Source organism: Carcharodon carcharias, chromosome 15 (assembly GCF_017639515.1).
Source record: "Carcharodon carcharias isolate sCarCar2 chromosome 15, sCarCar2.pri, whole genome shotgun sequence".
NCBI classification, from domain to species: Eukaryota; Metazoa; Chordata; class Chondrichthyes; order Lamniformes; family Lamnidae; genus Carcharodon; species Carcharodon carcharias.
In genome coordinates this window covers 117,258,767-117,402,945 of record NC_054481.1, presented here as the reverse complement: position 1 = coordinate 117,402,945, position 144,179 = coordinate 117,258,767, and the positions used below count along the sequence as shown (strand labels likewise).

Genomic DNA, 144,179 nt, shown 5'->3' with positions numbered 1-144,179 from the left:
GAGTTAAAGCTGGAATGTTTAAGGAGTTAGAGCTGGAATGTTCGGGGGGTTAGGGCCTAAATGTTTGGGTAGTTAGTGCTGGAATGTTTGGGGTTTAGAGCTGGAATGTTTGGGGAGTTAGAGCTGGAATGTTTGGGTAGTTAGTGCTGGAATTTTTGGGGAGTTAGAGCTGGAATGTTTGGGGAGTTAGTGCTGGAATGGTTGAAGAGTTAGAGCTGGAATGTTTGTGAAGTTAGAGCTGGAATATTTGGGGAGTTAGCGGTGGAATGTTTGGGGAGTTAGAGCTGGAATTGTTGGGGAGTTAGAGCTGGAATGTTTGGGGAGTTAGAGCTTTAATGTTTGGGTAGTTAGTGCTGGAATGTTTGGGTAGTTAGATCTTCAATGTTTGGGGAGTTAGTGCTGGAATGTTTGGGGAGTTAGAGCTGGAATGTTTGGTGAGTTAGAGGTGGAATATTTGGGTAGTTAGTGCTGGAATGTTTGGGGAGTTAGAGCTGGAATGTTTGGGGAATTAGCGGTGGAATATTTGGGTAGTTAGAGCTGAATTGTTTGAACAGTTAGAGCTGGAATGGTTGAGGAGTTAGAGCTAGAATGGTTGGGGAGTTAGAGCTGGAATGTTTGGGTAGCTGGAGTTGGAATGTTTCGGGAGTTAGAGCTGGAATGTTTGGGGAGTTAGAGCTGGAATGGTTGAAGAGTTAGAGCTGGAATGGTTGGGGAGTTAGAGCTGGAATGTTTGAAGAGTTAGAGCTGGAATGTTTGGGAGTTAGAGCTGGAATGTTTGGGGAGATAGAGCTGGAATGTTTAAGGAGTTAGAGCTGGAATGTTTGGGGAGTTAGAGCTGGAATGTTTGGGTAGTTAGTGCTGGAATGTTTGGGGAGTTAGTTTTGGAACGTTTGGGGAGTTAGAGCTGTATTGTTTGGGATTTAGAGTTGGAATGTTTGGGGAGTTCGAGATGGAATGTTTGGGGAGTTAGAGCTGGAATGATTCGGGAGTTAGGGGTGTTATAGTTGGGAATTCGAGCTGGAATGGTTTGGTTGTTAGAGCTGGAATGTTTGGCGATTTAGAGCTCGAATATTTCTGGAGTTCGCGATGGAACATTGTGGGGAGTTAGAGCTGGAATGTTTGGGGAGTTAGCGATGGAATGTTTGTGGTGTAAGAGCTGGAATGTTCAAGGAGTTAGAGCTGGGATGTTTGGGGAGTTAGCGCTGGAATGTTTGGGGATGTTGAGCTGTACTGGTTGAAGAGTTGGAGCTGGAATGGTTGAAGAGTTAGAGCTGGAATGTTTGAAGAGTTTGAGCTGGAATGTTTGGGTAGAAGGTGCTGGAATGTTTTGGGGTTTAGTGCTGGAATGTTTGGGGAGTTAGAGCTGGAATGTTTGGGTAGTTGGAGCTGGAATGTTTGGGAAGTTAGTGCTGGAATGGTTGAAGAGTTAGAGCTGGAATGTTTGAGAAGTTAGAGCTGGAATGTTTGGGGTGTTAGCTGTGGAATGTTTGGGGTGTTATAGTTGGTATGTTTGGGGAGTTAGAGCTGGAATGTTTGTGGAGTTAGAGCTGGAATGTTTGGGTAGGTAGTGCTGGAATGTTTGAGTAATTAGAGCTGGAATGTTTGGGGAGTTAGTGCTGGAATGTTTGGGGAGTTAGAGCTGGAATGTTTGGGTAGTTAGTGCTGGAATGTTTGGGGAGTTAGATTTGGAAATTTTGCGGAGTTAGTGCTGGAATGGTTGAAGAGTTAGAGCTCGAATGTTTGAGGCGTTAGAGCTGGAATTTTTGGGGAGTTAGAGCTGGAATATTTGGCGAGTTAGAGCTGAAATGTTTTAACAGTTAGAGCTGGAAAGGTTGAGGAGTTAGAGCTAGAATGGTTGGGGGGTTAGAGCTGGAATGTTTGGGGTGTTAGAGCTGGAATGTTTCGGGCTTAGAGCAGGAATGTTTGGGGAGTTAGAGCTGGAATGTTTGTGGAGTTAGAGCTGGAATGTTTGGGTAGTTGGTGCTGGAATGTTTGGGGAGATAGCACTGGAATATTTGGGGAGTTAGATCTGGAATGTTTGGGGAGTTAGTGCTGGAATGGTTGGGGAGTTAGAGCTAGAATGGTTGGGGAGTTAGAGCTGAACGTTTGGGGTGTTAGAGCTGGAATGTTTCGGGAGTTAGCGGTGGAATATTTGGGGAGTTAGAGCTGAAATGTTTGAACAGTTAGAGCTGGAATGTTTGGGGAGTTTGAGCTGGAATGTTTGGGGAGTTAGCTCTGGAACATTTGGGAAGTTAGAGCTGGAATGTTTGGTAATAAGAGCTGGAATATTTGGGGAGTTAGAGCTGGAATGTTTGGGGAGTTAGTGCTGGAATGTTTCGGGAGTTAGCGGTGGATAAGTTGGGGAGTTAGTGCTGGAATGGTTGGGGAGTTAGAGCTGGAATGTTTGGGGAGTTGGAGCTGGAATGTTTCGGGAGTTAGCGCTGGAACGTTTTGGGGACTTAGAGCTGGAATGTTTGTGAAGTTAGCGATGGAATGTTTGGGGAGTTAGAGCTGGAATGTTTAAGGAGTTAGAGCTGGAATGTTTGGGGAGTTAGCGCTGGAATGTTTGGGGAGTTAGAGCTGGAATGTTTGGGGAGTTTGAGCTGGAATGGTTGAAGAGTTAGAGCTGGAATGGTTGAGGAGTAAGAGCTGGAATGTTTGAAGAGTTAGAGCTGGACTGGTTGGGGAGTTGGAGCTGGCATGGTTGGGGTATTTGAGCTGGAATATTTGAAGAGTTGGAGCTGTAATGTTTGGGGAGTTAGAGCTGGAATGTTTGGGGAGTTGGAGTTGGAATGGTTGGGGAGTTAGAGATGGCTGGAATGGTTGGAGTGTTAGAGCTGGAATGTTTGGGGAGTTAGAGCTGGAATGTTTGGGGAGTTGGATCTGGAATGGTTAGGGAGTTAGAGCTGGAATGTTTGAAGAGTTGGAGCTGGAATGGTTGAAGAGTTAGAGCAGGAATGGTTGGGGAGGTAGAGCTGGAATGTTTGAAGAGTTAGAGCTGGAATGGTTGAGGAGTTAGCGCTGGAATGTTTGAAGAGTTAGTGCTGGAATATTTGAAGATTTAGAGCTGGAATGTTTGGGCAGTTAGTGCTGGAATGTTTGGGGAGTTCGAATTAGAGCTGGAATGTTTGGGGAGTTAGCGCTGCAATGTTTGAGGAGTTAGAGCTGGAATGTTTGTGGAGTTAGTGCTGGAATGTTTGAGGAGTTAGAGCTGGAATGTTTGAAGAGTTAGACCTGGAATGTTTGAGGAATTGTAGTTGGAATGTTTAGGGAGTTAGAGCTGGAATGTTTTGGTAGCTGGAGTTGGAATGTTTCGGGAGTTAGGGCTGGAATGTTCGGGGTTTAGAGCTGTAATGTTTGGGGAGTTAGAGCCGGAATGTTTGGGTAGTTAGTGCTGGAATGTTTGGGGAGTTAGAGCTGGAATGTTTGGGGAGTTAGTGTTGGAATGGTTGAAGAGTTAGAGCTGGAATGTTTGAGAAGTTAGAGCTGGAATGTTTGGGGAGTTAGTGTTGGAATGGTTGAAGAGTTAGAGCTGGAATATTTGGGGAGTTAGCGGTGGAATGTTTGGGGAGTTAGAGCTGGAATTTTGGGGAGTTAGAGCTGGAATGTTTGGGGAGTTAGAGCTTTAATGTTTGGGTAGTGAGTGCTGGAATGTTTGGGTAGTTAGATCTGGAATGTTTGGGGTGTTAGTGCTGGAATGTTTGGGGAGTTAGAGCTGGAATGTTTGGTGAGTTAGAGGTGGAATGTTTGGGTAGTTAGTGCTGGAATGTTTGGGGAGTTAGAGCTGGAATGTTTGGGGAGTTAGCGATGGAATATTTGGGGAGTTAGAGCTGAATTGTTTGAAGAGTTAGAGCTGGAATGTTTGGGAGTTAGAGCTGGAATGGTTGTGGAGTTAGAGCTAGAATGGTTGGGGAGTTAGAGCTAGAATGTTTGGGTAGCTGGAGTTGGAATGTTTCGGGAGTTAGAGCTGGAATGTTTGGGGAGTTGGAGCTGGAATGGTTAGGGAGTTAGAGCTGGAATGTTTGAAGATTTGGAGCTGGAATGGTTGAAGAGTTAGAGCTGGAATGGTTGGGGAGTTAGAGCTGGAATGTTTGAAGAGTTAGAGCTGGAATGTTTGGGAGTTAGAGCTGGAATGTTTGGGGAGTTAGAGCTGGAATGTTTAAGGAGTTAGAGTTGGAATGTTTGGGTAGTTAGTGCTGGAATGTTTGGGGAGTTAGCGCTGGAACGTTTGGGGAGTTAGAGCTGGATTGTTTGGGAGTTAGAGTTGGAATGTTTGGGGAGTTCGAGATGGAATGTTTGGGGAGTTAGAGCTGGAATATTTCGGGAGTTCGCGATGGAATGTTGTGTGGAGTTAGAGCTGGAATGTTTGGGGAGTTAGCGATGGAATGTTTGGGGTGTTAGAGCTGGAATGTTCAAGGAGTTAGAGCTGGAATGTTTGGGGAGTTAGCGCTGGAATGTTTGGGGAGTTAGAGCTGGAATGTTTCGGGAGTTAGGGGTGTTATAGTTGGGAATTCGAGCTGGAATGGTTTGGGAGTTAGAGCTGGAATGTTTGGGGATTTAGAGCTCAAATATTTCGGGAGTTCGCGATGGAATGTTTTGGGGAGTTAGAGCTGGAATGTTTGTGGAGTTAGCGATGGAATGTTTGGGGTGTTAGAGCTGGAATGTTCAAGGAGTTAGAGCTGGAATGTTTGGGGAGTTAGCACTGGAATGTTTGGGGAGTTAGAGCTGGAATGTTTGGGGATTTTGAGCTGTACTGGTTGAAGAGTTGGAGCTGGAATGGTTGAAGAGTTAGAGCTGGAATGTTTGAAGAGTTTGAGCTGGAATGTTTGGGTAGTTAGTGCTGGAATGTTTTGGGGTTTAGAGCTGGAATGTTTGGGGAGTTAGAGCTGGAATGTTTGGGTAGTTAGTGCTGAAATGTTTGGGGAGTTAGAGCTGGAATGTTTGGGAAGTTAGTGCTGGAATGGTTGAAGAGTTAGAGCTGGAATGTTTGAGAAGTTAGAGCTGGAATGTTTGGGGTGTTAGCGGTGGAATGTTTGGGGAGTTATAGTTGGAATGTTTGGGGAGTTAGAGCTGGAATGTTTGGGGAGTTAGAGCTGGAATGTTTGGGTAGGTAGTGCTGGAATGTTTGAGTAATTAGAGCTGGAATGTTTGGGGAGTTAGTGCTGGAATGTTTGGGGAGTTAGAGCTGGAATGTTTGGGTAGTTAGTGCTGGAATGTTTGGGGAGTTAGAGCTGAAAATTTTGTGGAGTTAGTGCTGGAATGGTTGAATAGTTAGAGCTCGAATGTTTGAGGCGTTAGAGCTGGAATTTTTGGGGAGTTAGAGCTGGAATATTTGGCGAGTTAGAGCTGAAATGTTTTAACAGTTAGAGCTGGAAAGGTTGAGGAGTTAGAGCTAGAATGGTTGGGGGGTTAGAGCTGGAATGTTTGGGGAGTTAGAGCTGGAATGTTTCGGGCTTAGAGCAGGAATGTTTGGGGAGCTAGAGCTGGAATGTTTGGGGAGTTAGAGCTGGAATGTTTGGGTAGTTGGTGCTGGAATGTTTGGGGAGATAGCACTGGAATATTTGGGGAGTTAGATCTGGAATGTTTGGGGAGTTAGTGCTGGAATGGTTGGGGAGTTAGAGCTAGAATAGTTGGTGAGTTAGAGCTGAATGTTTGGGGTGTTAGAGCTGGAATGTTTCGGGAGTTAGCGGTGGAATATTTGGGGAGTTAGAGCTGAAATGTTTGAACAGTTAGAGGTGGAATGTTTTGGGAGTTAGAGCTGGAATGTTTGGGGAGTTAGCTCTGGAACATTTGGGAAGTTAGAGCTGGAATGTTTGGTAATAAGAGCTGGAATATTTGGGGAGTTAGAGCTGGAATGTTTGGGGAGTTAGTGCTGGAATGTTTCGGGAGTTAGCGGTGGATAAGTTGGGGAGTTAGTGCTGGAATGGTTGGGGAGTTAGAGCTGGAATGTTTGGGGAGTTGGAGCTGGAATGTTTCGGGAGTTAGCGCTGGAACGTTTTGGGGACTTAGAGCTGGAATGTTTGTGAAGTTAGCGATGGAATGTTTGGGGAGTTAGAGCTGGAATGTTTAAGGAGTTAGAGCTGGAATGTTTGGGGAGTTAGCGCTGGAATGTTTGGGGAGTTAGAGCTGGAATGTTTGGGGAGTTTGAGCTGGAATGGTTGAAGAGTTAGAGCTGGAATGGTTGAGGAGTAAGAGCTGGAATGTTTGAAGAGTTAGAGCTGGACTGGTTGGGGAGTTGGAGCTGGCATGGTTGGGGTATTTGAGCTGGAATATTTGAAGAGTTGGAGCTGTAATGTTTGGGGAGTTAGAGCTGGAATGTTTGGGGAGTTGGAGTTGGAATGGTTGGGGAGTTAGAGATGGCTGGAATGGTTGGAGTGTTAGAGCTGGAATGTTTGGGGAGTTAGAGCTGGAATGTTTGGGGAGTTGGATCTGGAATGGTTAGGGAGTTAGAGCTGGAATGTTTGAAGAGTTGGAGCTGGAATGGTTGAAGAGTTAGAGCAGGAATGGTTGGGGAGTTAGAGCTGGAATGTTTGAAGAGTTAGAGCTGGAATGGTTGAGGAGTTAGCGCTGGAATGTTTGAAGAGTTAGTGCTGGAATATTTGAAGATTTAGAGCTGGAATGTTTGGGCAGTTAGTGCTGGAATGTTTGGGGAGTTCGAATTAGAGCTGGAATGTTTGGGGAGTTAGCGCTGCAATGTTTGAGGAGTTAGAGCTGGAATGTTTGTGGAGTTAGTGCTGGAATGTTTGAGGAGTTAGAGCTGGAATGTTTGAAGAGTTAGACCTGGAATGTTTGAGGAATTGTAGTTGGAATGTTTAGGGAGTTAGAGCTGGAATGTTTTGGTAGCTGGAGTTGGAATGTTTCGGGAGTTAGGGCTGGAATGTTCGGGGTTTAGAGCTGTAATGTTTGGGGAGTTAGAGCCGGAATGTTTGGGTAGTTAGTGCTGGAATGTTTGGGGAGTTAGAGCTGGAATGTTTGGGGAGTTAGTGTTGGAATGGTTGAAGAGTTAGAGCTGGAATGTTTGAGAAGTTAGAGCTGGAATGTTTGGGGAGTTAGTGTTGGAATGGTTGAAGAGTTAGAGCTGGAATATTTGGGGAGTTAGCGGTGGAATGTTTGGGGAGTTAGAGCTGGAATTTTGGGGAGTTAGAGCTGGAATGTTTGGGGAGTTAGAGCTTTAATGTTTGGGTAGTGAGTGCTGGAATGTTTGGGTAGTTAGATCTGGAATGTTTGGGGTGTTAGTGCTGGAATGTTTGGGGAGTTAGAGCTGGAATGTTTGGTGAGTTAGAGGTGGAATGTTTGGGTAGTTAGTGCTGGAATGTTTGGGGAGTTAGAGCTGGAATGTTTGGGGAGTTAGCGATGGAATATTTGGGGAGTTAGAGCTGAATTGTTTGAAGAGTTAGAGCTGGAATGTTTGGGAGTTAGAGCTGGAATGGTTGTGGAGTTAGAGCTAGAATGGTTGGGGAGTTAGAGCTAGAATGTTTGGGTAGCTGGAGTTGGAATGTTTCGGGAGTTAGAGCTGGAATGTTTGGGGAGTTGGAGCTGGAATGGTTAGGGAGTTAGAGCTGGAATGTTTGAAGATTTGGAGCTGGAATGGTTGAAGAGTTAGAGCTGGAATGGTTGGGGAGTTAGAGCTGGAATGTTTGAAGAGTTAGAGCTGGAATGTTTGGGAGTTAGAGCTGGAATGTTTGGGGAGTTAGAGCTGGAATGTTTAAGGAGTTAGAGTTGGAATGTTTGGGTAGTTAGTGCTGGAATGTTTGGGGAGTTAGCGCTGGAACGTTTGGGGAGTTAGAGCTGGATTGTTTGGGAGTTAGAGTTGGAATGTTTGGGGAGTTCGAGATGGAATGTTTGGGGAGTTAGAGCTGGAATATTTCGGGAGTTCGCGATGGAATGTTGTGTGGAGTTAGAGCTGGAATGTTTGGGGAGTTAGCGATGGAATGTTTGGGGTGTTAGAGCTGGAATGTTCAAGGAGTTAGAGCTGGAATGTTTGGGGAGTTAGCGCTGGAATGTTTGGGGAGTTAGAGCTGGAATGTTTCGGGAGTTAGGGGTGTTATAGTTGGGAATTCGAGCTGGAATGGTTTGGGAGTTAGAGCTGGAATGTTTGGGGATTTAGAGCTCAAATATTTCGGGAGTTCGCGATGGAATGTTTTGGGGAGTTAGAGCTGGAATGTTTGTGGAGTTAGCGATGGAATGTTTGGGGTGTTAGAGCTGGAATGTTCAAGGAGTTAGAGCTGGAATGTTTGGGGAGTTAGCACTGGAATGTTTGGGGAGTTAGAGCTGGAATGTTTGGGGATTTTGAGCTGTACTGGTTGAAGAGTTGGAGCTGGAATGGTTGAAGAGTTAGAGCTGGAATGTTTGAAGAGTTTGAGCTGGAATGTTTGGGTAGTTAGTGCTGGAATGTTTTGGGGTTTAGAGCTGGAATGTTTGGGGAGTTAGAGCTGGAATGTTTGGGTAGTTAGTGCTGAAATGTTTGGGGAGTTAGAGCTGGAATGTTTGGGAAGTTAGTGCTGGAATGGTTGAAGAGTTAGAGCTGGAATGTTTGAGAAGTTAGAGCTGGAATGTTTGGGGTGTTAGCGGTGGAATGTTTGGGGAGTTATAGTTGGAATGTTTGGGGAGTTAGAGCTGGAATGTTTGGGGAGTTAGAGCTGGAATGTTTGGGTAGGTAGTGCTGGAATGTTTGAGTAATTAGAGCTGGAATGTTTGGGGAGTTAGTGCTGGAATGTTTGGGGAGTTAGAGCTGGAATGTTTGGGTAGTTAGTGCTGGAATGTTTGGGGAGTTAGAGCTGAAAATTTTGTGGAGTTAGTGCTGGAATGGTTGAATAGTTAGAGCTCGAATGTTTGAGGCGTTAGAGCTGGAATTTTTGGGGAGTTAGAGCTGGAATATTTGGCGAGTTAGAGCTGAAATGTTTTAACAGTTAGAGCTGGAAAGGTTGAGGAGTTAGAGCTAGAATGGTTGGGGGGTTAGAGCTGGAATGTTTGGGGAGTTAGAGCTGGAATGTTTCGGGCTTAGAGCAGGAATGTTTGGGGAGCTAGAGCTGGAATGTTTGGGGAGTTAGAGCTGGAATGTTTGGGTAGTTGGTGCTGGAATGTTTGGGGAGATAGCACTGGAATATTTGGGGAGTTAGATCTGGAATGTTTGGGGAGTTAGTGCTGGAATGGTTGGGGAGTTAGAGCTAGAATAGTTGGTGAGTTAGAGCTGAATGTTTGGGGTGTTAGAGCTGGAATGTTTCGGGAGTTAGCGGTGGAATATTTGGGGAGTTAGAGCTGAAATGTTTGAACAGTTAGAGGTGGAATGTTTTGGGAGTTAGAGCTGGAATGTTTGGGGAGTTAGCTCTGGAACATTTGGGAAGTTAGAGCTGGAATATTTGGGAATAAGAGCTGGAATATTTGGGGAGTTAGACCTGGAATGTTTGGGGAGTTAGAGCTGGAATGTTTCGGGAGTTAGCGGTGGATATGTTGGGGAGTTAGTGCTGGAATGGTTGGGGAGTTAGAGCTGGAATGTTTGGGGAGTTGGAGCTGGAATGTTTCGGGAGTTAGCGCTGGAACGTTTTGGGGACTTAGAGCTGGAATGTTTGTGGTGTTAGCGATGGAATGTTTGGGGAGTTAGAGCTGGAATGTTTAAGGAGTTAGAGCTGGAATGTTTGGGGAGTTAGCGCTGGAATGTTTGGGGAGTTAGAGCTGGAATGTTTGGGGAGTTTGAGCTGGAATGGTTGAAGAGTTAGAGCTGGAATGGTTGAAGAGCTAGAGCTGGAATGTTTGAAGAGTTAGAGCTGGAATGGTTGAAGAGTTAGAGCTGGAATGCTTGATGAGTTAGAGCTGGAATGTTTGGGGAGTTAGAGCTGGAATGTTTGGGGAGTTAGAGCTGGAATGTTTGCAGAGTTAGAGCTGGAATGGTTGAGGAGTAAGAGCTGGAATGTTTGAAGAGTTAGAGCTGGACTGGTTGGGGAGTTGGAGCTGGCATGGTTGGGGAGTTAGAGCTGGAATGTTTGGGTAGCTGGAGTTGGAATGTTTCGGGAGTTAGAGCTGGAATGTTTGGGGAGTTGGAGCTGGAATGGTTGAAGAGTTAGAGCTGGAATGGTTGGGGAGTTAGAGCTGGAATGTTTGAAGAGTTAGAGCTGGAATGTTTGGGAGTTAGAGCTGGAATGTTTGGGGAGATAGAGCTGGAATGTTTAAGGAGTTAGAGCTGGAATGTTTGGGGAGTTAGAGCTGGAATGTTTGGGTAGTTAGTGCTGGAATGTTTGGGGAGTTAGCGCTGGAACGTTTGGGGAGTTAGAGCTGTATTGTTTGGGATTTAGAGTTGGAATGTTTGGGGAGTTCGAGATGGAATGTTTGGGGAGTTAGAGCTGGAATGATTCGGGAGTTAGGGGTGTTATAGTTGGGAATTCGAGCTGGAATGGTTTGGTTGTTAGAGCTGGAATGTTTTGGGATTTAGAGCTCGAATATTTCTGGAGTTCGCGATGGAACATTGTGGGGAGTTAGAGCTGGAATGTTTGGGGAGTTAGCGATGGAATGTTTGTGGTGTAAGAGCTGGAATGTTCAAGGAGTTAGAGCTGGGATGTTTGGGAAGTTAGCGCTGGAATGTTTGGGGATGTTGAGCTGTACTGGTTGAAGAGTTGGAGCTGGAATGGTTGAAGAGTTAGAGCTGGAATGTTTGAAGAGTTTGAGCTGGAATGTTTGGGTAGTTAGTGCTGGAATGTTTTGGGGTTTAGTGCTGGAATGTTTGGGGAGTTAGAGCTGGAATGTTTGGGTAGTTGGAGCTGGAATGTTTGGGAAGTTAGTGCTGGAATGGTTGAAGAGTTAGAGCTGGAATGTTTGAGAAGTTAGAGCTGGAATGTTTGGGGTGTTAGCTGTGGAATGTTTGGGGAGTTATAGTTGGTATGTTTGGGGAGTTAGAGCTGGAATGTTTGGGGAGTTAGAGCTGGAATGTTTGGGTAGGTAGTGCTGGAATGTTTGAGTAATTAGAGCTGGAATGTTTGGGGAGTTAGTGCTGGAATGTTTGGGGAGTTAGAGCTGGAATGTTTGGGTAGTTAGTGCTGGAATGTTTGGGGAGTTAGATTTGGAAATTTTGCGGAGTTAGTGCTGGAATGGTTGAAGAGTTAGAGCTCGAATGTTTGAGGCGTTAGAGCTGGAATTTTTGGGGAGTTAGAGCTGGAATATTTGGCGAGTTAGAGCTGAAATGTTTTAACAGTTAGAGCTGGAAAGGTTGAGGAGTTAGAGCTAGAATGGTTGGGGGGTTAGAGCTGGAATGTTTGGGGAGTTAGAGCTGGAATGTTTCGGGCTTAGAGCAGGAATGTTTGGGGAGTTAGAGCTGGAATGTTTGTGGAGTTAGAGCTGGAATGTTTGGGTAGTTGGTGCTGGAATGTTTGGGGAGATAGCACTGGAATATTTGGGGAGTTAGATCTGGAATGTTTGGGGAGTTAGTGCTGGAATGGTTGGGGAGTTAGAGCTAGAATGGTTGGGGAGTTAGAGCTGAACGTTTGGGGTGTTAGAGCTGGAATGTTTCGGGAGTTAGCGGTGGAATATTTGGGGAGTTAGAGCTGAAATGTTTGAACAGTTAGAGCTGGAATGTTTGGGGAGTTTGAGCTGGAATGTTTGGGGAGTTAGCTCTGGAACATTTGGGAAGTTAGAGCTGGAATGTTTGGTAATAAGAGCTGGAATATTTGGGGAGTTAGAGCTGGAATGTTTGGGGAGTTAGTGCTGGAATGTTTCGGGAGTTAGCGGTGGATAAGTTGGGGAGTTAGTGCTGGAATGGTTGGGGAGTTAGAGCTGGAATGTTTGGGGAGTTGGAGCTGGAATGTTTCGGGAGTTAGCGCTGGAACGTTTTGGGGACTTAGAGCTGGAATGTTTGTGAAGTTAGCGATGGAATGTTTGGGGAGTTAGAGCTGGAATGTTTAAGGAGTTAGAGCTGGAATGTTTGGGGAGTTAGCGCTGGAATGTTTGGGGAGTTAGAGCTGGAATGTTTGGGGAGTTTGAGCTGGAATGGTTGAAGAGTTAGAGCTGGAATGGTTGAGGAGTAAGAGCTGGAATGTTTGAAGAGTTAGAGCTGGACTGGTTGGGGAGTTGGAGCTGGCATGGTTGGGGTATTTGAGCTGGAATATTTGAAGAGTTGGAGCTGTAATGTTTGGGGAGTTAGAGCTGGAATGTTTGGGGAGTTGGAGTTGGAATGGTTGGGGAGTTAGAGATGGCTGGAATGGTTGGAGTGTTAGAGCTGGAATGTTTGGGGAGTTAGAGCTGGAATGTTTGGGGAGTTGGATCTGGAATGGTTAGGGAGTTAGAGCTGGAATGTTTGAAGAGTTGGAGCTGGAATGGTTGAAGAGTTAGAGCAGGAATGGTTGGGGAGTTAGAGCTGGAATGTTTTGAAGAGTTAGAGCTGGAATGGTTGAGGAGTTAGCGCTGGAATGTTTGAAGAGTTAGTGCTGGAATATTTGAAGATTTAGAGCTGGAATGTTTGGGCAGTTAGTGCTGGAATGTTTGGGGAGTTCGAATTAGAGCTGGAATGTTTGGGGAGTTAGCGCTGCAATGTTTGAGGAGTTAGAGCTGGAATGTTTGTGGAGTTAGTGCTGGAATGTTTGAGGAGTTAGAGCTGGAATGTTTGAAGAGTTAGACCTGGAATGTTTGAGGAATTGTAGTTGGAATGTTTAGGGAGTTAGAGCTGGAATGTTTTGGTAGCTGGAGTTGGAATGTTTCGGGAGTTAGGGCTGGAATGTTCGGGGTTTAGAGCTGTAATGTTTGGGGAGTTAGAGCCGGAATGTTTGGGTAGTTAGTGCTGGAATGTTTGGGGAGTTAGAGCTGGAATGTTTGGGGAGTTAGTGTTGGAATGGTTGAAGAGTTAGAGCTGGAATGTTTGAGAAGTTAGAGCTGGAATGTTTGGGGAGTTAGTGTTGGAATGGTTGAAGAGTTAGAGCTGGAATATTTGGGGAGTTAGCGGTGGAATGTTTGGGGAGTTAGAGCTGGAATTTTGGGGAGTTAGAGCTGGAATGTTTGGGGAGTTAGAGCTTTAATGTTTGGGTAGTGAGTGCTGGAATGTTTGGGTAGTTAGATCTGGAATGTTTGGGGTGTTAGTGCTGGAATGTTTGGGGAGTTAGAGCTGGAATGTTTGGTGAGTTAGAGGTGGAATGTTTGGGTAGTTAGTGCTGGAATGTTTGGGGAGTTAGAGCTGGAATGTTTGGGGAGTTAGCGATGGAATATTTGGGGAGTTAGAGCTGAATTGTTTGAAGAGTTAGAGCTGGAATGTTTGGGAGTTAGAGCTGGAATGGTTGTGGAGTTAGAGCTAGAATGGTTGGGGAGTTAGAGCTAGAATGTTTGGGTAGCTGGAGTTGGAATGTTTCGGGAGTTAGAGCTGGAATGTTTGGGGAGTTGGAGCTGGAATGGTTAGGGAGTTAGAGCTGGAATGTTTGAAGATTTGGAGCTGGAATGGTTGAAGAGTTAGAGCTGGAATGGTTGGGGAGTTAGAGCTGGAATGTTTGAAGAGTTAGAGCTGGAATGTTTGGGAGTTAGAGCTGGAATGTTTGGGGAGTTAGAGCTGGAATGTTTAAGGAGTTAGAGTTGGAATGTTTGGGTAGTTAGTGCTGGAATGTTTGGGGAGTTAGCGCTGGAACGTTTGGGGAGTTAGAGCTGGATTGTTTGGGGAGTTAGAGCTGGAATATTTCGGGAGTTCGTGATGGAATGTTGTGTGGAGTTAGAGCTGGAATGTTTGGGGAGTTAGCGATGGAATGTTTGGGGTGTTAGAGCTGGAATGTTCAAGGAGTTAGAGCTGGAATGTTTGGGGAGTTAGCGCTGGAATGTTTGGGGAGTTAGAGCTGGAATGTTTCGGGAGTTAGGGGTGTTATAGTTGGGAATTCGAGCTGGAATGTTTGTGGAGTTAGCGATGGAATGTTTGGGGATTTAGAGCTCAAATATTTCGGGAGTTCGCGATGGAATGTTTTGGGGAGTTAGAGCTGGAATGTTTGTGGAGTTAGCGATGGAATGTTTGGGGTGTTAGAGCTGGAATGTTCAAGGAGTTAGAGCTGGAATGTTTGGGGAGTTAGCACTGGAATGTTTGGGGAGTTAGAGCTGGAATGTTTGGGGATTTTGAGCTGTACTGGTTGAAGAGTTGGAGCTGGAATGGTTGAAGAGTTAGAGCTGGAATGTTTGAAGAGTTTGAGCTGGAATGTTTGGGTAGTTAGTGCTGGAATGTTTTGGGGTTTAGAGCTGGAATGTTTGGGGAGTTAGAGCTGGAATGTTTGGGTAGTTAGTGCTGAAATGTTTGGGGAGTTAGAGCTGGAATGTTTGGGAAGTTAGTGCTGGAATGGTTGAAGAGTTAGAGCTGGAATGTTTGAGAAGTTAGAGCTGGAATGTTTGGGGTGTTAGCGGTGGAATGTTTGGGGAGTTATAGTTGGAATGTTTGGGGAGTTAGAGCTGGAATGTTTGGGGAGTTAGAGCTGGAATGTTTGGGTAGGTAGTGCTGGAATGTTTGAGTAATTAGAGCTGGAATGTTTGGGGAGTTAGTGCTGGAATGTTTGGGGAGTTAGAGCTGGAATGTTTGGGTAGTTAGTGCTGGAATGTTTGGGGAGTTAGAGCTGAAAATTTTGTGGAGTTAGTGCTGGAATGGTTGAATAGTTAGAGCTCGAATGTTTGAGGCGTTAGAGCTGGAATTTTTGGGGAGTTAGAGCTGGAATATTTGGCGAGTTAGAGCTGAAATGTTTTAACAGTTAGAGCTGGAAAGGTTGAGGAGTTAGAGCTAGAATGGTTGGGGGGTTAGAGCTGGAATGTTTGGGGAGTTAGAGCTGGAATGTTTCGGGCTTAGAGCAGGAATGTTTGGGGAGCTAGAGCTGGAATGTTTGGGGAGTTAGAGCTGGAATGTTTGGGTAGTTGGTGCTGGAATGTTTGGGGAGATAGCACTAGAATATTTGGGGAGTTAGATCTGGAATGTTTGGGGAGTTAGTGCTGGAATGGTTGGGGAGTTAGAGCTAGAATAGTTGGTGAGTTAGAGCTGAATGTTTGGGGTGTTAGAGCTGGAATGTTTCGGGAGTTAGCGGTGGAATATTTGGGGAGTTAGAGCTGAAATGTTTGAACAGTTAGAGGTGGAATGTTTTGGGAGTTAGAGCTGGAATGTTTGGGGAGTTAGCTCTGGAACATTTGGGAAGTTAGAGCTGGAATATTTGGGAATAAGAGCTGGAATATTTGGGGAGTTAGACCTGGAATTTTTGGGGAGTTAGAGCTGGAATGTTTCGGGAGTTAGCGGTGGATATGTTGGGGAGTTAGTGCTGGAATGGTTGGGGAGTTAGAGCTGGAATGTTTGGGGAGTTGGAGCTGGAATGTTTCGGGAGTTAGCGCTGGAACGTTTTGGGGACTTAGAGCTGGAATGTTTGTGGTGTTAGCGATGGAATGTTTGGGGAGTTAGAGCTGGAATGTTTAAGGAGTTAGAGCTGGAATGTTTGGGGAGTTAGCGCTGGAATGTTTGGGGAGTTAGAGCTGGAATGTTTGGGGAGTTTGAGCTGGAATGGTTGAAGAGTTAGAGCTGGAATGGTTGAAGAGCTAGAGCTGGAATGTTTGAAGAGTTAGAGCTGGAATGGTTGAAGAGTTAGAGCTGGAATGCTTGATGAGTTAGAGCTGGAATGTTTGGGGAGTTAGAGCTGGAATGTTTGGGGAGTTAGAGCTGGAATGTTTGCAGAGTTAGAGCTGGAATGGTTGAGGAGTAAGAGCTGGAATGTTTGAAGAGTTAGAGCTGGAATGGTTGGGGAGTTAGAGCTGGAATGTTTGAAGGGTTAGAGCTGGAATGGTTGAGGAGTTAGCGCTGGAATGTTTGAAGAGTTAGTGCTGGAATATTTGAAGATTTAGAGCTGGAATGTTTGGGCAGTTAGTGCTGGAATGTTTGGGGAGTTCGAATTAGAGCTGGAATGTTTGGGGAGTTAGCGCTGCAATGTTTGAGGAGTTAGAGCTGGAATGTTTGTGGAGTTAGTGCTGGAATGTTTGAGGAGTTAGAGCTGGAATGTTTGAAGAGTTAGACCTGGAATGTTTGAGGAATTGTAGTTGGAATGTTTAGGGAGTTAGAGCTGGAATGTTTGGATAGCTGGAGTTGGAATGTTTCGGGAGTTAGGGCTGAAATGTTTGGGGAGTTAGAGCTGTAATGTTTGGGGAGTTAGAGCCGGAATGTTTAAGGAGTTAGAGCTGGAATGTTTGGGTAGTTCCTGCTGGAATGTTTAAGGAGTTAGAGCTGGAATGTTTGGGGAGTTAGAGCTGGAATGTTTGGGTAGTTAGTGCTGGAATGTTTGGGGATTTAGAGCTGGAATACTTCGGGAGTACGTGATGGAACGTTTTGGGGAGTTAGAGCTGGAATGTTTGGGGAGTTAGCGATGGAATGTTTGGGCTGTTAGAGCTGGAATGTTTAAGGAGTTAGAGCTGGAATGTTTTGGGAGTTAGCGCTGGAATGGTTGGGTAGTTAGAGCTGGAATGTTTGGGGATTTTGAGCTGGAATGGTTGAAGAGTTGGAGCTGGAATGGTTGAAGAGTTAGAGCTGGAATGTTTGAAGAGTTTGAGCTGGAATGTTTGGCTAGTTACTGCGGGAATGTTTTGGGGTTTAGAGCTGGAATGTTTGGGGAGTTAGAGCTGGAATGTTTGGGTAGTTAGTGCTGAAATGTTTGGGGAGTTAGAGCTGGAATGTTTGGGAAGTTAGTGCTGGAATGGTTGAAGAGTTAGAGCTGGAATGTTTGAGAAGTTTGAGCTGGAATGTTTGGGGTGTTAGCGGTGGAATGTTTGGGGAGTTAGAGCTGGAATGTTTGGGGAGTTAGAGCTGGAATGTTTGGGGAGTTAGAGCTGGAATGTTTGGGTAGTTAGTGCTGGAATATTTGGGGAGTTAGATCTGGAATGTTTGGGGAGTTAGTGCTGGAATGGTTGGGGAGTTAGATCTACAATGGTTGGGGAGTGAGAGCTGAATGTTTGGGGTGTTAGAGCTGGAATGTTTCGGGAGCTGGCGGTGGAATATTTGGGGATTTAGAGCTGAAATGTTTGAACAGTTAGATCTGGAATGTTTGGGGAGTTAGAGCTGGACTGTTTGGGGAGTTAGCTCTGGAACGTTTGGGAAGTTAGAGCTGGAATGTTTGGGAATAAGAGCTGGAATGTTTGGGGAGTTAGAGCTGGAATGTTTGGGGAGTTAGAGCCGGAATGTTTCGGGAGTTAGCGGTGGATAAGTTGGGGAGTTAGTGCTGGAATGGTTGGGGAGTTAGAGCTGGAATGTTTGGGGAGTTGGAGCTGGAATGTTTCGGGAGTTAGCGCTGGAACGTTTTTGGGACTAAGAGCTGGAATGTTTGTGGAGTTAGCGATGGAATGTTTGGGGAGTTTGAGCTGGAATGGTTGAAGAGTTAGAGCTGGAATGGTTGAAGAGCTAGAGCTGGAATGTTTGAAGAGTTAGAGCTTGAATGGTTGAAGAGTTCGAGCTGGAATGGTTGATGAGTTAGAGCTGGAATGTTTGGGGAGTTAGAGCTGGAATGTTTGGGGAGTTAGGGCTGGAATGTTTGCAGAGTTAGAGCTGGAATGGTTGGGGAGTAAGAGCTGGAATGTTTGAAGAGTTAGAGCTGGACTGGTTGGGGTGTTGGTGCTGGCATGGTTGGGGAGTTAGAGCTGGAATATTTGAAGAGTTGGAGCTGTAATGTTTGGGGAGTTAGAGCTGGAATGTTTTTGGAGTTGGAGTATGAATGGTTGGGGAGTTCGAGATGGCTGGAATGGTTGGAGTGTTATTGCTGGAATGTTTGGGGAGTTAGAGCTGGAATGTTTGGGGAGTTGGAGCTGGAATGGTTAGGGAGTTAGAGCTGGAATGTTTGAAGAGTTGGAGTTGGAATGGTTGAAGAGTTAGAGCTGGAATGGTTGGGGAGTTAGAGCTGGAATGGTTGAGGAGTTAGCGCTGGAATGTTTGAAGAATTAGTGCTGGAATATTTGAAGATTTAGAGCTGGAATGTTTGGGCAGTTAGTGCTGGAATGTTTGGGGAGTTCGAATTAGAGCTGGAATGTTTGGGGATTTAGCGCTGCAATGTTTGAGGAGTTAGAGCTGGAATGTTTGTGGAGTTAGTGCTGGAATGTTTGAGGATTTAGAGCTGGAATGTTTGAAGAGTTAGACCTGGAATGTTTGAGGAATTGTAGTTGGAATGTTTCGGGAGTTAGAGCTGGAATGTTTGGGGCATTAGAGCTGTAATGTTTGGGGAGTTAGAGTTGGAATGTTTGGGGAGTTTTTGCTGGATGGTTGAAGAGTTAGGGCTGGAATGTTTGAGGATTTAGAGCTGTAAAGTTTGGGGATTTTGCAGTGGAATGTTTGGGCAGTTAGAGCTGGAATTGTTGGGGAGTTCGAGCTGGAATTGTTGGGGAGTTAGAGCTGGAATGTTTGGGGAGTTAGAGCTGGAATGTTTCGGGAGTTAGTGGTGGAATATTTGAGGAGTTAGAGCTGAAATGTTTGAAGAGTTAGAGCTGGAATGTTTGGGGAGTTAGAGCTGGAATGTTTGGGGTGTTAGAGCTGGAACGTTTGGGGAGTTGGAGCTGGAATGGTTTTGGAGTTAGAGCTGGAATGTTTGAAGAGTTAGAGCTGGAATGGTTGGTTTGTTAGAGCTGGAATGGTTGAAGAGTTAGAGCTGGAATTTTTGGTGAGTTATAGCTGGAATGTTTGAAGAGTTAGAGTTGGAATGTTTGAAGAGTTAGAGCTAGAATTGTTGAAGAGGTGGAGCTGCAATGGTTGAAGAGTTAGTGCAGGAATGTTTGAAGAGTTAGAGCTGGAATTGTTGAAGAGGTGGAGCTGCAATGGTTGAAGAGTTAGAGCTGGAATGTTTGAAGATTTAGAGCTGGAATGTTTGGGGAGTTAGTGCTGGAATGTTTGGGGAGTTAGAGCTGGAATGGTTGATGATTTAGACCTGGAATGGTTGAAGAGTTAGAGCTGGAATGTTTGAAGAATTAGAGCTGGAATGGTTGAAGAGTTAGAGCTGGAATGTTTGGGGAGTTAGAGCTGGAATGTTTGGGGAGTTAGAGCTGGAATGTTTGGGTAGTTAGTGCTGGAATGTTTGGGGAGTTAGAGCTGGAATGTTTGGGGAGTTAGTGCTGGATTTTTGAAGAGTTAGGGCTGGAATGTTTGAGGAGTTAGAGCTGGAATGGTTGGGGAATTGGAGCTGGAATGGTGGTGGAGTTAGAGCTGGAATTGTTGGGGAGTTAGAGCTCGAATGTTTAAGGGGTTAGAGCTGGAATGTTTGGGGAGTTGGCGTTGGAATGTTTGGGGTGTTAGAGCTGGAATGTTTGGGGAGTTGGAGCTGGAATGGTTGGGGAGTTAGAGCTGGAATGGTTGAAGAGTTAGAGCTGGAATGGTTGGGGTTTTAGAGCTGGAATGTTTGGTGAGTTAGAGCTGGAGTGTTTGGTGAGTTGGAGCTGGAATGTTTGGGGGGTTAGCGCTGGAATGTTTGAGGAGCTTGAGCTAGAATGTTTGAAGAGTTAGAGCTGGAATGTTTGGGGATTTAGAGCTGGAATATTTGGCGAGTTAGAGCTGGAATGTTTAAGGAGTTAGAGCTGGAATATTTGGGGAGTTAGAGCTGGAATGTTTGGTGAGTTAGAGTTGGAATGTTTAAGGAGTTAGAGTTGGAATATTTGGGGAGTTAGAGCTGGAATGTTGGGGGAGTTAGAGCTGGAATGTTTAAGGAATTAGTGCTGGAATGTTTGGGGCGTTAGAGCTGGAATGTTTGGGTAGTTCGTGCTGGAATGTTTGGGGAGTTAGAGCTGGAATGTTTGGGGAGTTAGTGCTGGAATGGTTGAAGAGTTAGAGCTGGAATGTTTGAGTAGTTAGAGCTGGAATGTTTGGGGAGTTAGCAGTGGAATGTTTGGGCAGTTAGAGCTGGAATGGTTGGGGAGTTAGAGCTGGAATGGTTGGGGAGTTAGAGCTGGAATGTTTCGTGAGTTAGTCATGGAACATTTGGGTAGTTAGAGGTGAAATGTTTGAAGCTTTAGAGCTGGAATGTTTGGGGAGTTAGAGCTGGAATGTTTGGGGAGTTAGCGCTGGAACGTTTGAAGAGTTTGAGCTGGAATGGTTGAAGAGTTAGAGCTGGAATGTTTGGGGAGTTAGAGCTGGAATGGTTGGGGAATTGGAGCTGGAATGGTTGGGGAGTTAGAGCTGGAATATTTGAAGAGTTAGAGCTGGAATTGTTGGGGCGTTAGAGCTGGAATGTTTAAGGAGTTAGAGCTGGAATGTTTGAGGAGTTGGCGCTGGAATGTTTGGGGTGTTTGAGCTGGAATGTTTGGGGAGTTGGAGCTGGAATGGTTGGGGTGTTAGAGCTGGAATGTTTGGGGAGTTAGAGCTGGAATGTTTGGGGAGTTGGAGCCGGAATTGTTAGGGAGTTCGAGCTGGAATGTTTGAAGAGTTAGAGCTGGAATGGTTGAAGAGTTAGAGCTGGAATGGTTGGGGAGTTAGAGCTGGAATGTTTCATGAGTTAGAGCTGGAATGGTTGAAGAGTTAGAGCTGGAATTGTTGAAGAGGTGGAGCTGCAATGGTTGAAGAGTTCGTGCTGGAATGTTTGAAGAGTTAGAGCTGGAATTGTTGTAGACGTGGAGTTGCAATGGTTGAAGAGTTAGAGCTGGAATGTTTGGGAAGTTACAGCTGGAATGTTTGGGGAGCTGAAGCTGGAATGGTTAGGGAGTTAGAGCAGGAATGTTTGAAGAGTTAGAGCTGGAATGGTTGAAGAGTTAGAGCTGGAATGTTTGATGAGTTAGAGCTGGAATGTTTGAAGAGTTAGAGCTGGAATATTTGAAGAGTTAGAGCTGGAATGGTTGGGAAGTTAGACCTGGAATATTTGGGTTTTTGGAGCTGGAATCTTTGGGGAGTTAGAGCTGGAATGGTTGGTGAGTTAGAGCTGGAATTGTTGAAGAGGTGGAGCTGCAATGGTTGAAGAGTTAGAGCTGGAATGTTTGAAGATTTAGAGCTGGAATGTTTGGGGAGTTAGTGCTGGAATGTTTGGGGAGTTAGAGCTGGAATGGTTGAAGATTTAGACCTGGAATGGTTGAAGAGTTAGAGCTGGAATGTTTGAAGAATTAGAGCTGGAATGGTTGAAGCGTTAGAGCTGGAATGTTTGGGGAGTTAGAGCTGGAATGTTTGGGTAGTTAGTGCTGGAATGTTTGGGGAGTTAGAGCTGGAATGTTTGGGGAGTTAGTGCTGGATTTTTGAAGAGTTAGGGCTGGAATGTTTGAGGAGTTAGAGCTGGAATGTTTGGGGATTTAGCAGTGGAATATTTGGGCAGTTAGAGCTGGAATGGCTGGGGAGTTAGAGCTGGAATGGTTGGGGAGTTAGAGCTGGAATGTTTGGGGAGTTAGAGCTGGAATGTTTGGGGAGTTAACGCTGGAACGTTTGAAGAGTTAGAGCTGGAATGGTTGGGGAATTGGAGCTGGAATGGTGGTGGAGTTAGAGCTGGAATTGTTGGGGAGTTAGAGCTCGAATGTTTAAGGGGTTAGAGCTGGAATGTTTGGGGAGTTGGCGTTGGAATGTTTGGGGTGTTAGAGCTGGAATGTTTGGGGAGTTGGAGCTGGAATGGTTGGGGAGTTAGAGCTGGAATGGTTGAAGAGTTAGAGCTGGAATGGTTGGGGTTTTAGAGCTGGAATGTTTGGTGAGTTAGAGCTGGAATGTTTGGTGAGTTGGAGCTGGGATGTTTGGGGGGTTAGCGCTGGAATGTTTGAGGAGCTTGAGCTAGAATGTTTGAAGAGTTAGAGCTGGAATGTTTGGGGAGTTAGAGCTGGAATATTTGGCGAGTTAGAGCTGGAATGTTTGCTGAGTTATAGTTGGAATGTTTAAGGAGTTAGAGTTGGAATATTTGGGGAGTTAGAGCTGGAATGTTTGAAGAGTTAGAGCTGGAATGTTTAAGGAATTAGTGCTGGAATGTTTGGGGCGTTAGAGCTGGAATGTTTGGGTAGTTAGTGCTGTGAATGTTTGGGGAGTTAGAGCTGGAATGTTTGGGGAGTTAGTGCTGGAATGGTTGAAGAGTTAGAGCTGGAATGTTTGAGTAGTTAGAGCTGGAATGTTTGGGGAGTTAGCAGTGGAATGTTTGGGCAGTTAGAGCTGGAATGGTTGGGGAGTTAGAGCTGGAATGGTTGGGGAGTTAGAGCTGGAATGTTTGGGGAGTTAGAGCTGGAACGTTTCGTGAGTTAGTCATGGAACATTTGGGTAGTTAGAGGTGAAATGTTTGAAGCTTTAGAGCTGGAATGTTTGGGGAGTTAGAGCTGTAATGTTTGGTGAGTTAGCGCTGGAACGTTTGAAGAGTTAGAGCTGGAATGGTTGAAGAGTTAGAGCTGGAATGTTTGGGGAGTTAGAGCTGGAATGGTTGGGGAATTGGAGCTGGAATGGTTGGGGAGTTAGAGCTGGAATATTTGAAGAGTTAGAGCTGGAATTGTTGGGGAGTTAGAGCTGGAATGTTTAAGGAGTTAGAGCTGGAATGTTTGAGGAGTTGGCGCTGGAATGTTTGGGGTGTTTGAGCTGGAATGTTTGGGGAGTTGGAGCTGGAATGGTTGGGGTGTTAGAGCTGGAATGTTTGGGGAGTTGGAGCCGGAATTGTTAGGGAGTTCGAGCTGGAATGTTTGAAGAGTTAGAGCTGGAATGGTTGAAGAGTTAGAGCTGGAATGGTTGGGGAGTTAGAGCTGGAATGTTTCAAGAGTTAGAGCTGGAATGGTTGAAGAGTTAAAGCTGGAATTGTTGAAGAGGTGGAGCTGCAATGGTTGAACTGTTTGTGCTGGAATGTTTGAAGAGTTAGAGCTGGAATTGTTGTAGACGTGGAGTTGCAATGGTTGAAGAGTTAGAGCTGGAATGTTTGGGAAGTTACAGCTGGAATGTTTGGGGAGTTGAAGCTGGAATGGTTAGGGAGTTAGAGCAGGAATGTTTGAAGAGTTAGAGCTGGAATGGTTGAAGAGTTAGAGCTGGAATGTTTGATGAGTTAGAGCTGGAATGTTTGAAGAGTTAGAGCTGGAATATTTGAAGAGTTAGAGCTGGAATGGTTGGGAAGTTAGACCTGGAATATTTGGGGATTTGGAGCTGGAATCTTTGGGGAGTTAGAGCTGGAATGGTTGGTGAGTTAGAGCTGGAATGGTTGGGGAGAATCTTGTTCAGAATCTAGTACAAAATATCGGAATTTGCCAAACATTTTTAATTGACCAGCTCAGATCATATGGCATAGCTTAGGGCTCAATGATTTACAGATGGCTACTAACTATGTACTGGAATAGGTTTTCCATCATGAAACCTGGTATTAGTTGTGATAAAAATTGATAGTCTTTATCAGTACACCGAAGATTAACTGTACTGCCAAATAGCTCTTGAGAAGATTCTCCTTTATAATCCTATGCAGATCAAATTTTAGACTGTCCTGTTTACAGTTCACCAAAGAGATCAGTTAGCCTGACATGTTCCAGACAGAGTTCTTTCAGAATCATGCTGTTGGGCAGTTTGTTCTGATGTTGGACAATTCAGGAGACAAACCCTGGATAGCTTCCTGCGTCTATTTACTCTCTTTGAGTAAGTGGCTGTGATATTCATTGTCATAGTAGTGGTAGGTATTGCATGAGGCTCCATTTTTCAATGTCACCCATTCCCCCACCCCATATTTCCACTCTTGCCCGTCTAGTCCTGAATTTGTTGACTCATGTTGGGGTAGGGCTCCATAGGTTGGCTGCACCTCACCTAAGAGCTAATTCTTGTGTGAGTCTAGACTGGGTAATGATTAAGAAAGAAAAAAACAAGCTTGCATCTATATCCACTTTCATAACCCTGGGATACCCCCCCAAAGTGCTTTCCAGCCAATCACTGTACTATTGAAGTGTAGGCACTGTTGACTATGCTGCCAATTTCTGCACAACATGGCCCCATGAACAGCAATATGATAATGAACAGATAATATGTTTTTGCGATGTTGTTTGAGGGATAAGTATTGGCCTAATTGCCAAAAAGATGTACTTGCTCATCTTCAAAGTAGGGCCATTGGACCTTTTGAGTCTACCTAAGAGGGCAGACAGCGCCTCAGCATGTCTCATCTGAAAGACAGCACCTCTTTCAGTCGTACTCCTTCAATACTGCACTGGAGTGTCATCATGGATTTTGTGCCCAAGTCCCTGTAATGGAACATGAACTCACAACCTTCTGACTCAGAAGCAATAATTCTATCACTGAACCGCAGCTGATAGTATTGGCAGCTTATTTGATCATTATGGCTGAGTATGATCCCATTTTCACCTAAGCTCCACATATCTGTTCCTGGAACTGGATTATTGGATAGTGATCAAAAGTTGGAATGTTGATCTTCTCCCTTCTCCCCAACTCAACCTGCAAACATTGAGTTCAATTGTAGCAAGCCTGATTTCCATCCTGGCTGAGATCAGTCAACTCGGCATTGACCAAAGCTCAAATCTAGAACTTTCATATGTTCAGTACTGTTCCAGACAGGAGGGGGGTTAATTTAAACAGAACTGGAGCATAAGCAAAACTGGCATCAATGGGAATAGAGGGGAAACCTCTCTGCTGGTTGGAGTCATACCTAGCTCAAAGGTTGTGGTTGTTGGAGATCAATCATTTCAGTTCCAGGACATACTGCAGGAGTTCCTCAGTAGTGTCCTAGGCCCAGCCACCTTAGCTGCTTCATCATTGACCTTCCTTCCATCATAAGGTCAGAAGTGGGGATGTTCGCTGCTGATTGCACAATGTTCAGCACCATTCACAACTCCCCAGATACTGAAGCAGCTTGTGCCCATTTGCAGCAAGACCGAAATAACATTCAGGCTTGGGCTCATGGGGCAAGTAACATTCGTGCCACACAAGTGCCAGGCAATGACCATTGCCACCATCTTCTCAGGGCAATTAGGGATGGGCAATAAATGCTGGCCTAGCCAGCAACACCCACGTCCCATGAACAATATAAAAAAAACCTGTCTGTGAAAAGGTGTTTTGATTTGTTTCTCTCTTTCTTAGCCGTGGCTTATTTCCCAACACCCTCAATTTTGGTGTGATTCAATTTTCTATTAATAACCCCACAGCAAACTTGAGATAGGATGAACTCCAAGGGTTAGTTTATTTGCACAAACTCAAAACATGAAAGGAGGGTTCACAACGTCCGCCTTGCATTCAGATAGTACAGTGGGATAGGGAAAAGAAAGATTTACAGTCCAGAGACCACAGAGAAAAGCAATGTTGTTTCACGTGGGTTCTAGAGTCCAGAATCAAAGTCCAATGAGGTATTCCTTCACGGAGGTCCATAGGTTGAAAACTGATGCTGTATAATTTTCTTTTCCGGTGGTGTTGACTTCACATGATGAGATAGGCATGAAGAGATGAATCAGTCTTATTGGTGATGGTACAGAATTTCCAGCAGAAGCAGTTTTGATGGGAGCCAGGTGTTCAACCTGTGCAGAGCTCCTCTTCTGTTAGGCTGCTAGTCAGATGGTAAACAGCGGATTGAGCTATGCAGTTTAGCAATACAATATTATTTGTTCCACTACTCATGGTAGTGAGTCCTCATGGACCACCCACTCCACTTGCTCATGTCATATGACTCCCATCTCTCCACCAGGTCTTTGACAAAGGATGTGTATCCATTGTATGGATTACAAAGACTATTAAATATCTCAGCCATTAGGAATTGAAAGCAAGGTTGCTGGGCCTTTATCTTAGCAGACAATCCATCTCCTTCAGGCCAGCCTGGGTTATTAATGCAGATGGCCTTTGTACAGCTCTCTGTGAAGTTGGGCTGTACAGTCTACAAATGGCCATTAGTGGCTTCTCAGCGATAACAGTGTGTGAGTTTTCCCAAAACTTCCAGGTAGCTTCTTTTGTTCGGGAGTCACAGATGACGTAGGTTCAGCTATTTTAAAGATCTTTGTTCAGTTTAAAATTTTAGAAATAGCAATGAGCATATCTGTATATATTTTATAAATATATACAGTGTGAAGTCTTAGTGCCTCACAGTACCATACCCTGTAACATATTTACACAACAACAACTTTTGTTTATTTTGCACTCCTCACATGCAGCAAATTCTCTGAGTGCTTTATATTAAAGACAGAAGAAAGATAACAGTTGGAGCTGAGCTGAGTAAAATGACAGTTTTTGAAGGCAGTGAGGGAGTTGGCAAGGCAGGGATTTCCCGATCCCAATTGCTATCTAAAGACCCTTGCTAGAAGCAAGTTTATTTCTGCTTGTTAAATATCTGCTGGCATTCATTGTCCAGTTTAAAAATGGAAAATGGTCATTTTGCTGATGGACTTGGGGGGAAAGCAGCATCTGTGGAACTGTACTCCATCGAGGAAGCAAAAGGAACTTTTTGTAGGAACAGACAGGAAAAGGAAAAAAAAATCATTGGATTAGTTTGAAAGACTATTGAATAGGAAGGAATGAACTGCAATATTAATGTGATGGAGGGAAAAGATCATGCATGTTAGCCCAGCCCTGAGATTGAATGACAGATTTGCTTTCAATCCTATCATCTGTTCCAAAAACAATTTTAAAAATGAAACAACTTTAGTTGTCTAAAATTCTGCATCCACTATATCATAATTATACATAACTAGTGAGTGAATCTCCTAGAGTGTTAAATACTAAAGGCAGTTTTCAAGTGAAGTACGGTTAGATGGTGGGGGATAACTGAACCAGAGAAATGTGTTTGTGAGACAAATATTTGAATATGTGTCAGCTAGATTAGTGGTTACTGACAGAGAGCATTTTAGCAGTTTCCCTGATAGTCTGAAGCAGGCATGTCCAACCTGTAGTCCTAGGGACACATGTTGCCCCAAAAGTTGACCCTCATCTGACATCTAGAAGCAAACATTTTCCACTGGAGAGTGATCTGGAGCAGAAACCCTGCCTGATTTTACTATTACATAGCCCAGGAGCGCTGAGGCCAAATGTGGCACGCCAGTTATTCAATCAGCAAACTCATCGGAAATGAGGGATCAAACTGTATCCTTCTGCTTCACATGCCTCAGCATTTAAAACTGTGGGTTATATGCGGCAGCGCACATAACCTCTGTAATAAGGCTCTTGTCATGGAGATGCAGTGGAGGCCCTAATAGTCGCTCAATTTCAGGAGGATGATGGCAACATGCAGTGATGACATTCCATAGATCTTCACATAGCCTCTGTCTGAGGACAACTCGCTTGTGCTTTGTTATCAGGGTCAAATCATGGAGACACAGGTGTCTTTAAATGCACCTGATCCTTTGTCAGTCTTCAGCACCTAACCCCTTCAGGAGCTCAGCGTCATTTGTCACAGATGCTGTCAAGATGGGGGCCAGCCCCACCTTAAAGATGCTGAGAGCACACAGGGAGAATGATGGAAATCTGTGATGCCTTTCTATCAAGCTGCAGACATCACTAATGTGTCCAGTGAGTTTGAGGCCAGACCATTACTTTGGTCTGAAGGCCACACACAGCACAGGGAAGAGGCCCTGGACTGAGATATCTGATTTTATCTTATGCAGAAAGGTTTCACATCTGAGTGACATGAACACTGCTCATCAGAACAAGGAACCACAGGCAGGGAGACATTCTTGGGAGTTTATTTACAATAGTGAACATTATGTACAAGTGATTAACATCCGCGCTCAGGCTATGCAACTTCATCTTAGGTATCATTTCTATAGTTTTTTACTTGAGAAATGTGTTCTAAAAAGGTCCATCTTCTTAAATTTCTTAATGCCTTGGTGCTGGGGTCCTGCTGTGTGGTAGTGGCACCCTCTTCGGCCTTTGGAGCTGAAGCTGCTGGGGTCACAGGGAGAGGGCATTGGGATGGGCCGGACGTTCCCGGAGTCACCTGGATGGATGGCCCCGGGATGTCAAGCTGCTGGTCTTTCTCCCTATGGGTGCCCCATAGCCCCTGGCTGACTCCTTGAGGAGAAGGGGAAGCTGTAGTGAGATCAAGCTGCCCCACACCTCTCTTGCGTACACACTGTTAGAGGTCAACAATAGCGTCAGCAATGGAGTTCAGCCCATACAGCAGTTTGCAGGACCGATGTCCTGGACCAAGCTCTCCATGGTGGCCGCCATGATACCATTTTGACCTCGATGCATTGGCATGCTGGCACTATTACCTCAGCCTGAAGGTGGACGGACTCCTCCATCGTGCCTTGCAATCTGAGGAGTGCAGTGGACATCCTTTCCTGATATTCCTGGGCTTGCTTTTGCAGCTCCAGCAACTGTGACATGATCAAGTCCAGAGGCTCGTTGTCTGACTCAGACTCAGCAGATTTCTGTTCTCCAGCAGTCCTCCAAGTGCCGGAGACCTGGGAAGTCCCTGCTGCCGATCAGTCAGTGCGATGTGCTCACCAGATTGTGATCCCGAGGCTTCTCTAAAGCTAGGTCCCATCGAGGTGTGTGTCTCTGCGCTGGTGGAGGGTGTGGATGAGCACTGTGATGGGTCTTCAATGAAACTGCCTTCAGATTCCTCTTCAGAGGTTTCTTCGGGGCTTGATTGGATGCCCTGGGTCATGGGCTCCATCGGCTGTCTCCCAGATGTGCCTGCGAAAGCGAGGAGAGATAATTAGTGCATAGCAGGGGAGTGCAAAACAGGGGAAATGACTTACAGCATGGTTGTCTGATGGATGTTGCTCTGCTGAATCCTTACTTGGTACAGCACCACCGTCAGCACAGGAACAGTCCAGATCTTCGATGACCAGCTGGATAACTCTATTTTCAAAGTCCGTGAGGACCTTGATTTCAGGCATCCCTTCACTAGTCTGAGACATCTCCCTCTTGTTGTGTGCCAGCTTGTCCTGCATGAATACAGATGGGGAGAGTGTTAGCAGGGTGTCTGCCAGACCAGATGATAAGCATGCATGATATGGGTGGGTGGTGAGTAGTGCCATGGATGGAATGAGGACAATGAAGGTGTGTGAGTGAGAGTGAATGGTGATGTTCCTTGACTGGCAGTGGGTGAGATCCCTGTGGATGTGTGATGGGTTTGTGATTGTGTGAACTGGAAGTCTTGAAAAGACTGATTTACCCTAACAGAACGGAGGAGATCATTCATCTTCTTGAGGCACTGGGTAGCCGTCCTCTTTTGCAGGGCATTGGCACTGACCACTGCTGCCACACCTCACAAGCCGGTTTGGTAATGTTGCTGGCCTTCCTGCGGCCAGAGCGGGAGTAGGAGAAATTATGGCTGGCCTCCAGGGTGTCCAAAGGGTGCTCAAGGAACGGGTTACTGAATCACAGGGCTGCAATTTTCTTGCCTTTCGGGGCCATGTTTCCTGTGCAGCAGTCCTGGGTTGGAAGCACTGAGAGGTGTGCGCATGGCTGCATATGGCGCCTGGCGTGATGAGGTGGCGAGGTGATGGCGTTGTGGGCGAATGAGAGCCTGCCCACCGTTGAAATGGTGTGTTTCCAGTAATGCATGATTGATGAAGTGGGATTGGGACGATATAGCGTGAAAACCTGTCATTGCGGCCGGCGGGAAAAACATTCATTTTCCTGCCTGCTACCGTACTTAGTGCAACTCTGGGACAAAACCACCCTCTACCTTCCATTCTTACCCATCTCATTGTAGCCAGAACCTCTTCTAGTGGTTAAAAGTGGGTTTTCAGACTGGAGAAAGGTTTATCGTGGAATTCCCCAGGGGTCGGTGTTAGGACCCCTGCTCTACCAGATATACGTTAGTGACCTAGACCCTGGTGTACAGGGCACAATTTCAAAATTTGCAGATGATACAAAACTTAGAAGTGTTGTGAACTGTGAGAAGGACAGTGTAGAACTTCAAAAGGACATAGACAGTTTGGTGGAATAGGTGGACAAGTGGCAGATGAAATTGAATGCAGAGAAGTGTGAAGTGATTCATTTTGGTAGGAAGAATGTGGAAAGACAATAATAAAATAAAGGGTACAATTCTAAAGGGGTACAGGAGTCAAGGGACCTGGCTGTGTATGTGCCCATGTCATTTGAAGGTGGCAAGACAAGTTGAGAGAGCAATTAATAAAGTATACAGCATCCTAGGCTTTATCAATAATCCTGGGCGTTATCAATAATCTTGGGCTTTATCAATAGGGGTATAGGGTACAAAAGCGAGGAATTTATGTTAAACCTGCATAAAACACTTGTTCAGTGTCCAGTTCTGGGCACCGCACATAGGAAGAATGTAAAAATTTTAGAGAAGGTGCAGAAAAGATTCACAAGAATGGTTCAGTGATGAGGAACTTCAGTTAGGTGGATGGATTGGAGAAGTTGGGATTGTTCTCCTTAGAGAAGAGAATGTTGAGAGGAGAATTAATAGAGGTATTCAAAATCATGGGGGGCCTGGACAGAGTAGATAGGGAGAAACGGTTCCCATTGGTGGAAGGATCAAGGACCAGAGGGCACAGATTTAATGTAATTGACAACATGGGAAAATCATTTTCATGCAGTGAGCGGTCAGGATCTGGAATGTACTGTCTGAGAGTGTGCTGGAGGCAAGTTCAGTCAAGGCATTCAAGAGGAAATTGGATTATTATCTGAAAAGGTAAAATGTACAGGGGTATGGAGAAAAGGCAGGGAAGTGGCACTTGGTGAATTGCTCCTTCAGGGAGCCAACACAAACATGATGGGCTGAATGGCCTCCTGTGATGTAATCATTCTATGATTCTAATGCCTGCACTGTTGCATCAGAGTCCCTCAAGGATCTTTCTTTGGTTCCCTCCTCATCCCCAACTACATGCTCCCCTTGGCAACATCATTTGCAAATATTGGGTCATCTTTACACACGCACACAGAAAATATCCAGCTCTAATCTCCACCACCTCTCTTGATCCCTTCATTGCCACTATTAGGCTCCTTGTCTGACATCCAGTCTTGGATCAGCTGCAATCCAAACTGAAACCACTGTCTTCAGACCCCAACACAATCTTCAAATTCCTTGAGCTGAAGTACTGATCATTTGTGTTGTCCACCACAAAGACTAACTACTTGCCTCTCCATAACATTGCCCACCTCCACCCCTCCCTTAATTCATTTGCTGTTGAAGCTCTCACCCAAGCTGTTGTCACCTCCAATGCTGTCTTGATCTTATACCTTCCAGAAACTTCAGCTCACCCCAAACACCTCTGCCAGTATGCTGTTGTTTACCCATTGTCCCTGTCTTTACAGATCCACCCCCTTTGAAAAACAAAAAGCCCATTGCAGTATACTGATACTCCACTACCCTGCAATACATTGATACTCCAGTACCCTGTAGTACACTGATACTTCAGTAACTTGCAGTACAGTGATACTCCAGCACCCTGCACTACATTGATACTCTAGTACCTTGCATTACATTGATACTCCAGACCCCTGCAGAACATTGATACTCCAGTACCCTGCAGAACACTGATACTCCAGACCCCTGCAGCACATTAATACTCCAGTACCCTGCAGCACATTAATACACCAGTGCCCTGCGCTACATTGATACTCCATAACCCTGCCATACATACATTGATGCTCCTGCATCCAGCATACTGCTAGCAGTCCAGAATGCCATAGTGCATTCATGCTCTGGAGTGGGTCACTGATCTGGTTTTACACACTGGAAAGATAAACTGTAAAGTCCAGGTAGGTGTAGACACTACTATATCTTAACTTGGAACAGAATAGTTTGCAAATGGTTGCTTCTCTACTCCATGCTGTGTTGTTAATCTGGACCAGGCCAGCACTTGGGGTGCTGCAGTTGTCCATGATGTTCCTAGACTAGCAAAAGGGCAAATCCAGTTGCCTCTGCTGCAAAGTGTTTCTAAGGGCATCAAGTCATAATAGAATTGAACCTGATTGAATTTTTCTGCATCACATTGCATTCAAGCTCACGAGACAGGTGGTCATTCTGTGACTTTAGAGGTGGAATTTAATTTCCTCCCCTGAGGCAAGTTTGGAGGCAAGGGGACAATTAATTGGGTGGGAGGGTGCCAGGTGGGGACCCCGCCACTTACCCGCTTCAATTAAGTCTGGGGTGGGAATACCCATGGAAGCCTTCCTGTCCTGCTGCCCAATGAGGCCCTTGAATGGACAATTAATGCTCACTTAAGGGCCTCATTGCATCACTGCTGGTATTCAACCAGTGGTGGGGGGGGGGGGGGGCAGTCACCATACAGGAAGCCCAAAAAGCAAACCCTGACAGGGTTGCTTGCGACCTCCTGGTGAGCTCCCTCGATCAAAGGCACTCAGTATCTGATCAAGGGACCCGGGCGTCAGGTAGGGAGGGCCCACTGAAAGCCAACCCCTGTCCTTGCAGCCAATCCCCCAACCCCCTCCCACGACCCCCATCCTGCCCTAACTCACACGTGGCCTGGGTCCATCAGTGATCCTACGCCTCTGGTGGTTGCATTACTGGCAGCTACCACCGCTCCTGCTGGCACTGTATGCTGCCAGCCTCTGATTGGCCAGCAGCTCTTGGTTGGGCGGGGGGGGTCCGGATTTCCACCCCGGAGTCCCTGATCCCAGGGCAGGTTCAGTGCTGACCACTTAGTGCCTGAGAGGTGTTTAATTTGACAGGCCTTCCCCAAAGGAGACGATGCAGGACTCTTAACAGCTCTCCAGCCAGCAGACGAGACCCCCGTCACCTGCATTAAAATAGGAGCGGGAGAAATAGCATTGCCAACTGGGGAAGGTATTATACCACAAAGCCTGGTTCACATCTAGTCTTTATCAGTAAACAGTGGATAATCTATACTAGCATATGGTTCATCAGAAGAACCTTTTCAGAAAAAAACTGTACACATCATATTTTGTTTTGTCTATCATCTTATTCTCTTCTGTCTACTTTTCATAATAATGAGAAGTTAGTCTGACATGTTCCAGGCAGAGCATCTCTAGAATCAGTTTGCATGAAAGCTGCCTTTATGATGGGTAAAATGAGGAAAATTATTAGTTCTAGGTTCTCTTCCAGCTCTGCATTTGTTTGCCTGGTTCTGATTCCTTTGCTTAGTTGCCATGATACATTCCTTTCATGCCAAATAGTTAAAATATAGTGTTTTTGAAGTAAATTATGTTTATATTTTATTTTAACAGAGACTATGCTGAATGTGCTGGCTGCTTTAATAGTCCTCATTTCAATGTAGTGTTTTAACATGATTAGCATCTATTGGTGAAATTTGGTTGTTAACTGTACATTTTACATTGTTTTCTGTTGTGATTTAATCACAGATGTAAAGCATTACCACCCAAGTAGAAAATCACCAATTAAACCAATAATTAAGGGGCGGAATGGAGTAGAATAAGCTCAGTAACTATTTGACGTCAATGTATTTGTGCACAGAACATGTGTCGTTAACTCTTAAACTGCTGAGAACTCCAGGCTTCGTGTGAAGGCCACTTTTATGGTTCAAACACCAAAATAGACACCAATATTGCAGGTGATAAAACTACTGTCAGAATGCAAATGTTGGCCCAGATCTTCTGATTTCCGGATAGTCAGAACCAGGTGTACCCCAGAAGATGTGCTACGGAACCCCAGGAAGTTCCAACGCGCTTGACTGTGAGAATTGTCTGGGTCTATCGGTGATCGTACGCCTCTGGTGGTTGCATTACTGACATTTCCATTGGGCAATTCCCCTGCTCCCCAGGACCCTCCAAAAGAGTCTCCAACTCTGAGTTAGAGTTTTTATTTACTTATCTGGATAGTTACCCAGGAAATGTTAGGCAGAAAAATCCTAGTCTAACTCTTGCATAACTATACAACTGACCCTATAATCACTCCCACTGACCCCCCCACCCGACTCTCCACTTGACCCTCCCCAACTACCCCCGACCCCTTGACTCCCCCAATCTGACCTGACAAACCCCCACCACCCGACTACCCCTCTGACCCCCCAACTAACTCACTGACTTCCTGACTCCTCCCTCGACCACCCTACTCCTCTGACTTGACTTGCCTATCCCCTACCGCCCACTCCCCCCTCACCCGACCCCACTACCTGACTTCTGCCCTGACCACCTGACTCTCTCCAACCCAACCTGACAAGCCCCCAAACTGAACTGACCAGCGCCTGACATGACAGCCCCTCCTGACTTGACCCAACTATCCCGACCCATCGACCCACTCACCCACTCTACCCACCACACCCACCAGCCACCCTGCCATCCTGTCCACCTGCCACCCTACCCATCTACAGCCCTACCCAGCTGCTACCCTACACAGCTGCCATCTCACCACCCTTCCCACCTGCCACCCTACCCCTTCCAATGATGATCGCCACTCCGCCAAAGATTCCAGCCATTATCTCGATGTAATCTAATCTTAGTTCAGGGACAGTGAGCCTCCCTCAGTGCTTATGTGATTAAGATCAGCTGATAACACAAACTGGAAATTGAACTGTGTCCTTCAAGGCTGTATGACTGAGTTCCACGCTGCCTCTGCCAACTCTGGGCAGCTGGGCTTAACAGATGTAGATGTTGAGACAGTGTTTCTCCTGGCTGAAGAGTCTAGAACTTGAGTGCACAATGTCAGGATAGGGAGTTTAGGAATCTGTAATACTCCTCTACATTGGAGAGACCAAATGTAAATTGGGCGACCGCTTTGCAGAACACCTACGGTCTGTCCGCAAGAATGACCCAAACCTCCCTGTCGCTTGCCATTTTAACACTCCACCTTGCTCCCTTGCCCACATGACTGTCCTTGGCTTGCTGCATTGTTCCAGTGAAGCCCAACGCAAACTGGAGGAACAGCACCTCATCTTCCGACTAGGCACTTTACAGCCTTCCGGACTGAATATTGAATTCAACAACTTTAGATCTTGAACTCCCTCCTCCATCCCCACCCCCTTTTTGTTTCTTCCCCCTTCCTTTTGTTTTTTCCAATAATTTATATAGATTTTTCTTTTCCCACCTATTTCCATTATTTTTAAATCTTTTATGCCCTGCTAGCCTTTCCACCCCACCCCCACTAGAGCTGTACCTTGAGTGCCCTACCATCCATTCTTAATTAGCACATTCGTTTAGATAATATCACCACCATCAATGCCTTTGTGTTCTTTTGTTCTTTTGTCTGTGACATCTTTTGATTATCTGCTCCTATCACTTCTTGTTTATCCCTACAACCATACCACCCCCCACTTCTCTTCCCCCCCCCCCCCCCCCACCTTAAACCAGCTTATATTTCACCCCTTTCCTAAGATTGACTCAGTTCTGTCGAAGGGTCATGAGGACTCGAAACGTCAACTCTTTTCTTCTCCGCCGATGCTGCTAGACCTGCTGAGTTTTTCCAGGTAATCCTGTTTTTGTTTAGCATATTATGGGGATCAGCTTGGGGCAGGTGGGAAGGTAGTGGGTCAGCCACCCAACCTATTTTACATGACCCCCCCACAAAAATATGCCCGGCGGGGGCACCCAAAATCAGCCCCTTGTCTTGTCAGTGTTGCCAGTGAAAATATAAATCCTGTATTATTTCACAATTTTCTTCCCTCCTCCATGCAGGCACTAACACATGTTGAGATTTGATTCCACTTATCCCAGCAGTCCTCTAATATCTCACCCAAGTGACCATTCTTGATTACATTCCTGTGGCACACATTGGGATGTTTTACACTATTTAAGTGCAAATTGTTATTGTTTTTTGGGCCTGGATGTTGAGTGTCAATAGGTTATCTGATAATAGGTGGCATCACAGATTGCACTAGTATCCAGCGAGGGTGGTTGGAAGAAACCAAGAGGGGAACCCTGGCAATTGCAGGACCCCAGCTAACCCTTTCAACAGGCCAGGAATCAAAATTGGAGGCACCAAGCTTGGTAAGTTCAGTACCACACCATACGATATATCTACCCACCATGGCATCAAGTGACCCATAAATCCAATTTCATGGCTGGCCATTATTTTGTGTTTAAGGATCTGCAGCAGATGCTGAGGCCATCTCAAAATTAGCAACCTCTTCCTGCAGTTCATAATGCAGCTGATCTGTCTGCTTTGGATGGTCTCTGTAAATGCACCTTCTTTCTTCTTTTCTTTCTCTGCTCAGTGCTCAGGTAGTAATTCGTCTGACAGAAAAGATTATGTTTCAGATTTTCCATGCTGGCAATTTTTTTTGAAAGGCTCTTAGCACTACTCTTAAACCCATAAAAAATGAAAAATGGAAAAAAAATTTCTTTGCAGACATTAAGTGATTAACAGTTTCCCGCTGTATCTAGTCCTATGATCTGACCTTATCATCTGATAGCCTCCCACTAAGAGTACTAAAGGAGATTCAGCATGTCTGCAGCAGTGTGTGAATAACAGAATTTAATGAGCCATTACTTCACCATTATAATTTAACGCTTCTTACTTCCATTGCCCCTCCATCTCATCCTCCTCTTGATCATTATCACTGGCTTCAATTTTCTTCATTTCACTAAATTGGTGCCAGTTAAGGGGGTCTGTGACAAGTCTATGTATTTTTTAACCCGGCATGTTACAGTCAAGGTGCTGATAATTGCAAATGGTTATGCACAAGGCAAGACCAGTCTATTGCAGCCCAACACTCTCTTACTCTGCTAATTGGATTTCAGATTATTAGAATGCTGCAGAGCCACTGACAAATGAGAAGGTTAGATAACCTCAACGTACCTTTTTATTATTAAGGACAAAAGGAGGCAATAATTGAAATGGCACTATAGTTTATAATTAATGGCTTGTGTTTCCCAGCAGCAATAAAGGTCAATTTTCCACAAGATGGTTTTAAGTATTCTGCAGTACAATTTTGGTGCGAGACCCGCAGGAAACTAATTGTGAGCTATGGCTATTGTCGTGATTGCTACAATCTGGGTGAGTGGGGGATGGGGTTTAGTAATTCTCATCACCCCCAGTGATCCAGCAACGAAAGAGATAACATCTTGAAGGATAACAATTGCCCCTCTCTCCAGTGGATTTAATTTAATTTGGCACTAAATTATCTTCAAAATAGAAGCTGTTACAACAGTTGAGTGTACAAGGTTATCAGGTTAAAACAGAAAATACTAGAAAATCACAGCAGGTTTGGCAGCATCTGTGGAGAGAGAAACAGTTAATGTTTTAAATCCGTGTGACTCTTATTGAGTGATCTAATTGAGGTGATTAAGATGATTAAAAGTTTCATAGGATAGAAACTATTTCCTCTGATGGGCGAGTTCAGAACAAGGAGGCATAACCTTAAAATTTCAGCTAGGCTGCTCAGGCTTGATTTCAGAAGCATGTTTTCACACAAAAGGGTAGTGGAAATCTGGAACACACTCCCCAAAAAGCTGAGGTAGATTTTTGTTTGACACGGATAATAAGGTTTACCGAAGCAAGGCGGCTAACTGGAGTTAAAATACTGATCAGCCATGATTTAATTGAGTGGTGGAATAGGCTTGAGGGGCTGAATGGCCTATTCCTTTCTTATGTTCCTTCCTATAACAACAACTTGTACTTATATGGCACCTTTAACATGGTAAAACATTCCAGTGCACTTAACAGGAGCATTTTCAAACAACATTTGGTATCGAGCACACAAGCTATTAGGACAGATGACCAAAAGCTTGGTCAATGAGGTATGCTTTAAGGAGCATCTTGATGAGTTAATTACCCTAAAAGTGCAGTTTGCAATTGGCTTTGTCAAAATGACATTAATTTGCTGCAAATTCAACCTCCTGTTTGACCATTTCCTGTGACACAGAATTTCATGATTTCTTCAGAATATCTTTTGAATTAGCTGCCCATCACTTCAACAGGACTTATTTTCTATTGTTATTGTTTTAAGTGTCAGAACCAACCTTTACACAAAGTTTCCATCGCTGTCTTTCCCGAATCAAATCAAATAACCCTTGTGCAGTTTTTCGATTAACACAGGGAATTAATTGTATGTAGAAAATTTCCCAAACAAATTAAATTTTACTTTGCACTTAAAGCCAATTAACGATAATTCATATATTGACAAAATGCAAGTCTATTTAGTGAGAGATGAAAGAATTTTCATGTAAAGTTTATTATTTCATTATTTCACCTTTTTCCTGGTTCTTTATGTCACAGGTAAACTCTGCTAATGATATTGATTAAGCTATGTGCTTCTTGCCTCATAGATACCATTTTCTTTCTCACTGAAGGGGCCAGTGATTACATTTTGGAAACAAGGGTTGGCACAACATTAAACTGAATTTCAAAAAAAAAATGCTGCGTTACTAAGAAAAGAAACAACTGCCGAGCAAAAATAAAGCAATGTTAAACCAATAAATTGTTAAGTTTAAAATAAAAAGTGATTAATAGAAATGGTCACAGAGTCTGAGAGGGTCAGAATGTATGTGTCAGGCTCACTCCCAGTCTCAGGGTGCTCACTCAGTCACCCTCACCCACTGTCCGTGGGTGTGCTATGTATTGGTGTGTGGTGGTAAGACTGAGTGAGAACCCTAAGACTGGGAGTAAGACAGACATACACTCACTCCCACATACACACACTCAATCCCTCACATACAGACACACACACACTCTCACTCACTCCCATACAATCACTCACTCCCATACAATCACTCACTCCTTCCCTCACACACACTGACTCTGACTCCCACATACACACTCTCACTTACTCTCTCCCTCTCCCTCTCACTCTCACCTACGTACACACACACACAATAGTACTGAACTTGCCATGCCCCTAGCCAAGCTGTTCCTGTACAAGACAGGCAGCTACCTGGCAATGTGGAAAATTGCCCAGGTATGTCCTGTACACAAAAAGCAGGACAAATCCAACCCGGCTAATTACTGCCCCATCAGTCTACTCTATCATCAGTAAGGTGGTGGAAGCCGTCATGAACAGTGCTATCAAGCAGTACTTGCTTAGCAATAACCTGTTCGCTGAAGCCCAGTTTGGGTTCCACCAGGGTCTCACACAGCTCCTGACCTCATTATAGACTTGGTTCACACATGCTCAAAAGAGTTGAACTCCAGAGGTGAGGTGAGAGTGACTGCCCTTGACATTATGGCAGCATTTGACCGAGTGTGGTATCAAGGAGCCCTAGCAAAACTGGAGTCAATGGGGACCAGGGGGAAAACTCTCCACTGGTTCGAGTCATACCTAGCACAAAGGAAGATGGTTGTGGTTATTGGAAGTCAATTACCTAATTCCAGGACATCACTGCAGGAGTTCATCAGGGTAGTGTCCTAGGCCCAACCATCTTCAGCTGCTTCATCAATGACCTTCCTCCCATCATAAGGTCAGAAGTGGGGATGTTCGCTGATGATTGCACAATGTTCAGCACTCCTCAGATACAGAAGCAGTCCATATCCAAATGCAGCAAGACTTGGACAACATCCAGTTTTGGGCTGACAAGTGGCAAGTAATATTCACACAACAGAAGTGCCAGGTAATGACCATCTCCAACAAGAGAGAATCTAGCAACTGCCCCTTGACATTCACTGGCATTACCATCACTGAATCCTCCAATGTCAACATTCTGGGAGTCACCATTGACCAGAAACTGAACTGGACTAGCTGCAAGAGCAGATCAGAGGCTTGGAATCCTGCGGTAAGCAACTTGCCTCCTGACTCCCCAAAGCCTGTCCACCATCTACAAGGCACAAGTCAGGAGTGTGATGGAATACTTTCCACTTGCCTGGATGAGTGCAGCTCCAACAATACTCAGAAAGCTTGACACTATCCAGGACAAAGCCGCCCGCTTGATTAGCACCACGTCCACAAAAATTCACTCCCTCCACCACCGATGCACATTAGCAGCAGTGTGTACCATCTACAAGATGCACTGCAGAAACTCACCAAGGCTCCTTAGGTAGCACCTTCCAAACCCATAACTGCTGCTATCTAGCAGGACAAGGGCAGCAGATGCATGGGAACACCACCACCAGTAAGTCCCCCTCCAAGGCACTCACCATCCTGACTTGGAAATATAATGCCATTCCCTCACTGTCACTGGATCAAAATCCTGGAACTCCCCCCAACTAACAGTATTGTGGGTGTACCTATAGCACAGGGACTGCAGCGGTTCAAGAAGGCAGCTCACCACCACCTTCTGGAGGGAATTTAGGGATGGGCAGTTAATGCTGGCCCAGCCAGTGATGCCCACATCCTGTAAATGAATTAAAAAAAACACTCTCTCACTCACACACACAAACATACATATACACACTCACTCTTTCACTCACTCACTCACACACACTCACTTTCTCATACGCACACTCATTTAACCCCTCTCACCATGCCAGCCAGCCTCTTCCCCACACACCCTCCTGACTTCGGGCTCCCCGGCATCTCACTCCCGGGCCTCGCAGCCAGTCCATCCTCCCTGGGGCAGCCTCATCAGCCTATATGCCCCAGCTCTAGTAGGGCCCTGGCACTCCACCCCCCCCACACCCCCTCCCCCCCCCGCGCCCCCCCACTCCCCCCATTCCGGGCCCCCGCACTTTGTTCCGCCCTCAAGGCCCCAGTAATGTGGTTGACTCTTAACTGCCCTCTAAAATGGCCTAGCAAGCCACTCAGTTCAAGGGCAATTAGGGAGAGGCAACAAATGCTGTCCTTACCAGCGACACTCACATCCTATGAATTAAAAGAAAAACCATCAGAGCAGTAGACCATGGATAGCTTTCCATGGCTGAGAACTTGGAAAATCTACCCTGTAAATTAATCAATAGAATGTAGAAGTGTAGCTAAATCTTATCAGAGGTTCCCATCATTTGAACTCACAGTTTGAATTACTGCATTTCGATTATTCTGTGCTACCACAGTCTGGCATTATTTAAAACAATGTACCATTTATAAGCACTGTCAGTTTTACCCATGCTTGCCTTCTGCATCTGGAAGCTATGGACATATTTCATGTTGATAGTCGTCAGGTGTTATTTTAGTGTATTGTGCTCACTGTGTTGCTGCCCCTTCATGGTCTGATCCATCTATGTAACCTCTTCCAGACCTACACTGTACTTCATTCCCCCTGACACTGAGGTTCTAGCTCTCAGAACTCTGCATTCCTTCGACTCTGATCTCTCAAACTAGCCTCTGAAATTCCCTCCTTAAACTTCTCTGTCTCTCTCTTCACCTTTATGACCTTCCTTAAAACCCATCTTTCCACCAAGCTTTTGGTCACCACTGCTAATGTCTTTAATATGATGTCCATTTTTGCCTCATTCTTTGTAGTGTTAAGGGCCCTTTGTAAATGTAAGTTCTTGTTGCTGCATGAAATGCTTCATCCTTCATCCTCAAACCTGCTAAATTACCAATGGTAGAAGACTGGTTAGCCTCAGTCTCCTGTGAGTTCTGTAGTGAGAAGACAGTTGTGAGCAACACAAAGTGGCAATCACCAGAACCATGTGAAGATTGTGTTATGCCACAGAGACCTGAACCTGGAAAATCACTGTTAGTAAGATGTGAAAGATGTTCACTGCCCAGGAATGAGTTTACTGGCTAATTGCAGGTATATTACTATGCAGTAGTAGGAGGAGAGTATGGCACTGGAGAAGAGGTGTAGAAATTGCACCTTTGGTCAACAGCTGCTGTGTAACAGAGTTAACCGCCTGGATATGGCGAAGGATGATTATCTGAGGAAGCTATGACTCACCAGGGAGGCTGAGGCTGAAGTGGGCCACTGAAGCCAATAAGAATTGAGGGGACAGTTAACAATCTATGATGCACTATCCAGGACAGTGAAGATCACCACTGTTATGCCACAGAAATCTTGCAGGAGACGTAATGGGAGTTAGCCACTATGTTTGGCCTTTGCACAATTTGCTTTACAACAGTGGCTACATTTTAATAGGTATTTCATTGGCTGTGAATCGTTTTAGGACAGCCTGAGATTGTATAAAGGCAAGTTTTCCTTTTGTATGGCAGATTTTAAGTTATGTAAAGGATTAATTAATTTGTTACATTTGTCAGCGATAATGGTATATGTTTTAAATGTGCTTTGTCGTTTCCCTCTATTTTGTTTGTGGATGTCTCCTCTAGCTGAGAGAACAGCACAGGTTGTATAGCTAACTGCACAGGATGCAGAAAGACTTCTACATGTATCTGTGAGCAACACATCAATACTAGGAGTGTGCTTTATAGGAGTCACTCTGGACTCAGACCTTCAGAGATTGCAGCTGTCACACATGCAGACCTTCCTGTTAGCTCAGAACTCCTGCCAGCGTGGATGCCCCTGACCTACTCCACATGTGACACACCTGGCAGCATTTCCGCACAGTACCCTCAGATTGAGTGTAAAACATTGTGTTCCAAGTAATTAGAGCAGAAGTAATATCTGGATTTATTTTGAAATGAATGCAGGGGAACATTGATATGATACTGTAAATAGAACTGTCAACATGGAGGAAATATTGGGAATGAGATGAATTATGAAACCTATTAAACATATACTACTCAGAATGAGATATGCTAAATTAGAATCTGATGAGAAAATTACACACTTACATTTCACAAATCTTGACGTTCCAAATGCAAACCCTCTTCTTCACTAGAGGGGAACCTAGTAGAATGCCAAAAGACATTTTCAGCCACTAGAAAGTTAAATATTCTAACCAGGATCTTCCATCCTCCCTCCACCAAGTTCTGAACGGAACTGGGCTGGCGGAGAAGAAAATCGAACAGGGATGCACACTGCCAAGTCCACATCCACCGGATTTCCTGTCAGACACGACTGGTGACAATAGATCTGTCTGTGTACACCCATACATGGGGAGTGTATTGAAATGATACTCAAACAATGGAAATACATCATGCCATGTATTTTCTGTCATTTTACTTAAAGCAATGCTGAGCACCAGGGACTTCTGTTTATCCATGGCATCCAATATTGCAATGGTAACTTTTGGAAGCTGGGAACCCTATGCAGTTGATTGTCTGTGATCATCCCAGGCTATGGCATATTTGTTTTTAAATTTAAATTTTACTGACAGCTCCAAGGTAAATCTCTTCAGTTAAATCCTAGAGGACTTCTTGGCAGAGGCTAGGGGCACCACCAGATATATTTACATTACTACAAGCTGGACCGTCGGCCAGATTCAAGGGCACGTCTTTGTGGAAGCCTTGCCACTTCAAGGAAACACCCCAGTTTTGCTCAAGTGGAATATATGGACTTCTGTGTTTCCATCAAACTATTAATGATGTTTTGCAGACTTCCAGTACTATTTTAACTCAGTTGTTCACAAACAACTGTTCTAAAATTGACATTTGTGTTGCTACAGTGACCATGTTATTACATTGGTAGTTTCTAATTCTTCATAACCTCAAGCTCACCTTCATCCAGCGTTGATGGGGATGCCACAATTCGCCCATCTACCTGTGTCTGTGGCTGACTCATTGGCATCTATGATGCTAACAGGTATTGTGGTGCATAGACACCTTGTAAATAGATAACAATAGAATATTGATGGAGAGAAGCAGCATTCCTTACACAGAGACATGCAATTTGATCCAAATGGTCCATGCCTCGCCCCTCTTCATATAACCCCCAGTATAACCTTCTATTCCTTTCTTCCTCATGTGTTTATCTAGCTTTATGTTAAATGAATTTGAAGGCACAGGTAGGTTCTAAAGGTCTTCCTAATCTAGGAACGTTTTCTTTTTGTGTATTCAGTTCTGTAAACATTGACTGTAGTCCCTACCTTCACCTTCCCTTCACATCCTATATTACATTGTGAAAACACAGCCAAGCCTGACAGGCATTTTTTAGCAAGTTCATTGCACTGCCCTGCCTCAACCTGCTGTGAAATCGGTTCTTTATTTGTTTAACAGTGACGTGAACAGGATATAGCAAGTCTCATGCTACAAGACTCCAAGGCATTGGCCCTACATGTGCTGTATCCAGACTGGTGTTCAGTGTCAGATTGGACACCTGTTTGGATTGCATTTGGAAGGATGCTGAGATCTTGACTAGATAGGGGACTGAAGACAATTAGTTGCCTCATTCCTGTCTGCATTGGTCCTGGCAAAACCAAATATACTCTTCTTTTGTATACCTTCTTTTGTACATCCAATACTTGCAAAGGAAGCAGAATACGATCCAATGTGTGAGGTTGAAGGGACAAAAGGTATGGTTGCTAAATTTGCTGATGACACAAAGATAGATAGGAAAGTAAGTTGCAAAGAGGACATAAGGAGGCTACAAAGGGATGTGACAGGTTAAGTGAGTGGACAAAGACCTGGCAAATGGATATATGGTGGGAAAAGTGAAATTGTCCATTCTGGCATGGAAAAATAAAAAAGAAGCATATTACCTAAATGATGAGAGATTGCAGAGCTCTGAGATGCAGAGGGATCTGGGTGTCCCAGTGCATGAATCACAAAAGGTTAGCATGCAGATACAGCAAGTTATTAGGAAAGCTAATGGAATGTTATTGTTTATTGTGAGGGATTTGAGTACAAAAGTAGGGAAGTTATGCATCAGTTATACAGGGTATTGGTGAAACCACATCTGGAGTACTGGGTACAGTATTGGTCTCCTTATTTAAGGAAGGATGTAAATGCTTTGGAAGTAGTTCAGAGAAGGGTTACTAGATTAATACTTGGAATGGGTGGGTTGCCTTACAAGGAAAAGTTGGACAGGCTGGGCTTGTATCCACTGGATCTTAGCGAGTAAGAGGCAACTTCATTGAAACACATAAGATCCTGAGGGGACTTGACAGTGTGGATGTGGAAAGGATGTTTCCTCTTGTGGGAGAATCTGGAACCAGCGGTCACAGCTTAAAAATAAGGGCTGGCTCATTTAAGAGAGAGATGAGGTGAAATTTTTTCTTTCAGAGGGTCGTGAGTCTTTGGAAGTCTCTTCCTCAAAAGGCAGAATATTTTCAAGGCAGATTAGATAGATTCTTGATAATCAAGGGGGGGGTGAAACGTTATCAGGCGTAGGCAGGAATGTGGAGTAAAGGTTACAATCAGATCAGCCATGATCTTATTGAATGGTGGAGCAGGCACGAGGGGCTGAGTGGCATGTTGGTATGTTCTAAACGATGCCTTTGGCAACCTGGAGCTCCTTGACTATAATATGAGGCTGGCTGATAGGTCAGCCAATTCACCCAGCATCTTCATATGCATCTTCATCAACATTCTCATGTATGCCACCCAATCGAGGTATTTGTCTGAGTCCCTGTAGCAGACTTCATCTGCAACCTCAACCCTCTGGTGAGCTGGCAGATGAACCATCCTTATCCCCTGGCTTGGCCTGGTTGTATCCCACTTGCATTGGTGACTCACCATGTGCAGTGCCAGTATCTGAGCTGGTGGCCATGAGTGTGTGATAAAGTGGTGGAGCATCTTCATCAGTGCTGTGCTGTTGCTGTCTCTCCACCTGGGTGTGCTGTGGCTGGGCAGGCAGCAGTTCTTAGGTGTCTGAAAGCAAGAAATCAGAAAGGAGATGGTTGTGGTCAGGGAAGGGTAGCTGGGGAGGAAAGCCAGAGATCCATGGTCACACCATCTGTGGCTTGCTCATCATGCCAGATAGCAAGGTGAGGGTGAACTCAGAGTTGAGAATGGGCCTAAGGCAGAAACATATCATTATCCTCAATGTTTGAAGTGACACCAGATGCCATGGGTTCTGTTACAACTGTCCCCATGATGTGGAGTTCCATTTCTTCCTTAGGGCTCAGGAGATGCAGGCATCCTTGCCCCTTAATGATTTTTCTATAAACCCTTCTAGTGTGTGCAACTTTTTCCAGCAATAGAAAGGGAAGAATGTGAGTGATTGTGTTGCATTGTGCTTGGGTACATGCCTGCCACAGCTGAATAACTGGAGGTATATGGAAGCAAAGGCAGCTGGAATGAGACTGGCTTCATTGGTAGGCATATAAGAATGAGGTGGAGCATCTGGATTAAAAACAGAAAATGCTGGAAAAACTCAGCAAGTCTGGCAGCATCTGTGGAGAGAGAAACAGAGTTAATGTTTTGAGTTAATGTTCTTTGGAACATCGTGTGAATCTTGAGTACAGGGACGGGTGCTAGGGAGTAGCAGTGTGAGAGGTTGGTGGAGTGGTGGACAGTTGATGTCATGTGAAGAAGTATTCATTGACCTTGACTGCCCAGGTGAGGCCTTTAAAATTCTTGTGGCAATGCTGCCAGGTCCCCAGGGTCAGGCACTTGTAATTGACCTCTCTGGCCATCTGCTCCCCTCCCCACCCCCACTCCACCAAACCATGACACCTGTCCTCCTGTTGACCCCCATGACCAAGGCCTCCAATATCACATTTGTGAACGTGGGAGCCCTCTCTCTGCCCTGGGGTTCCATTTTCCTTTTTCCAAGTTGCAGGAATAGCAGTCAGCAACAGCTGCTGTGATTCAGGGCAGCTTCCTTTTAGAAGGGACAGGCTGCTTTTAAGAAGAGTGCAAGAGTTATCAGGACACGCTGCCCAGCCTCCTGCTGAGCACTGAGGCAGCTAGTGGCGTGGACCCTTTCGCACCGAGGCTACTATCAGGTAATGATAATGCAGTACCAAATTTACATGCTGCCTGTCTCCAAGAGAACAGATGCAGGCAGGTTGTGAATCATGCCCTAAAAACAGTGCAAATCAATTTCTAGCCCTAAATTTCCAGAATTATGTTCGACAACCAAAAGTAGTAAATCTTGTCTGAAGTGTTATTTTTAAGGGTGGCAATTTGTTATTTGCAGTTTTCATACTTGTAAACTACAAGGTGATACGATGGCTGCATCTATTATATTCATTTGGGGTGGGGCAGAGAATGTACTGATTATGATTTCCCACAGATTTTTACATATTTCTGCAAAGAATCCCAGCAGATTTTACTAACATTTCTCACAGATTTTCATTTTCATTGACCCAGTCCATGGGATATCTGCAGAAAATGTGTTCCAGATGTCACGTGGGTGTGAGACACAGAGGGAAACGGAATTGTCCATCCATCAACTAATGCTGTGAAGCGTAAGCTGAGAGCCTCTTTTACAAAGGCTTAAGCCTGAGAACTGCTCTGTCCTTGAAAACTCACACCCGGCAGTTTTGCTTACCACAGACACAGGGTACCAGGTTTGCTGACTCACTCTGATGTTTAAAAAGTTCTTTTTGGAGCCTGAAACCTCATGTTACCTGAAGCCATAGATTCAAAAGTGTAATGCAGACCTTTGTGTGCAAGAGTTTGGGGGAGCAGATTCAGCAGGCTCGTTTGAAAGCACTGACTCATGCTTCATGGGAAGACATGCCTCACCCCAGCCTTGTGTTGGCAGGCCATTCAGTTGCAGAGAATCACACAATCCTGTCCCCACTCCCACTTTCCTACAAGAGTCAAGAGAAAGTAATCAGGGAATGGGCTTTTCCTGTCCCTGGCCTAAGAGTACTGAAGATAATTCTAACACCCCAAATCAGAATAAGGTAAACTTGTCTGCAGAAATATTCTGTTGCAGATATTCATTTGTAGTACACAACTCATTTACTATATCTGTGGAGACGATTTTACAGGAACCATTTTGATCTTAGCTGGTCCACCATCGGATTAAATATTACATTTATATAGTACGCTTCATTTTTTCATAATCTCCTAAAGCGCTTTATAGCTAACAAATAGTTTTGAGTAGTGCTGTCACTGTTATTTTGTAGAGAAAAAATGTGCAAATAGCAAGATTCCACAAAGAGTAATGAAACATTTGGTGGTTTGTTTAAATGAGGAACGTTGGCCAGGAAGTCCTACTTGACTCCGAATGGCCATGGGATCTTCAATGTCCAGTTAAACAAGAAGATGAGGTGTTAGTTTAACATTTCATTCAAAGGATGGTACCTCTAACTATGCAGCACTCCTTCAGTATTACAATGAAATATCAGCCTAAATTATGTGAACAAGTCCTGGAGTAGGGCTTGAATCCATAATGCATGATACAGAGATGAGTGCTGCAAATAAAAAGATGTTAGAGGTCCAAGATAGTTTAAAAGTTAAAAGTATAATCTGGTATTCCACTAACTAAACTATATCCAGTCCCATCCCTAACTTGGGCTGAGTTATTTGATCTCAGCTGGGTGGCAGTTAGTGCTATAAAAACCGAAAATGGTGGAAACGCTCAGCAGGCCTTGCAGCATCTGTGGAGAGAGAAACCGAGTTAACACTTCAAGTCTGTGTGACTCTTCTTCAGGCAGTTGGTGCTACTCCACTATAGGGTAAAGAGATTTTGTGCTCAAGTCTCTGGAATGGACTTGAACCCTCTGACTCAGGAGAGAGTGCTACCCACAGAACCACAGCTGCATCCACAGAATGGCTACATGAATGCACCGCCAGAGGACTATGGGGCCCAGGGCATCTCCAGCAAGAAACCAAAACCTTCAGGACTGAAAGGTAGAAAATTGAGAGTAACAACTGTTATGGTGATAACAGGTTTTAATATTGGATGGATGGTTATTTTCAGACATTATCAGACAGAACACTCGACTGCAAGAACTGTATTATGTTCCAGCAGCATCTCCTATGCAGAAGTAGTCAAATAAACAAACAGAATTTTGATGCAGTACTGTAGAATTATTTTATTCCCTGTGCAAATCAGTCCAGGATTTACAATTTCCTGCCAAGGTAAATGGGACATGTACCTTTAAAAAGTGGAAAAGATGAATTATGAAACACAGGACTCCGTCACAGAGTCAGTCACCCTCTGGAGCGGTGTAATAAATTCCCCAGAGAGAGAGAGAGACTGCCATCTGTTAGCCTGTCATTTTCCATAACGCCATGTGGCAGTTTTCCAGACAGTCTCACGCAATGTTCTCGTCTGCCTTCTCTGACCTGGCACAGTAGGGCCACAGGAGAAAAGGAGCTTGCAGCAAAATGACTGACTAATCATTTCCTGATGCTCCCACCAGGAGAGCAGGATTAGAGGTAAGGAAAGTATGTCGTATCTACACTGTTCCATTGCAGGTGGCAGAAAGCATGATTTTTGGAAATGAAGAATTTTATATACACATATATATTCACACACATATATAATAGATAAATCTGTGTGTGTATAAAGTGTAACATATTGAGGCCATTTGCAAGTGTAAGTCATTGTTTTTTTTTCATTCATTCATAGCTAGCAAAACCAGCATTTATTGCTCATCCCTAATTGAGAAGGTGATAGTGAGCCATTATCTTGAACTGCTGCAGTCTATATGGTATGCAGTCTAAAATCCACAGTGCTGTTAGGGAGGGAGTTCCAGGATTTTGACCCAGTGACAGTTAAGGAACAGGCAACATGTTTCCAAGTTAGGATGACGTGTGACTTGGGGTGGAATTTTCTGTGCCCGCTGGTAGCGGGCGTGGTAGGTGACGTGTCCGGACAATATGGCACAATTGATTTCATGACATCGGGAAGGCAGGTCACGATCATCCACTCAGCCTGCAAACAGCGGGCCGCTTTTCCCGCCAATGGTCATCAGGGAGCTCATTGTAATACATCAGCATATCGTTAAAAGGTTCTTGGACCCCCAACCGAATCGTCCATCCACGTTGACGGGAAAGCACATCAACGTGTTTCACAACAGCACAGAGGCGATGTGCACTTGGCAGCCTTCACTTTGGGGGAACTGGAGGTGAGTGACCAGCTTCGTTCTGCAGAGCTCACCAGGGTCGCCTGTTACTTTGCAGGCTTCAGGGGCGCCGGAGGGCCGGGTGAAGTGCCACCCTACCTCAGAGGCGACTGTTGTCGGGTGTCGGGGTTGGGGGTGGGGGGTGGGGGGGGGGGGGGGAGGTGGGGGGTGTCCGGGGGCACCTGCTGCTCAGCTCGGAGGTGACTGTTGTCAGGGGGGTGGGGGGCAACTGCTGCCCTGGTGTTGGTTCCCATGCACAAGAAATTGAGGTGGGTCCAGGGTAGGCGAGGGAAGTGGCCACGCATTAGGGAAACCTGTATAAACTGACCATTCCTCTGCAACTGAGACAGTTCAGGCACAGCCACAGTGATATAATTGGAGTCAGGCTCCTAGACTGCCCCCCCCCCACCCCCACACAAGCAACGTGAAGGCACCAAAGTGCCACCACCCGCCTCCTGGCACAGACTGCGAGACCACGGCCACTTTACTGGACCGCGCAGCAGTTGGACTGCAGAAGTTGTACAATCTCCTCGACAGTGCTGGCCATGTAGCAGTCACTGCTGGACATGCTCACAGTCCCTTGCAATCTCAGCATCCTGGTTAGGAGCAGTCTCCCCCTTGTCGCAGACTGACAGGGCAGCCACTCATCTGTGGCCATCTGAGGGGTGGCCAAAACTATCCCGGGAGGCATTAAGGGGCGGTCACACAGGGCCAGGAAAGTGCTAAGTACACCCATGCTAACAACGTCTCTCTGTCTCTCTTTCATGCCACAGGAGGACCACATCAGGAGCATGGAGCCTGGTGACCTAGCTGTATGCCTGATGGCCCACAGAGAGCAAAGACGACGGAGGAGAGAGTGACTTAGGCTCCTGGCCATGCAAAAGCAGGAGCAGCAACCTCAGGAAGAAGGGGTTGCTGGGACTTCTGCATACACTACCCAGGAGTGACAGAGAGCCATGGCTGGTCGGCGCCTAGCGACACCCAGGATCTATAGACACCGCCCGTCATTCCTGCAGATGAACGAGAACCAATGTCACCGACGACTGCGCGTGTCTAGGGACCTGGTCACTCACATTTGCCACTTGCTGCAGGGCTTGGTGCCAGGAGGACATGGAAGGCATCCACTGCCAGTGGCTGTGAAAGTGACTGCAGTGCTCAATTTTTATGCCAATGGCTCCTTTCAGGGCTCCACAGGTGACCTCTGTGGGATGTCACAAGCCGCCACCCACAAATGCATCTGTGAGGTCACGGATGCCGTCTTCTTGAGGGCACACAACTTTGTGTATTTCGCCCAGGACCAGGGCAGCCAGGATGCAAAGGCCATTGGATTCTCCTGGATCTCGGGATTCCCACAGATGCAGGGTGTGATTGACTACACCCATGTGATGCTCAGGTCTCTGTCGCTACACACAGTGGACGATATCAATCATAAGGGCTTCACTGAACGTGCAGCTGGTATGTGACCTCCAGAAATGCAGCCTTTGGTGTGCGTGCGGTTTTCAGGGAGTGTGCACGATGCCTACATCCTCAGTCAGGCACAGATCCCTGGAGTCTTCCTGCATCCACAGAGGCACCAGGGATGGCTCCTTGGAGACAAGGGCTACCCACAGATACTGTGGCTAATGACACCTGTGCAATGGCCTGCAGCAGAATGATGTTATAACGAAGCTCATGCTGCAACTCGCAACTTGGTGGAGCAGTCCATCGGGATGCTGAAGATGCGGTTCCGGTGCCTGGACTGCTTTGGTGGTGCCCTGCAATATAGTCCACAGTGGGTGTCATGCATCATCGTCATCTGCTGCACCCTTTACAACCTGGCACTGCAACGGTGAGGCAAGCTGGCTGAGGAGGAGATGGAGGAGTTGCGCATCTTCTCTGATGAGGAGGACGCCGAAAGGGATGAGGCTGAGGAGGTCCTCAGAGGCAACGATGACGGGAATGATGCCCTTACGTTGGCTAGACGAGGCAGGCACACTTGATAGGCCCTCATAGCTGCTTTATGGAGGATGATGACAACATGCAGTGAGGTGGCCTCATAGATCCTCACATTGCGTTTGTGAACATTTGACTCCAGCCTGGCTTATGGCAGCGTGAATACCCTCTCTGAGAATACTCCTGTCATGGAGATGCAGTGGAGGCTCTAATAGTCGCTTGATTGCAGGAGGATGATGATGACATGCAGTTAGGACACTCCATAAATCTTCACATAGGCTCAGAGAATTTTGTCTGACTCCTGTCTGACTGAGGGCAGCTCGCTTGCACTTTGTGATCAGGGTTATATCATAAAGACGCAGCCACGAAACTTTAGAAGTTCTGATGCTTTGTTCAGCTTAAGCACCTGAGCCCTTCAGGAGCTGGAGCACAGCATCATTGGTCACAGATGTTGAAGAGATGGGGGATAGCCCCAATTTAAAGATGCCGAGAGCACATCAAGAGAATGAGAGAACTCTGTGGTGCCTGCCCACTACATTCTGGCAGCAATGACCAGTACCGAGGAGCAGGCATCAGTAAAATTTCCAGGGAGTGTGAGTCTGGACCATCACTTTGGCCTGAAGGCTGCACTGAGCACAGGCAAGAGGCCCTGGATTGAGACACCTGCCTTTATCTTGTGCAGAAAGATTTCACATCTGAGTGACAAGAACACTGCTCATCAGAACGAGGAGCCTTAAGCAGGGAGATATTCTTGGGAGTTCATTTACTATTTACAATAATGAACAGTATGTACAAGTGATTAACGCCCATGCCCTGGCTGTGCAACTAATTCTCCTTAATTTTCCTAACCCTGCTTCTACATCTTGTTGCTCCCCGGACATCCACAGCAGAGGTGGAGGCAGCCTGCTGACTGCCTGTCTATGATGACTTAGGCGGGCGGCTTTGGAGGGCCCCGGTCTGCTTTCGGGGTCCTGCTGTGTGGCAGTGGCATCCTCCTTGGCTTGTGGAGCTAGAGCTGCTGAGGTCAGAGGAAGAGGGGAGTTGAATTGACTGGCATTCTCGGAGTCACCTGGATGGATGGGCCCGGAGTGTGCACCTGCTGATCCTCCTCCCTATGGATGCCTGGGGGCCCCAGGCTGACTCCTTGAGGAGCAAAGGTAGCTGGAATGAGATCGAGTTGGCCGGCACCCCTCTCACATACACACTATTGGAGGCCAACTATGGCATCAGCAATGGAGCTGAGCCGGTGCAGCAGTGCAGGAGTGATGCTCTGGACCAAGGTCTCCATGGCGACTGCCATCCTATCAGTGTTGACCTCGGTACATTGGCATACTGGCACTATCACCTCAGCCTGAAGGCGGACGGACTCCTCTATCGTGCCTTGCAATCTGAGGAGTGCAGCGGACATCCCTTCCTGATGTTCCTGAGCTTGCCTTTGCAGCTCCAGCAACTGTGACATGACCGAGTCCAGAGGCTCATCAACTGACAGACTCAGCAATGTTTTGGCCTCCAGCAGTCCTCCGAGTGCTGGAGACCTGGGAAGTCCCTGCCGCCGCCTGCTGTGGATCAGACAGTGCGATGTGCTCACCAGATTGTGACCCTGGGGCTACTCTAAAGCTAGGTCCCACCGAGGTGTGTGTCTCTGCGCTGGTGGAGAGTGTGGGTGAGTGCTGTGATGGGACTTCAGGGAGGGTGCTTCCAGATTCCTCTCCAGAGGTTTCTTCGGGGCTTGACTGGAGGCCCTGGGTTGTGGACTCTGTTGGCTGCTTCCCAGATGTGCCTGCGAAAGCAAGGGGAGATAATTAGTGCATGGCAGTGGCCTGTGACACAGGACACATCAGTCTCAGCATCGTCGTCTGATGGACGTTGCACTGCTGGATCTTCACTTGGTACAGCACTGCCAACCTCACTGTCAGCACAGGACCAGTCCAGATCATTGCCGGCCAGCTGGATGGCTCTGTTTTCAAAGTCCATGATGACCTTGATTTCGGTCATTCCGCCACCGGCCTGCGACCTCTCCCTCTTGTTGTGTGCCAGCTTGTCCCGCATGGATAGAGATGGGGAAGGAGTAAGCAAGAGGCCTGCCAGAACAGATGATAAGTATGCCTAGCCTATGTGAGTGGTGAGTGGTCCCATAGTCGAGATGAGGACAATGACGGTGTGTATGAGAGAGTGAATGGTGATGTCCCTTGAACTGACAGTAAATGAGATCCCTGTGGATGTGTGATGGGTTTGTGAGTGTGCGAGTTGAGAGTGATGAGAAGAGTGACTTACCCTGGCAGAACGGAGGAGATCATTCATCCTCTTGTGGCACTGGGTAGCTATCCTCTTCTGAAGGGCTTTGGCGCTGACCACCGCTGCCACTGCCTCCCAAGCTGGATTGTCACATTGCTGCCCAACCTGCGGCCAGAGCAGGGGTACAGGACATCCCGGTGGGCCTCAATGGCATCCAGCAGTCGAAGGTGTTGTCGAAGGAGCCTTGGTGAGTTCCTGCAGTGCATCTTGTAGATGGTATGCACTGCTGTCACTGTACACCAGTGGTGGAGGAACGTGAATGTTTAAGCTGGTGGATGGGGTGCCAATCAGTTTGGCTGCTTTGTCTTAGATGGCATTGAGTTTCTTGAGTGTTGTTTAGGCAAGTGGAGAGCATTCCATCACACTCTTCACTTGTGCCTTGTCAATGGTGGGCAGGCTTTGGGGAGTCAGGAGATGAGTTATTTGCTGCAGAATTCCCAGCCTCTTGTCTTGTAGCTACGGTGTTTATATAGCTGGTCCATTTAAGTTTCTGATCAATAGTAACCCCCAAAATGTTGATGGCGGGGGACTCAGCAATGGTAATGCCATTGAATATCAAAGGCTGATGGTCATATTCTCTCTTCTTGGAGATGGTCATTGCCTGGCATTTGTGTGGCACACAAGTTACTTATCAGCCCAAGTCTGAGTGTTGTACAGGTCTTGCTGCATGCTGGCATGGACTGCTTCAGTATCTGTGGTATTGTGAATGGTGCTGAACATTGTGCATCGTCAATGAATATCCCCACTTCTGACCTCATGCTGGAGTGAAGCCAGTCATTGATGAAACAGCTGAAGCTGATTGGGCCTAGGAAACTACCCTGAGGAACTCCTGCAGCGGTGTCATTGGGCTGAGGTGATTGGTCTTCAACAACTACAACCATCTTTCCCTCTGCTACGCATGACTCAAACCAATGGTGCGTTTTCTTTCTGATTCTTGTTGTGGACTCACATGTAGAAAAAGAATGGTCACTTGAGTGAGGTGTTGGAAGCCTTTTTGCAATAATAGAAACTTGCACTCATGTAAAATAGCAAAATGCCCTTAGGTATGTTTCAAAAAGCAACCTAATACTGGGAAGGGGTATTGGCTTGGAAAGGTTTGTCAAGATTTTTGAGAGTGAAGAGAGATATGGCAAGATGCAGGAAATTATTTTAAAACGCATTCTTGGACTGTGGATGTCACTGGGGAGGAGCAGTTTGATACAACTGAGTGGCTTAGGCCACTTCGGGGAATCAGTTAAGAGTCAACTACATTGAAAGAGGACTGATGTTACTTTGGGCCTTACCTAATGAACCAGCTGGGCTTTTTATAATAATCCAAAACTTAATGTTCACTTTTCCTGATACCAGCTTTTTCTTTTTTAAATTGAATTCAAATTCTCAAATAGCCCTGATGGAATTTGAATTTACAATCTCTAGATTACTGGTCCAGTAACATGATCACTAAACTGCTGAAAGAGAATGATGGATTATGATGATTGCAGGCTCTGCCATTGCTGGTAGAAGGTAAGGGAGGGATGCACAGTGGACCAGAACTGGACAAGCAGAGGATGTGAGCTGGGACATAGAGCTAGTGAAAGGTTTAGAAATAGGTATGTTAGCACATCATTTTCTTTACTGATGTTGACATTTTAAAATAGAATTCTAATTAATAAATGTGAGTATGGTGCCATATGTGAGATTGGGCAGTACCAATTGAACCCTGAGTAGGAATATTCTCACAACAAAAAATTGCCTTTAATTCAGCATTAATGAGAACAAATCTGGCAATGACTAGAAAGGCTAGAGGATGAAAGGCATTGGAGATTAAAAACAAGTCACACTGGTGACATTGGAGATGGCTCTTTTGAGGTTGGGGGACAAAAATTAAATGCACTTTACTCTGCTCTTATCCCTGACATGTGAGTGTTTGTTGCTGACATGCAGTACACTAATATCCCTCACCTTGACGAGCAAAGAGCTCATAAAAGTTCTGCCATCTAGCCTTGTCACCCCTGTAGCTAATTAACATAACATTGATTCCTCTATTTGTGGTGGATGACTGGGTTACAAATTTCTATTCCTGTACATGGTAAACGTGTGTATTATTTAGGCATTACCTTTGGACACGCCATAGTGTTAAGCATGGTAAATTAGGTGATATGCAGCTTAGTAAGAACACACGTTATAACATGTAATGCCTGTATTATTCTACTCATAAGGTGGAGCTGTGTCTCTAAGATCCCAAAGTCTAATTATTAAGGAAACATAGATTTTAAGGTCAATCAGGGTTCAAAAAGCAGAATACTGCAGATACTGGAAATCTGAAATAAAAACAGAAAATGCTGGAAATACTCAGCAGGTCTGGCAGCATCAGTGTTAACTCTGTTTCTCTCTCTTCACAGATGCTGCCAGACCTGCTGAGTGTTTCCAGCATTTCTGTTATTATGTTAATCTGGGTTTAAATGTTTGGTGATGAATCCGTTCAAGGTTTAAATTTTCATCAGACTGCAAAGCAGAACCCAAAATGAAATACTTGTCTTTCCATCTCTTTTTCTTAAAGTGTGAGAGCTGAGATTGTATTTTTTAAGGCAATGCAGGCATTTTGATTCCTATGTTAAAATGGGATTTCTCTGTATATTCCGAACAACTTACTCTTGGGAGAGGGGGGCGGGGGGTGGGGTGGGGGGGGGGGTGAGGGGGCGTGGGGCGGGGGGGAGAAGATTGTTATCAACAACAAGGTATTTGCCTCTAATAAATTTCCCTGCAGTTAAGTGCAGAAGAGTGTGTGGTGATGAACGAGAAATTTGCACGCGCATTCTATTACTAGCTTTGAGGTGAAGGTTTAATTCAACAGGGCAACAAGTGAAGACCAGATTTGCAAATCAAGAAGCAGATCTCCTAATTAATTCCTTCAACCTTGGAATTTCAAGTGGTTGACTTTGCTTTTCAGTCAGTTTGCAATTATTTTAGTTGTATGTGGTCTGGCTATGGATTTTTCTGGATTTAGTTACGTAGAAAAATTATTACACTCAAGAAAAAAAAACTTTCATTGCTTATTTGAATCATCAGAACTCAGCGTTGTAATGGACCCAGTTGCCTACATGGTATGAACCTGTCAGTCACTTTTGTAGTGAATGCCCTCAGTAACAAAGTGACACTGCTTCACCAGTTTCAGCCTCGAAACACTGGGATTCCTCATAGAACCGGAGTTCCTAAATGGGGGAGAAAGTGAGAAGAAGAAAATTAGCACAAGTGAATCGGCCTAGAGAAATACCTGGTTAAGACACATAGAACATCAGTTGACTTTGGGCAAGTCATCACCTTATCCTGTCTATTGTGAGAGGTAATAGTCCTTGAGAGGGAAAAGAAATCACTGAAGAAAAAAGGATTAATACAGTCATTTGAAAATGAAAAAATATATCATAATTTATTGGCCTCATAAATGTAATTATTTAAAAATCTCTGCCTTGTCACTTGGCCTTATTCATGGCAACATTTCTTTCCCTGAGGATGTTTTATAGACTGTAGCCCATAACCAATGCAACAATACCATATCCTGTTTGGATTCCTGTAATTATTTAATTTCAATCATTTCCATTTTAAGAGTGATTTTATTGCTGCAGTCTGGGACTCACTGGTCCTGCTTCCTAGGCAAATCAGGTATGCAGAAATTGCTGGCTGTCAGATCTCTGACCATATACAGAGTTGCCAACCTCAGCACATTTAGAGGAGTGAAATTTTATGAGGACAAAGAACTAGAAGGATTATTAAAACCATTTCAATCCAGCAGAGCATTAAAAAAAACAGAATTGTGCCAAATGTATCGAATCTCACTCAAATTCTCTGAGACCAGGCAAGTCTGATATTGTCAGTACCTTCTAATAGCAGATGAATCACAGAATCTGTGCTCTCTCGTTCTCGACCTTTTCAAAAGTGGAAACAGCTTCTCCCTATCTACTCTGTCCAGACCCTTCATGATTTTGAATACCTCTATCAAATCTCCTCTTAGCCTTCTTTTCTCTGAGGAAAACAGTCCAACTTCTCCAATCTGTCTCCATAACTGAGGTTCCTCATCCCAGGAACCGTTCTCATGAACCTCTTCTGTATCCTCTCTAATGCCTTCAGATCCTTCCTAAAGTATGGTGCCCAGAACTGGACACAATACTCCAGCTGAGGCCGAAGTAGTGACTTTACAAATTCAACATAACCTCCTTGCTCTTATACTGTATGCCCCTATTAATAAAGCCCAGGATACTGTATTAACTGTTCTCTCAACCTGTCCTGTCACCTTCAATGATTTATGCACATATAAACCAAGGTCCCTCTGCCCCTTACCCCTCTTTAGCGTTGTACCCTTTATTTTATATGTTCTCCCCATGTTCTTCCTACCAAAATGAATCATCTCACACTTCTCTGCATCGAACTACATCTGCCATCTATCTGCACATTCCACCACCTTGTCTATGTCCCTTTGAAGTTCTACACAATCCTCCTCACAATTCACAATTCTTCCAAATTTTTTATTATCTGCAAACTTTGAAATTGTGCCCTGTACACTGAGGTCTAGGTAATTAATATATAAAAGGAACCCAACACTGACCCCTGAGGAACTACACCACAAAAAGCATCCATTAACCACTACTCTCTGTCCCCTGTCGTTCAGCCAATTTCATATCCATGTTGCCACTGTCCCTTTTATTCCATTAGCTGTAACTTTGCTCACAAGTCTGTTGTGTGGTACTGTACACCACATCAACAACATTGCCCTCATCACCTGTCTCTGTTACCTCCTCAAAAAACTCCAACAAGTTAGTGCAACATGATTTTCACTTAAGAAATGTATGTTGGCTTTCCTCAATTAACCCACATTTGTCCACGTGACTATTAATTTTGTCCCGAATTATTGCTTCCAATAGTTTCCCCACCACCGTAGTTAAGCTGACTGGCCTGTAGTTGCTGGGCTTATCATTACACCCTTTCTTGAATGAGTGTAATCTTTGCAATTCTCCAGTCTTTTAGGACTACCCCGAGTCTAAGGAAGACTGAAAAATTGTGACCAGTACCTCCGCAATTTCCATTCTCATGTCTTTCAGTATCCTTGGATGCATCTCATCCAGTCCTGGTGCTTTATTAATTTTAAGTATAGATGACCTCTCTAATACCTCCTCCTTTTCAATTTCAAACCAATCTGGTGTCTGAATTATCTCATCTTTTACCATGGCCTGGATGGCATCTTCTTCCTCAGTGAAGACGAATTGTGATTTAACACCAGGGGAATCGTGCGCTATCCAAAACCAAAACCCAATAAACCTTCTGGCCCACCTGTCTCATCCAGTCAAGCTCATTGGCACAATTGGACCTGAACCTTGCCAATCTAAGAGTTTCATATGTTATTTGGATTACATGTGGCATTTCTCATGATAAGGCATTGGACATGCTAATCTGCAACCTCTAAAGTATGAGAGAAATGTACTAAAAACAGAATATGCTGGAAATACTCAGCAGGTCATGTATCATCTGTACAGAGAGAAACAAAGGCCTGAATTTTTGCAGGGATGGGGAGGGTCTCTAGCTTATCAAAAATGGTGCCAGAGCCCAGATTCCGGAAGTCCAGCCCCCGAACCTGGCACCCACCATTTTTGCCAGGGGGCTTATGGAGCCAGGTTGCAGTTTGAGCATCCATGGTTCATGGAGGCAGCTGCACATGTAAAAGTGCAGCTGCCTTCAAGCAGATTCAATTCTCATGAGCAGGATGCCTAAAACATGACTCGTGGGTTTTGCACCTTTCAGGAGAAGGTCTAAACTTACCGGAGCTCTTTGGCACAGTAGGGTACTCTATTGGAGAGGTAAGCTGACCTTTTGGATAGGTTCAGGGACACCTTTGGGAGAGGTCAAGTGCCCTTTGAGATTGTTAAAAGTAGACATAAATTTGCATAACAAGTGGATAAACTCATTGGAACTGTCAAAGCATTTAAATCCCCTTGGTATCATCAAGCTGTCAAAGTATTTAAACCTCTTGGTCTTCAAATTTTTAGAATAACAGCATGTAGTTTTTAAAAAAATCAGTGCTTGCTATTTCACACTGTCTGTTGACATAGACCTGAGGGTTATCATGATAGGATTTGTGCTGGATGACTGTTTCTACAACCTATCATTATCACAGCGGAGTGCCTGTCAGTTCATAGTTTGATTCACAGATCCAAGTGGTTATAAACCCTTTCATGTGGGGCTATGAACACCAATGCTTGTTTAATAAGGGATTAAATAGTTGATTGAATTTAAATGTAGTGAATGTTTTTTTATGAATAAGAATATTTTTTAATTAGTGAAGTTATCAATTGACACAGAGTTTCATTTTGTTTTATATCAGCCTGGGTTCTGAGGTCCCATGTGAATACTGGGTGAGTTGGCATGGAGGGTGTAAGGACAAAGGGTGCTGGGTGGGTTCATGGATGGCATTAGTTGGCACTATGTTGGCATAGAGGCTATAAAGGCCCATGGTGGGAATGGGTAGAGGGGTATAGGGGATATAAAGGGCCATGGGGTGGGTAGAGGGGCATAGCTTGGCATAGGGGGTATGAGAAGCCATGGGTGTGGGTGGGGGCATGAGGTGGCATGAGTTGGAATGGATGTGGCATGGGGAGTGTGTGAGGGGTGAGGGTTATAGGACTGTTTTTTGCTTTTTTACATCTGGGCCAAAGACCACCTCCGCACTCAGCAGCCCCATTGGCTGCCTTCCCTCTATTTTCTGGGGTGGTGGCCTGACACCCATTTTCCTGACTCTGCGCTCCTGACTTGGGAGCAAAAATTCAGGCCAAAGTTAACTTTTCAGATTGATGACCTTTTATCACAACTGGAAAAAGTTAAATGTGTAATAGGTTTTAAGCAGGCACAAAGGTAAGGAAAGTAGGGGAAGGGAAAGAAGGAACAAGTGGGAAGGTCTGAAATAAAGTGGAAGGCAGGAGAGATTAAGTGACAAAAAGGATAATAATGCAAGTCTGAAGCAAATGATAATGAGACAAGGAAAGAAACAAAAGATGGGTCCAGAGAAGGTAAAATGGGAATAGCAGAATGATTACCAATAACTGCTGTCTGAAAAAAAATGGTCAGTGGTTTAATAAGATATTAATATTGGATCCGGAAGGCCCAATCAAAAATGAGGTGCTGTTCCTCCAGCTTATGTTGAGCTTCATTGGAACAGTACAGCAGGCCAAAGACAGGGAACTCAACATGAGAGTGGGATAGAGAATTAAAATGGGAGGTGACGGGAAATTCAGGCTCGTGATTATGGACTGAATAGAGGTCCATTCAATCTCCATTTGTTCTCCTTGGTGCAGAGGAGTCTGCATCATGGGTGGTGAATATAGGATGTGAAATTGAACGAAGTACCAGTAAATTACTGTTTCACCTGGAATGAGTGTTTGGGCTCTGGAAAAAGGGAAATGGGAAAAGGGCAGATGTTGTAGCTCTTGTACTTAGTTGGGAAGGTGCTATGGGAAGGTGAGAGATGTGGGTGAGGGGTGGTCCAGAATAATTTTTTTTTATTCTTTCATGGGATGTGGGTGTTGTTGGCAAAGCCACCATTTGTTTCCCATCCCTAATTGCCCTTGAACTGAGTGGCTTGTTAGACTATTTCATGGGGGCAGTTAAGAGTCAACCACATATCGGCTAGACCAGGTAAGGATGGCAGGTTTCCTTCCTTGAAGGGCATTAGTGAACCAGATGGGTTTTTACGATGATCAATGATAGTTTCATGAGAAGAAAAGAGTTGACGTTTCGAGTCCTCATGACCCTTCGACAGAACTTGCGTTTGAGTCTTTCTTGGACTCGAACGCAAGTTCTGTCGAAGGGTCATGAGGACTCGAAACGTCAACTCTTTTCTTCTCCGCCGATGCTGCCAGACCTGCTGAGCTTTTCCAGGTAATTCTGTTTTTGTTTTGGATTTCCAGCATCCGCAGTTTTTTTGTTTTTATCTCTAATGATAGTTTCATGGTCACCATTACTGAGACATCATCAGAACAGATGAGAGGGAGAAACTGGGAGACTGGAATAAAGTCCTTACCAGAAGTGGGATGGGAGGAACTGTAGTAAGGATAGCTGTGGGAATCAGTGGGATTATAGTGGATATTGGTCCATAGCCTATCCTCAGAAATCAAGCTCAATAAGTTAAGGAGAGGAAGGGAAGAGTTAGAGATGGTGTGAAAGTGAGGGAATGTTGAAAATGAAATCTTCCATTTCAGGGTGAGAGCAGGAAATGCCATAGATGCAGTTGTCAGTGTACCAGAAAAAGGGGGGGGGACCTAAGGAATGTGTTGCTTTTGGGAATTGGGCACCATATAAAGACGTTTAATATAGAAAGGTCTATGTGTATCAGTTAGTAATGTGGCAGATATCCTATTGTGTACCATGGCTGAGGAAAGCTTGCAATTGTTTTTGGTTTTTAAGGTGAAAAGCTCAGTAATTAATATTTCTACAACTATTGATGCAACTTGATATGAGTGTAAATATTTCTTTAGTGTTGCTTTTAATTAAGATGTAGTTTGGTGTTTTCCCCCTACCTCTCCTTTCTGAGCTGCAGTTCTGCTTCCTCAGCACTGCACTGGAGTGTCAGTCCAGATTTTTTACTCAAACCCACAACCTTCTAACTCAGAGGCAAGGCCACTTCCCAGTGAGCCACAGCTGACACCACATTTATAGTAACTTTTTTTTATTCATTCATGGGATGTGGGTTTCGCTGGCTGGGCCAGCATTTATTGCCCATGCCTAGTTGCCCTTGAGAAGGTAGCGGTGATCTGCCTTCTTGAACCGCTGCAGTCCATGTGGTGCAAGTACACCCAGAGTGCTATTAGGGAGGGACTTCCAGGATTTTGACCCAGCAACAGTGAAGGAACGATGATATATTTCCAAGTCAGGATGATGAGTAACTTGGAGGGGAACTTCCAGGTGGTGGTGTTCCCATGTATCTGCTGCCCTTGATCTTCTAGATGGTAGTAGTTGTGGGTTTGGTAGGTGTTGTCGATGGAGCCTTGGTGAATTCCTGCAGTGCACTGTGTAGATGGTACACCCTGCTGCTACTGTGCATTGGTGGTGGAGGGAGTGAATGTTTGTGGATGTGGTGCCAATCAAGCAGACTGCTTTGTCCTGGACGGTGTTAAGCTTCTTGAGTGTTGTGGCAGCTGCACTCATCCAGGCAAGTGGGGAGTATTCCATCACAGCCCTGACTTGTGCCTTGAAGATGGTGGACAGGCTTTGGGGAGTCAGGAGGTGGGTTATTCATCACACGATTCCTAGCCTTTGATCTGCTCTTGTAGTCACTGTATTTATATGGCTGGTCCAGTTCAGTTTCTGGTCAGTGGTAACCCCCAGGATGTTGACAATGGGGGATTCAGTGATGGTAATGCCATTGAATGTCAAGGGATGATGGATGGATTCTCTCTTGTTGGAGATGGCCATTGCCTGGCATTTGTGTGGCGTGAATGTTACTTGCCACTTGTCAGCCCAAGCCTGGATATTGTCCAGGTTTTGCTGCATTTGGACATGGGCTTCTTCAGTACCTGAGCAGTCACGAATGGTGCTGAACATTGTGCAATCATCAGCGAACATCCCCACTTCTGATATTATAATGGAAGGAAGGTTATTAATGAAACAGCTGAAGATATTTGGGCCAAGAACAATACCCTGAAGAACTCCTGCAGTGATGTCCTGGAGCTGAGATGACTGACCTTCAACAACCACAACCATCTTCCTTTGTGCTAGGTATGGCTCGACCCAGTGGAGAGTTTCCCCCTGATTCCCATTGATTCCAGTTTTGCTAGGGCTATTTGAAGCCACACTCAGTCAAATGCAGCCTTGATGTCACTCTCACCTCACCTCTGGAGTGCAGCTCTTTTGTCCATGTGGGAACCAAGGCTGTAATGAGGTCAGGAGCTGAGTGGCCCTGGCAGAACCCAAACTGGGTGCCAGTGAGCAGGTTATTGCTAAGCAAGTGCAGCTTGATAGCACTGTTGATGACCCCTTCCATTAGTTTACTGATGATGGAGAGTGGACTGTTGGGGCAGTAACAGTTGGATTTGGATTTGTCCTGCTTTTTGTGTACAGGACATACCTGGGCAATTTTCAATATAGCCAGGTAGATGCCAGTGTTGTAGCTGGACTGGAACAGCTTGGCTAGGGGTGCAGCAAGTTCTGAAACACAAGTCTTCAGTACTATTACCAGAATATTGTCAGGGCCCATAGCCTTTGCAGATCCAGTGCCTTCAGCCGTTTCTTGATATCACGTGGAGTGAATCAAATTGGGTGAAGATTGGTATCTGTGCTGCTGGGGACCTCTGGAGGAGGCCAAGATGAATCATCCACTCATCACTTCTGGCTGAAGATTGTTGCAAATGCTTCAGCCTTATCTTTTGCACTGGGCTCCTCCATCATTGAGGATGGGGATATTTGTGGAGCCTCCTCCTCCAGTGAGTTGTTTAGTTGTCCGCCACCATTCACAACTGGATGTGATAGGACTGCAGAGCTTAGATCTGATCCGTTGGTTAGCCCTGTCTATCACTTGCTGCTTATGCTGTTTGGCACGCAAGTAGTCCTGTGTTATAGCTTCACCAGGTTGATGCCTAATTTTTAGGTACGCCTGGTGTTGCTCCTGGCATTCCCTCTTGCACTCTTCATTGAACTAGGGTTGAACTCCTGGCTTGATTGTAATGGTAGAGTTGGGGATATGCCGGGCCATGAGGTTACAGATTGTGTTCGAGTACAATTCTGCTGCTGCTGATGGCCCACAGTGCCTCATGGATGCCCAGTCTTGAGTTGCTAGATCTGTTTGAAACCTATCCCATTTAGCATGGTGGTAGCGCCACACAACATGATGGAGGGTATCCTCAATGTGAAGGCGGGACTTCGTGTCCACAATAACTGTGCGGTGGTCACTCCTACCGACACTGTCATAGACAGATACATCTGTGGCAAGCAGGTTGGTGAGGATGAAATCAGGAATGTTTCTCCCTCTTGTTGGTTCCCTCACCCAGTCTAGCAGCTATGTCGTTTAGGATGCAGACAGCTGGTGCTACCGAGCCACTCTTGGTGATGAACATTGAAGTCCTCCTCCCTGGGTACGTTCTGCACATTGCCACCCTCAATGCTTCCTCCAAGTGGTGTTCAACATGGAGGAGCACTGATTCATCAGCTGAGGGAGGGCAGTACGTGGTTATCAGCAGGAGGTTTCCTTGCCCATGTTTGACCTGATGCCTTGAGACTTCACAGGGTCCAGAGTCGATGTTGAGGACTCCCAACTGCATACCACTGTTCCACCACCTCTGCTGGGCTTGTCTGTTGGTGGGACAGGATATACCCAGGTATGGTGATAGTGGTGTCTGGGACATTATCTGTAAGGTATGATTCTGTGAGGCTGTTGCTTGACTAGTCTGTGAGACAGCTCTCCCAATTTTGCCATTATCCCCCAGATTTAAGTAAGGAGGACTTTGCAGTGTTGACAGGGCTAAGATTGCCATTGTTGGTGCCTGGTTTCATTCCTTTTTAGTGACTTTGTAGCGGTTTGTTACAACTGATTGGCTTGTTTGGCCATTTCAGAGGGCATGTAAGAGTCAACCACATGGCTGTGGGTCTGGAGTCATATGTAAGGACGACAGATTTCCTTCCCTAAAGGGCATTCGTTTTTACAACAATGTTTAGACTTTTAATTCCAGATTTTTATTGAATTCAAATTCCACCATCTGCTGTGGTGGGATTTGAAACCCGGGTCCCTAGAGTATTACTCTGGGTCTCTGGATTACTAGTCCAGCGACAATATCACTACGCCCATCGCCTCCCCCTAACTGAGAGAATCCAGAACGTTTCAGTTGAATCTGGTGCTAGTAAAACAGTATTCAATTTTTTTAGCAGAGCGTTTTGCTACGTTGCAAGGGGACAGAATTTATTGGTGAATAAACAAAGATACATTGCAGTTCTTTGGATTGTTCCTGTTGCATATTTTAGCTTACCCACATTTTATGGCGTGTAACCTCTAAAGAATGATTACTACACCTAAAGGTGATTAATCTCCCTTTTTGTTATATGACATTTATATATGCAATCCTTGTAACAAATTGCCTTTTAGTCGAAGTCTCGCATGCAACGCACTGCTGATACATGCGGTTCACATCGCCACACGCTCCATTACTGGCAGTGGTAATCAAGCTGAGAATAACTCTGCCAGCTACCTTGTATAAAATGATGTCAGAACAACCCCAGTAATCAGTACAAGCACATTCTGTACTCCTTAGCTGTCTTATACCACAGGCTCATTTCTGAAAATGAATGAAAGCAGTTGGAACACAGATTGCAAGAGAGCAGAGAGCACATTTGTATCGCAAGAGAGATCGTGATTTCAACATTCCTTTGCATTGCTGCATTGTTGGCAGTGTCATCCTTTGGGTGACAATGTGGAACACATCTGTCTGCTTCAGTGGTTCAGATGGATGTTAAAGATCCTCCGGCTATTCAAAGAAGAGTAGAGAGTTCTCCTTAGGTTGGTGGTCAACATTCCTTTTCAACCAGTATCACATCTGAGAGAATTTGCTGTGCCCAGTTTAACATGCTTTATAAATCAGGGCTTCTCAACATTTTTGCTTCCGAGGCCCCCACAGCAAAATAAAAATTCCACGGATCCCATATAACACAACACAAGTATTTTTATGTATAAAATTTAGGTATAAAATTAAACATATACCTTTATTATTATTATTTTTCTTACTTGATGTAGAAGACTTCAAAATCTTCAGTGCAGGATTGAAGTTGGAAAATAGAGGCAAGCAATGAATGATGAAGTTTTGTGTTCTGTCAACATGGCGAAAAAGCCTTCCTCAATATGTGCCATTGGACACATAGGTATTACAGAATTTAGTGATGCTCCTTTTTACAGATACTCAGTTTGGTGGATTTCAATGAGCTACTTTTTAGGGCCTGATTAACTTTAGGTACCAGGCAATTCAGGAAACAATTTTGAGATAATGCATCAGTGTTGTGGGCATTCAAGAAACTCTTTCATGTGTGTGAAAGAATCCCATAATGCTTGTAATATTTAAGAGTTATATTTTTAAATGAGCAAAACTACCTCTACTATATACATAGTCAGTCACTTGGTCGTACAAAACTAGAATATTGCTGAAAAGAGAGACATGTTGCTGAAGCTTTTCATCTTGCACTCATCTGGACAAAAGCTAAAATGCCAAATTTCAAATAATCATAACAATTTATACTACAGAAAGTGGTACTGGTTGATTGACAAGTCGACTCTGATTGGCTAAGCTAGTGCCATGGCTCACTTATGCTTGCTAGAAGTGACATAATATTCATACACAGGGACCCATTCTCTGCAAATAAAATGAATATGTTTCAAGCCTTGCACCTTTTTAGAATTACCTGGAAGCTTGGGGAGCCTTTGGGCAGAATTTTGCCCTTGATGGGCGGGTGGGCCCCACCGGCTCGGCGGCGGGCGGGCAGCCAATCACCACTGCTGAAACGGGCCCCGCCGCCATTTTAAGTGGGCGGGCTACCCGACGGAAAGCTTTATTCACTTCCTGTGCGGGGGGAGGGATTCCCCAACTGTCACAGTGCGCTCTTTCACACATGCGCATGAAAGAGCGCACTGCTCTCTGAGACGAAATGCTGTCTCAGGGAGAGTGCTGACAGCATTTTAAATATCAAAAATAGAAAAATCAAAATATTATTAACATGTCCCCCTCATGTGACAATGTCACACGAGATGGGACTTGTCAATAAATATGACTAAAACTTTATTAAACTTTTTAAAAACAGACATGAAACTTCATCCCGCCATTGGATGAGGTTTCATGTTTTTTTCAGAAGCCCACTGGGGCTCCTGGAGCTTTAATTGTTTTATTTACCCTGTCAATGGCTTCAATTGGGCATTGACAGGTCAGCGGGTGGACAGCTGATTTCGCTGTCTGCCTGCCTTCCTGAATATTTAAATAGGGCGGGATGACGTCAGGTGTTCCCCCCAACATCATCCTGCATCATTTTTGCGTCAGCGAGCGGGCTCCGCCCCCCAACTCGCTGACAGAAAAATTCAGGCCTATAATTCCCTGTTGCTCTCTCCATGGCAATGCCTCAGCCATTCAGAGTCAACTTGCCAGCCAATCAGCATCCTGTTCTCCTGTAATATAAATTGTTGTGATCGTTTGAAATTTGGTATTCTTGTGTCTGTCCTGATGAGTGCAAATCAGAAAGCTTCAGCAACATGTCTCTCTTTTCAGCAATATTCGTGGTCATTAAGTCTACTTATTAGATAATTTAAAAGCCAATCATATTAACCTCACCCCTTTAATTAGTAACTGGGAATTAGATGCAATTTTATGTTTCTACTACCATCAAGTCAGAGACAAACTAACACAGGATGTGACCTGAATCAGGCCCTAAACCCCAACATGAATTTATTATGCACTGGTTGCTGCCCATCACTGAATGAATAGCAGAAATGCCATATCTTTTTGATACTTCTGGTGATAACCACAATATACTATCTGTTTGGCCGGTTCTAGTGGTGGTATGTCTCTCTGCACCAGCTTCATTGTGACTAAAACACAACAACATCCCATGGCCCAACTTCACCCGTAATCACTGCAGCAAATGGCTTTGCATTGTTCATCCAAAAGATCAAATACCAAACACCAATCAGCCATATCTAAACCAGAAATTCAAGTTAGGCAAAGATTATTGATCAAGAGGGGATTCAGATGATGGATAAAAGGAGAGTTTTTATTGGTTATTTTTTGTCAAGTGTGTTAATTGTATATTAATTGGGTGTTTAACTGTGTTCAGGTTGTGGACATTAACTGGTGATTCACCTGTATTCATATATAAAAAGGAGTAGGCTGTAACTGTGGTTGTTGTATTGGAGGTGCATGATATGTAATGTGTGTCTTGATGCATAAAAGCTCTAAGCGTGTTTAAAAAAAGGCCCCAGTTATATCCTTCACCTTTAGGTAACCTTTCTCTGCTATCATGGTATATTCAGATAGCCTGGCAAAGCCAATTTGTGCAAACTTTTGCAGTGTCGTTGCAGGAAATTCTTAATGCAAGTGGAAATGGAGGGGAACATTCTGAAGCCACACACAAGTATACCGAAGAACAATAGCACATCTTCTCATTCTCACCTTTCCTAGTAGGCGATTAAGAAGGTCAGAGGCTTTTGTTGTGTGACAATGGGTCGTTAATGGATAATTAATGAGGATGATTACAGAACAAAAGAGTGCAAGGTCACCTCACATCACTGAATGTCAGCTTGCATTGTAGGTGGAAAAGAAACAAATTTATAAAAGAGCACCTTCCTCTTATTGAGTACCCTGTGTCAATATATAATGAAGGGGGAAATCCAAACATGTAGCAACGGTTTGTTCTTAAGTGCATTAACAAGTGCTGTATACAGTATAGTGTTAGAAAGTGACATAAGCAGACATGTAGACCTTTAGGAAAGAGATGCCAAGACTGCCCTTGCTGTGTCAATACTGGGCCACTGGATTCTAAAGCTGCCTTTATGTTAAGGTTCATACCATTCGTTCCTGACACGCAGCCTTGCACAATTAACAGCAATCCCAGCCTAGACTTGCTAGATTCACTAAAGCCAGCAGGCAGGAAAATCCAGTAAATGTAGATCTTGCCGGCAGCCAGTCTCAGCAAGTTCAGCAAGTTTAGTTTCGTTATGCCGTTGGCTGTGCTATATCAAAGCCATTTAAGAGCATGGATCTACTGTATTATCGGTCTGAGAGCATTAACTACCATTGTCAACATTCCAGGATTGCCCTGGAATCTCCAAAAATGAAGGTGAATCCAGGACGCTGCTGTGAAAAAAAAAACATGCATTAAAAAGTGATTTTTCTTCATTTTCTTTCAACACTCTTTTCTTTGTTTGACTGAATCTTTTTAAAACAGTCTGTTCACTTTCCAACTGATGAGGTTGATGAGGCATAGTGGGGATGGACGACCAAAGGTGTGGAGACATGGTGCTTGGAGACAGAAAGTCATCTGATGAAATCTCCAGGAATGTGTTCAAACAGAGCTGGCATACTACAGGGTATAATTTCTATCAGCAGCACCCATGAGCTGGCTTCAGCTATAAATTATATCTACACAGCCACAAAACTGCACATTCGGAGAGTAGGGTGAAGCATCTACAATCTCAGGACATTAAAACAAAAACACTGCTTAAGTTTATCAGAGGTAAATGTAAACCCAATGACATTGTAAAGGGAATATTGACACCTTTGTACCAGCCATTGTATGCAACCAAAAGATTGTGTACTTAGGCTTGCAAAAAAGCATTTGATAAAGTGCCACACAAAAGACTACTAATAATGCAATGCAAACAAGTGTAAAGTATTGCACATTTGCACATATTTGCATACTTTGATAATGATGTGACAAGAAACAAGGATGAAATTGAAAGAGAGAACAGAAAATGCTGGAAAACTCAGCCGGTCTGACAGCATCTGTGGAGAGAGAAAGAGAGTTAATGTTTCAAGTCCGTATGACACTTCTTCAGATCACTGATCATCATTGATACAGTCATCGTTCTTCTTTCCCACAGATTCCCTTGCCTAATTCCTGGCACTGTACTTCCGTTTGTACTTTCAAAAGACTTCCTAGAAATCTTTTTGTGAAATCTTGCCTTCAGGCCCCCACATTAAACCTTGTTTAGTTTTGCCATTAACCCCCCCACTTTTGTTTTCTCCCCACTCCTTAACATGAAACACTTTGAGATATCTTCCTGCATGTGACTAGTTCCATAGAGGCAAGTTAGCTGTTATTGATGAAAGTTGCTGAGTCAGTTCAAAAAAAGCCAATAAGCATATATAATCTTTTCAATTCAGCTGCTACCCCAGAGAAAACAAAACCAAAGAATTATGTTAGTGTATCCTTGCAATGGCATTGATGCATCTCCAGTACAGGCCAGTAAAGCAAAGCATTCACAAACTTCTTAAATCTTGGTGAGTGTAGCAGTTACTGGCAGGCTGAATCCACTGGGACAATAGACCGATATCAAGTCAATGCCTTCAGCAGTTTATTATCTGCAGGCACAGACTGTTTTCCGTTCTCCCACTCTCTCTAGTTTGATTGACTCCCATCTCATTCAGGCAAGAGGCTGTGAAATTGCTGCATTGAATCATTTTTCACTGTAATTTAAAAATATTTTTAAAATTCCTTTCACTGCAATTTCACTGCAAGTAGTCACTCATGTAATGTGGGGAAAGCGGCAGCCAAATTACACACAGCAAGCTCCCACAAACAGCAATGTGATAATGATTAAATAATCTGTTTCATTGAAGCTGTTTGCGATGTAACAATTGGCCGAGAATACATCAGGAATAATAACTACCCTGCTTTCCTTCAAAATATTTTATGTCCACTTGAGAGAGAAGATGGGCCTCAGTTTAACATCACATTCAAAGACCTGCCCTTGTATTTGATGGTAATCTGGAAGAGTCTGTTGGTGGTGGACTGCGGTTTGGAAAATCAGAGCTACAGCGTGGTTGCCATATCTCTACTCCTATGTTCACTGTTAGCGAGACACCAGGCTGTGAGTAGATGGTGGTAAAATGGTGCTCATCGTGTAGCGGTGCCTTAATTTTGATTCCCATCTCTGAGAAGAATCAGGTGAGTAATAACACAGCCCACCAGTGAACATTGCCACCGATGGTTACCACTCTGGTACCAGAGGACTGAACTAAAAGTTGACTATAATTTTAATCTATACCAGGGCTATCGACAGGCTGCTAATTTGTAATGTGAGAACATACTGGACCTTGGCAGGAGGATATGTCCCCAATGAAAGAGAGCTGAGGTTCTTGGCATCAGAAATATTACACTGCAGTAAGTTTGATATGGAATTGATGAAGTCAAAGAAAGCTTCTGTCCCACTGGTTCCTTTAGGAACTTAACAGATGCCAGATGAATGTTCTGCCATGTGCAGACAACAGGACAGTGGATTTACTGCACTCACCTTATGACGCTATAGCCTGTCAGCATGGAAAGGATTTCAGATGCGATTATAATTGGGTCATACAGTAACTAATTTCATTATGGTGTTGGCTTAGCAGTAGCAGGGTTCCCTCATGGAATTACAGCATGTCCTCATTGAGATAATAAATATTTAACATAGCAATATTGTTCCTTCATGCTGCTGCTTAGGGTACTGATGAGTGAACTATATCTCAGCCTGAGTCGGTGTCTTCATGAGAGGAGGGAGAAATTCTGACCTAATATATTGCCTCAATGAGAACTAATCCAATTTATTTAGTCCAGTGTGGCTCTCAGTGCTATCTTTGCAAACTGTCAGCCCCTGCATTTAACTTCCAATACAAATCCACAGAACGTCAGTTTGGTTCAGTTGGTGGCTTTGTCCCGCTGAATTAGAAGGTTGTGAGTTTAAGCCCCATAGCAGGACTTCAGCATATGTCTCTGCTGATATATTCACATAGCACCGTGAGGATGCTACATTGTTGGAGGTGCAAATGAAACATTAAGCCACACACACATATGTTTTTTTATATATATATATATATATATATGTGTGTGTGTGTTTGTATATGTATGTATGTAAGTGTATACAGATATAAAACTGGCACTATGATATGAATTAAGTTAAATGTTTTGTGTAACTTACATAAAATTGTTTCTGATCATGTTACCACAAAACCAGTAGCAATCTAACTAAAACTTTGCAATATGGACAGTGTGGTCTGCCATTTTGAGTGGTGAAAATGATCTTGTGATGCTAATTGACGAAGAGCAGAGAGCTCTCCTTATGTCTGGACAATATTTCTTCCTTAGCCAACACCACTAAAATTTGTTCGTTCACCTCTGCTGTTTGTGGGATTTTGCTCTGTGTAAATTGCACAGTGTGTTTGTCTATATAATAAGAGTTTCTGTAATTCAAAAATAATGTAGCATATGTAAATTACAAGAGGATGTTCTGAAGATATGGCCAGGTACTACATAAATACAAGTTCCTTCTTATATTGAAGGGTGCATGTTTCCTTGGCAATCTCTCCACCATCAACTCCTCACAACAATGGTCTTTTCCAGAACTTTCATTGGTAACTTCACTGGCCTCATCAGCGCTGTGACTTCATGGTAGTTTTCTCTGAACAGATTGGTTACTGAGGAATCCTGTATTGTGCATCCCTGCTATTACCACATTTTTATGCCAAAGTTTTAGGAACCCATCAGAATTCTCCCACCCTCGCCTTAAGTTGCTGGCTCGGGCTGGAATTGGATAGAATTTTACAGTTTAGAAACAGGCCATTTAATCCAACAGGTCCATCCCAGTGTTTATATTCACACCTGAGACTAGTATCTTGCCTGAATATTCATTCTTCACATAAGAGTGTAGACAGTGAGTGTTGAAAAGATATTGAATAATGGGAAGGGGGTCTCAAAACTGAAGTTGTTCTTGCACATTTGTATGCTAATGCTTTCAAGGGTAGACCAATGGCAAGAATCCTGACTGATTTTCCCCTCACTAATCTAGGCTCCCTGATTGAGGTTAATTTAAATTAGCACAGGCCAGAGATTAGTTTTGGGTTTTGTTTATATTGTTTGGAACTACAGTAATGTATCATTCAGGCCTGTGGCTGATGCGAGTTAATGGATCAGTCTTGAGTATTGGGCAGGACACTCAAAGCATTAAATCCAGCTCAGCTCAAAAGCTATATCTATCTTATGTGAGGTGCAATGCGGAAGTTAATGGTGCCCTACCTTCTAAATCCTCTGGGACCCCACATATCCTGGCCTTGTTTTAATGACCTCCATTATCTAGTTCATCTGCTTTCTCTTTTATTATTCAGCCCCATTTCATCCAATAATCCGTGGGGGCCTCAATCTCACTAGTGCATGTCATCTTCCCAGCTGTGGCACTGATTCCATGCAGTCTTCAGTGGAGAATATTGAGGCCTGAATTCCATGCATACTGACATTCACATGAAGCTTTCTGTGTTTAAAAAAATGAACATGGCAGTGCCTGAGGAGAAGGAATCAGCACCCAAGAAGGGTATGAAGAAAGTCATGACTTAAATGACTGTAAAGGGCAGCAAGATGCAGAGAAGGCGGATGAAGGAGAGTTGCTGCATCTACATAGTGATGAAGCAGGATCACCCCAATGACTCCCCACTGGAATTGGAATATCCTCCATGGAAACAAGTGTTATGGCCTCCTTTGTGAATTTGTGAATGATGTTTCAGAGTGTTTGGTGGGTGAATTTTCCCAGCTCACCCATTACAACAAGCATTTCATCATCAGCTCCTGGGAGATCTCAACTGCTCTGTACCTGCTGCAGCTCTGAGGGAGTTTGCCAAGCACACAATGTGTCAGAGGGGACAAAAGCTGTGATCAAGTGCACCAGCTCTGAGTAAACCTCCACAATGTACTGAGAAGTTGCAGCTTCCTGATTTAAGGCCTGGGTTCCTACAGGTAACAATGTATGTTGGCTATATGATGAGCAGATCAGCAACACTGAGACCCCCAGTGGTTTTTTGTTGCCAATTTTCTCCCCATCTCTCTGAAAAATTAGCGGCTTTGATGGATATAGTTTGGCTTGACAGGCCCCTAGCATCTCTCCAATGCCTCACTCAAATGCCTATTCTTTGTTTATGAGCACAAGAGAGTGTGTTTCAATGGCTAATCAACTGGAAGAGCATCACAAGCATCCTGATGCTGACCCCACGTACCAACTGTCAGTTTGGAACTAGAGGCCCTGGCTGATTTATTCCTCTGTTCTGATGAAAGACCTTTGACCTGATGAGTTCTATCTTCCTCTCTCCACAGAGACTGCCTGACCTGCTGAGTGTTTCCAGCAGTTTGATTTAATTCCAGATTTCCAACATCTACAGTATTTTGTATTTTAACTTCTTCCCAACACTCACAAATCTGCAATTTCTGAGCACTGGTGGGAAATTAAACTGCCTCATCCCAACGGTTACAGTGTAAATGCAGCCTGAACCAAGCCATATCAATTATTTCCTTAACTTCAAACACTCGATTGTTTTGATGTTTCCACCCCTCATCTTAAAGTTCTATAGTGTGACAAAAGCATCCAGTTAAAGAGATGGGAAATATGACAGGTGTATGGATTAGGCCATAAACAGCCTATAACTATTTATGCCCTATTATTAGCCACCACATCTGTGAATTTTATGGTAATTGTCATACTGTACTCACCAGCCGGGGAGTTCCTGATGATTTAGTGCCGTCTTCAGATATCCTATTCAGCTTATCAGCATGTAATAATTGAGAGGGTAGTAAAAGTATAATTAATTGACATTTTGCTCCTGGAGAGGTCAATTCCCTTGTCCTCGTCCCTGCTGTTCTGAGTCTCGTCCTCCTGCCTGTCTGAGGAAGATGGGTGTCTGACCTTGGCCAGCAGGTTTCGTTACGAGTGTGTTAATTAAAAGAGACACATGGGGAGTTGCGTGTTGCTGCTTCCCTCTGTGACCTAGGCTTTAACTCTAAACTACAGAGGTCCCGTAAAGAAAAAAAATCTACATTATTCACTTGATCAGGGTGATGTGCTGTGCATGTCATTAACCCTGGGTCAGGAGCAGGGCTGGTGAAGTATCTATCAGCAGAATACAGATTGTCACCAGTACAATAGGGAAGATGAAAGGGGTTAAAAAAAATGTTTCAAACCTTCGTATTTCTCTCAATTTAATGTCCTGCATTCAGGTTAAAATTATAACCTCGCTGGAGCTTCGCTAGGGTTGCACTCTTTCGGCTAATCAAATCTGTGAAGAGCAGCAGAGTTAAGTCTTGGTGTATTGATTCCAGTTGAATTACCCACTGTATTTATTGTGTTCAATGACCAGAGTGTTGTTTTAAGTTATTCATTATTTCATATTGCTAGTACATTTTTATGCTTGTCAATAGGAGGAACCAAAGATTGGTTAACTTGTCATCCACAGTACTGAGCACTCTTTGGTCAGGTACGGCACACATTAATCAGAGAGGCTACAAGCAGGTCCCCAGCCCAGCTGCATGGTTGAGAATTATCAACAGCAGTGAGGAGCAAAGGCTAGATATGTACCTGCTGAGTATCTTTGCCTTATGGTAATCCTGGAATATCTCAATGCAAAAATATAATGCCTTCTGTGGTATTATCCCCAACCTCAAAGAGCACCCTACTGTATTATCCATTTCCTACACCAGCTGCTTTTTTGGTCTCTATTGACTGTTTCAGAAGCAGATTACTGGGGTAAATAATAGGGAAAAGCTCCTTCTATTCTACATACCCTGGACCGCAGCCTTGGAAGAACTGCACCAGCGTGACATTTCCCTTCTCCAAACCTTAACATCTCTGAGGGCTCCCTGAGGGAGGCTGCCAATTTAGTACCAAATTAAAAGCAATGTATCAGTTGAAATCCTGAAACTCAGCTCACTTAAGAAGCCTGGAACTGGCTGAGAGAGGAGACAATCATCCCATCAATCAACTGGATTCACCAGCCAATCACTCTTAAACTGGATTCAGGCAGATGTTGAGCTAAAATAAGCAATCTACTCAGTTAGCATCCTATCCTTTTAACCCAGCGACCTGCTTTTGAAACACTCCTCTGAGAGGCAGCGAGTGTAGGAAATGGATAATAATACAGTAGGATGTACTTCTGAGGTTGGAGCTAAGGCCTTAGAAGGCATTATATTTTCGCAAAGAGATGTGACAAGACTACATTTTAAGGCAGAGATACACAGTAGGTATGTACCCTGCTCCTGCTGCTAACCACTATTGACAGTTCCCAGTTGTTATGGTGTGGTCTTGTCGCCTATTTATAATAGAGTTGATCTGCAGACAACTTTCTAAGTGGAAGCATTAGGTTTATTTACAATACAGCCAGCAGCAACTACACATGTGCTTTCAACTTCATCTCTATCTCTACACTGACTGTGGAGGTAGACGCACTGCTAACACATTAGTTTACACAGATCATGTGATCTTACACCACATGACTATTCTTAAAGGTACAGTCCAATATTTAACAAAACCATAATTACTACACTAGTCAAGGGCCTGAATTTTATCTGTGGCGGGTGCACGCGATCAGCGGGCCCAGGATCTGTCAGGAAACAGACCCCCGACTGCAATTTGACGCTGGCTGGCCAATTAGCAGCTAGCCAGCGTGAAACGTGTGCTGAAATGCTCAGGGCTGCCGGGGTGGGGGCGGGAAGAGGGCGGGCAATGCCTGCCGGGGGCTGCAGACCTGAAAATGCCCAAATAAAGGTTTTGAAAGCTGCAAAAAAAATGTCCATGCCTCACAATCAATCACCTGAAAATATAGCTGATAAAATATAGCTGCCCACAGATATTTATTTTTATTTTATTTCATAACAGAAATTTCATCCCGACCTTGGTTGAGGTTTGATGAAAGACGTAAAGGCCGCCTGGCCAATTTGCCCGTCTGCCAACCATAAGGTTGGATGGGCCACGAAACATTGGAGGCAGTTGCGCCATTAATGAGCTTAATTGGCCCCTTAATTGTCGGTAGGCATGCTTCCCACTTTTGCGTGCGCCCACGGAGCAAAATATCGCACGAGTGCGCAATGATGTCGGGACGCTCGCCCGACGTCTACTCGTGTGATTTTACGCCCGATAGGGTAAAATTCTGCCCATGGAGCTGGGTGGGAACTTGCTTGTAGCCCCCCCTCAGTGTTGCTGTATAACTAATTGCTGGGAGTTATGTGACAGGCAGCTGATCAACCAATTGCCGGATTTCTCTTTAGTCGCTGTTGGGGACATGGTTTATGTTCATTTGCTGCTCACAAGATGAACAGAAAGGTGAGAATTATTGACATAAAGCATATCCCTAGTACTCAAAGCACAGCTGCACCTAGGTAATAGAGAGTAAATGATTCATTTAACAAAACTATTTGTAAATATGACGCTTTGGCATCTATGAAGCATCACAATTTCATGACGCATGAGGGTAGACAGGCTGATAAAGCCTCTCAGACACCCACAGAGAAGCAGAGCCATGAAGTGTCTGGAGAATCAAAGGAGGCATAAGCTAAAAATATTATAAAGATGTTAAGAAATATGGAGTACAAAGGAATTGGCAAGGAGGCAGGATACAGAAAACCATTATATTCAAGGTGATAAGGGGGAGAAATGTTTTAAGCAGGAGAGAATTACTGGAACTTTTCATTTCGTGTGCTGCTAAAGTCAACCCTGTTAACATAAAGTTATTACTTTCCCCAGTGTGAGTGTTGCCACCTGCTGGGTTATGGAACTATAGATTCCACCTACACTCCAGCACCTTGTCAGCATGGCTATTCTTCGTGTTGGAACCCAGGAATATTGGTATACCATATGGGTATGGAGGGCATCACAATCAAGTCTTATCCTGTCCACACATAACACACCCTGGTATCTTGTCAATCAAGAGTGGGAACTCAAACTACATTTTCCCTCCCACCACCCCTCCCCCAACCTAGGGCCCTGAGGCCACTGTGACACTCCTCTACTACGCTTGAGTGAGATGAACTCAGACTGGTGATAGGTCATAGAACCTGTTTCTGCTCCGAATGGTGTAGTTGCACTGGGTAGTACACTAACTAATTAACACTGTCAAGAGAGACAAGTTTCACATTTAGCCTAGCTAATAAAATACTTTTGAAGTACTGCCTTAGGATCTTTTACATTCGCTTCAATGCGCAGACAGGACCTCAGCCTAGTGTCTTGTCCAATATTTCTCAGGTTCCTGCTGTTTTACTTTTTTTGCAGATAAAAACATGACTGTCATTTAAACAGAAATTCCCAGGAACAGTTGTAGAGAATGGGTTGAATCTGGGTCAAGTGAGGTGACATTGCCAGCGTGCAGTGAATGAGTTAAGCTATTTGCTGACCCCCTAAAGGAAAAATAATGAATTGTCAAATAGAACTTATTACCCACTCAAAATTAATTAAGCCATTCAGCTATTACATTAACACATCTAATGGTAAATGATTTTACATTGAATCATAAGAGCTCACACAGCGTTGGCAAGCACAGAATATTGTAAGCATTGCCAATGGTGAGGGGAGCAATGCATTCAACATTCTATTTAGCAAACACAGCTACATGTGGGTATACTGAAAGCATTTTCGTTGTTGTTAATTTTCTGGCTTCTCCTGAAAGTGCTGACTCTTTCTGGGGTATAGTTCCACACGGACCTTTAGACATCCAGTACCTCTCCCATGATTGAACTTGGATGGTGAGTGTCATTAGACTATTGGACCATGGTAAGCAGAATAGTCTGATTATGTTTTCACTCAGCAGCCGCACACATGTGCTTTCCAGGGAGGTTATTGAATACCTTTTCACTCCCCTCCCCCTTCCTAGCCCAGCAGGCACTGAGGCCAATTGTGCTATCCCCAGCTTTTGCCCTGACTAAGATCAGATATATCTCAGCACAGACTAGGAATAGAATCTAGGATTTTCCAGTCTGTATGGTTTTGTTCCACACCAAATGAAGCATTTACCTACTGAACCATCAAGTACATTAGCCAAATTTATCACTTCCACCCTTCATGCTGACAGTAGCCTTCAAATGAAGCAATTACATTATGATACCAGCAAGATCCCCAAAGCCAAGAGGCTTTAAACTGTAATTCTGCCATCCTCAATCCAGCTGAGGAGTCACATCACTGGGAGCACAGGTCAGAGAATTACAGATATAGTGCTCTGACATGTTATTTGTTAACACAGTATCAATGCTGGAATTGAGGAATTATCTTATCAGAAATAATCAGTACCTCTCCTGATGCTTCAGTTGACAAAGGCAGTGCAAAATTGAGCTATGGATTAAGGAATTGGGTAGGTTTGATTCCCAGTCTGTACTGAGTAGCTGAACTCAGCCAAGGGTGCTACCAAGACTCAGTGGGTATCACTCTTGCCTCTGAGTCAGAGGGCTGTGGACTCAAATTACCATAATCTAGGCCGACACTTCAAGTGCAGTACCAAGGGAATGCTGCATTGTCAGAAGTGCCATCTTTCACAAGAGCTATTAAACTGAGGCCTTTTGTGCCTTCTGAGTTAGGGTGTAAAAAATCCAAAGGTACTATTTTGAGTAAAACAAAGGAGTTCTTCCTGGTATTTTAGCCAACATTTATCCCTGAACCAACACCTAAAGACAGATTATCTGGTCCTTATCACATTACAATTTGTAAGAGCTTGCCATGCACAGATTGGCTGATGTGTTTCTTACTTTGCACTTTAAAAGTATTTCATGGACTGTAAAGCACCTTGGGGCCTCCTGAACTTGTGAAAGAGACTATGTAAATGCAAGTCTTTCTTTTTTCTTTCATACAATTAGTCCCAGTAGTGCTGTGTTTGCTGGGGCAAATCAATCCTGATCACTCAATGATTCTAGTGTATGTAGACATCAGGTGGGGACAGGATCAGGCTCCGATGTGATGTCATCTGCTATCAAGTAGCCCCAGGTTCACCAAGGAAAGAATGCCAATGGCATTGCCTCATGCCTCTGTTTCTCTTTACAAACCCACCAACATATGCACAATACAGAAATCTGTCATGTCAAAAATGTGAAGCTTCAAATTAACAAACTGTTTTGCTTTAATGAATCATTGCTGTATGTCAGAGTGGCAGGCGTTTTCTCAGTGCCCATCATTCCTATGTGCCAAGTTTTCAGTATCACTCCGGTCATCTTGTGAGCTGCCAAGGTGCCTCAGGCTTGTTTGTGCCTGTAGAATCATTACAGAATCCAAGCTAGCTCCTTCACAAAAGGAGTCAGGGAGGCTGGAATAAGAGACTTCCAGAAAATGATGCAGAACTACATAAGAAATGCTGGGAATAAACCAAGAGCAGTGATAATAGCGCAGGAGTTGCCAGACTCCGTGTCTGGCAAACAATGAGAGGTAGGAGAGGTTGAGAACATGGAAATCTGCTCATTTCCACATGACATCTCCCACTCTGCTCTTGGGTATCTCCCTCAGTCAGCTCTTCTTTTCCCTCCATTGTCCGTTTTCATTCTCCTGCATTGACTTTCTCTCCACTCAGCTGAATACCAGTGGTGCACTGGCAGAACCATTGTCCAATATGCGTGGTAGAAAATGAGGGTCACATTAATCATACGAGTCAAGTAAATGATGGGCAGGAAAATATATAAATGTTTAAACTCCCACATTTTTGGAGCTGAGGGAAATGCTGTCAGCACTGAAATGCTATGTACAATTTAACTGCACTGGTACTAAATGCTGCACTAAATATTAGATTGCAAAAATTATTAAAGAGGGAAATATTCTTCCTCTTCTCATTTGAAGGTGCCCAGTGTGCAACTGATTATTTCAGTGGTTTCCTCAATGTCCCCACAACCAGGTCTAGTGAGACAGACCACAAACCATTGGCTTCCATTCCTAGCCCTACACGCCACCTCTCAAGTCTCCCATCCTTGGACCCCCTTCTCTTCCTCATCTATCAGTTTCCCCTTGGCAATGTCGTCCACTTAAACGCCAATGACTTCCAGTTCTACCTCTACCTCTCCACCACTTCTCTTGATACCTTCATTGCCTTTGAACGTGTGTGACACCCAGTCTTGGATAAACCGTTGCTTCCAACAGTCAATTTTGAGCATCATCTCAAACTGTGTATGTGCACTTTAAATATCAATCCCTCCCTGGCTACAGCCTTAGGCTAGGGTTACCAACTCTGGCTGGACATATTCCAGGAGATGTTGGCAGAAGTGACATCATGGGAAACTGGTGGAAGTGGTGTCATGACACTGTGACATTCCTGTGCTGTATATTTTATATAGTTCAATGTAATACATGTGAGATTGGCAGCTAGAAAGATACAGTGGAAAGCAGCTACATGGCTGTGCTCCATCAAGCTGGTCACCTGGTCTCGAGTCACATCGGTTGTTTCTGTTTGATTGTGAACACTGATTAAGTGTGACATTGAATGAGAGGGAATGAACCTGTCTTCACTAAATTCCATTACTGAGTCTGAACAATTCCTTCCTCTCCCAGCTCCGCACGGGGAATGGAAATCCGCAGTGCACCACAGTCCACCTGGTCACTACCAATTCAATCCGACACTAATTAATAACACTAATTAGTCTCATCTGAGCCTTACCTTGGCTCATAATCAGTGCCCTTTCAACCAGCATTCAGCCCGAGTGGGCATCGCCTCAACCGATCGGAGCACTCATTGTGTGGTCTGTAGGCTGTTAGGATATTTCTGCCAGCGGCCTCCGCCAATGTCGAGTCGGGCTTTTCTGTGGGTTCCTGGCGTAAGGGAGGTCAGCTGGTACCTGAACGTGGGCCGTAATTGGCTGACAGCCAGTCCCTGATGCAGGGAAGATCAGATGGTACCCAAGCACGAGCTGTGATTGGATAGCAGTTGGTCCTAGCTGCCGTTGCCAAGAGCTAATGTGCTCCTGGAATGTTTTATTTGGCCACCGGGAGATTGAGGCCGATTCCAGGGGACTCTCGGCCATTCTGGGAGGGTTGGCAACCCTACCTTAGGCCTTTGACACTGTGGAGTTCAACCCTTTACACTGTGTCCTATTTTTGATGAATGGATTAATTTGTTTGGATTGGTTTCCTCTATGTTCTATTTTATATTAATCATTCACAAGTCAGTTTTAATGGTTTGACAATTTTGTTAACTTAGCACAAGGAAGGAAGTTCCACTCCAAACCAGTAGAAATCATTCTAGCAAGGGTTACGTGCAGAGTATTGCTCCCCAATCCCTCTAGGCTGTTCCAATAGAATAATTTCACCTACCTTAAACTGGTTCTGTGGCATGTTATTGTTATTACTTCCCGACATGAGTCTCACACAGCCTTTGAAGACCCTGAAGTAACTTCACTGGAGGGGCTTAGGCCAGTGGCTTGAAATCCAATATAAAAGCTGCTTAATTTCCAACCTTATCTCCTACAATGAAGTATTCCATTTTTCACACATCCTTATTGTTTCTTTGAATGAGACTGCCAATTTAATGGAAACGTGCGCTGAAAAATGCCCTGTTCTTTTGCTGCAGAAACTTGCCTGGCTTATCTTGTGCAGGACCTTTATAGTGGTTGAGAGAGAAAGACTGAAATCAGCACAGAAGATGCTGGAGGGAAGAAAGATGAAGAAACAGCTGATAGAGAGTAAAAAGACAGCAAGAAAAGTCATCCCATTACTCTGGGTCAGATTCTAACTGAGACCCCAGTCTGTTTAACTGCACAACTAATATTCTGCATACACTTAATAGAGTTTCAAAAAAGGATAGCTTAGGACAACCAACAATTCTAATTATTTGTAAAATGGCCTTTTTAAGTTTATGAAATGACCGTATTGGGTGCATATAGAGAACTCATCCCTGCAAAAAAGGCTAGCCAGTCTCTTGTGGTGTTGTGAAGGAAGATGAAGATTCTGCAGATGAAGCTGTAGTACCTCCACTGCAAGGAGGGTGTAATTGCAGCATGAAAAGTTTACAAAGGCGTTTTTCATTATTGAATGTGGACATTGGAATTTGTAACACAACAAAATGGACAGGCATTGATTTTTAATGATGCACCTAGATGCACAATAATAGGTAACATTTACAGTGTTAAGAAAGAGCCTGTTCTATTAAACTATATGTTTAATTAAGAAATAACCCACTTTATCTCACACTCACCAGAGCAAGCTTACTGGGTACAATGCAGCACGCATCTGTGATACTGAGGCATATACCGCATTTGATCTTAGGCTTGTGCTGAGTTAGTTGTTCCTAGATGGTGGGACAGAGGGGCGTCACCATCTTCCTCAATGGACTAGGGCTGGTAGAGAGGAGACTCCCGGTCACTGTCAAGTTATCTCCGTGGGAAAGTGACTGTGCTCATTTCAGGTGAAGGCCAAATTTTATCCCAGTCAAATAGCTCACCAATACAGGTAGTAGCTTTCTGCGCTCAACTACAAAGAATGGTCACTTGGGTTGGAACTGACACTTTGGAAAGGAGTCAGAGCCTACAGGAGAGAAACTCCAGGTAAAGGTAGACAATACAAATAAGAAATAAGAAAATACAAACTTGTAACTTGTACACCCCCTCCTGAAAATTATTGACAGATTCAGCCAATTCACTTTTGATAAAGATTTTGCATTAATAAATGAAATTAACAATTAACACTGCCAAGGGCAACTGAGAGCATGTCTCATGCATCGGACCCAGTGACCTATTAGCCAGTGAAAATAGCCTCCAGATTGAAACAAACACTTAGCTTCTGTGCAATCCAAGCCTTATAAATAAATGAAACAAAGAGGCTATGAGGGAAGGTTCTACTGTTGCTGTGAGGAACAGACTCCAGCATTTTGTCCTCCATTGCCACTGGGACTCCCACCACCATCACTCCAGGTGAGTGTCTCCTGCTCAGTTTTTGCTACATAGTCCTTCAGTTACTCTGAGGAGTTAATTGTGTGTATGTTTGCGGTTTTTTTTTAATCTTATAAGAAATAAAAATCCGAACAGATGGGAAAGGATTAGGTGATTGACTCTGAGTGTCAGACAGCATGGAAGTGAGCTGTTTGCTAACACAAACAGATTTATCTCCCCTGTTCTTCTGGCACGATCAATGGTTTCCACTGCGTTTGGCATTCTAACTTAAGTCAGTGAGTTCCATGGTGATTGTGATGCTCAGGAACCAGAAATGCACTGCCACTGCTACCCACAGGTACACAGTTCTATTCTTCATTCTTTCAACAAAGCCGGTTGATTTCAATTGCTCCGTTAATTCCTCTTTGCTGTGAGGAGAACAGGGGAAGAACAATGAACATACGCAAGGCCTTTAACCGAATAAAAGCAGGGAGTTAAACCCACATGACTCCAGAGAAGAGAAGGCTGAGGAGTGACCTAATAGAGGCCTTTAACATTATGAAGTGGTTGATAGCGTAGACGTAGAGAAAATGTTTTCACTTGTGGGTAGACCAAAACTAAGGATCATCATTGTATTTACTGACGGCCATCTTATATTGGAGAATTCGGGCAAGTGGTAAGAAATTAGAACTCGTTACCATTTAAAGTAGTTGAGGTGAATGGGATGACGTATTTAATGGAAAGCACATGAAGGAGCAAGACTTATCGCAAGGATAATCAAAGAAAGTTCGTTTCAAGAAACCGCACAGATTCCTATTCCTTTCTCCATCATGTGCTTGTCAACTTTCCATTGAATACGTCTGTCCCACATGCCTCAACTACTCCATGTGATAGAGTGTGATGAAATAGGGTGGGTGAAAGCTCATGTGGAACACAAACATCGGCCTAGACCAGTTAGGCTGAATGTCCTGTTTCTGTGCTGTGAACACTATGTTATCAAAATCCCTGTCCCCGTGAGTCACCTCTAGGGTGGGATTGGAAGCATACCTTCAAAGTGAACTGTCAGATCGTCCTATCAGCATGGACCTACCGTACGCCACAAGGATAATCAAAAAGGGTTCATTTCAGGAAACGCTGTGAATTTAAAAATCAGCTGTGGCATACAGTACCTAGTGAGCAGCAGGGCCCGACAGACTAAGAAAGTCCCCCCAGGTTCATTGTCTGGTCTGTGCTAAGCTAACTGATCCCAGCCCAGTGACCGATGGTGAATTACTATTGGCTTCAGGGCCTCTGGATTAAGGAGCTAGGAAGGTGAATATCATCCAGGGTCTTTCTGCTGATCACCACCCAGCCACCCATCCCCACCACCAATAGAAAGTGTGTATGTAAATATATATATATATATGTAGTGAATGGTGACAGGATCAAACTTGATCGTTGTGCCCTCCACCCATGACCAACTAGCCTGTCAGCATTCATTTTCTTGATTCATAAATGAATCACTTGGGTGAGGAATGGGAGTGTGGAAAGGTACTAATTTAACATAACCGACAATGAGTGAGCGCTTCCAGGATAGGTGGTGGGGATGTTAGAGGACATGTCAATGCTTCTCTATCATCTACAAAGCTCAAGTGTGGAATACAATGGAACGCTCACCATTCACCAGGCTGTGTGCAGTCACTCAACAACAACAACAACATGCATTTATACAGCGCCTTTAACACAGCAAAAACAGTCTATGGCACTTACAAGAGCATTATCAGTAAAGACATGTTTACACTGCGCCACAGAAGGAAATATCAGGACAGATGACCAAAATCTTGATCAAAGAAAGTAGTTTTAAGGAACACCTCAAAGGAGAGAGGGGCAGGGAGGTTTAAAGAGGGAATTCCAGGGCGTAGGGAGAAGGCAGCTGAAAGCATGGTTGCCAATGGTGGAACAATTCAAAAAGGGGGTGCAGAAGAGGCCAAAATTTGAGGAGTGCAGAAATCTTAGAGAGTTGTAGGGATGGAGGAGGTTACAGAGATAGGGAGGGGCTAGGCCATGGAGGAATTTATAAACAAGGATGAGGATTTAAAAATTCAGACACTGTTAAATGAGGAGCAAGTAAGTTAAAACTCAAGAAGTTCAAAACAATCCAAGACAAAGTAGTCTGCTTGATTGGCACCCCCACCTCTAATATACACCCCTTCCACAACAGGCCAGTGTATACTATCTAAAGGATCTATTGCAGTAACTTAGCAAGTCTACTGCAACAGTATCTCCAACTCCAATGGCCTCTACCACCAGGAAGAATAAGAGCAGCAACATCAAGGGAACACTACCAGTTCCAAGTTACATGCCATCTGATTTGAGCATATACTGTTCCTCCTTCATCATCACCAGGCCAAAATCTGGAAATCCCCCTACCTAATCATTGTGGGAGTGCCAGTGGCACATGAATAGCAGCATTTCAAGAAGGTCCGCCAGTCCTTCTTGGAGCAACTAGCAGTGGGCAATAAATTCTCGCCGTGCCAGCAACACTCTTATCTCAAGAACAAAAAATAAAGGAAGTAAAAGCTCAAATTATTGTCAATAAATAAAACATCTGTTCCAGTGTCACATTTCATTGTTCATTAATTTGTTGTGTCATTATGGTTCTGGGCTCAGCTGTCACAGCCAACTATTGTGAAATGTTCAGCAGAGGAAACTTGGTAAGCAAAATGAGATGACAGTTAATGTAAAATAGTATACCTAACTATAATGGGACACTGGGTAACCTTGATTTTTATTCCTTGCTGATGAGGTTAAGAGATGATCTGATAATTGAGAGATTAAAAATAATTAACAGGATAGAAGGTGAATGACTCTTCTTGACTCTTAATTTGGAAACCGAGAATAAGGGGGACAAAATCTTATCATTTGAACTGAACCAGTTAAAAACAAATCCAGAAAAGAAACCTAAAGATTGGGACAATGTCGAACACACTGCCTCAAAAAACACTTGATGCAGAAATTAGTTGACATGCTTAAAAAGGAGATAGATATTTATTTATTTGGAAAGTAAATTTACCACTTCTTAGCACTGTAATCCCCTCCGTCCCTAAAATCCATTAAACTCTCTGTGCTCCTCTAATTCTGGCCACTTGCACATTCCCCATTCTAATTATCCCACCATTGGCAACAAGCCCTATTATCCCACCATTGGCAACAAACAAGAGCCTTAAGGTCTGGAATTTACTCCCTAAACCTCATCACCTCTACCTTTCCCACCTCCTTTAAGTCATTCCTTAAAACCTGTTGCCTTGACCAAGCTATTGGTCACCTGTCCCAATATCTCCTTTTGTGGCTTGGTGTCAAATTCCAACTGATTACACTCTGATGAGACACATTGGGATGTTTTTATTTCATTAAAAGCTCAATATAAAAGCAAGTTATTGTTGTAACGGTTTTAAATGGTATGGAGGTTTGGTGGGGAGCAAAGTTTGTGGCTAATAAAATGTAAGATCAAGCTTGATAGACCACATGACCTGGTCTTGCTTGTATTTGTGTTCCTAACTACAGGGAAATCAATGGTCAGTGTGAATGTACCAATTGACTCTTCATATTTTTGCAGGGTACCAGTTGTCTCCAGCAGTGGAGGATTCCGTTCTTGCTCTGGCCAATCAAAGAGCAGAAAGTGGTTATGCAGTGTTCTGGAATATTGCACTCGCTTTGCCTCCAGCCTTCTATCGCCCTTTCATGATTCTTGACCAACTGGAAAAGGTAAAAGTTTCAAAACTGACGCACTCCTCAACTCGTCATTCAAGATCAAAGCAAAATACTGTGGATGCTGGAAATCTGAAATAAAAATAGAAAGTGCTGCAAATGGCAGCATTTGTAGAGAGAGAAACAGAGTGTATGGGCAGAATCTTACATCCCGCAGACAGGCACGCGCTTAACCCAGTCGGGCATCAAACAGCGTGCGATGATGTCGGGCAAGGATCCCTATGTCATCGCGCACTCACACGATATTTCAGTCAGCAGGCACATGCGCACGAGAGTTGGCAGCACGCCCGCTGACAATTAAAAGGCCTGTTAAGGTCATTAATTTATTAATAGAGAGAGATTTTTCGCTGTCCTTCCAACATTACGGTTGGCAAGCGGGCAAATCGACCAGGCGGCTTTTGCGTTTTTGAGGAAACCTCATCCACGGGTGGGATGAGGTTTCCGACGTTAATTTTAAAAAAAGGTTTTGACATAATTTTTATTATGTATTTGTTCATGCGAGTGAATCCTATGTGGTGATATTTTTTTTTAGAATTTCCAAATCTTTATTTTTGATTTTAAATTCTTCAGCTCCCTGAGACAGCTCTCTGCCTTCAGGGAGCTTTCATTGTGCGCTCCCCACCTCCAGCGCCTGCGCAGACTTCAGTGCTCGTCCTCCTCCTGCCTCCCCACCCCGGCAGCATGCATTTCACATTGGCTGGCGATGGCGGGCAGCGGACTGTTTCTCTGCCACTCCCCAGACCCGCCCACCGCGCCAGCCTGACCACCCCCCAAAAGTCCTGCCCCATGTTTCGAATTGAACATAACTTCATCAGAACTGGGGAAGAGTTCTGAAGAAGAGTCATATTCAACTCAAAATATTAACTGTTTCTCTCTTCATACAAGGTGTCTTTTAAAATGCGCACAACGATTCAACCTGTTCAAACCTGACCCACGATGCTGTTTGATGAAGCTGTCTCACTTGGAGATGAAACACAGAATGATGAGCTGGTGCCATTGGGGCCACTCTTCCATGGTAGTATTTGAGCAGTTGGAGGGAGTTTCATACACACACGCACTCGAACACAATTCCAAAATGATTCCCTGCTCCTCTAACCAAAACCATCCTCGATCTGCAGGGCTGATGGGATTTTTCAGCCTACTAACGTTTGTATATACCTTCAGAGCAGCTCTTGGCCAACATACCGAAGTAGAGCAGATGGAGAGCTCCCTCCCTGTTAATCTTAACTGAACTTTAAAGGATTAATATTTATTCAATTTTGTATTTTCAAATTTCCTTATGAGATCCACTCTGCAGATTCCACCGCACACCCAGACTGCTGACCTTCCCCAGCAGAGCCCTTGAGCACTCCATTGCCATAAACCTCACTCCCTGATCCCTTCCTCCTTTGGGAAAACGTCTCCATAGAGCATCCAACTCACAATGGGGCATTCCCAGGAGCAGGCAGGGTTTTCTGCACCAATTGGTTAATATACCAGGAAAGCAGACAGTTTGCAAATCATGTGCTTCTGGTGATTACTAAGGCTAGCCACTCATCTTGGTATTGAAATTTCTCACTGGAACCTTTAGATAGAATTGCTCAGTGCAGCAATGAAAGAAAGGGTTGAAAGACTTACATTTATAAAGCCCCTTTCATGACCTAAGGTGATTTACAGCCAATGAGATACTCTTTGAAGCGCAGTCACTGTTGTATTGTAAGGAAATGCAGCAGTCAGTTTGTGCACAGCAAGCTCCCATAAACAGCAATGTGATAATGATCAGCTAATCTGCTTTATTCTCATTGATGTTGTTGGTGTAACATAAATATTGGTCAGGTCACAAGGGAGAATTCCCCTGCTCTTCAAAATAGTGCCATGGGATCTTTTATGTCCACCTGAGAGGGAACACAAGGCCTTTATTTAAATGTCTAATACAAAAGATGGCACCTTTGACAGTGCAGTGCTCCCTCAGTACTGCACTGCAGTATCAGCCTAGATTTTTGTGCACAAGTCTCTGGAGTAGGATCCTACAATCTCCAGACTGAAAGGTGGAGTCCTGCTCACTAAGGCATGGATGAGTTACACACACCTTAAACCAGCTTATATTTCAGCTCTTTCCTGGACTCGAACTCAAGTTCTGTCGAAGGGTCATGAGGACTCGAAACGTCAACTCTTTTCTTCTCCGCCGATGCTGCCAGACCTGCTGAGTTTTTCCAGGTAATTCTGTTTTTGTTTTGGATTTCCAGCATCCGCAGTTTTTTTGTTTTTATATATGGATGAGTTCACCCTGGCAGAACCCAAACATCTCCATTTGTGACACTCATGATGTGCCAGAGCAAAACATTAGAAGGTTAAGCTGAAAGGCTGAGACGAGGCAGCTGGAATGCGAGGAGACTTGTGTAGAGTACAGCTAACAGCACAGACTAGTTGGGCCAAATGGCCTGTTTCTGTGCTGTATATGCTGTGTAATGTAATTTTTTCAGGGTGTCTTGGAAATAAACCAACTTTAACCAAGAGACCAGCCTGGATTAATTCTTCCACCACAACCTCTTATTATCAAGGGCCACTTTGTTATGTTATTGGCAGCTGCCAGACTTTAAAACCTCTCTTGAACCAAAAGCTGTAACAAGGATGGTATAGTATGAGGACTGCAGCATTTGCATTGAGAATTTTGTCATCAGCAAAATGTACATACCACAGCATGACACAGATTGGCTCACGTGAACAAACCAAAAAAGAAACAGACTGGTTGGTCCATCAAGGCTGTCTCATCCCAACATTGGACTGTTTCGACACATCATTAGGCTTACTCCTCCCACCCACCCTGGCAAGCAATTTCCTGGGATAGATAAGAAACACCCCTAGGATAAGGTTCTAGGAATTTCATTTCCAATCCTTTATAAGCAAGCTGCAGCAGATTATGGTGACTATCCCTGTACCCCACCTACTCTTTATAACCTGTCTTCCACTCACAGTAGTTTATTCAACTCTATTTTGAAGACTTGGCAGCAAATTGACTTTCACTAATCACGTGTGCCAGAGGTTGATTACCCTCTGGGAAAAGAAGAACCCATTGGCATCCAACCAGCCTTTAGGCTTTCAGAACCAAAATTGATGCCTCCTCCCCAAGCCCCACCAGCTGCTCTCCCAGTCTCCCTTCCCATCCAGTGCAAGAAATCTATCTTGGTGGACATGATTGAAACCCTTCACACATATGCATAGGGAAAGATACAGAAACTGTTGTGTGCACTTCACAAAATCCCAACATAGAAACAGAGAGGAAAGCAATTCATGGCATTCATCTGCCTTTTCAATAATTCCCAAGGTTTTCTGCCATCACTAAACAGAAACCGGTCTCGTCTTAAAATAAGAGTGCGAAAACCTTACAGATTTTAGCCTGCACATGTCAGGAGGGTCTGGCTAGCCTTTTGGCAGAGGGCTGCAGGTTGTACAGAGGCATTCAAGGGCATGGGAGTTTGACAGCCAGATAGGAGTAGCAGCGGAGTAATTGTGGATTTCTCCGGTGTTTGACGGTGAGGAGGGTGAATTCTGTCACATCAGTTTATCATGGTGCAGGAGGGTAGGTGGGAAATAATAAGTGGGAAGGCAAGTGGTGAGGATGACACAGTCTGCAGAGGGATATAGGCAGGTTAAGTGAGTGGGCAAAATCTTGGCAGATGGAATATACTGTGGGAAAATGTGAGGTTATGCACTTTGGCAGGAAGAATAGAGGAGTTGAATGTTATTTAAATGGAGAAAGACTGCAGAAAGCTGCAGCACAGAGGAATTAGGGAGTCCTTGTGCATGAATCCCAAAAAATTAGCATACAAGTTCAGCAGGTAATAGGGAAGACAAATGGAATGTTGGCCTTTATTTCAAAGAGAATGGAGTATAAAAATAGGGAAGTCTTGCTAAAATTATACAAGGCACTTGTTAGACCACACCTAGAATACTGTGAACAGTTTTGGTCCTCTTTCTAAGGAAAGATATACTGGCATTGGAGGCAGTCCAGAGAAGGTTCACTAGGTTGATCCCGGGTATGGAGGGATTTTCTTATGAGGAGAGGTTGAGTAGGTTGGGCCTGTACTCATTGGTTTAGAAGTATGAAAAGAGACTTTATTGAAACATATAAGCTTCTTAGGGGGCTTGACAGGTAGATGCTGAGAGGTTGTTTCCCTTGTGGGAGAGTCAAGGGCCAAAGGGCATAATCCCAGATTAAGGGGTCGCCCATTTAAGACAGAGATGAGGAGGAATTTCTTCTCTCAGAGGGTAGTGAATGTGAGGACTTCTTTATCACAGAGGGCTGTAGAGGCTGGGTTGTTAAGTATATTCAAGGCTGAGATAGACAGATCTTTAATCAGTAAGGTAATCAAGGGTAATGGGGAAAAGGTAGGAAAGAGGAATTGAGGATTATCAGATCAGCCATGATTTCATTGAATGGCAGAGCAGACTTGATGGGCCGAATGGCTCACTTCTGCTCCTATGTTATGGTTTTATGGGTAGCTGGTGGTTTGGCAGGAGTTAAGGATTGATGCAGGGCCTCGTGAGTAGAGTGAGACCACAGAAAGTGGGGAGGAGGTGGGTGGTGATCTGCACATTTAGTGCTATTACAGCTCCCACCACAGCCCATATATCACTCATTTAATAATAAAAACAGGAAATGCTAGAAAAACTCAGCAGGTCTGGCAGCATCTGTGGAGAGAGAAACAGAGTTAATGTTTCAAGTCTGTAAGACTCTTCTTTGGAGCTGAGAAGAGGTAGAAATGTGATGGATTTTATACTGTGGAGCAGGTGAAGCAAAATAGAAGGTCAGGGTTAGGTGGGAGCTCAGAGAGATTTGACAAAGATGTCATGGACACAGGACAAAGGAAGTGTTAATGATCATACGGACTTGAAACGTTAGCTCTGTTTCTCTCTCCACAGATGCTGCCAGACTGGCTGAGTTTTTCCAGCATTTTCTGTTTTTATTTCAAATTTCCAGCATTCGCAGTATTTTACAATTACTCATTTAAACTGGCATATGTTCCACAGGTGTTGGGAGGGAGCGGTGGAGCTGTGACTGGGATTTGCATCTTTCTGCTGCAGGGGATATAAGTTTAAACTGGAAAAAGTGCACGTCAGCAGTCCCAGGCCAGCTGCAGATAGCATTCTCCCAGCTTTGATCACATGTTTCAACCGCATATGGCACAATGACAATTCCAGGTTGCATGTAAAACCTAATGGTGTGTCCAAGCAGAACTTATTTAACTTAAGCAGCTGAATGCTTCACCATTCAATCCCTCCATAAAACAGTGTCTGCTTTTATATACATCCTATTGCATCTCACCATGCTTCATGGATTACTCTCAAAGTTAGTTACTGTATTTGTGAAGGCGGACATGTAGCCATTGATTTTTGAAAAGTAAAATCCCTACAAATAGCAATGGGTTAAATGACCAGTCTTTTTTGGTGGCGTACTTTGAGGATGAACCTCAGCTCTCTGAGCTTCTTCAAAATAACACATTATGAGGTTTCCTAAAAAATGCAAAGGCCCCTTGGCTTTTCCGACTGTCCGCCAACCAGAAGGTTGGATGGGCAGTGAAAAATTTCTTTTAATTACCTTTTTAATGACCATAATACACCTTTTAATTGTTGGTGTGCACGCTCCCGACTCCAGCATATGCCTGCCGACTGAAATATCGCGCGTCATTTTACATTCGGTTGGATCGGGCACTCGCCCGCCCACCAAGCTAAAAATTCTCCTCATAGTATTTCTATGGGTGGTCCAGTTCAGTTTCTGGTCAGTAGTAACCCCCTGGAAGTTGATGGTGGGGATTCAGTGATGACAATGCTGTTGAACATCAAGGGGAGATGGTTAGATTCTCTCTAGTTGGAGATGATCATGCCTGGCACTTTTGTTGCTTGAACATTACTTGCCATTTGTTAACCCAAACTACATAGTTAAACATGATGTCTGTTGTACTTTGTGTCATTTAAGTGACTGTGTCCTAACTTCTTAAATGCAGAAAACGAGCAAGAAGTTGAGCAGCAGAGCACTGAACGACAGAGTAACAGTGTCACAGGAGAAGATGTCTGAGAGCAGGTGGGTGTGAGTTACAGCTTAAGCCAGTACAAGAGCCTCTGTGTAGCGCTTAACTCAATGCCCTGTGCTTAGGGAGAAGCAGCAAGCAGTTGTTAGCTCATTTTCTGCAGTAACAAGCTGCCGGCCTGGGAGGAAGGACTGTCAGGCTGCTGAGGTGACAAGATCTTGATGAGCTGCTTTCGCACAGTTAAGTGTTACAGAAGCACTTAGAGACCTTTAGGTAGATCGCCCCAGAGAGCACCAACATCATAAAAATAATTACACATCTCAGTGTGGGTAACAAAAATAATTCTAAAAGGTCACAATAAATGCTAGAAATACACAGGAGGTCTGTCAGCGGCTGTAAGGTCAAAATAATGGGTTAATGCTTTGATCAGTAGCTGTAATTTAAACTGTCTTTTGGTGCCATATTAGTGGCACATTGATGTGGCACAGATGACAGCTGCAATATAATATACTTGCCAGTTTTGCTAAGCTCAGTAACTGGGATCTGCTGGGCTCCTGCTGGGATGCCAGCCTCTGTCTACAGCTACTGACTGACCAGCATTGTGCGCAATTAGAAACAAAAACTGCAAATACAGAAAACTCAGGGTTCACCTTCAGAGAGGGAATGACTGACACCGTAAATTGTCCTTTCACCTCTAGCTCAGACCTGGCTCACCGAGATGGAACTAAAGTCACCTCATTTGCTGTTGCTTGCTGGCTGCAGGTGTCCAAAATTAATTGCTTTCACACTGTCGGGCTGATTTTACAAAATCATGCTCCCGGTGGGAAGCATTGCACACCGGAGCACGTAGTGGGAAATTGCCAGCGGGCGATACTCATTGCAAGGATTGTGCTTTGATAAAATGACCCTTGCATCATTGGAGCTAACAGAAGGAGATCCGGTCTCCCTTATCGGATGGCATCATAGAGCCACAAACCTGTTGGTCTGTGATTTAACTATCAGGATAAGGATGACATTTTTATAGAAATATAAAGCATGACCTAGTCCTGCACATTTGCCATCTCTTGCTGTCAGCCGTGCCTTCAGCTGTCTAGGCCCTAAGCTCTGGAATTTCCTCTCTAAACCTCCCCACGTCTCTACTCCTCTCTCCCTCCTCCTTTAAGACATTCCATAAAATCTACCTCTTTGACCACACTTTTGGTCACCTGTCCGAGTGACTTGGTGTCACATTCTATCAATTATGCTCCTGTGAATTGCCTTGGGACATTTAACCAGATTAAAGGCTCGAGTTGTTTTTGTTGCTGTGGGGCTCCATTTAATAGCAGAGCCCAGCATGCCAATGGAGACTGGCTGAGTATAAAGGTGAGAAAGTGATGCACCATAACTCTCTTTCCTAAAAGTGGCTGAAATGCTGCTCACAAATATGAAAGGCCAGGAAGGAGTGTGATGCCTGTTCATTGGTTTGGAGATACAAGCACACAGAACCTTTTAATGATAACTTGCAAGCGTAGAACCTGTTAATAGAAACACACAAACATAGAAGTTAACACTTCAGGTGCAAACCCAGAAGGTGAACTTGCTTGTTCTCTCCGCAGATGCTAACTGGGAGTTTCCAGCATTTTTTTGTTTTTGTTTCAGATTTTCAGCATCAACAGGATTTTGCTTTTAACCGGAAAAGAGAACCTTTCAATAGGGACAACGGGACACAGAAGGTATTCAGGGCAACATGCACACACGAAAACACAACACATACCTGAACGCATGCACACACTCACACAGGACAGCAGCTAGCGCCACAATTCCAAGTGCACCTGGTAAGAACGTAACATAAGAACATAAGAACTAGGAGCAGGAGTAGACAATTCAGCCCCTCAAGCCTGCCCCGCCATTCAATACGATCATGGCTGATCTCATTTGGGGCCTCAATTCCAATTTCCCACCCTCTCCCCATAACCTTTCAACCTGTTACTAATTAAAAATCTGTCTATCCCCTCCTTAAATTTATTCAGCGTCCTGGCATCCACTGCACTCTGAGGTAGTGAATTCCACAGATTCACGACCCTTTGAGAAAAGTAATTCTTCCTCATCTCTGATTTAAATCTGCCACCCCTTAGCCTAAGACTATGGCCTCTCATTCTAGAATGCCCCACAAGGGGAAACATCCGTTCCACGTCTACTTTGTCTATCCCCTTTAGCATCTTATACACATCAATTAGATCTTCTCTCAACATTCTAAATTGTAGCGAGTATAGGCCTAAACTGTGCAATCTTTCCTCACAAGACAAGCCCCACATTTCTGGAATCAATCTAGTGAACCTCCTCTGAACTGACTCCAATGCACTACACCCTTCCTCAAGTAAGGGGACCAAAACTGTGAACAGTACTCCAGGTACCCTCTAATACTTCACCAGTTTGGCCATTTGTCAAGAGAGGGCCAATTCAGTAAGTGCTGATCAGCATCTGACTCTGGGGGTCATCATAGCAATTGACTCCTGGAAATAAGGGAAGAAAATTAGCAAATAAATACATGGTAAATAAAACACAACAGCAATGCGTGTTAAATAATTTAAACAGTTCACAGGTTTTAATCTGCAGTCTGGAAACTAGCTGGGGATATGCTTGCTGCTCTGTTTCCCTTGCCCACACAATGGAGTCATAAAAGTATTCTGCAGTGTATCTGTCGCAGTCAATTCAAGCTGGGAAATGTGTTGTGGCAACAATGCACTTAGCACCTCATGTAGTAATGTTGTCTAGCAGGCTGGTCACAGCAGGTAACTCTGTGACATCACCTCATCTAGCAGCAGAGAGAACGAGTACTGCTCTGGGACAGGAATGTATTAAATGCAAATAAATGGGACTATAGAACCCAGAGGTAGTATAAAGCAAACACTGAATTCTGAACATTTTTATTACAGGTACATAAACAGAGCTGATGAATTTCACTGCTTATAGCAACTAAGTAAATAATCTGTACTCCATAAAATCCAACAGTGCTGGTTATATATTTTCTCCTCACAGGGATTTAAGGTCCAGTGTATTTCATCTTATTTCTGGTTTAAAATTGTAATGCAGCAACAATAAAAAACATCACAGTCACCAATTAGTGGGACAAACTAAAACTATTGGTCATCACTTTGCAAGGTCACATAGCACATTTTTTCTGACATCTCATTTATTGCCATGGGTAAGTACCATTCACATTCACTCACCTGTGCTGCCTCCGTCCTCAACCACCTTATAACGATCCATGCTGAGATACAGTTAGAGAGGAATGGATTCCCTAGGCAGTCATCTATCACGTTAATCTATTTGGGGAGCGTTGTCAAACCCTTCGACCATATGAAGGGGGCAGGTTGAAATTGGTGCAGTGCCAATGGCAGACAAATGTGATACCCTTGACTTGCCCCAGGGACTGCCACTGTTGTTGGGAATTTTGCCACGGTAGTGCCGAGTGGAAGCCAGTCATTTCTCCAGATGGAAGGAGGGAGGGAGGGAGCATCATAGGGATAATCAGACCCAGCCTCCTCATAATATAGATGCAAATGCTCAGGCTTCTGGTAGTGAATGGGGTGTCAAGATAAAAGTGGTGATCTCCCAAGATCTGACACCAATGTAGACCCACAAATTTCATGGGGCATGCCCCCTACCCCGAACAACTTTTTAAAAAAATCACTTTAAGGATGTGGATGTCACTGGTAAAGCCAGCATTTAATGCCCATTCCTAGTTGCCTGTGAGAAGGTGGTGATGAGCTGCCTTCTTGAACCGCTGCAGTCCATGTGGAGAAGCTATTATGTTAGGTCGGGATTTCCAGGATTTTAACCCTTCGATGATGAAGGAATAGCCAATATATGTTCAAATCAGGATGATGTATGACTTGGAAGGCAGCCTGGAGGTGATAGTGTTCCCATACACCTGCTGACTTTGTCCTTCTAGGTGATAGAATTTGTATGTTTGGGAGGGAAGTGCCTTCAAAGAAACCTTAGCAAGTTGCTGCCATGTATGCTGTATATAGTACACACTGCAGCCACAGTGTGCTGCTGATGGAAGGAGTGAATGTTTCAGGTGGTGGGTGGACTGCAAATACATTCAGCATATTTGGCATGGTATAGAACTGAACCACAATTCAGCACACATGGTGCATCAGGCTGATTCAGCATCTATTCTCAGGTCAGCAACACCATTTAGTTTTAATTCGAAGAAGATCACTAACCTTCTTTCAGCAACTTTAGAAGAAAACAGTGATGCTTGTGCAGATCTCCATTTCTAAATGGCACTCTAATGAGCTATAGGGAGCACAAAGAGGGGACACAGTAAATGCACAGGAGTGCAGTGCACAAAGAGTATTTTTGTATCATTTAGCTGTAATCCACACAAATTGTAAAAGGGTGGATACATCTCCTAACAGCCAGCAGAAAGACAGGATTATATCACTACTGTCAGCTGGGGAGTCATGCGTGATTTGGGGATAGACTAAAGAGAACAGGATAAAAAGAAATCCATTAAAACTACACAGATGAATATGATCTAAACAGTCAAGTGAAACTTTAAAGACTCCCCTCTGTCCATCTCCCATTAATACTTTTGCTGTGAATTTGAATTTGCCTTAAGGCACCACCAGTCTATAAAGAGCTACTGATTGGCTTTGTTGCATTGTGCTATGTACAGAGGCTGCACCCTCTGTGGCCCTGGTAATTTCACACTTAGCGTCTGATCTCTATTTCATCCTTCACCACAAATTTACATCCCTAAATCCCAACAGCCATCACTTACATTGAACATTGTACTGAGTCAGAAAGTTGTGGGTTTAGATCCCACTTCAGAGGCTTCAGCCACAGAAACTAGGCTGACACTGAAGGAATTACTCTGACAGAGGAGCCTCCCTTCGATGAGACTTTAACCCAAGTCTGCCCTCTCAGGTGGGCATAAAAGATTTCATAGTACACTTTTGGAGAAGAGCAGGGAAGTTCTCTCTGGTGTCCTAGCCACTATTTATCCCTCAATCAATAACACTTTAACAGATTATCTGGTGATTATGACTTTTGCTGTTTATGGGAGCTTGCTGTGCGCAAACTGGCTGTTGCACATCCTACATTACAACAGTGGTTACACTTCAAAAATACTTAATTGGCTGTGAGCACTTTGGGATGTCCTGAGGTATGAAAAGCAATGTATAAATTTAATTTCTTTTGGTTTACAAAACTGATCAGTTTATTTTGCTCAACTTTCCTCCCTCCTCTCCTAATGGCACTAATGCTCCTGGTGTGTGGTTTCATGGGGGCTGGGGACCTTAGTCCTTGCTACTGACCATGCAACCGCCAGGGATATTGCAGCTGAGTTTGATCTGGTTCTTGCACACACATGGGCCATATGCACACACACACATACACACACATTTATATGCACGCACACACACACATACATGCATACGCATGCACACACACACACACACACGCTCACACAGACACACACTCATGGAGACACAGGCACAGTCACGGAGAGACACACACACATATACAGTCACGGAGAGACACACACACACACACTCTCTCACACAGACACACACTCATGGAGACACAGACACACACACGCACAGTCACGGAGAGACACACACACATATACAGTCACGGAGAGACACACACACACACACTCTCTCACACAGACACACACTCATGGAGACACACACACACATGCACACAGTTACGGAGAGACACACACACACACACACACACACACACACAGTCACGGAGAGACACACACACACACACACAGAGCAGAGGCTATATTTTTCCTTCCCAGATCCAGGGCCTTTTGCAAGACTGAATCACCTTCCCAGGTAAGATTAACTAACTCAGTGTAAACAGGGGATGGAGCCTGAGACCCTTTCACAGGTCAGTCAGAGTCAGTTACCCACAGGGCTGTGCATGCACCAACTGAGTCAAAACTGATTAAAATCTCAGCCAATTACTTGCATTTTTAATTCAATTAGCAAAAATAACCCACGTCCCCTCGATGATGGTAGTTGAGTTGCTTTGGGCAAATGAAGCACATTTAAAAGCTGCCAAGGACATGAAGTACTGAACAAGCTAATTAGTCAACAGTCAACCAATCTGATGGTGATGCCACTCAGAAGACTGGAAAAGAATGTCAACCTGAATTTTCGTTTTCCAAGGTGGTTTTAAAATACTCCAGTAAACAGCTAGTCCTAGGCTTACGTGGCTGTGCAGTGGCTGTACTCAATGTATTAAAGTGGAAAATACAGAGAACAGGCGAATTTTAAAGCAATCTTATTACCTCAAAAATGTTTTTTTAATTTTCTTTCCTTTTCTGACAGCTTCCTGTCCTCGTCTGAAGATGCCCTATAACCTATGCTCCCACGTACCAGTTTATTTCCTTTCGGGGTATGGTTCCACTCATTTCAGCCTCTGTTCTGGTGTCATATGGGTCAGTGTGTCAGTCACTCCTGCTGGGAGACAGTCCCACCTGTGCCGGGTCACTGTCCTGTCAGGATACCATTCTACTTAATTATATAGAGTCTACAGCACAAACAGGCCATTTGGCTCAACTAATCCATGCTGGCATTTATGATTCACTCAAGCTTATGTGCCAATCGCTCTCCTGCTGGGATACCGTTACACTTTTGCCAGCCACTCTCCAGTTCTCCAGTACTTCACCCAAGTGGCCATTTATTCCATTACCATTTCCTTGTTGTTTTCCTATACCAGTTTTCATGTGTGAGCTTAGGCAGTGAGTATCAGCTGGCTATCTGACTGCAGGAATCATCAGAGCTGAGTCCAATTCTACCCTTGTTCAACATCCATGTGTGCAGTTTTATAGCAGGGTTCGCAGGATAGCATTAAAGAGCAGACAACCTCAGTTGCATATTTCCAGCTCAGTGTTTGCCCATTCACAGTAACACAATAGATCATTTCTGTACCTAGTAAATGTTATATGTCTTGGCATTTCACATTTTCTGAGCAGAAACACTCATTATCCAGGCTGTGTCCAGGCATCTATGTCCTGATGCCCTGCTCTCCCAGCCAATGGTCAGCACAAGTAAGATGGTTGTGGTTACTGGAGATCAATCATCTCAGGACATTACCATAGGAATTCCTTAGGCCATTGTCTTATCCCCAGTCACATCCAGCTGCTTCATTAGTGAGCTTTCCTCCATCATAAGGTGAGAATCGGGGATGTTCACTAATGATTTTACAGTGTCCAACTCCATTCACAACTCCTCACATACTGTGGCAGGATCCAAACAACATTCAGGCTCGGGCTGATAAGTGGCAAGCAACATTCACACCACACAAGTGCCAGGAAATGACCACCTCAAGCAAGAGAAAACCTAATCACCCATGACATTCAACAACATTACCATCACTGAATCCCGCATCGTCAACATCCTAGGGGTTGTTTTTGACAAGAGGTTTAACTGGCCTAACCACATGAATACTGTGGCTAAAAGATCAAGTCAGAGGCTGGGAATTCTGTGGCTGGTAACTCACTTCTCCAAAGCCTGTCCACTATCTACAAGGCACCAGTCAGGAGTGTGATAGAATACTCTCCACTTGCCTGGATGAGTGCAGATCCCACAACACTCAAGAAGCTCGACACTATCCAGGATAAAGCAACCTACTTGATCAGCATCCCATCCACTACCTGAAATGTTCACTCCCTCCACCAACAGCACACAGTATGTGCCATCTACAAGATGCACTGCAGCAACTCAGCAAGGCTTCGATAGCATACCCCTAACCCACGACCCCTACCACCTTAAAGAACAAGAGCAGCAGATGCATGGGAACACCACCATCTGCCAATTCCCCTTGAAGTCTCACACTGGATTCTGACTTGGAAGTGTATTGGCACCCCCTCACTGTCACTGGGTCAAAATCCTGGGACTCCACCACCACCGTCCCTCACTCTGAACAGCACTGTAGGTGTCCCTGCACCACAGAGACTGTAGCAGTTCAAGGCAGCAGCTTACCATCACCTTCTCCAGGGCAATTAGAGATGGGCAATAAATGCTGACCTGGTCAGGAACATCCACATCCCAGGAATGTATATAAAAGAAGGCTGGCTTTCTTTGCCTTTTCTGTCTTATTCTCACTCATTGCAGTTTCAATAAATAAGCATTCCTTGTAGGAATATCCCAGTCATACATGGATGATTCAGCTCTCTGATAGATGTCAAGACTTTTTATGATTTTTGGTTATTAATGGGTGAACAATGCTTGGAAAGTTTGGTACTTTATTTACAGATGTTTTCCATTTTAAAAAAAACACTCCCATCCTGAAACAGAAATCTCAGCAGCAAGCCATATGGAATATATAAACCTGCCTCATCGACCCAGCAACATTCCACCCGCTGATCTGGCACCAACAGCTAAACCTTCACAGCATTCCTTCTTGTTGTGTGTTCTCCTCATTCAAGTGGCTATTCTTCAGGGGAAAGCCAGTCAGTAGGCTATCCAACCACTGAAGGTGGCATAGCTAACCTCAATCCTAACTATTCTGCCCTCATTCAACATACACATACACAAAAATATATACACACGTCTCTAATATACAAACATATTTATATATATATATATATATATATATGCACACACATACCCCCAAAATACATGTACAACATACAGACAAACCTATGCACACAGCCGCAACATACAATTTTCAGAATGAATCACTGGATTGTCATCAGGACTGGGAACCAACACTAATTCCCTGCAACCCCCCGTCTCTCCGCACCTCTCCGCTGCCTAACACAGTGTACCAACAGAGTGAGTATAAATCAGCACAGAACAGGAACTGAGCCTAAGACATTCAAGTCTGTCTAGCCTGGTGATGCATCAAATAATGCTTTTACCCACAGGGCCAGGGTGGGGAGTCAATTGCAGCATATTTTACATTTTCAGATTATTAAAAACTTGGTAAAGGAACTGCCCAGCATATAACTGTGTTGTACCAACCAGATACGTGCCAAGTCTTATCACAGGTCAGTGCTTGAGTGGTTGAGGTGCAAAAATGCCTTAATGCTCCTGAGCTGGGTGCTGGGGGGTGGGTGTGGTGGTGGCAGGAACATTATCTAGCACTCACTCTGCCGTACAAGCACACTAGGTGAGAGCATGGTTAGTTGAATAGCTCACTAGCATTCACTTGGCTTGTGTTTGAATGTTTACTTGAGTGGGGTACCGAAAGGCAGACGTCACCTGTGGAACTGTGCCCCATTGTTAGGCAATACCATCAGGAGAGAAGTGGAGAAACAGTGAATGAAAGGGGATGTTGCATTTTCTGCAATCAACCTCATTACCTGCTTCTGGACCTGCAGGTAAACCTTCTAACGATGCACGGACGTTGGCAGTTCCCCCATCAAGGATCAGTAATTACTGCAGTGAAGCTGTTCCCATTCTACAGCAACCTTTCTCCCAGTTGTGGCGTAAAGTTTTAAATGGGTAGTGTAATGAGAGCCTGGGGGATAATTCTTGGTTGCCAGTGAATTGCAGAGCAGCAATTCAATCAACTGCTTCTGATTGTGTCCCAAGCCCCAAGAGCAAAACCCAAAATTGAAATAGCTTTAAGACGCTGCCAGCTGCTTGTTAATCTTTATTTCCTCTGCCATTTTCTCCCCTCCTTTTCTGATTTATACTCAGTTTCATTCCCTGGCTGATGGTGTCCCTTGTGTTTCATCACTTAAGTGGCCTGTGGGCCTTAGACAGCGAAAGTCGTTGTTGGCCTTCACAACTGAGCCCTGTCCTGTCCTTTTCCAGCATCTGTTGCTGCTGTTCCTGAAGATGCCTGAAAGGGTGATCGAAGCAGATTTCAATAGTAAATTTCAAAATTGAGTTGGATAAATATTTGAAAAGGAAAATTTGCAAGGCTTCAGGGAAAGAGTGGGATTAATTGGACAACTCTTTCAGGGCCATCACACATATGATAGGCCAAATGGCCTTCTTCTGTTCTGTATGACCCTATGATTCTATGCTGATGATATCAACACGTTGCCACTTACATTGCCTGTACCCACTACAGTAGAGGGTCACTGGATAAGAGATCAGGAGCAGGAGCTCTGGCTCACTTTTCTACCACCCTAACCCAAACTAAGGACTCGGCACAAACCTGGCCTGTATGACCACTGTTTGGCTTTACCAACTAAGGAATCGATGAGCCAATTGCTTCAGTCTACAGTTACCAAACCTGCAGTCTCCAGGGGTTAATTTTCAATTTAAACAAAATTGTGGAGTTTTTTTGGGGTATTTGAGCCTTGAAGGTTGTCTGTCTCCAAATGTGCACCCTGTCCCTTCATGGTGCAAATAATAAAGTAAAGCAGGTGGAAGGCCTGAACACTGAGCAGCTGGATCTGACGGATGTAATTTGGTTGCTGTGGGCTTAAATGTTAAATCCCTGCTGCTTGGGATGAATGCTTCTCTTCTGACGAAATGCTGAAATAAGAATGTTGCACACTATATGGAGCGGATGCTGCCGCTGAGGTAATGGGAATGCCAGCTGTTTTAACCCTTTCCTGACTGAACACTGCCCAGACAAAATAACGCAAGTTGAATTGAATTCAAATGTTCAGCCAAGAACCAAAATAAAATGTATTCGATAGTTTCCCTTTTGTTTTAAGAGGAACAAGCAGGAATTGTGCAGTGGGTTGCACCACTTTTCACATGGGAGACCTTGCATGGTCTGGCACCAAAACCCCACAAAGTTCCTCCTCTTACCCTGCTTCCCCTCTTCCTCACTACAATCATCAACCAAGTGCCACGCAATTGCCAAGATCCTTTTTTGCTAATTATTTCTCATATTACCTCCCTTCCTCTCCTGAATTTTTTGACTCTCTATGAACACGACTTCACCCCTGAATCTCACTGCGACAGTTTTACCATTTACTCTCTGTATGCATCTCTGTTGACTCTTGCTGTGATGGTTTTACCACTGACTCTCTAAACACATTCTACCATTGACTCTAACTGCGGTGGTTCACCATGACTCTTGTTGGATGTGGCCTTATGGGCATCGGTCAACCCCTGCTACCTTACCCACTCAGCACTTTAACAGCTGTGTCAACCCAGTGATTGAGTATCTTCAGGCCACTCAACCGTGGTGGGGGCAGCACAGCCAAATTCAACCCTGAACTCACTTTCCCTGTACTCCCAACTCACTCGGCATTGCTGGATAGCAATTGAGATCAGGGACCTCACAGAGGCTGAGTAATGCAGCGAGGGTCAGTAACATGGCAAGAATGCACCATGCAATGGGGTGCATCATGCTGCAATGGTGAGTGACACAGTGAGGGGGTAATACAGCAAGGGTGGATGATACATTGAGAGTGAATGATGCTGAGAGGGAGGGTCATGGAGTGAGGGTGACCGACTAATGAGCGAGTGACATGAGAAAGGTGGGTAATGCAGAGAGAGAGCATAATGTAGAGAGTATGCGCCATGCAGAGAGGGTGTGTCATGCTGCAAGGGTGAGTGACGCAGTGAGAGTGAGTGATGCGTTGATGGTGTGCAATGCAGTGACAGTAAGTGACTCAGTAAGTGTAATAATGCAGCAAGGATATCTGAGGCAACAAGAGTGAGTGACTTCTTTTCATGAAGGCTTATATCCCTTTAAATGTTTCACTCTATTGCAATCCTCCTGTGCCTGTCTCTCACACACAGCACCATGAGAAGGTTGAGTCCATGCATTCTCTCTTCTATTTGTCTAATGATTGAAAAAGAACAAAATAAAATATTGATATGTTGACATGGCAACCTACCTGCTGTTATAGTTTGTAAGACCGTCTTAGCAATGGAGAGAATAAAAATCCTTGTACATCTTTAAGTAGAAAGCCAAGTGAAGGATTTGGTTTTCAACAGAGGTATGTCTTCACCTGACAGAGCAGTGACCTTGGAGGATGTAGATTTGTTTCATCTTTACTGCACAACTGAACTGGCTGACAACAGGATATAGGGATGTAAATTGTGAGTAATACTGACACTGTTGGCAAACTAGAATGCAGATGGTGCAATGCAGAAGGCTCAGGCTGCAGTTCTATGGCTACTTTTTAGTGTTTTAAAACCACCTTATCTTCAATTGTATCAATGTTACAGTCCAAAAGTGGCAGACTACTATGTGCACTAAAGCCATGAAGTGCAAGGCCCCTTCAGGAGGCTGTTACCTTGGATTGACTTTGCATTGAGTGCACTATAACTCCAAAGGATAAATACTGCAGGGATTCAGTATGATGGCAAAAGTGCAGTTGGAGTGAGCAGACTAACATAGAGGACTCAATACCAGCAAAATAGAGAGAGACCAGAATAAAGACAGAACCTCTAATTGTGTAGCACTGTGATAAAAGCGATGGGGTAATTTGGATTTTGTGTGAGGGTAAAATGAATGATAGTCAGTTGGCAACTTGTTTTACATCTCTCCCTATTTTTAGTTTAATTGACTTACCACATTGTTTCAAGATGTGTGTAAAGTAATTGCCCAAAATTTTAAGCAAAGCAGGGTCCAAAGTTATCTATCTTTCTGGTGTTTCATGTTGATTGTTGAAACAATTTTTAAAAACTTTCTCCTCACCATAACATGCACCCTGTTTTCTGTTTCTTTGAATGCATTTTATGGCATCAGAATGCATTACATTAAAAATGGAAAGGTTTTCATTTCCTTAAGCACACTGCGCCATATGGACATAAACAATGGCTTGATGGCTATTTAAAAAGGGAAGGAAACAATAAACAGGTAACTATGGGCCAGTTAGCTTAATGTCTGTCATTGGGAAAATGTTAGAGTCTATTTTAAAGGATGTAATAGCAGAGCATTTAGAAATACATAATATAATCAAGCAGAGTCTGCATCGCTTCATGAGGGGAAAATCATACCTGACAACTTTATTAGAATTCTTTGAGGAGGTAACAAGCAGGATAGGTAAAGGGGAACCAGTAGATGTAATATATTTGGATTTCCAAAAGGCGTTTGATAAGGTACCACACATAAGACTACTTAATAAGATAAGAGCCCATAGTGTTGAGGGTAGCATATTAGCATGGATGGAGGATTGGCTAACTAACAAAAAACAGGGAGTTAGGATAAAGGAGGCATTTTCAGAATGGCAACCTGTAACAAGTGGAGTGCCACAGTGCTGGGGCCACAATTATTTATAATATATATTAATGACTTGGATGAGGGAAATGAATGTACTATCACCAAGTTTGCGGATGACACAAAAATAGGTGTGAAGGCAAGTAGTGAGGATGTCACAAAAGGTCCACAGAGGGTTATAAGACAGGTTAAGTGAGTGGACAAAATCTTGGCAGATGGAATATAATGTGAGAAAATATAAGGTTATGCACTTTGGCAGGAAGAATAGAGGAGCTGAATATTACTTAAATGGAGAAAGACTGCAGGAAGCTGCAGCACAGAGGGATTTGGGAGTCCTCAAGCATGAATCAAAAAAAGCTAGCATAAAACTTCAACAGGTAATAGGGAAGGAAAATGGAATGTTGGCCTTTATTTCAAAGGGATTGCAGTATAAAAATAGGGAAGTCTTGCTAAAACTATACAAGGCACTAGTTAAACCACACCTAGAATACTGTGAATAATTTTGGTCCCCTTATCTAAGGAAAGATATACTAGCATCGGAGGAAGTCCAGAGAAGGTTCACTAGGTTGATCCCGGGGATGGAGGGATTTTCTTATGAGGACTCTTTGGAGTTTGGCAGAATGAGAAGAGACCTTATTGAAACATATAAGATTCTTAGGGGGCTTAACAGGGTGGTGCTAAGAGATTGTTTCCCTTTGTGGGAGAGCCTAGGACCAGAGGGCATAATCTCAGAGAAAGAGGTTGCCCATTTAAGACAGAGATGAGGAGGAATTTCTTCTCTCAGAAGGTAGTGAATCTGAGGAATTCTTTATCACAGAGGGCTGTAGAGGCTGGGTCGTTAAGTATATTCAAGGCTGAGATAGACAGGTTTTAATCAGTAAAGGGAATCAAGGGTTATGGGGAAAAGGCAGGAAAGTGGAATTGAGGATTACCAGATCAGCCATGATCTCATTGAATGGTGGAGCAGATGATGGGCTGAATGCCTACTTCTGCTCCTACATCTTCTGGTCTTATGGCTTCAAATTTTAATGTTCACACTTAAAATGGGAATGAATATATGGTGTGCGGTCTGAGTTTTCCTCGGGCCCTGAGTCTTTACACTGATTTTCTTATTCCAGTGTATGCTAATGAGATCAGCAGTAAAATTCCAGTGTCAATTACTGCTGGCAAAATTAGTGCAAATTTCATATCAAATTTCAACAGAACTTACTGATTATGCCACCACTGGAATATTGGAGGCAGTAATTTTTGTATTATTTTTGTTCAGGAGTTAGATAAAAGAATAAATATAATTCTTAGTTCTGATGAAGAGTCATACTCGAAACGTCAACTGTATCCCTCTCCGCAGAAACTGTCAGACCTGCTGAGTTTTTCTAGGTTATTTTTGTTTTTGTTCTAGATTTCCAGCATCCACAGTATTTTACTTTTATCAGATATCAAACAACCAGCTTTTTATGTATCATGTCCATGAATGACAGAGATGTGCAAAGAGGCTCCTCAAATATGGGAACGGTAAGGTTAGGAATTGTAGGCTCTGATATTTACTGTGGTGCCATTTCCAAGTTGGGAGGGTGAAGTCCTGGTTGAAAATCCCTGAAGTTTCAGTTTCCCCAAATGCTGTGGCATTTTAACTCCACAGCTTGCATGTTTTTTTTTAAACAGGTTTGCTGCCCAGAAGCCAGCCTGGTTGTCAGGCTCGGCTTGCTTCTGGGCAGGAAGCACTCCAGCTATGGCCAAAACCCAGGAACAAATAGATTTCCTGCTCCTCAGGATAGAGATGACGGTGCTGGATACAGTGTGGGCTACAGGGTCGATGGGTGATTGCAGGGATTCAGAGAGTGATGTGAGATAGAGGTGGGAGGTCGGTGGGGTGGGATGGGGGGAATGGTGGCTACAATCGCAGGGGGTGTTGGTCCCAGTAGGAAGCAGATTGCTTGGGGTAGTGGGAGGGAAGCATTTCTGCTCCTTCTGGCCCATAAGCAGTGCTGAAAAAGCAATTACCTGCTTCACGTAGACGTCGTCACCTCCTTTTGGTGCTGGGGTCCCTGAAGCATGATAAACCCGACCAGCCAGTTAAATCTGGAAGGAAATTTAAACCTGAGACACGTATGCCTCATGAAAACATTTAAGTAATAACCCACCTTCCTTAGGTGGATTGATCACCCACCTGCTCTCCTCATCCCGCCTCCACTAAAATGGGAAGTGGGTGGGAGAGAGGCAGGTTGTATTGGGTTTGAGATTTTTTACATTTTAACATTCAACTCGACCCAAACCCATCCAATTTTTGGGGTAAAATTATTCCCCATATTTCTGTTATTCCTTCCTTTATATAATCATGCATGTTGGTGTATATGTAGTTTATCCATATCAGGCACTTAGTCACAGGAAAAGGCATCCTAAACTCTGAACCTATGTTTAATCATTTTCACACAGATTGGAAACAGTTTATGGGGTTCATCAGCTGATGCATTCTATCCTTAGCCCATGTAGTAGCAGGTGCAGGTTTGGCTGTGATATCGCCACAACCAAGTAGCCTTCTATCACATGAAGGAATTGGCCAACTTGTAGGAGGGCTGCTACTGCCAGTGGAATCAAATGCCTGGCAAGAGCTGTGGGCTTCCATTTCCTGATCATAATGTCAACTGTAAACTACACAAATTGATGCCGAGAAAATCCATTCCAGTACCTGCAGGAGAGGAGGGGAGAGAATCGGAGAGGTTTTGTTTTAACTGTGAAAAATGTTAACTATTTTCTGCAAAGGATCCTCACTGTCCAGCAGTAACCTTTAAAACATTCCCTCCTGTTAATTCTCAGAAACCAAACAGAATTTCCTTTCAGAGCTCATGACATCATTGGAAGTCTGCAATTGAATTATCCCCTTGTAACTTACTGCAGCCAAATATCACCCAGCACCCACTAATTGTTCTCTCCTTAATAAGTTAGGTCAAGTGTCTTCTGCAAAACATTTATCCTATAGAGAACAACATGCCACACAAGGTTCACGCTGCTCTCAGCAGTCTGATTCGGTCACTGAAGACTGGGATTGTGAAGACATTTGTCTACTTATTTCCACACTCGTTAAATTACACATTTTCAATTTAGGCCAACATTAGGTAACTCCATCAACAAGTGGTTCTGATCTGGAATGCACCTGCAGATGGAATAGAGTAGTGAAGAGAAAACCCAAGGAATGAATTGAGAACAAAGTGGATGCTGCAATTGGGAAGCTTTCCAACCATTCTGGATGGATGAACCAAAATGGGATGGATGATTTTCCTCATCTGTTTTGTCCTATGGAAACATGCATGGAACCCTGACTGACTGCTACCTAGCTGCAAAGTGCACGTTTGGACATTGAGTGATAATACCCCAATCCTTTGCAGTCAAATAGCCTGCCCAACCAATCACTCTCCATGCCAAGAACAGTCAATTGGTCAAGAATTGCCAGAAATATGTCAGATCTTGACCCTGGGTGAGTATCTGCAGCTTCAGGAGCAGATTGGAAGGATAAAATACAGTGTTCTGATGAGAGGGCAGGTAAAAGGAATTGAGCTGGTTGGTCACTTGTTTCCTGTTTTACTTTGCAGATCTGAAGTAAGTATCAAATTGGGCGGAAAATCAAAGAAGGTGCAGGATGCCACAGATCTACAGATCGTGAGACCAGGTAAGAGAGGAGGCTCAACCCGTTTGGCAGCTGAATGGCAGGCAGGAGCCACAAAATGCTGCAGTGCAGGTAGTGAGATTAATCCCATTAGTTCAGCACATCAATTGTCCCACCCTGAGCAGGAACAGCCCAGTCTGTTCTCACACTCTCAACTAGATAAAGATTTAAATTAGATTCAAATCAAGGTGGCCTATAATGACAGCACAGAGGGAGAAGGTACTTTTTATATGTGTTAAAGGGCAGAACTTGCATTTGTATAGCACCTTTTACAACCTCAGGACATCCTTCAATCAACGTCACTAAAAAAATCATTATCTGGTCATTATCTCATTGCTGTTTGTGGGAGTTGTGTTTCCTGCATCCCAACAGTAACCACATTTCAAAGGTAATTAATTGGTGGTGAAGCACTTTGGGACATCCAGAGGTCAGAAAAGGTGCAAGAGAAATGCAAATTATTTCGTTCACTGTTGTAGCGTAGGACACTGTTGTTCAACTTGTAGCTTTCAAGCAAGGTAGTACAGTGAACATGACTCTGATAATCCAATAAGCGTGGCACACTCTGAGCTGGCATTGGCTGGAGTGGTGATTAGTATTTCTAGAATTTAAAAAAGTTGCCTGAGCTGTCAGCACAAAACAGTGAAAGAAATCACACTGGACAGCTAATCCTACTCTGTGGTTGAGTCAGAGCATGTCAGCATCCCAGCCTTGACTCTCTGCTTTATTTCTTTGTTATTGAAATAGCATAACGCCTTTGGTTAAGGTTATTAAATAACGTCTTTTTTTAAAATCGCACTTCAGCCCACCTGTTGTGTAGTGACTAATGTCGATCTCAGTAATAAGTGTCGGATTAAAGTATAGTGAATGCTGGGACTGAGCACTCAGTATGAAGCAAGGCAATGAAGCCACCAGCTTTACATCATGCATCTCTGAATGCTCAGCCCACAGCTCGTAGGTCATTCAGAGAGAAATGATCTTTTATGTGGTTCGGTCCAAAGTGTCAGCCTTGGTTCAGTAGGTAGCAGTCTCTTCCTCTGAGTCAGAATGTTGCGGGTTCAAGTTTCAAGTTCAAAATCTAACATGACCCTCGCAGTACAGTACTGAGGGAGTGTCGCACAGTTGAAGCTGTCATCTTTCAGATGAGATGGTAAACCGAAGGCTCTGTCTGCCCTCTCAGGTGGACGTGAAAGATCCCATGTCACTAGTTCAAAGATGAACAGGGCAGTCCTCCCCCAGTTTCAGTCAATATTTATCCCTCAACCAATATCACTGAAAACAGATTATAACATTGCTGTTTGTGGGATCTTGCTGTGTACAAATTGGCTGCTGTGTTTCCTACAACAGTGACTACACTTCAAAATTAATTGGCTGTAAAGTACTTTGTGATGTCCTGAGGTTGTTAAAGGTGCTATATAAATGCAAGTCTTTCTTTCTATCTTTGTACTGGGGCTGCTGCTTTTTTGTAGACTCCATTTTCCTCTTTTTCTAAATTAGGTCTCTCAAGACAAGATAAAACAACCTTTTGTAGAAATTTTTGATTCAGCTGTATAAATATTTTTACCACACAGCATAGCACACACGCTGTGACTTGTCTGATTCTTCGGAAGAATAATATTATGCTTAATTTAGAGACTTTCCCCACCCAGAGAGTGTCGACTCTTGCTGGGTACAGTTTCACAGGTGCCAGTAACCTTCCACTGCCCAATCCAGTTTCCAATTCCTCTTGTGAACCTGTGAAAGCAATAGATTTTTGTTTAGTGATGGTACCCAGAGACATGCTGGTGCAGGCAAGATGGGCAAAATGGCCTCTCTCGTCATATGTTTCTAGATGGGAAAATAGAGTTGAAGGGCAGATCTAACTGAATGGCATAGCAGAATGAATGGCCTCCTCCTTTTTCTTACAGCTTCTAGGCATTGAGTGTTGGGGAAGGCTGATTGTCATCAGAAGTGAGAACAATCCTGTCCTCGTTCCAGCATCAATGCAGACTTTCTCACCAGGATCACGAGAGAGGTCAGGAGGAGAATGCTGGTTGATTTTTCTACCTAGTCCAGGGGCATTATAACATCCCAAATAATATCACCACATGTTGGAAATTGAAGCTGAGACCTCTGTGGTCTGTATGATCTAATACCCATAATAGCTAGCAGACCTACTCACCCAGGCACTAACAAAGTGTGCCTATTACGGGATTAATAAAAGGTGCCTTGTGCTGAAGTTCTGATAAGTGTGACTCTGTTGCATCCTAAAAGGGACAGGAGTCAGCATCAGAGGACGGGATGACCCGCGTTAAACCACACTGCCAGGCCTGCTCCCAAGCCCCGCTGACCAGAAGCTCCCAGGTTTTATCCCTGGTCTTTGCTGAATTACCTGTGGCCACTGGAAGGTTGCAACAATTGGCCGCCTTCCCCCAAAAATAGGGAAGGAAAAGTGGCCATGATTCCTGCTCCTGATCCCTAACAGGTGATTCCTGCAGTGAGCATCAACAACAACAACTTGTATTTTTATAGCACCTTCAACAAAATAAAACATCCCAAGGCGTTTCACAGCAGCATTATCAAATAAAGTTTGACACCAAGCCACGTAAGGTGATATTAGAACAGGTGACCTAATGCTTGGTCCAGGAGGTAGTTTCTAATGAGCTTCTTAAAGGAGGAGAGAGGGGTAGAGAAGCAAAGAGGTTTAAGAGGGAATTTCAGAGTTTAGGCTCTAGACAGCTGAAGGGATGACTGCCAGTGGTGGAATGATGAAAATCAGGACTGCTCAAGGGGCCTAAATTGGAGGAGTGTAGAGATCTCATCAGTTAAGGAAAGGCTTGGGCTCTCCTGGGACCTCCCCTCCCACAGTTGAGTAGTTTGTCACATTTAGTTGTTGAAGATGGATCTGACTCTTCTGTAAGACTCACACACAAGGGCCACCCATTTGGGTGGGATGCGGGATACACTGTCAGTTACCTTGGAGCTGCGTACCCCAGTAAGTTCCTGCCTTCAGCAAAGTAAACTGGGGGAAAAAAAATAAAATTAAAATGAAAGAAGTTAAAAATGCTGCATTTGTGATTTCAGGTGAATATGTTATCATGGTGAAGGACGTGACAAGTCCACCTTTCCTGGGTCGTACTCTCTCGCCCGCTTTCATTCTCTTGAAGGTTATACCACGGAAAGCGAACAAAAAGGGCAGCAGAAAGGAGCTTCATAAGGTGCCCAACAAGTAACGAGATTCCTGAAGAACATTGCATCTGTGGAAATTTAGGCAATAGCATCCATGTATTATTTTTGCCCTGCACCCCTTTGATCTACCAAAGACCCTACTTCTTTGATCTTTCCTTTCTCCACTCCCTTCTCCCTTGATACCGTCACTCAGGGTGACAGCTTGAAACACTATTTCATGTCACACTCTCATAGCCAGAAGAGCGAAGAGACTCTCATCCCATTAGTCTGGGTCAGAGTTGAGTCCAGTTCTGAGAAGTGAAAGGGAATGCGCTAAACCACAGTAAACGCCCAGTCCCAAAATAGTCGACTCTATAAATGGGACCAACAAGCACACAGAAAGAAAAGTCCCTGCTGTAAGCGGAGGTGTCATTTCAGAACAGATTTGTACCAGAAAAGATTAGCGTTTTCTTTTAATATTCTGTTTACTTCAGTTAATTAAGATATAAATATAAATTTTAAAATCTCTATTTAATAAACCATGTGTGAATGTTTTCACTTCCCTTAAAGCTGCAAGAGCCTGTAAGCATCAAATGCAGCTGGTGGTGGGAAAGTCTTTCTGTCTCGTCGAGAGGATAAGCTAAACAGGATGGTCGGATCTGAGGAAAGATTCGGCAGAAAACAGTTTCTGAAAAACAACTTCAGTAATGTATCTAAACTGACCTGTTTGACCATTCAAATTACAGCTTCTCCGACATTTTAGTCAGTGTGTAAATATGCCATGCACAATAGGTTCACTCCTTGGTTAATGCCGAGTTAGCAGGTTTCAACTGGACTGCTAATCGTGGAGCTATCATTTGCATCACTGGCCCAGGCAGAATGGAACAAAGCCACCCCACTCCTGACCACTATCCAATGACTATAGACACGAGGTGAGGATAGGAGTAAGCCTGCCTGTGATTCACCCACAATCAAATGCCCTGCCTCTTAAGAATTATTACTCAGTTAAGGTACCAGATTAGCCTCCAAACTGTAACACTTCCTTTTTACAGAGAAGTGCAGCGCTATGTGGAAAGAGTAGGCGAGTCAGCAAAGTCAGCACAGGCAATGATGGCCTGAATGTATGATTATATAAAGTGGGAAAAATTAAGGGAGATTTTAAAAATAATCACAGTGCAATCATTTTCCTGTTAAAGATCCATGTTGAGAGCCATTTGTGACAGGATTGGTGAAGTCTTGTTTCACCAATGACTTTTTTTTTGGCCTCTGGTGTTTCTTGACCCCTCCTTTTTTCTCTCTCCCTCTTTTTTATTTGCTTTTCTTCTCTCCATCCCCAAATTCTCATCCCAGCACTTGTAATTTTTGCTTGTAGATTTTCAGCTAGCTGAATGACCTGTTTTATTTCTATTTACCATGGCTATTGTATGGACAAGCCTGATCCCAGGGTGGGACCCAGCTTGATAGATCCTAATTTTTAACTTTTGTTTAGATACGTGGAAAGTGGCTACTGAACAGATTCACAGAAATCAGCTGATGAACTTTTAACAAAAGAATAAAACAATTATTAAACAAGAAAAGATGAACTATATCACAATACTCCTTCACCCACAACTATACCGAGACAGATTTGTAAGGATTACACAAGTTACAAAAGCTATCTTATATTCTAATGTTCACAATAAGTACACAGTCCATGTAAACCAATAGGTGACCTGCGGTCAGACACAGCATACTCTGAAACCAAGTGGCAGATGCCACTCCAAACAGATGCTGTGAATCTATCATCAACTCCCCACAGATGCTTGTTACACTGTGAGCCAGCCAGTTTCACTGAACTCCATTTTTCACATGGAGGTTTCTAATGTCTACCCTCCAAGAGCTCAGTTTGGAACTTCTCCCAAATTGACGCTTTCTCTCCTGCAAGGGTCCACCTCCAGGGTTTTGAACTCTCCTTAAGATGTTCCTCTCCCATGGGTCACCACATACATTCAAGCTTTCTTCCACGCACTCTCTCTCACCGACTCAGCTGTCAACAGTACACCACTGCTGTCTCTTTGGACCTTCTAGCTTCTCACAAGCCGTTCTCACTTTAAATCTGCTTGCTGCAGCATTTGTCTCTTTAATCATGAAGCTTGGAGCCTTTCTCTGCTCCTCACTCTTAACTTCACTTAACAGGACCTTTTCCAGGTTCCTGTCCTTCCTTTGACTAGAAGATCTTCTTTGTTCCACTCCCCCGGATTTGGGGACTTTCTTCTTAACTTGGGACTTGTTGTCTGTCCCATTTGCTCTAGTCTCTCTCTGGCAGTTTCTTTCAATCAACCTTAGCTTGGGACTTGCTATCTGCCCCTTCTAGGTTGCTTCTGCCTGGCAGCTACTTCCAGCTGAACTCAAAACTGCTGTTTCTTTACTTTTTCTGTGTGTGTACCTCTCTGGACACCTGTTGCTAGGCAACAGCACAGTTTTTCTACTCTTGTGTTTGCTGAACTTTCTTAGAGTTGTAAAACTCATTAGAAATGCAGGCACCTTTTAATGTGAAACTAAAACTCAACTTGACCTTTTCTTAACACACAATATAGAAATACAAATCAAACATAAACTTTAAAGCTAATACTCATTCCTAACACCCACGAATACAAATATAACTTGATTAAACTGTCTCTATTTCCTAACACCTTCCCTTTGGAAGAAAGAAAGCTTCACAACATTTTCCATTACATTTCATAACTACACATTATATCATGCAATTGTAAAGATTTATGCAAAGCAAAGTCAATCAATGTAATAAGATTAATAGAATTTGTACATCATAGCTTTACCATAACTCAACTCTTATGTTTCTTTTTCCTCTTATTCCCAGTCTTTAACTCAGCAAAGAATGTTTCATTTAAGTCTACATCCCAATCATCCTTTTTGTTAGCTGTAGGCCTAATTCCATCCTCAAGCTCATTTTCCAAATGAAAATGTGGTAAATTCTCATTTCGATTTAGCAAAGTCAAAATGGCATTTTTGTGAGTTAACATCTCTGATCAAAATCTCTTTTTGCCATTTCAAGGGTGTTATTGAGATGCTTTCTACATTCACACAAAAGGGTTTCATATTACTGCTTGGTTTAATCTTTAAACTTCTTATGATATTGTTATTTCTCACAATCCCATTTCGAACAGGTCTTTTTCACTTCTTTTTGAGCAGCATCAATTATATTCTTCCTATGGAGTTTCATAGTTCGTTCTAACCCCTCAGCTCTTTTACAGAATCCACAAACATTATCATTCCGCTCCTGTACAGGTTTTGGATGGTCTTTTGCAACCTGTCCACTTGCCTGCATTCTAACTGCTGTGTTTTGTATATTAGCACCGTCAATTACTTGTAAATCAGTGTCTCTGGTCATTGAACTTGAAGGGTCACTTTGCGATTTCGGTCCTTTTTGTTGACAATTCCTACTTTCCAATTCTGCAGGTACTTTGATTGTTTTCATGTTGTCCCTTACTGAAGCTGATACATCAGTAATTTTACTTGGATCACAATTTGGCAAGAAATATTTATTCACAGGAAAGACTTTGGAACTGTGACACTCCATACCACACACCTTCCCCTTCATTTTCTTCAGTTTGCATTGAAGTTCAAGAATCTCATTGCTCTTTCCACAATGAGTTCTAACAGTTTATTAATCTTGGTTTTTAATTCAACCAATTATTCTGATTTACCAACAAATCCTTTTCTTGTTCAAGACATTTTCCACGATACTTCATAACAACTACAGATGCTTGAAGTTCATCATGTTTTAACTGAAGATTGACCTTTGTTAAGTTTGCTTCTACAAGTTTATCATTTAGACATTTCAAGTCCTCAATCAAGTGTTCTACTTTCTGTGACTGATTCTCAATTGTTCTCACCAACGTATCTCCTTTCATTAGCAAACTCTTCTTTCATTAGTGAGAATTGGTTTTCTACATTGATCAGGTTTTCCTTCAATTGCTTGTTACCAGCAATAAGTGTTTCAATTTTGGCCACAGTAGTTTTTTGAAGTCAGTTAAGATCAGCACGATCAGCTGCCTGATGCGATACAGTCATCACCACATTACTGTTTCTACTAGCCAAATCATTGCCCAGAATAAAACCCACCTCTTCAATAGGTGATTTAGGACTAATTCCATAGAACCATAGAAAAGTTATAGCACAGAAGGAGGTCATTTGGCCCATCTTGTCCATGCCAGCCCGAGGACACCCAGATGCCCTTTCTAATCCCACCTTCCTGCACCCAGCCCATAGCCCTGCAACTTACAGCACTTTAGGTGCAGATCCAGGTACTTATTAAAAGAGTTTAGAGTTTCTGCCTCTACCACCAACTTGGGCAGCGAATTCCAGACACCCACTACCCTCTGCTTAAAAAAGTTCTTCCTCATGTACCCCCCTATACCTTCTGCCACTTATCTTGAGTCTATGTCCCCTGGTTCTAGAATTCTCCACCAAGGGAAACAATTTTATCCTGTCTACTCTATCCATCCCCCTCATAATTTTGCACACCTCAATCAAGTCACCTCTCAGCCTTCTTTGTTCTAAGGAAAATAACCCCAACCTATCCAATCTCTCCTCATAGCTACACTTTTCTAACCCTGGCAACATTCTTGTAAACCTCCTCTGCACTCTCTCCAGAGCTATTATGTCCTTCCTGTAATGTGGTGACCAGAACTGCATACAGTACTCCAGTTGTGGCCTCACCAGTGTTTTATACAATTCCAACATTATATCTTTACTTTTATATTCTATACCTCTGCCAATGAAGGAGAGTATTCCATATGCCTTCTTTACAACCTTGTCTACTTGAACTGCTGCCTTCAGGGACCTGTGTACTTGTACTCCAAGATCTCTCACTTCATCTACCCCGCTTAGTATATTCCCATTTATTGTGTAACCTCTGTAACTTATTGACCTCCCTATGTGTATGACCTCACACTTCTCTATGTTAAAATCCATCTGCCACTTTACCGCCCACTCCTCCAATCCATCTATATCGTTTTGGAGATTATGGCTATCCTCAAACAATCCACTATTCAGCCAATCTTTGTGTCATCTGCAAATTTCCCAACCATGCCCCCCACGTTCACGTCCAAATCGTTAATATATAACACGAACAGCAAGGGTCCCAACACCGAGCCCTGTGGAACACCACTTAAGACAACTTTCCATTCGCAAGGGCATCCATCGACCATTACCCTTTGTTTCCTGTTACAAAGCCAACCTTTTATCCAGTTTGCCACATTACCGTGAATCCCATGGGCTTTTACTTTCCTGACCAATCTGCCATGTGGGACCTTGTCAAATGCCTTGCTAAAATCCATGTACACAACATCACTGCACTACCTTCATCAACCTTTCTTGTCACTTCCTCAAAGAATTCAATCAAATTTGTGAGGCAAGACCATCCCTGACTAGTCCATGCCTTTCCACATGACAGTTAATCCTATCTCTCAGGATTGATTCTACTAATTTGCTCACCACCGATGTAAGACTAACTGGCCTATAATTGTTTGGCATTTCCTTTGATCCCTTTTTAAACAATGGAACTACGTTTGCATTTCTCCAGTCCTCTGGTACCTCCCCTGTATCTAGTGAAGATTGGAAAGTCATCCTCAGAGCATCTGCTATCTCCTCCCTGACTTCCTTCAGCAGCCTCGGAAACAATCCATTTGGCCCCAGTGACTTATCAGCTTTCAAGGATTTCAACCCTTCGAGTACTTCCTCTCTCTTTATGACTATCCCGTCCAATATCTCGCAGTGTTCCTCCTGGACTACATCTACATCCTCCCTTTCCTTTGTAAACACAGAGACAAAATATCCATTCAAAAACCTTCCCACAGCCTCTGCATCTACACACAAGTTTCCATCTTCATCTCTGACAGGTCCCACTTTTTCCTTAACTAACCTTTTGGCATTAATGTAATGGTAAAACATCTTTGGGTTATCTTTAACTTTACTTGCTAATCTTTTTCCATGCATTTCCTTTTTTACTTTGCCCCTTCATCTAGGCTATCTGCAGTGCTTAGTTCTTTGTGCCTATCATATGCTTTCATTTTCTGTTTGATCCTACCATAACAATTCCATTTACAATGTGACTTTGTAAGTTGACTTTACACAAAGAAACAGGTTCATAAATTCCATTAATACCCCTTATTTATATTTTCTCCTTCATAAAACTATCTGGAACACAAATTGTATCATCAGCCAGCATTAATGATTGATCTGCCCCTGTATCTCTCAAAATTTTAATCTGAATTTATGTATTTTGTTGGAGGAGTAAGGGAGTAAGGGAACACTTCTCCCTTTCGAAACAAAACTTCCAGACCCTCTAATAGCCTGACTTCCTTCACCAGTAATCAAAGAAGAATTCTCTGGACAACCTTGATCCATATCCCCCTTTCCTGTATGTTCTGAGGGGAACACATTTCACCTGTACCATTGCTACAGTTTTAGCAACCATTTCCTTTTCTGATGCAACCTTCCCTGAGGACTCCTTTGGCGTTCCTACTACTGCAATAGGGCTACCGTTTAATTTCCAGCAATCTGCCCTAACATGTCCCACCTTGTTACAATGGAAACACTTAGGCTTTTGAATGTTGCCTCCACCGTCAGCACCTTCCGTTCTGGCCTGAGGAGAAATTTCAGGAGAATTCCCAACTGTGTCTTCTTCATCTTGGCTACTTGCCTTCCTTTCACTTTCCCATTTTCTATCCTTCTTGGGTTTATGGGGACGATGGAAAAATGGTTTGGGTCTATGGACCAGTTCATAATTGTCTGCCATCTCTGCTGCCTGTCTAGCTGTTTTCACCCTCTGGTGTCCACCATGGGTTGTGGCTACAGGAGAAAGTGAATCTTTAATTTCTTCCAAGAGAATTATTTCCCTAAGAGCTTCATATGTTATCTCTTCCTTTAATGCCCATATCCAACAGTCAAAAGTACTTTACTTTACCCTCTCAAACTCAATATAGGTCTACCCAGGCTGTTGCCTTATTCCGAAATTTCTGCCTGTATGCCTCGGGGACCAACTCATATGCACTAAGAATAGCCTTTTTTACTGTATCACAGTCCACCAATACCTCTTCTGAAAATGAAGATAAACTTCATGAGCTCTACCTACTGACTGACTGTAACAGTAATGTCCATATTTCTTTTGGTCACTTCATTTGCTTAGCCATCTACATCCCTTTCCTCAAACTTTGGGGAGCTTGCACAAATTTAAACATCTCCCCACTAGGCTTTCGATTGAAGGTTTTTTCATCATCAGAACTTACCTCAGCATCTGAGATCTCTTTTTTAACTTGCAGCTTTCTAAGCTAGTATCCCCTTTCTTGTTCCTTCTCTCTTGCCGGAAATTCCTGTTCCAAATTCCTTTCTTTCTGCTGCTTTTCCGTTTGCTCCCTTTGAAGTGCTCTCTCTCTCTCTTTCTTTCTCTTTTGCTTCCAGCTTTTTCAATTCCAATTATTTTCCTTTTTCTTTCACCTCTAATTCAAGGTTTTTCAGTTCCTTTTCATGTTCAAGTTGCTTCACTCGCAACTAGACCTTAGCCAATTCAACTGACTTACCACCTGGAGAATGTGGTCTCTCTATTATCCCTTCCAGTTTCAAATGCTGTGCTATTATCTCAACTATGTCTACTTTCTTCGTCCCTATGGGTAACCCTAACTCCAGCTTATCTGCCAATTCTGTCAGCTACTGTTGGTTAATTTCTGTGAACCAGTCAGGATTACATTTTCCATTTGTAAAACAGTCTTAGCATCCCCCAAAGTAATTTTGAGTTCCAAGGCATATAATATACCTCACAGCAACTCCAATTCCTACGTCCAGTACCTCTGTACCTACACGTACTCGTTAAAAAAGGATTCACAGATCCCACAAAAGTTAAGGATTTCCAATCCCACCTTATAAACAATTATCCTGGTCCAACTTTTATTTTGCGTCCAATCAGCTGCTGTTCGCATTTCGAATCCTGCAAAAGCCCCCACTTTATGATCCCAGCTGATATAACTACTGGACGAGCCTGATCCCAGGGTGGAACCTGGCTTGATAGATTCTAATTTTTAATTTTTGTTTAGATACGTGGAGTGTGGCTACTGAACAGAGTCACAGTAGTCAGCTAATGAGCTTTTAATAAAAGAATAAAAATATTTATTAAACAATACTCCTTCACCTATACCTATACCTTTACAGATATATACAGATTTGTAAAGATAACACAAGTTACAAAATCTATTTTATACTCTAATCTTTACAGTAAGTACAGTAAATCCATGTAAACCAATTGGCGACCTGTGGTCAGGCTTACCACACTCTGAAACCAAGTGGCAGATGCCGCTCCAAACGGATGAATCTCTCATCAACTCCCCTCAAAAGCTTGTTACACCGTGAGCCAACCGGTCTCACTGCATTTGTCTTTCACACGAAGGTTTCCACTCTGCAATCTCCAAGAACTCACTTGGGAATCTTCTCCCAAATCAATGCTTTCTCTCAGATGCCTTCCACAAGGGTCCACCTCCAGGGTTTTGAACACTCCTTCTGATGTTCTTGTTCCCTGGGTCACCACGTGCATTCAAGCTTTCTTCCACGCACTCCCTCTCACCAACTCAGTCGTCAACAGTACACCACTGCTTCGCATGCCCATAGCAAAGAGCTACAGATCTTCAGCAGTCTCTTTGCACCTTCTGGTTTCTCACAAGCCGTTCTCATTTTAAATCTGCTTGCTGCAGCATTCGTCTCTTTAAGCATGAAGCTTGGAGCCTTGCTCCGCTCCGCACTCTTAACTTCACTTAACAGGACCTTTTCCAGGTTCCTGTCCTTTCTTTGACTGGAAGATCTTCTTTGGACTTTCTCCTGTTCCACTCCCCTGGATTTGGGGACTTTCTTCTTTAGCTTCGGACTTGCTATCTGCCCCTTCTAGGTTGCTTCTGCCTGGCAGCTACTCCCAGCTGAACTCAAAACTGCTGTTTCTTTACTTTTTCTGTTTGTGTGTGTGTGTATGGGTGTGTGTGTGTGTGGGTGTGTGTGTGTTTGTGTGGGGGTGTGGGTGTGTGTGTGTGTGGGTGTGTGTGTGTTTGTGTGGGGGTGTGGGTGTGTGTGTGTTTGTGTGGGGGTGGGGGGGTGTGTGTGTGTGTGTTTGTGTGGGGGTGTAGGTGTGGGGGTGTGTGTGTGGCGGTGTGTGTGTGTGTGGTTGTGTGTGTGTTTGTGTGGAGGTGTGGGTGTGTGTGTGGGGGTGTGTAGGTGTGTGTGTGTGGTTGTGTGTGTTTTTGTGTGGGGGTGTGGGTGTGTGTGTGGGGGTGTGTAGGTGTGTGTGGTTGTGTGTGTGTGTTTGTGTGGGGGTGTGGGTGTGTGTGTGTGTGGTTGTGTGTGTGGGTGTGTGGGTGTGTGTGTGTTTGTGTGGGGGTGTGGGTGTGTGTGTGTGTGTGGGTGTGGGGTGTGTGTGTGGATGTGGTTGCGTGTAGGTGTGTGTGTGGGTGTTTGTGTGGGGTGTGGGTGGGTGGGTTGGTGGGTGTCCCTCTCTGGACCCATGTTGTTAGACAACAGCACAGTTCTTTCCAGCCTCTGATCTGTCCCAAAGTCTTGTATTTGCTTTCTTCTCTTAGACCCGTAAAACTCATTCGAAATGCAGGGAGGTTATAAAGTGAAACTAAAACTCAACTTGACCTTTTCTTAACACACAATACAGAAATACAAATCAAACTTAAACATTAAAGCTAAAACTCGTTCCTAACATCCACAAATACAAATATAACTTACTCAAACTGCCTCTATTTCCTAACAAGTGATTAATCGAGCCCTCAGTAAACCCTTACACCTCTGTTTGTTGATTGATAGTAACCATGCTTCCCCGCTCCCCCCCCCCAAACCCCTGCATCCCAACCATGGCTACGACTCCCTCGCTCCTCCACCAGCCACTTCCAATTCCTCTGGATCCAATGATCTTGGCCCTTAATTGTTTTTTTTTTACCTTCAGTTGGAATCTCAGTGTTGCACCATTAATTCAACATGTCATTGCACCATTAATTCAACATGTCATTTTAATTTTCTCTAGATGGCTCAGTTTACTGTACATGGCAGCCTTGTGGTGCAGTCCCAGTGTCTCTACCTCTCAGCCAGTATCCCTGGGTTCAAGTCGCATGCCAGGACTTGCTGGCCGTGGAAAGGTTGTTCATGATGTGCTCCAATGTGCTGATAATCAGCCTGGGAATCCTTCCACTACCTCCCTCACTATTCCCCAAAGGGGAAAAAAGTGTGTGTGTGTGTGTGTGTGTGTGTGTGTGAAGATATTCTTCAAAATAAATTTTACTGTACTGGTTAAAATTTATGAACCATTTGGGAAAAAAGGCTTTGACATATGAAGCAGTGGTTTATAGATAATCTGAACTGTGCACTATGTGCTGGGAATCCTGGTTCAAGATGTTTCTACGAACAACATTCACTCTTGAGTGAGCCTCTGATCTGTCCCAAATTCCTGATCTCAATTGGGTCACCAACAACTTCAAATGGAGAAGAAACAGCCCGGAGCTACCTCTGTTGTTCTGCTCTAGCTGCCATCAGTTCCCTGTGACAAAAGTGACTGTACCTGTAGTTGCCTTCTCCCAAAACGCTGAGCTGCAAGAAGACAAAAGGGAGAAATCCACCTCAAGCCTGTTCCACCAGTCAGTTTAAACATGGATGAGCTGTATCTTAATTAATCTCCCAGCCTTGGTTTAATAATGTTTAATACTCTTCATAACAAAGATTGATCAGTTTCAGTTTTGAAAGCTCCACCTGACACCCAACATCCAAAGCTTTTGGGGGGTAAAGATCCAGATTCCCGCTACCCTTTGTGCGATGAGGTGTTTCCTGACATCACTCCTGAATGGCCCAGCTCTCATTTTCAGATTATGCCCTCTTGTTCTGAACTCCTCACAAAAGGAAATCATTTTTCCTCTAACTACCCTATTAAACCATTTAATCATCTTAAATACCTCAAAGAGATCACTCCTCTATCTTCAATGGTCACGAGAATACAAGCCTTGTCTATACAACCTGTCCTTATAATTTAACCCTTTTAGTCCAGAGAAACCTGTCAGGGAGGTGGGGGAATTATAGAATGACTGTCGACTTTTACATCCCAGCTGTGGCAGTAATACCACAATCATTAATCATTGCGCTGACCATCCCTATCATTTTTATACCTTTCTATCTCCTGAAGGGACTTGACTTTTCCAGGGTACAGTTCCCTTGCAGTATCTTGCCCAACTGACCATCATGTGTGAACAGGTAACCCCTGCTGGAAGTGACGAGCGAGAGTATGATCAGCATCCACTGCAATGCGCCCACAATTGAATAGCTTGTCAAAACTAAAACAAAAGCACCAATACTTGAAAGATCAAAAAATGCTGGAGACACTCAGCAGATAAGGTAGCATCTGTGGAGAGAGAAAGAAAAAGATAAGACACTTTGGGCGAGATGTTCCAGTGTCACCCACCGCGGAATCGGAAATTACCACCCGAAGTCAGCAGGTCTTTTGCTGGTGTGTCAACTTTTCTGTCCTGCTCGCTATGATTCCCATGGCGAGTGGGATCAGAAAATCCCGCCCTTCAGGTCAATGACCTATCATTAAAACTGGAAACTGTCAGAGAGAAACAGTTTTTAAGCAAGTACAGAGCCAGCAAAAAGTGACTAGAGGGTTGCAGAGAGGTAGGTTGGGGGTTCAAGAAAAGAGGAAAAGGGAGAGAGATCTGTGATGGACTGAAGGACGAGTGATTAATTGACAAATGGGATGACAGTGCAAAGATAAGGCCTGCCAACTCTGTCTCTCTGAGTTCAGAAATGGTCACCATTACAGTTACTTAGAAAGCAGTTTCTTCTCAGTCCCCTGGAGGATGATGAGAACTTTGTAGATGTCAACCGGGCTCTGGCAGGTCTTTGAAAGCAGCCTGGCGTTTCCGGCTGAACAAAGTTGCTTCTCCCACTGTAGAGTTCACCCTGTGCTGCTGCCTAACCCCAAACACCCCCATCTCCAGCCTTGAGGGGGTTAGGGGTGCCCATTTTTACCACACCTAACAATCAGATGGCAGCTGGATAGGGGGTGGGGGTCATGGGTCAGGTTCTGATGTTGGCTTTGCCGATGAAGATGAATTAAACATTTTAATAACTAAAACCTCCATATCACGAGATTGTCAGACAGATTTTTAGATGGTTTACACTTTAGGTATTTCCAAACAAACACTGCCTTTACCTGATGCAGCTCCAGTACCTGGGCCCCTGCCAACACTCTGCTCAAGTCAGCCACTAGGAAGCGGACAAGAGCTGCTAGAATACAACCCAATACTTGCCTCTGAAAATAAGCTTCCTTTGACTGCATGTCTGACAGCCCCCCTAGAACCAAGGTTAATATTTCAAAGGGAGGGAGAAAATCTCAGGTTGGTGGTGGTGGGGTGCGGGGGTGGGGTGCAAGAGTCATGCTCCTGACTGCAGCCTGATGACCTCTACCCCCTATGTTGTTGGGTGATGTTAGGATTGGCTGTGATGCACATTCTCCATGGCAACGCCTCACTATCAGAGTCCAGCTGCCAACCAATCAGCACTCTCTTCCATACAGTATAAAGTTGTTGCTTCCCCTGACATTGGTATTCTTGCGATTGTCCTGATGAGTGCAAGTTGAAAAGCTTCGACAATTTTTTTCTCCAGCAAAACTGAAGTCCTGTGCTACTAAACAACTAAGCTCTGAAGAAGGGTCATACAGGAAGGGTCATACGGACTCGAAATGTTAACTCTGTTTCCCTCTCCACAGATGCTGAGTTTTTCCAGCATTTTCTGTTGTCGTTTGTGACTAATAGTATAGTTTGGTTTTGTTTGTTCAAAACCCGCAGAATCTTGTGGCTTCATTCCAAAAGCAGGTGTCTTGATTCCCAACTTTATCTACTTTAACAAAACGTTATTTGTTCCTAACCGGACCTTCCTCCCAAGTCCTGGAGTCTGGCCAAGGATGGTAACAAATGGGCTGCCTGAAACTGAGGCGGAGCCAGATTCACTTGTGGCTTTCGAAAGGGAATTGGATAATTATCCGAAAATTGCAGGGTTACGGGGAAAAGGCAGGGGCGTGGGACTAGCTGGGTTGCTCTTGCAGAGAGCTGGCACAGACACAACGGGTCGAATGGCCTCTTTCTGCGCTGTAATTGTTCAGTGATTCTGTGAAGAAACCTCCAGGAATACGTCCAATCAGAGTTGGCAATCCTAAGACAGGCCCCTTACATGAACATTGGGCAGCTTGCTGGAGGTTTCCTAAGAGCCTGAGTATCGCTAGAGTCTGAAGTGAAAGATCAATGATGTGTTGGGCTGCAGAGGGCAGCAGTTTTTAGCGATTACCAGTTTAATTTTGGGACCAAGTGGTGGGCCGGCCTCCAGTCCCAACTGCCAACCTCTGTCCCTCTGCCTCTCCTCCTTCCCCCCATTAAAACAACTGATGAGAAGAGGGACTGCATACAGCTCTTTGTAGCGGCCACCCCCCCCCACCCCCCATCGCAAAATACAACCTTTACTTCATCGTGGAGTTGTCGTTGTTGAAACTCTTGCCAGCTGGGGCTCGTATTTTCTTGCAGATGTGAGATGGGTTTTGTGGTTTGCTCTTTCAGCACAATGAATGCTCTGTTAATCAGCTAACATTCAGAGTAGTCTGGTGTGGGTTTGGACAGCAGCCAGCCCCAATCCATCAGGCAATGGATTGTTCATTCCAGGCAGAACGAGCAGAATTCCACCAGGTTCCAGGACGATCGCTCTGCATACACAGCTCTCCGAATCTCACAGGAAGGTAGCATCAGACTGAGTGAGAGGAAGGAAAATGAAGGAGCCGTATGAATAATTTATATTCAATTCATTCTGCTGACTTCAGCTATTTCTGCTGCAAATAGCCAGCAGATTTGGATCAGCTTCCCCTGTGGCTTGCTGGCCAAATGCATCGCCTGGTGCAACAACCAAGCCATTCAGACCGAGCAGGTTCAATCTCCATTCAATGCCAATTTAGGTGATCATGATTGGGATGGTGGGTAAAGTGGATCTCAGCATCTCCAGGGCTACTGTTTTTATATCATTTTTAACATTGTAAAATATCCAAAGGTGCTTCTCATGTGCAGGGTCGGGGGTGAAGGATTTGAAGGAGTGCAGAGATCTCAGAGGGTTACAGAGATAGGCTGGGCTGAGGGATTTGAAAACAAAGGTGAAAATGTTTAGATAGCCGGACCAGAAGCCAATGTAGGTCAGCAAGCACAAGGCTGATGGCTGAGTGGAACTGGGCACGAGTTAAGACAAGGGCAGCAGAGATTTGGATGAGCTCAAGGTTATGGCAGGTGGAAAATTGGCTGGTCTGGAACATAGGAATCGTTGAGTCTGGAGGTAACAAAAGCATGGATTAAAAGTTCAGCAGCAGTTTGCTGAGGTAGGGCTGAGATAGGAGGGGAATTTTAAAAATCAGCTCAAATTCCTGCTCCTAATCTCTACCCAGTCAATGCCCCTGCAGCAAAGAGCATCTACCTGTCAAGAAGAGGACAGGACGCAGCAGAATAACTGTCCAACACTCATAATCTAGGCTCACACATGATGAGTGGGTATTTGGGGAGATAAGGCCAGGGTACCAGCCAGAGTGCAATGTCTTCAGGAAGGAGAGGAAAAGACAGAAACTGCAATTATATTCCTGAAACTGGAATCAAACACATGAGGGAGTGGCAAAATATTTTGCAAGATGAACTGCTCCTTGATTGGCTGACAAAGATGCATGTTATATTTGTTCAAATTTGTTCCTGGGGTCAATGCTGGCATGTCATTTATTACCCAACCCTGAAGGCAATCAGAATCAACCTTGTACTGTGGGCCCAGAGTCACATGTGGGCCAGCTGGGTGGGGTTTGGCAGATTCCCCTCTTTGAAGAGCATAAACCAACCAATAGGGGGCTTTATAACTATTCAACAGTTTGTATCATCATTATTATTAAACTCAATGGAGTGGCAGTTGAGTCGGGCTGCCACTCCACTTGAAAGTTCTTACCTTGAAATGCAGGCGATCCTATCTTGCCCGACCTTCCAACTCAGGCCAGGTGAGACCTGGGTAGTGCAGCATGTCCCAAAAGCCCAGCGTCAAGAGCTGTAGAGTTGAAGGTAAGTAAGTCATGCCCCATTTTTTACAGCACTATCTTGTGAGGGAGGGTGGTGGGTTGGGTCGACTCAGGGTTGGTGGGTCAGGTCTTGGGGGGTGAGGGTTGGGTTAGGCCTTTGGTGAGGGGTTCAGGTCGGGTTTGGCCATGTGGAGGGGTGGGTTGGGTCAGGTCACGACCTGAGGGGCTTGTTGGGTTGTGTCAGGCCTGGGAGGGGATGGATGGATCGGGGCCTTGGGTGGGGGGGGGTGGTGGTTTTGGGGCAGGGTCAGGTTGGGACTTGGGGATGGGTGGTGGGGGTTGTCAATTTGGGTCAGGTTCTGGTTGGTTCAGGCCTCTTGGTGGGGTGGGGGGTGTTGTGGGTGGGGGTGAGGGTGAGAGTTGAGCCTGGCGGCAGTGGGGGGGTGAGGGGATTAGTCAGGTCTGGGGGAGGGATCCCTGTGAGGGGAGAGGAAGAGCCCTCGTGGAGGGGGTGGGGTAATCCCACCAGTTGGGGAATTCCATTGGGGGTGTAGTCCCTTATTGGTTGTGGGGGCGGGGGGGAGGGGGCGTCCTGTGGGAGGGTGTGTCCCATGAGAAGGACTAGCTGGGGTAGCTGGTGGATTGTCCTGTGGGAGGGTGGTTGTGGTGAGGGTGGGGGGAATCCCCTGGGGGTGTCGGTGGCAGGGTGGGGGGGGTTAGTCGAAGGTTGGGGAGAGTCCCCTTGCGGTTCAGGTTGTGGGAGGGAGTCCCATGAGGGGTCAGGGTGGGTCTGTACAGTAGCTGTGCAGAAGCTAGAAGTGGGTTTAATTCTTCTATAGTAACTATTAGTGTAACCCAGTCAGAGTCACCCATATTTTGTGATTTAGATTTCATTTCGGATGGTTTCCAGTGCAAGGTAATTGCCCATGGGAAGTTTGCACTTCCGGGAAATTGCTGTACAAACCTTACCTGGGAACCTCCGGGGGTTGGGGGGATGTGGATTGTCCCCAGTGCATTTTGGGATCCCCCCAAATACGACGACCCGAAGCGTGAAAGTCACGGCCCAACTTCACAACTTGACACAGTGGGATTTGTATTCACAACCTCTATCTGGCTCCAGTCCCACTGAGACCCCAGTCAAACATTCCCCCTTTTACCTCTCAGTGACTGAAGAGTACTGTCCAATGTCAGAAGGCCATGATCCTTGAATTAGAATCCAGCAACTAATGGATAAGGAACAATGAAAGAGTCCCATCTGTGAATGTGTAAATCTCAGTGACATTTCCTGTAACCTGCAAATATCCTATTTAGGATTTTTTCATCATTTCCCACTCTGCCCCCATTCCCTCTGTGGAGAGAGAGGCTAAACAGAGCAAAGGTTAAAAGCCATCATGGACTGGTTGGACCAAATGGTTTTTTCCCATGTTGGAAACTCTCTGTATTTCTGTGTATGTATCTTCACTAAAAGCTGATGAGGAAATGATGAGGAATGGGAATGAAGGGAACAAGAGAAGGGTATATAGGGGACAACCAGACAGTGGACAAGAATGGATCTTGAATGGTGTTAGTGTATACTTCCTGGGAATGTGATAAGGAGCCATCACTCCTGAGCAGCACTCAACTAGCCAAACACATGAAGAATGGTTGGAACTATCAGTAACTGTAGAACCACACTCCCAAGAGTTAGACGTAGGAGAAAGGTGAGGTGTGAATATGTGTGTACGATAGTGTAGTGGTTGTGTTAATGTACTAGTAATCCAAAGGTCTGCACTAATAATCCTGAGATGCTGAGTGCAAGTTCCATGGCAATTTGAGAGTTTTAACTTAGTTTTTTTTAAATAAATAAAAAGGCGGTATCAATAAAAGTGACCTTAACAGGATAAAACCCCTGTCCTTACCCAGTCTGGCCTATATGTGGCTCCAGTCCCACACCAACTTCATTGACTCTTAACTGTCCTCTGAAATGACCTTCTGAGACACTCAGTTGTATCAAAATCGTTACAAGTATAAAAAGAATAAGAAAAACAAACAAACCACTTAGCCACGACCTAGGAATCAAATCAGGACATGATAAAGGCGCATCCAGCCCAGTCAATTCTACATAGTCCTCCTCACTAACATCTGGCGATTGGTATAGACTAGTTAAGCAATAGCCTGACATAGTCATACTCCCCAAATCATACCTCACAGCCAAACATCCCGGACTGCTCCTTCACCAACCCAGATACAGCTGGGGATGTAACCTTCAGTGGCTACTAGTATCAGCAAAAAACAAGGATAGAGCGTATGACTTTACAATGGGGCTGAATTACATCTGTGAACTCCCGTCTTACCTAGAGACTACACTTGGTTTTGACTCCCTAGATGTAACATCATGGGAGATCCATTGATAAAACAAAAATTATCCTGGGATAAAGTGATTTATGAGGGCAACTTTTCAACTTTCCACTTCAAGCAGGTGACCTCACCAACAGCACCACATGTTGGAGCTTTGAGTATAGCCTGAGCATCACTTTCCGATTATGTCAGAATACTTACCTCATGTATCATGTTCAGCATCTGAAAGTGATAGAAAAGCTGCTAGGTGGCCGTTAGTTTATAGGCAGTTTTAAAGCTGGGAAAGAAATTCAATATTCAAATAGTCTCCCGTCTGTGACAACACTGCAGAACGAACATAACCCATCTCAAGTGTCATGTTTGCTGTGCAAACTGGATCAGAAACGGATGAATGCACCAGTGTGTGAGCTCATCATTACTCCTGCTCTCCAGAGGTTTCAACGGGAGGAAAGAAATCTCTTTGACCCATCTTCCATTCATCTGTGCTGACACATCTCACAGGCCAGATAGCGCAAATAATTTTAACCCTTACCTGGCCATGTGAGCACACCTTAAACACTCAACCCAAGCTCTCACAGTGGCTCAGTATATGAATGCAGCCCTGTCTTCTGATTGTGGGTCCTGGTCACAGAATTGAACTCCAGTCTGTGTTACATTAATTGATTCTCAGACTGGACTCAGGATGTGTCCTTCTACTTTTTACCCATTTGTAAAGCCCCTTGGGATGTTTCCCTACATTCAGGGTGCTACATAGACATGGGCCTTTATAGTTCAAACAGCAAGGGAGGTTCAAAAAAGAATTTCACGCCACCATTTTCCGTTACATTATTATTATAGGAAAGATGTAATTGCGCCAGAGAGGGTACAGAGGAGATTTACTAAGAATGGCGTCAGCAATGGAGAATTTTAGCTAAGAGAAAAGATTGAGTACGCTGGGATTGTCTTCTTTGGAACAAAGGAAGATGAGAGGATATTTAATTGAAGTGTATAAAATTATGAGGGCCCTAATTGAGTGGATAGGAAGGATCTATTTCCCTTAGCAAAGAGGCCAATAATCAGGGGCAAAGATTTAAAATAATTAGTACAAAGATTAGAGAGTAGTGGAGGAGTAAGAGACAAAAACTCTCATCACATTTACCGTAGATTCCAGAGTATAAGTCAACCCAGTGTATAAGACGACCTCATTTCCTCAACCCAAAATGTCACGTTTTTGTATAACTTAGTGTATAAGTCGAACTCCCTTTACAGCCACAACATTCTCTACTTGTATTATTAGTCAAACTCAATTTTTTACCCCACAAATAGATGTTTTACTTACAGGTACCTTATAACTGGGCACAAGCAATAAGGAGGAGATACAGGCTGTGTTACAAAGGCATGTAGGAGTTTAAGACGTGGCCACACAGTGCAGACCACCCCCACCTTCCCCCTCCCCCCAACCATGGCAAACAACAAAATGGCGATCATCACATCAATGTGAGCAGTTCACTTTTATACCCGGCATATAGTCAACCCCCATTTTTGGAGGGAATTTTCAAGGCTTCAGAGGTCGACTTATACACCGACACATGATTAGTTATGCATTTGAGGTGTCGTAACTTATGGGGCAATGGTCCAAGAGCTGGGAAGTGGTATTAGACCGAATGGCTCTTTTTTTTTAACTGGCAGAGACATCATGGGCTGAATAGGCCCACTCTAAGCTGTGAAGCTTTCTATATTTCTATGTATGTATGGTACAATCAATTGTACTCACCAGTTATAGTTTGTAAGATATACTCAAAAGTGAACTGTCAAAACGACATGCCATCGAAGGGTATGTTTTGACAGCAGTGCTAGAGCTTGCTACCAGTCAGGTATGTAACTCAAAATAGAGCCCAAAGCATTCTACCTTACTAGTTAGCAAATACAGGCTTCGCAATTATGTCTGCCTGTGACTACCATGCTGCTTTACAATGTTTACAGCGGTTGCCACAGAAATGGTGTGTGCTACAGTGTTTGTCCGCACGAATATTTACAGTGGTTACCTTGGAGACTTCTCTTGAGTCACGAGAACTGATCACCGTCCCAATTCTATCTGAGTCTGCCCCCAGCAACCCCCCTCTCTCTCTGCCATCTCTCCCTCACCCTCTGGCCCCCACCTCACCCCGCTCAGGGATCCGACGGTGACTGCAAGTGTTCAGTCAGATTTGGTGATTGTTTTTTGTATTTTCTTTGCCCAATCGAGCACCATATCGGATACTATACGGCAGGTGGCTGCTAAAGCCAAACTAACCATCACATTTAGAAAGAAATCAGGTAAACCCTTGTAGTGGATGGAAAGGGAGGAAAAATCTTTAAAGATGCATAAAGTTAGAGCAGAGAAACTGGGTAAGAGTACAAAGGCCCAAGTAGAAAGTAGAAATTTGATTCAATTCCTTGCCCCTCAACCCCCTGTTCACAAAGTAGACCCCACCCCAGTCAAAGTGCTGGGAAATTTTTGCTACATCTTTCAACTCATCAGCTCAAGCAACTTCCACTGGGTTTCAAATGCGCGCAAACTTGCAAAAATACAGTAGAGATGCTTCCAGGTTTGGCAGTGACTGTGGGAAATGTGTGAAGACACAATAGCATGTAAAAATAATTCAAACAAAAGTGACAGAGTTGTTAACTGTTGCTCCCATCCCATACAAATACATACACACACACAGACACACACACACACATAGATACACACACACAGATACACATACACACACACATAGATACACACACACAGATACACATACACACACACACACACACACACATAGATACACACACACAGATACACATACACACACACACACACACATAGATACACACACAGATACACACAGATATATACACACACACATACACACATAGGTACACACATAGATACACACAGATATATACACACACACATAGATACACATGCACAGATACACACAGATATATACACACACACACACACACACACATAGGACAGAATTTTTAGCTCGGTGTGCGAGTGCTTGCCCGATCTGCTCGAGCGTAAAATCGCACGAGGCCTATTAAAGCCGTTAAAGTTGTAATTAACTCCGATTTTTCTTGGTCTGTCCAACCTCACAATTGGCGGACGGTCGAATCGGCCAGGCCGACTTTGCATTTTTCTTGAAACTTCATCCAAGGGCGCGATGAGCTTTCCGTTATTGATTTAAAAAAGAAATGTTTGGACGGGAAGTTCATCTTGCATACATTCAGCGGACTGATTCTCATGCAGGGGTATTTCTTTCTGCATTTTAAAATCTTCATTCATTTTCTTTTAAATTCTTCAGCTCCCTGAGGCAGCCTTCATTCTGCACTCCGCCCCCCCCACCCCCCACCACCTCCTTCCCCCCTCCCCCACCACAACCCCCCCACCCCGCACCCGCGCTTATGTCAGCGCCCACCCTCCTCCCACTCCCGCCACCACCACCGCGGTTGGCGGTCTGTTCCCCAGCCATTCTCTGGCACACGCCTGACCCGACTGAGCATAAAGAGATGTTGGACGAGCGTCCGACAGAGTCACATGAGGGGACGTGTTTTATAGCATTTTTTAAATCTTTATTTTTGATGTTTTAAACCGTTCAATTCCCTGAGGCAGCTCTGTGCCTCGGGGAGCTTTTCCAGCGTGCACAAAGTTCGTGCCCCCACTCTCCCCACCTCCCTCCCCTCCCCTCCCCCCACACCGGCAGCGGTGAGTGCGGCCACTCGCGGTTCAAGCTGGGTGGGCCTTAATCCTCTTCCCGCCTGCCCCCACCGCCCCCCCCCCCAGCCCAGCCAGCCCGACGAGGGAGGGGGGAAATGCTCCCTCCGCACCCCCCCACCCCCCCCCCCCCCCAGAGAAGCTCCTATCCACACAGACGCGGACACGCCCAGGCAGGATTGTCTCTTCGTCGGGCAGGTGCGCTGGGAACGGCGGCGAAATGGACCTCCGCCCGCGATGGGGCCTCGCCCGCGATTTCACACAGGCCAGACAGTGAAACACGCGCCAAGAGGCTCGCCGCTGCTGGGGTGGTGGGGGGGGGGGCGGTGCAGGAGGACCGCCAACGCTGAAGTCTCGGGGCGGGGGGGTGGTGGAGCACGCACTGTGAGCTTACTAAGGGCACAGAGCTGCCTCGGGGAGCTGAAGAATTTTACAATGAAAAGTAAAGACTTTAATAACAAAGGAAATGTCCCCACATGTGACTCAGTCACACGAGCGGGAACATATTAAATAAAAGTGATGTTTAATCATTTTTATTTTTGTTTTAACTGCTGTTGGAAAACCTCATCCTGCCTGTGGGTGAGACGTTCTAAAAAATGCAAAGGCCTCCTGGTCTATTTCCCCGCCCGCCAACCATAAGGCTGGACCAGCAGCAAAAAATTACAAAGCAACTGCTAGTTTAATGGCCTTACTAGGCTTCTTAGTTGTCGGCGGGCGTGCTGCCCACTCTCGCGTGGAACCACTGACCAAAATATCGCTCGTGGGCGCGATGATGTCAGGACACTCACCCGCCCGCGGAACATAAAACTCTGCCCATACACTTAACAGAATCTCACACACACACACAGAGAATTTTACATTCACACACACAGGGCAGAATTTTGAGTTTGGGTGCAATGGGTGAGCTCGGGAGTGGCCGGGAAAGGTGCCGCTGCTTGCGATCGCACCCCCCCCCCCCCCACCGCCTGTAATTTCACGCTGGGCGTGGACGGCAGCTCCACAATGGCCGGGAAGGGGGCCTGGTGCTGACGTTACCGCGGGAGCGGGTGAGCGCTTTGAGGAAGCTACCTGAAGACAGGCCGCTGCCTCAGGGAGAGCTGCAGACCTGTAAATAAGAGAATAAAGCCCAAAAAAAATGCTGCAAATAATGTCCAGGCAGCACAATCAAGCACCTGAAAGCAGACCTCATTAAAAAAAAATGTCCCCAGATATTTCTTCTTATTTTCAATCCTAATGGAGATTTCATCCCGCCCTTGGATGGGATTTCATCAGAAACGTAAAGCCCGTCTAGCCGACTGGCCTGTCCACCAGCCGTAAGGTTGGACGGGTCACACAAAAAAAAAATCGCTGACAATTGGGACATTAATTACCCACTTAATTGTCGGCAGGCGCTCTTTCGAGTGCTGCGTGCGCCCGCCGAGCTTAACATCGCCCGACAACGTTGGGACACTCTCCCGACGTCATCTCTCACGCGATTTCACCCCTGTCTGGGTCAGGCCCATGCCCGTCTTCGGGGCATAAAATTGCGGCCATGCCGACGGAGACACACACGCACACTCGTGCTCATAAAGTCACGCATATATACACACAAATAAATATACATACAAACTTACAAAGTAGGAGAAAGGGTAGGCCATTCAGCCCCTTGAACCTGCTCCACCATTCAACAAAATCACAGCCGATCTGATTGTGGCCTCAACTCCATCCTCCCTCTACCATCGATTACTTTTGATTCCTTTGTTAGTCGAGGACCTCTCCAGATCTGCATTAAAAATATTCATTAACCCTGCCTCCACCGCTCTCTGGGGAAGAGAATTCCAAAGACTCACGACCCTCAGAGAAAAAGATTCTCCTCGTCTCCGTCTTAAATGGGAGACCCCTTATTTTTAAACGGGGTCCCCTAGTTTTAGTCTCTCCCAATGAGGGGAAACATCCTCTCAGCATCCAAACAGACTCAAAGATGCACACGAGAAAGAAAGAAAATATCAGCATTTCTGTAGTGCTTTCCTGAGAATGTGTCAAAGCACTTTACAGCCAATGAAGTACTTGTGAATTACAGTCACTGTTGTAAGGCAACTTGCACATAGCAAGATCACACAAGCAGCAGTGAGATAGTGACCTGCCACACACACGCTTAAACACAAACACGCGCATATAGATACACACAAATGCCCAATAAAACATATACAGGCGCACATGTATACATGCAAATGTGCATGCACCCACATAAAAACATCAACCATTGGCACCCGTATAGCACCTTTGATTTAGGGAAACAACGGAAAATGCTGCTCAGAAGTCAAATTGAAAATAAATGGATGCTGAGCCATTGAGGTGGACATTAGGAAGGGTGACCAAAAGTTTGGTTTGAAACAGGTTTTAAGGACGGTGGATGATTTTAGGGAAGGAATTCCAGTTTGTAAAGACATGGTCACAATTGCAGAGTGGGGTTGGTTGCGGGGGCGGAGGGGGAGGGGGTGGGGGGTGCACAAGTGGCTAGAGCTAGATGGATGTAGAATTTGGGGGGAGGCTGTGGTACTGAAGAAGATTACAGGTAGTCGGATAGGCGAGACCATGGGAGGATTTGAACACAGGGATGAGAATTTGAACTGAGACATTGGTGAAGCAGGAGCCAGTGTATGTATGTCAGCGAGCAAGGGGTGACTAGGTGCAGGACTTGGTGCAAGTTAGAATACCGACAGCAGAGTTTTGGATGAGCGGACTGATCAGGAGATCAGGAGACCAGCATGGGTGACGCTGCAGTAGTCGAGTCTGGAGCTGATCTGCGTTCATGGTGTCATTGGAAGGGGTTAAAGATGCACTGATCTGCACAGTGTGAGACTAGTCTGACACCCTTCTTCTCATCAGGGAGGAGACCGGACTTTCCACGAGAAGAAAGAAAAACAAAAAGTATGTTCTGAGATGGTTGCAGAGATAAGAGTGCAGTATGTCCGCAGGCACATCTATGAAAAGAACAGTAAGACACTTGTGAGTTATGAAAGCAATACACATCGTACAATGACAGAGCACAACTGGATGGAAAGGACACATGGTTCATACAGCCTTTGAAACCTCTCACAGAACTGCTGTTGCCAAATCTTGGTTGGACATATTCTGGGGGGGGTTTCGTCACGTGATTACCTGTCTCAAAATATCACCCCCACCCACCCACTCTCCAACCACTGGTCAGCCAGCACGTCCAACCTCATTGCGAAACAATAGACTTCTCGTTACTCAATTCTTTAAAAATTCTTTCATGAGACGTGGGCGCTGCTGGCTGGGCCAGCACTTTTATCATTTGGTTGATTCTTGACTGTCCAACAGCCTTATTTCCAATAATTTTCCTCCTAGATTTTGCTTGCAGTAGCGTCCAGGCATTTCATTTTTAATCCCTGCAGATGCCAGTCAAATGGGGGCGTGTTGACAACACTCTCTTTCACCCTTGGAGGTCCAGATTCGTGCTGGACTGCACTCTCAACAGCAGCCTTTTGGCAACTGGCTCTGAAGGGAATATCAGCCAGGCTTCCCAAACCTGATCGCTATCCAATGACCGCCTCCTGAAAAGTGCTTGGAGTTGATTTTAGCCTAACCACCTCAGTAGGAAATTTGGTGCTGCTGCTGTACCCCAGCTGCACCCCAAACCAAAGCTGCATTTTTACTGGGGGAGAAAGTTGAAAAAAAGATTAAGATGAAATGTTAAAGCAAAGCTGACCCACCAGCGCAGTACTGAGAGGGTGCTACACTGTCAAAGGTGCCGTGTTTCAGATGAAACATTAAACCAAGGCCCTACCTCTCTCCCAGGTCATGTCGTGAGAAGTACAATGTCATATTTCAAAGAAGAGCAGGAGAGTTCTCCTCGGTGCCCTGACCAATATTTATCCTTCAATAACATCACTAAAACAGATTTTCTGGTCGTTGTTACAATTCTGTTTGTGGGATCTTTCAGTGTGCCAGTTGGCTGCCATGTTCGAACATTTTAACAGTGACCACGCTTCAAAAAAATTCCATTGGCTGAAAAGCACTGAGGTTGTGAAAGGTGTTTCATATAAATGCAAGACCTTTCTTTAATTTTGAGAAGACGCTCAATTCCAGAATTCACCTCTACTGCAGTCAACTCACCCCAACAGTCCAATTGAATTTGTAAACAGAGTTCCCAGGCGAGCCATTGGTCTCTGTACCAGGACATCAGACTGTCTCCTATCATTATCCCTTTAAGGGTACAGGTTGCCAGGCTAACTAAGTCTTCAAGCCTAAAGTGGTATCGGGTGAGATACTCCCAATTTTAATACCACTGGTGGCATCTTGTACCATTCTTGTTTGCTACTGGCTGTTTTTTTTTTAATTTGCAAGCAAGAAAATAGGCAGCACAGAGACGTGGGACTGAGAAAAACAGTGGAAATCCACCCAGGTCAGTTCAGATTCATGGCCAGAAAAAGCACCACCGATGCCATTTTATTTTGAGACAAATGATGGAGAAATATCGGGAAGGCTAATGCAACATGAAGATTGTATTCATTAATCTAGGGAAGGTTTATGACTGGGAGCCTAGGGAGGAAGTCTGGAGATATGCTAGAACTATTGAGGAGAAGAACATATGACAATTACAGGACATGTACAAGGAGTGTCAGATAAGAGTCTGGAGAGAGCGAGAGTTTCAAAGCCAAAGTTGGATTATACCAATAATCAGCACTGAGCCCCTTCTTCCTGATTGTCATGGATGTTCTAACTGACCAAGTGAGACGGGAAGTGCCCTGGTCAATGGTGTTTACAGATATCATTGAGCTATGTGGTGGGGTTGCTGAGAATGGCTGTATGTCTAGAGAATTGCAGAAAAACACAGGAAGCCAGGGTTATGACGATCAGTAGACCAAAGACCCAATTTATGTACTGTCAATTTGAACCTAGGGAAGAGCATCAGAGTGAAGGCAGAAAGAATTTGGGTTAAGAATTGGAGAAAGTGAATAATTTCAAGTACATGGGGTCTGTGGTGACAGAAGATGGAAGTAAAGAAATGGAAATTAAGCAACAGATTAGCTCTGGTTGGAGGAATTGGAAGAAGTGCAATGGAGTGTTGTGATAGAGAAAGTATCGCTGAAAGCAAAGGGAAGAATCCACATACAGTTGTGAAACTGCCTTATATGGTGCAGAAGCTTGGGCGCCATCAAGAAGAGAGGAATATCGACTGGATGCAGATGCCGAGATGAATGTGTGGAGTGACGAGAGGACAAAATCGGGAACCAGCTCTTCAGGGGGGGTCAGTGAAAATTATGGGAAAATTGAATTGGGAGCTTCGAAGAAAGTAGCTGAGAAGATTGAAATAGTATGGTCATCTGTTGCCGAGAAAGCGATGAAATGTGGTGAGACGAGTAATGGAAATAGGATTACCAGCAAATAGGAGAAGAGAAAGGCCTAAGACCAGATGGAAAGATGTGGTTGCGCGAGACTTGAATGTAGCAAGATAAGAAGAGGAATGGGTGACTGACAGGAGGAGATGCAGAAGGGTTATCAACCAGCATTGCGGCGACCTCAGATAAAATGGGAGAAGCAGAAAGAAGAAGAGAGATGTTAGATAGTAAAACAATTATTTTCAGCTGAGGCTGTCTATGTTTCATTATCTGTCTGACCCAACTCTTCCTAACTGGTCTCTCTCTGACTAGCTCCCGCCTTGTTGGGTAAGAGTATCAGGGATATGGAATGAAGATGGGCAAATGGAGTTGAGGTACAGATCTGCCACAATCTAATTTAATGGTGGAGCAAGCTCAGAAGACTGAATAGCCTCCACTCGTTCCCCTGTAACAGGTTCGAAGGGCTCAATGGCCTTGTGTTGTTCAGATTCCTCTGTACCTTCAGCGCTTGCTTCCAACCTTCTGATTTTCTCCTTTCCTCTTTGTTTTTCCTCTTTTTCCCTCTTTGTTTCCTTCTTACTCTCTCACTCCTTCACTCTGTGCTTCATGCTTGTTTTGTGGATTTATTTCACACTGTGACTCTGCTTTCCATTAAAAGGGAATCACATGGCAGTGAAACAATGACTGGCTTTCTTAGATCTGGCTGTACTGCGCAGGCGGGTCCAAAGGGAGCTGTGGGCTGGAGAAAGGCAATTGTTAAGCTCAGAGTGCCCCAAGGCTGACCTACATATAGGACACCATTTCTGGTGTGTTTATTAACAAACAATTTCACCCAAAATACACTGTGTGCACACACTCTGTAATATACCACAACCTCTGCACAACTCGTATTGTTTACAGCTCCTTGTCCAACAGAGCAATTAGGAATGGGTAATTAATGCTGGCTTTGCCAGTGAACTCCCACTTCCCATGAACAAATATAAATGAACATATAAGTCTGGTGCTAATCTAACTGAGACCCCACGTGACAAACTGTTGGCCCTTCTCCGCTAGAACGACCACTGCGAGAGTGCTGCACTGCCTTTTGGATGAGACTTTGAGCAGAGGTCCCATCTGTCTTCTCAGGTGGACATAAAAGATCCCCTAGCCACTACTCGAAGGGGAGCATGGGAGTTCTCCCCAGTGTCCTGGCCAATATTTATTCCTCCACAAACTCCACCATAAACAGATTATCTGGTCATTATCACATTGCTAATTGAAGGACATTGTTGTATGCAAATGAGCTGTCATGTTTCCTGCGACAATGAGGAGTACATTCCAAAGGTACCTTGCCTCTTGAAAAACTGCACTGTGGTGTCCTGAGGTGGTGAAAGCTGCAATATAAATGCAATTTCTGTCTATTCTTTCTTTTACCGGGTAAAAGAAATTCTGAACCAGTTACTTCCTTTTACACACATCAGATGTTGTCAATGTTACCCAAAACCTTGGTTGGCTGCACATTTTCAGGGTCAGTTCAGCAGGGTAGATTCTGGCATTTACCCCCGGGCACCTGCATTGACTGGAAAGCTCTTTGGGAGAGTCCAGAGGTTGTGAAAGTTTCAGCACAGTCTCGGAACTAAAACTCAAGGCGTTCTTGTGGCCTGATAGGTTTAAACTACTCCCTGGACCACTGAGAGAGCCTTATTGCAGAAAGGTTTTCAATCCTCAAAACAGTTCTTCGCTAGGTGCAACATTAGCACCTGGTTATGAATTTTGTACTTTTCACTTTTAGTTAAGGCCCATCCAGTGAGGAGCTGAAAAGGCCCAGGCTTTGATTTGCAGCCTGTGCTGAATTAACTGATCTCAGAAAGTCCACCTGTTTAAAAAAAAAAGGATTTACATTTATACGGCACGTTTCACCAGTTCAGGATATTCCAAAGCGCCCTTTATCTTAAAATGTAGTCCCTGGTGTAACGGAGGAAATAAGGTCAATACAATTGGTCTCAGTGTCCTGCAGCCTGTGCGTGTGAGACTTTTCACATTTGTATAAAGCACACCCTGTAACGTTATTTACACAGAACAGCCAGTGTGAATACAATACTTATTGTTTCTTCAGCCTTGTCTGTAAGTTTGCAAATGTAACTATTCCCGGAACTTGAAGATTGCTCCTCGAACGTTTTAAGTGAAATGGTTACTATTTGATAAACTAGAATGAATGCAAGTACAGGGCTCTCGGCCAAGACAAGCCTGGTATTAGGGTCACCTGCTTGACTCAGTACTTTTAGTATTTAAATTGTAGCCACGAATAAATAGGACATGTTTGGGCTTATAAGATAAGTCGAGCAATATCTTTTCTAGTGAATTTCTTTGTTCAATGACCTAAAGGCTTTCCTGCAAAGGAAATGTCCCCACATGTGACTCAGTCACACGAGCGGGAACATATTAAATAAAAGTGATGTTTAATCATTTTTATTTTTGTTTTAACTGCTGTTGGAAAACCTCATCCTGCCTGTGGGTGAGACGTTCTAAAAAATGCAAAGGCCTCCTGGTCTATTTCCCCGCCCGCCAACCATAAGGCTGGACCAGCAGCAAAAAATTACAAAGCAACTGCTAGTTTAATGGCCTTACTAGGCTTCTTAGTTGTCGGCGGGCGTGCTGCCCACTCTCGCGTGGAACCACTGACCAAAATATCGCTCGTGGGCGCGACGATGTCAGGACACTCACCCGCCCGCGGAACATAAAACTCTGCCCATACACTTAACAGAATCTCACACACACACACAGAGAATTTTACATTCACACACACAGGGCAGAATTTTGAGTTTGGGTGCAATGGGTGAGCTCGGGAGTGGCCGGGAAAGGTGCCGCTGCTTGCGATCGCACCCCCCCCCCCCCCCCACCGCCTGTAATTTCACGCTGGGCGTGGACGGCAGCTCCACAATGGCCGGGAAGGGGGCCTGGTGCTGACGTTACCCGCGGGAGCGGGTGAGCGCTTTGAGGAAGCTACCTGAAGACAGGCCGCTGCCTCAGGGAGAGCTGCAGACCTGTAAATAAGAGAATAAAGCCCAAAAAAAATGCTGCAAATAATGTCCAGGCAGCACAATCAAGCACCTGAAAGCAGACCTCATTAAAAAAAAATGTCCCCAGATATTTCTTCTTATTTTCAATCCTAATGGAGATTTCATCCCGCCCTTGGATGGGATTTCATCAGAAACGTAAAGCCCGTCTAGCCGACTGGCCTGTCCACCAGCCGTAAGGTTGGACGGGTCACACAAAAAAAAAATCGCTGACAATTGGGACATTAATTACCCACTTAATTGTCGGCAGGCGCTCTTTCGAGTGCTGCGTGCGCCCGCCGAGCTTAACATCGCCCGACAACGTTGGGACACTCTCCCGACGTCATCTCTCACGCGATTTCACCCCTGTCTGGGTCAGGCCCATGCCCGTCTTCGGGGCATAAAATTGCGGCCATGCCGACGGAGACACACACGCACACTCGTGCTCATAAAGTCACGCATATATACACACAAATAAATATACATACAAACTTACAAAGTAGGAGAAAGGGTAGGCCATTCAGCCCCTTGAACCTGCTCCACCATTCAACAAAATCACAGCCGATCTGATTGTGGCCTCAACTCCATCCTCCCTCTACCATCGATTACTTTTGATTCCTTTGTTAGTCGAGGACCTCTCCAGATCTGCATTAAAAATATTCATTAACCCTGCCTCCACCGCTCTCTGGGGAAGAGAATTCCAAAGACTCACGACCCTCAGAGAAAAAGATTCTCCTCGTCTCCGTCTTAAATGGGAGACCCCTTATTTTTAAACGGGGTCCCCTAGTTTTAGTCTCTCCCAATGAGGGGAAACATCCTCTCAGCATCCAAACAGACTCAAAGATGCACACGAGAAAGAAAGAAAATATCAGCATTTCTGTAGTGCTTTCCTGAGAATGTGTCAAAGCACTTTACAGCCAATGAAGTACTTGTGAATTACAGTCACTGTTGTAAGGCAACTTGCACATAGCAAGATCACACAAGCAGCAGTGAGATAGTGACCTGCCACACACACGCTTAAACACAAACACGCGCATATAGATACACACAAATGCCCAATAAAACATATACAGGCGC

General features: G+C 44.4%; 1 protein-coding gene across 1 annotated transcript; it reads left to right on the top strand.

The window, feature by feature from the left end:
* Positions 1–48,658: 48,658 nt before the first annotated feature.
* LOC121288258 (MORN repeat-containing protein 1-like) lies at positions 48,659–115,087 on the top strand. The gene is made up of 5 exons (XM_041206759.1): positions 48,659–48,678; positions 87,499–87,647; positions 93,635–93,711; positions 110,338–110,414; positions 113,472–115,087. Exons 2-5 carry the CDS (start codon positions 87,624–87,626, stop codon positions 113,618–113,620), a joined length of 327 nt encoding a protein of 108 aa, XP_041062693.1. The 5' UTR covers positions 48,659–48,678; positions 87,499–87,623; the 3' UTR covers positions 113,621–115,087.
* The last annotated feature ends 29,092 nt before the right edge of the window (positions 115,088–144,179 follow it).

Excerpts from the sequence above, each read along its gene's own strand:
- LOC121288258 (XM_041206759.1), top strand. The coding sequence starts at position 87,624 with ATGATTCTTGACCAACTGGAAAAG. Across the intron at positions 87,648-93,634 it reads TTCTTGACCAACTGGAAAAG|AAAACGAGCAAGAAGTTGAG; the intron begins GTAAAAGTTTCA and ends TCTTAAATGCAG. Across the intron at positions 110,415-113,471 it reads TCTACAGATCGTGAGACCAG|GTGAATATGTTATCATGGTG; the intron begins GTAAGAGAGGAG and ends TTGTGATTTCAG.